The sequence below is a fragment of the Lacerta agilis genome, chromosome 5 (genome assembly GCF_009819535.1).
Source record: "Lacerta agilis isolate rLacAgi1 chromosome 5, rLacAgi1.pri, whole genome shotgun sequence".
Taxonomy (NCBI): domain Eukaryota; kingdom Metazoa; phylum Chordata; class Lepidosauria; order Squamata; family Lacertidae; genus Lacerta; species Lacerta agilis.
The window spans coordinates 12,069,616-12,205,785 of NC_046316.1; the positions used below are offsets into that span (position 1 = coordinate 12,069,616).

Consider the following 136,170-nt stretch of genomic DNA (forward strand, 5'->3'; position numbering starts at 1 on the left):
ACAGTGGTGTTTTATGTTTTTTTGTTTTGTTTTGTTAAACCTGATCTGAGGAGTTTGCTGCTGGAACAGACCCTGGAAGATAGTATCACCTGAGATGGTCAGGTCAAAGGGCTGGGGGGAGGGGAGAGATCTGCCTGCTGCGAGATCTTAGTCTTCTCTCACTTCTCCAGACGTGTTGCGCCTTCCCAGGGGTTTCTACCCGACCGCTGAGAATGCACATCTTAAACCTTTCTAGCTCTGATCTGCTGCTTGCCTTCACAGGCTGCCTCTAAAAAAAGAATTCAGACTCTGTGAAAAACAATGTTAAACATCTGTGCATAAACTTTATTGATATTCATAAATTATACAGAACCCAGGTTCCTTAACATCCACAGTTTGCTGGGTGGCTTTTGATAACATCACCACAGAATTAATACAGACCAAGGCATGGACCAAGATTCCACAGAGCTCCTGTGTTCTAAGGCACAGGACTTAAAGTGCAAAACAATGCTCAATGTTTCCCGTTATCTGAAAAAGCTACTTTAGGCACCAATTTGGTAGTCTGAAATATAAAATCATCATAAAACCGGTAATCTGCCTGTGCAGATTTCGAAGGAATTACTCCATTGTGTACTGTGGCCGAGCTTCCACTGCACTGTGGGTGGGATTCAACAAAGCTTTACTCAAAGTACACCCACTGAAATTTATTAAAATCGCTGAGTTAGGTCCATTAATTACAGTGGGTTTACTCTGAGTAATACTTAGTTGAAAACAGCCCTATGCCATCTCTGGTCTGCCTACCTGAAAGCACAGGGCACATTTACCACATTTGTAGATAAACAGAGGAAAAGGTCCACTTGTAGGTATTCCATTTTCATGTTGAGGGATTACTACCTTTGATCTGGTGCGATTAAGAAGGATGAATCACATAATCCCGAAGAAGCTCAGTGTGTACTTTCCTCTCCCGTAACCAGTTTGTTCTGAAAAGCCACGACTGTCAAATTATTGTTCTCCCCCCCCCCATTTGGTTTTTCAAAGAAACCTGTGCCAAAATTACTCATTTGACAGGTGTGGGGTGAGGAGAAAACCTGTGCTGGATACTCAATATTATTAAAAGTCAATCTCAAGAATAAACACCATGCATTTTCGTATTCACCATCCTGAAGATTTAGCGTGGCATTTCACGACCTCTCGGAGGCACAGGGGGAGGAGGACAGAAGTTGTCACTGCTAAAAGGCCTGCAGAAAAACATTTGAAAAACAGAGCGTAAGAATAGCTTTGGAATATTACACATGCTGAACTTCAAAGGCAAGGAAACAACAATATGTCTTTGCGGTTTTTATGTGAATCACCAACTCAAAATTGAAGCAGAAAAGCTATTATTAATATTCTTATCTAATGATGTCAATCTACATTTATAAAAAATATTTATATTCTACTAGTCATATAAACTATCAGATCAGCTTACAACTGTTTTACACAAAGCCATGCAATTAAAACCATATCAATGTTCATTTTTAATTGCTGGGGGGGAAGCTTGGCAACAGGGGCTTAAAGGTTAAAACAGAAGGAGGCTGTTGTTGCTGTCAAATGAGTCTTGTCAACTTAGGAGACAACCAATGACACTCTTGCAGATGATCTCAGTGATTCAGCTGGGATGTAAGGGGTTAGGCAGTCCCCAAGGACCTAAGTTGTTCAGGGCATTGTAAATTAATATAAGGACCTTGAACCTGGGTCTGTAGTAGCTGGGTGGCCTGTTCAGATGTTTGAACCATGGTGTCACATGTTCTCAACCAGAAGCTCTCATCAGGAGTCAGGCTGCTGCATCCTGTACCAGCTGGAGCTTCCAAACAAACCCCAAGGCAGATCCACATATTGCTGTAAGGCCACAGTGGTCAGGCTCTGTCTGTCCAAGAACAGATGAAGCTGGCTCACCAGACAGAGCTGGTAAAAGCCACTCATAGCTTTTGGGCCTCTAATAACAGAGATGAATCCAGGAACAGGAGTAACCCCAAGCTATACACTTTCTCCTTCAGAGGGGATGTGACCCCATTCAGAATGGGCAGCTTGCCAGTCTCCCGGACACAGGAATTACCCACCCAAAGAGCCTCTGTCTTCCCAGGATTCAGACAGTTTATTGGTCCTCATCCAATCTACCACTACATTCAGACACTGATCCTGAGCTTTCACCATCTCTCCCGTTTCAGATGTTAGAGATAAATAGAGCTGTGTGTCATCAGTATACTGGTTATAATTTTTATTATTTATACCCTGCCCATCTGGCTATTTAACATATGAATGTTAAGTAGTGCTAGGGAGAGGATAGTACCCTTTGAAACTACATATCATATGGCACTTTATAGAGTAACACAAGCAAAAGAAACAGGCCCCTGCCCTGAGGTGCTTACAGTGTTGACAGTGGGGGGCGGGGACAGAGAAAGGGGGAAAAATGAGGGAGGCAAAGCATGGAAATGTTATGAGCAAATCCACTTATGCATACATGAAACAAAAAATAAATAAAAAAGAATTCCTTCCAGTAGCACCTTAGAGACCAACTAAGTGCTACTGGAATGAATTTTTTTTATTTTTTATTTTGTTTCGACTACAGCAGACCAACACGGCTACCTACCTGTAACTCGAATTACGCATACATGCAACTTCATTTCAAATTCCGATAAAACTAGAGGACTAGGTCAAAAACTAGAGGACTGGGTCAAAAGCTTTACAAAAAGAAGTGGTTCAAATACAGCATAAAACTGGCTTTTACCTCATTGTGCAATTGGAATAAAAGTGAAAGAAATACTGAAAGAGATCACCTTACAGCAGCTATTTATGACTTCCAACTCTTTTTATATCTGCACGCTAAATATTTTTACTGACGATACGGAAATGGCAAAACAACTGGCTTCCACAAGCCTTTTACATAAGTCAAATGGTCGCTTTATTTCCCCGAAGTTTTGATAGGATCTAAATTGCCAAAAGGGGGGTGGGTTTGTTTTGTGTAAACATCCCTACATTAGCTTCCTGTCTGCTCCTGGATCCAACAGGACTTCATTGTCCTCCTTACCATCAAAACCCTCTATGACCTTGCCCACTGACTTCTCCACATGCCTTCCTGTGATCTTTGCCTGTCCAGCTATACCACCTCAGACATCTGATGGTTTCCTGCTCCTTGAAAGAAACTCTGCCCTTGCTGTCACTTATGCCTAGAACTTCCCTCCCATAACACCTTTGTATGATTATCTCTCCTATTTCCTTCAAATCTTTGCTCAAAAACCATCTTTCCCTCAAAGCCTCTGGCAGGACCCCCTAGTTCCTAGGCCTTACCATACTTCTGTCCTTATTAAGCCTAAGCAGCTGTAACTGGAACAAAATAATAATTGCATGGTCTCTTGTTTATACTGTATCTGCCACCATCGCATTTTGTCTTTTATTTCCCTGTGCCTATTTGAGATTGTAAGCCCCTTAGGGCAGAGACATGTCAAACCAGTTCTTCACGTAGACGGCAGTAGAAAGGTAACAATCATGATGATATTAATAACAGCAACAACAACAACCTGCTAGCAACTCGAGGGGGTATCCTTGGAGGTCTTGCAGATGGTCTGTCAGGCGGCTGGGGCCCATAGTTGACATTTTTCTTCACTTCTGGGATTTCATTATCCTACATAAAGATTTGGAAGTAAGCTTTCCCCACAGCTTTTCCTTGCAAAATAAACAGCCACATTTGTGTGTTTGTGTGTGTGTGTGTGTTTCCAAGCACAATTCAAAGACCTAAACGGCTTTGGCCCTGTATAACTGAAAGAGTGTCTCCACCCCCATCGTTCAGCCGGACACTGAGATCCAGCTCTGAGGGCCTTCCAGCGGTTCCCACACTTACAGGGAACCATGAAGAGGGCTTCTCAGTAGTTGCACCTGCCCTGTGGAACGCCCTCCCATTAGATGTCAAGGAGATAAATAACTATCTGACTTTTAGAAGACATCTGAAGGCAGCCCTGTTTGATGTCTTAAAAGGTAAAGGGACCCCTAACCATTAGGTCCAGTCGCGGACGACTCTGGGGTTGCGCACTCATCTCGCTCTATAGGCTCATCTCGCTCTATAGGCAGACAGCTTCAGGGTCATGTGGCCAGCATGACTAAGCTGCTTCTGGCGAACCAGAACAGCGCACGGAAACGCCGTTTACCTTCCCACCGGAGCGGTACCTATTTATCTACTTGCACTTTGATGTGCTTTTGAACTGCTAGGTTGGCAGGAGCTGGGACCGAACAACGGGAGCTCACCCCATTGCAAGGATTCGAACCGCGATATCTTACTGTGTTTTAATTTGTTGGAAGTTTCCCAGAGTGGCTGGGGAAACCCAGTTAGATGGGTGGCATAATAATGATGATGATGATGATGATGATGATGATGATGTTTGCGTTGCCTAGGACTATGCTAAATCTGCCTTCAGGCCTTCTTCTATGAATGAATTAGTGCGCTACACAGGAACACAGAACAATGCCTTAAACCAAGTGAAACTATGGCTCTATAATTAAGTAGTTTGGAACTACCTCATCATCTAACTAGTTCATTGATTTTGAAGTTTTATATACTGCCTATGGATATGCAAAGCAATAGCACAGTAATCTAAAGCAGAACAAACGGAGTGGGGGGGGGACCCTGTGGCTCTTAGTCCTCTGGTTGATGGCAAAGGCCAGAGTGGATTTCTCTTCAACTTTGCAGCCCCAGAGCTCCTGGCATTAGGAACAGTTTATTATTTCAGGCAGGGTAGGGGAGTATCATGGCCCCACACCCTGGTCCTTCTCATGTGGATCTGCTGGCACCAGATCCCATTTCCCGTAATATTGTTCCTGGGAGACAAGAGTGCAATTCTGCCAAAGCGGCCTTTCTCTTTCTCAGTTCCCCTCAGAAACCCACAGCGAAGCCTTCCAGTTGTCACCACAGCATCAACAATAGCAGCTTGGTGCCTCAAATTAACTCTTCTCACTACTCCTTTATCAAGTTCTATGCCAGGGTTGGTGGGACCTGTGGCCCTGCAGGTATGGTTGTTGGGCTCCAACTCCTATCAGCCCCAGCCAGATTGCCCAATGGGCATGGATGATGGGAGCTGTAGTCCCAACACCTCATCACTGCTCTATGTGGCCTGTTTGTCATGTATTCTAAGTCCACAGTCAAGAGGCTACTGCTTGTACACCGAAACATGCATTTCTGTAGCTTTAGTGAGGGATCAGGTCAGAGCAGTTGTGCAAGTTTGTTAAGAGAGAAAATTTGCAGTGAGAAGTGTTACCTCGTTGTCTCCATCCATCCCACTGCTGGCACTCAGTATACTTCGTGTACTGGATCGGTTGCTTGAACTACCTGGTTAGTTGAGGAAACAAACCCAGTTAGGGATTTTCTAGCATTTCATAAAGTGTCCACACATTCATGTTTTCTTGTGAGGAACCACCTTCCAATCCTTTCCCCTGGCCCTGAAACCACCATTCCGCTTATTCCTATAATTTCTGAATTAGGGAAGAGCTCTGTATGAAGTTATTTCTTCTTACCTCTCGATTTCTTTTTCATTTTGTGTCATGTGTCCGTTAGATTCTGAACCTTTAGGCAGGGGATTGCCTTATCTTTCAATATGTGTACAGTGCTTAGAAAATTGCATGTACTGAGAAACAGGCTTTATACATGTTTATCTTACACAGGCTTCCTCAAACTCAGCCCTCCAGATGAATGAATAAATTTATTATTATGGTCACAGACCAGTTCCAGCCCACATACAACATCAAGGAAATCATAAAACACGATAGGGATACATTTGAATTGTGCAATTAGGTATAACAAGGACAATATAGATAGAGCAACAATTAAAAAATATATGGCTTACTGGTTTGTAATGGTGCTTACTGGTTTGCTCTCCTGTTCTACTGGTGCTTACTGGTTTGGATTGGTTTTCTCTCCTCTACTGGTTTATAATAGTTTCTAATTCATTTTCATTGTTTACTGGTTTGTACTGATACTTGTTTGTACTGGTTTGCTCTCCTATTCTACTGGTTTATATTGGTTTCTAGTTTCTTGCTTTGCCTTACTCACTGCTGTATACTGGTGGTTACTGGTTTGTACTGGTTTGCTCTTCTGATGTATGCTGGTTTCTAGTTTCTTGCTTTATATTGCTTACTGGTTGGTATTGGTGCTTACTGGTTTATACTGGTTTTCTCTCCTCCACTGGTTTATACTGGTTTCTAGTTTCTTGCTTTACATTGCTTACTGAATTATATTGGTGCTTACTGATTTGTACTGGTTTATATTGCTTACTGGTTTCTTGCTTTACATTGCTTACTGGTTTGTACTGATACTGGCTTGTACTGGTTTGCTCTCCTGTTCTACTGGTTTATACTGGTTTCTAGTTTCTTGCTTTGCATTACTTACTGGTGTGTACTGGTGCTTACTGGTTTATACTGGTTTGCTCTCCTGATGTATGCTGGTTTCTAATTTCTTGCTTTATATTGCTTCCTGGTGTGTACTGATACTTACTGGTCTGTGCTGGTGCTTACTGGTTTGTACTGGTTTGCTCTCCTGCTCTACTGGTTTCTAGTTTCTTGCTTTACATTGCTTATTGGTTGGTACTAGTACTTACTCGTTTGTATTGGTTTTCTCTCCTGTACTGGTGTATACTGGTTTCTAGTTGATTTTCATTGCTTACTGGTTTGTACTGGTGCTTATTGGTTTGTACTGGTTTGTGCTGGTGCTTACTGGTTTGCTCTCCTGCTCTCCTGGTTTATATTGGTTTCTAGTTTCTTGCTTTACATTGCTTACTAGTTTGTACTGGTGCCTACTGGTTTGTACTTGTTTGCTCTCCTGCTCTACTGGTTTATACTGGTTTCTAGTTTCTTGCTTTATATTGCTTACTCCATGTTTTCTGCTAAGGAGTTAATATAGAAGTTTAATAAAGGCTTCATCAAACTCAGCCCTCCATATGTTTTTGACCTACAACTTGCATGATCCCTAGCTAGCAGTACAAGTGGTCAGGGATGATCAAAACTGTAGTCTCAAAACATCTGGAGTGCCGAGTTTGAGGAAGCCTGATCTTACAGGTAAATGGATCGAAGAGGGAAGGCTTTTCTCACTCCCCTTTGGACGGCGTCAAGGAGGTGTGGAATTCTGTACCAGAAAATTAAATTAGTGCTATTGGCTGAAGCTGTTAAGTTAAATTATTGCTATTGGATGAAAATGCAGCATGATGACACTCTTACACTTTTGCCGATCAGCAAAAGGAAAGCAAGGAAATAAAACATGTTTTATGTTTGGCTATCTGAATCTGTGATGTGTATAGCGAGGGTTGGGTACTGATTCCTCATGTTAGGATAAGTGAATTTTCACATAGGAAACATTCATAAAGCGTATAAACAGACAGGGCAATAAGTTCAGTGAGGGTAATATAGAGCATGGGCTGGGAAAGCAACTACTGCTAAGCCCTCCATCCTTAACAAGTAGAAACCCAAAGCGTCCTCACCTCTCCCTATATGTCTTCCTGGCTGATTACTTACTAGTAGTACTTGAGGCGCTTTCTGTTTTCCAGTCCCCTCGCCTGATTTCTTTAATGGGTTGGCGGAGATTTTTCCGAGGACTAGATTCGTAAATGCTACACTCTGGTTTCTTGGGGGTGTTCTGGGAATGGCCAACAGGGACAGTGATTTCCAAATCTAGGAAGAAAAAAGTCGGGAGTCAAGGCAAGGCAACTTATCGTTACTATTAAAACACATTTATTCAAAAATCACACTTCTTCTTTGTCCCTTTGGCAGCGGGCAAAACTTTTTCAAATTGGAAGTTCCGCCTCATTGCTCATCTAGTTACCTCCCTTGGCATCCGCAGCTAAAATTCCGATTCTGCCCCAAACAAGGTAATCCCTCCTGCACTTTGGAAATCCATGCATAGGGCTGCTTGGATTTTCCATTGGGAGCCATTGATGTTTCTTCTCCACCCTTACCGATTCTGTGCAAGTAAAGGATCCCTGGATGGTTAAGTCCAGTCAAAGGCAACAATGGGGTGCTGCGCTCATCTCGCTTTCAGGCCAAGGGAGCCGGCGTTTGTGAACAGCTTTCCGGATCATGTGAACAGCTTTCTGGATCATGTGGCCAGCATGACTTAACCGCTTCTGGCACAATGGAACACCATGACAGAAGCCAGAGAGCACGGGAACGCCGTTTACCTTCCCACTGCAGTGGTACCTATTTACTTACACTGGAGTACTTTTGAACTGCTAGGTTGGCAGAAGCTGGGACAGAGCAACAGGAGCTCACCCCGTTGCGAACCGTGGACCTTCTGATCAGCAAGCCCAAGAGGCCCAGTGGTTTAGACCACAACCTCACCCACATCCCCTTCAGTAATACAACTGGCAAAATTGGCATCTAGTGGGCACAGCACTGTAGTTACAATAGTCACTCCTGCACCAGTCTAAACCATACTTTTTCCACCAGTGTCTTGCTATCATAAATGATGGCATTTGATGAGCTACAACACCAGTGAAAAGACCATAATGTTAACCAGTTGCTATTTGGGCAGTCTTGGTATGCTTGTGCACATACAGCCTGAGATATTCCTGCCCTCTGTGTGTCAAATGACAGTAACCACTGAAGTAAGGTTATGTTTTGCCTCGAGTCTTTATCGTAGTCTTTTTATCCACAATCTTGTTTGCATCCCAGGACTTTCACAAAAATGTATACATCAACTTAGAATTTATGGGAGTTGTTTAGCCTTCTGAAATGTAAAGACTGTACTAAAGTAACAAAAAATGAGTTATTGAGAGAACCCCCGTTTACCAGTGATGGTTTCAGGTTTGTTCCCACATTTGAGGCTCTCCATATTGCTGGGGCCCTGTTTCGTTTTTGCCTCAAAAGCCTCTGTCTTACAATCAGACCGAAGTCAAGAGAGGTTAGAAAACCAACTAGAACTAGGCCATTACGACAGAGTGTAAAGGTAAAGGTAAAGGACCCCTGACACTTAAGTCCAGTCACAAACGACTCTGGGCTTGTGGCACTCATCTCGCTTTATTGGCCGAGGGAGCCGACGTTTGTCTGCAGACAGTTTTTCCGGGTCATGTGGCCAGCACGACTAAGCCACTTCCAGTGAAACCAGAGCAGCGCACGGAAACGCCGTTTACCTTCCCGCCAGAGCGGTACCTATTTATCTACTTCCACTTTGACGTGCTTTCGAACTGCTAGGTTGGCAGGAGCTGGGACTGACCAACGCAAGCTCACCCCGTTGCGGGGATTCGAACCGCCGACCTTCTGATTGGCAATCCCTAGGCTCAGTGGTTTAGACCACAGCGCCAGGGACAGAGTGTACCATGGGCTAACTAAATAAATGCACAAGTGGAACTACTGCTTTTGCAATGCGACTTCCCCCTGCCCTTGTGCATGCTCCATGATGTCCCAAAATCTGCTGTGGAAGGTTGGGAAAAACCCCTAAGAGATTTAGGCAGAGCACAGGGGGAGGAGAGGGGGGGAAATGCCCTGCTGTGCAAGAGGAAGTTGTTCCGCTCATGCAAAGTAGTACTTAGCAAAATGTTGCGTACAACCCCTTAGCTCCACCACACTTGGCTACAGACCAGAAGGAGTGGGAGACGTCCAACTGCTGCAGTTTTCAGCATGGTCACCAATTAGTCAAGCCCCTTTACCTGCATGTTTGCCAGCCTTTTGCTTCTCAATTTGCCTCCGAGTGATGCTGTCACGTAATCTTTTCAGGTTTTCCTGGAAACGCAAAATGTTATTTTCAAGGATCTGAACAAACATGCACAACTATGCAAAATGGTTTGCAAAACTGGCAAGATCTAACTGAATCCAAGGTAGATAATCCCATTTCTTCTAATAATATGTGGGCCTCACCATGTAAGATTTTAGGAGAGAGATTCTAGTGATCATGAAGCAAGATTTAACAAATTATCAGCAATTCTCCATAGCCTCCAGTCCATGTTGTTCTGATCTTATAAACTGATTGCCCTGTCCATGCACTTTTTGTGAGTCCTCCTAGCTATGACTCCATAGGTGCTGAAGGTATTTCAGGAGGGAATGCAGGAAATACCTGTGTAGCTGATGAAGTCTGACCCACGTTCAACACGCAATCAATAGCAAAATGAGTTTTGCAGCAATTTGGTGTGGTTAACCAAGATTGTGTTACATACTCCAAATATTCCCTCTTTCCAACCATTTCCGGTTATTAGCAAAGACCCCAGTATGGGCACAACGTCTGTCTTCTCTCTTAGCCTGTAGCTATTTGCATATTTTTTAAAGCAAGAGTGGCTTTAAAGACAAGGCTACAGTACAGTTGGGTACTATGGGCTTGTTTGTACAAGGGAGATGTTGGGGATGGTTAGGGATGATGACATTTTCGAGGGCTTGAAATGCAGGCTCCCTCCTCGCAGACTGGTTAGCTCCAATGCAAGTTGGACAATGTCCCTTTTGAGCTTGCCGTGACTTTTAATTGGGGCTCGTGCCCCACATACCACATTTGCAACTGGAGCAGCAGAGCAGAAGCCCTCAGCTGTGAAGAACTGTCATCCATTTGACAGGGGAGGGGAAATCTACTAACTGGACTCTGCTAGCATTCCTTGCAAATCCCCTCAGGTTCTTGCGAGGAATGCTTGCAAAACTCAGTATCGTTTTTGAGGTGGAGAGGGTCCGTCCATCCCTAGAGATTGTTCTCATTGTCCTTTTTGTTAAAAGACACATTTGGGAATACTAATACGTTTTAGCTTCCAGCTCCTACAAGCTGAAACCACTGCCCACTTGCTCTGTATTCTGAATTCCACTATGTCAACTTATGGAAAGGCGCAGAAGAGAAAACAGCAGCTTTTTACCTTTCCCAGCAATGACAACAGAAAGACAAAGAAAGAATTATGTGGTAAGGGTAGACTCAGTAATGCTGTTGCTTCTTATATTTCCCAGTGAAAAGCACTTTTTGACTTACACACCTGCTGAAAGCGAAATGATTCTGACCGCTTTTTCTGATTAAGCTGCCACTCCTTGAAACAAAGGACAGCTTCATCTACAGTGAGCATCCCCAGTTTCACTTGCTCCTGTAAAGTGATCAGTTGCCTTTGGCCTGGGGTTTTCATCCCAGCAAATGGGTCATATATACTGGCTTGAGGCGGAGCCTTTGGATATCTGTCTGCTTGCTCTGGAATGGAAACAAAGGGAACACTTGGAAAATATCATTTAAAAAAAAAAAAACACTACTAGATGTGTCATGTGGTTCAGTTCAGGGGCGGTGTCTGAAAAGGGCTGAGGGGCTGCTGGCTCTGCAGGCAAGGGGTGACATAACTGTATCTGAAGAAGCGTGCATGCACACGAAAGCTCATACCAAGAACAAACTTAGTTGGTCTCTAAGGTGCTACTGGAAGGATTTATTTATTTTTTATTTTGTTATAACTGGGCTTGTGAGGCTCAGGGTGTGTTCCCCCACAGGGGAGCTGTACAAAGAATGTACAAGGGAGCCGTGGACTCAAAAAGGTTTAAAACTTCTGCTTTAGAAAGTATATTTTAAGGGAAAACCTAGAGCACATCATTACTTTTCTAATCCAAATGCTTTTGCTACTGCCAGCCCACTCACTTCTCTTACTTATTCCACTGTTGCACAGCTAATCAACACTTAATATGGTAAATGATATTAACCATGAATGGAAGTCATACCCAAGAATTAGCCTGTCAAGCAATGGGAAGAGTCGCTGTAACTCCGACTTACCTTTCCTAATATTGCCTGTAGACACGTAGAGGTTCCCAGGTTTCTCCTGGTGCTTTCCTGCAAAAACTAAACAGTGGCAAGCTATTTAAGGCATGAGACAATATGGCAGATCCAGACCAAACTTCAGTCAATGCAACTATTAAGAGAAATCCCATTCTAAGCAAAACAACAAAACAACAAACCCTAAACTTTTGAGTTAGCTGATCTGCAGATCAGTGTGGGAATCAGCCAGCCAACTTCCATTGGTCAACAGACAATACAGTAAGACAGATGCTGTACTCATCACCGTTGCCATGTGTTGCCAACACTGACTTAATAAAGAATACTATTGCAGTCTATGAAAATCTGAATGATAGAGCATACTGAAGACTGATATGTTTAAAGGAATAGGAATGGAATGGGATGTACCAGCATTGTGATTTGCAATTTGCATATTCTAGAAGCTGGTTTTAAAAGATTAAAAAATAATAATCAAAGGTTTCACATGAAAGACCATACAGTGGTACCTCGGGTTAAGAACTTAATTCGTTCTGGAGGTCCGTTCTTAAACTATTCTTAACCTGAAACACCACTTTAGCTAATGGGGCCTCCTGCTCCCACCACACAATTTCTGTTCTCATCCTGAAGCAAAGTTCTTGACCCAAGGTACTATTTCTGGGTTAGCGGAGTCTGTAACCTGAAGCGTCTGTAACCCGAGGGACCACTGTATTAGAAAGAAACATAACTCCTGCCATTGCTGCTTGCTTCTCATTTTAGGGTGGTGCCCAAACGCTGCTATGGTGCCATCTTACATTTCTATCGGGAGTTCTGATTTTTGGCCAGGGAACATTTCAAAATTTAATTTGTGTTTGGTTTTTTAATTTTATTTTTTAGAATAAAAAAATTGTAAACTAGACTATAAAACAGGATTTGCATATTCTGAATAACTGAATGAATGAATGGCTTCTCTGATGAGAATGCAGAAATCACCTAGCAAGACAATGAGAAGATGGTTCTAGAGTAGGGTTGCCATATTCCCAGAGGGGAAAATCCAGACACACAAAAAGTTTTTGAGCATTTTTTTTAAAGACAATCACCCGATAGCCTCTCCTCCACCACCACCAAGCCTGGGCCGCCCCCACCAGAGCCAGAGTCTAAACTAGAGACGCCTGTGTACAATTTGTTTTATATTTTTTTTAAAAACCCAAATCCAGGTTATTTGCTTTAAATTGTAAAATTCCCTCCGGATGGGCATGTAGGACCCCCAAAAGTGCATGTATGGGAATTGCTGGATGTATGGCAACTCTATTCTAGAGGACAGCCTGGATCAGCACTTCAAATGCTGCTTCTGCTGTTCAAACACTACTTCTGACTGGCTCTGGCAAATCTCACAAGACAAGATCTGGAAATCTCAAATAGATAAAAAGGAACCAGGTTCGCACAACCAGGTTCGCCTCATTTTTTTTTTCAATTCGCAAGAATGGGCATGTTGCAGACTGGGTCACCCTTCTCAGGCCCCAGCAAAGTGTCCTCATTCCTCCGATGCTTGGGCCCTGGCACATGGAGGTTCCGGATCATATAAACAGGTTTGTTCTCTCCACGAGTTCCTCCTGGCAGTGAACCTAACTGTGGCCTTGAACATCCCTGGAGGCGGTCGTATGTTGGCTGTAAGTTGCATGGACAGGCCGAAATAACGGGAGCTCACTTCTGTTTCCCTTTTATTTTCATTCCTTTGGTATTTGGCGAATATGTTGTTGGGACCCGGAAGACTAGACAAAACCTCTTTTAAAAAATGAGAGGCGTAATTCTTTGAACTCAACTATAAGCATACAAGCTGTGAGTTTTCCCATCCTAGGCTGTATAGCCTACAGCAGAGATGGAGAACCTGTGGTCCTCTTGATGTTGCTCTGCAACTCCCATCATGGATGACTACGGACTGGGGATGATGGGAGCTGACGTACAACAACATATGGGGGGGCTACAGGTCCCCCCCATTCCCTCGCTACAGGCTTTTGCAAAATGACGTTTAGATAATTCTGGTTCCTCAGTCACCTTTATATATGTATGATTCTTTGTCCTGTGGTTTAGTGGAGGGATCAGGTCTCGGAACAGGGACAGGTGGCCTATTGACCATTTCCTGAGGAAAACTGTCCTGTTCCACCGCGTGATAGAGTTCTTCATCTTCACAATCATGGTATATATCCTCTTTCGGTTCTGCTACATCCATGCTCACACCTAGAAAACAAACTCATAATTAGAAAGGGGGAAACACATGCAGAATGGAGCAACTATGTGCATTTAAGTTTTACATAACTTGCAGAGTGTGGGGGGCGGAGAGAGAGCTTTTTGATATATCTTATGTGAGTCTGAATATTTTTGTTTTGATGGCTATAGAGTCATTGAGGGAATCTCTAATATTGGACCTGCTGTATTTGAAAATATTTAGCCCTGCACCACTCTGAAGTAAAGCCAAGGATTGCCTTAGTGTGACATTTGAACCCAGGTTCGTGGGTACAGCTCACAGTTAGTGACAAGATTTGTTGCTGTTAATAAAATTTGTATATCCTCCTTCATCTGAAGATCCCAGGGCGGTTCACAACAAAATATGAATACAAAATACCTAATAAAACGAAGTAACAAAACAACCTAATAACAACCTAATAACAATCTAATAACCTAATAACAAAATACCTAATAAAACGAAAACAAAACAAAACAATAACCCCCTCCCACAAACATATTTAAAAGGCCATAGAATGTTAATCAGCCAAAGGCCTGGTTGAAGAAAATTGTTCTCGCCTGGCACCTAAAGACATGCAATGAAGGTGTTAGGCAAGCCTTCTGGGGAGAGCCTTCCACAAACTGGGAGCTACTGCAGAAAAGGCTCCCTCTCATATTGCTACCCTCCAGATATCTTCATATGGGGATCTTAACTCTGAGCTTTCCTCTCTGCATATGCTCACCTTCTAAGAACTTGCGCATCATATAGGCCTTTGTTGTCCGTGCAGAGGAGCTGCTAGTCTCCGACTGAAGCATTTCTACATCTGAAAACAACAACGGACAAACATAATCAACTGCAAAACAAAATAAAAAATAAAAAATTCATTCCAGTAGCACCTTAGAGACCAACTAAGTTTGTTCTTGGTATGAGCTTCCGTGTGCATACACACTTCAACTGCATTCTTTGCAAAACTTATCCCATCAGCATCTAAGAACAACTGAGATATGACTCCCATTGACAACTGCTGAAAGGGGAAAGCTACTCGAAAGGCTTCACGGCACTGCAAATTGAGGCTGAAATGGGTGAAAGTGACTCATCCACCACCCATGTGAACGAACCCACGCATGCGGAGTTCCTGTATGTCAGGGTAGAGTTAGAAAGAGAGTTAGAATGTTCCCAGAGGCAAGGGTTAAGTTATGACTCCAACTCGGGGGAGGGGAGGTACAAGCCAGTCCTCACTAGGAGGTTAGAAAAAGAGCAGGAAAAGCCTTTTGAGAGTTGCTGGTCAGGGGAGAAGCAGAGCTCAGAAGGTATCTGAACTGAATGACTCTGTGGAGTGATAGTTGAAGTTAAGAACTATTTATTAATACTGTTTGTGAATTATTAATAAAAATTATAAAAGACCAAGAGACGTTTGTGTGGTATTGTGAAGAGGAATCGACCAGCCCTGACACTGTAGTGGCACCGCAGCTCTTGATTTTGTTTTGGATGGGGTAGTACTCCCATCTGGGAAAAAACCAGGTTTTCATTATGAGGGTTCTCCTGCATTCAGCGTTGCATCAGGATGCTGAGATAGTGGCTGTGCACAGCTTAGGCTGCCGAGCTGTGCATGTTGCTGAAAAGTCAGATCTGGCTATGATAGCACAGGCCCTAGTGACACCCAGATCCAGATTGGATTATTATTGCAATGTGCTCTGCATGGGGCTACTTGTGAAGAGTCTTTTGAAACTCCCACTGGTCCAGAATGTGGCAGCAAGAATCTTAGTCAACACTGCCCACTCTCAAGGGATATAAATTTAAATAATAAATAGGTTTTAAAAAATGCCCATGGGACCACCATATTGCACTCATCCTGCAAGGGATGCATTGATTACCAGTCTGTTTCCAAGCACAGTTAAAAGTGTCGGTGATAACCTTCGAAGCCCTAAATGGCCTGGGTCCAGGGTATTTCACCCTGTTTCAGCTTGCCCATTCCCTAAGATCCGGTAGCAAAGCCCTTCTCTGTGGTCCCATCAATGATGGAGGTGCAGTTGGTTGGGATGATAGGAAGGAATTTCTTGATGGCTGCACCCAGACTGTAGAAAACCTTGCCCTACTAGGTTTATCTGGCCCACTCCCTTGCCATTTCTGGTGAAAAAGTGCTGAGCCTGTCTTGATATTGCTGTTTTATCCTGGAACGTAGTACTTTGACTGCTGCAAGCCACTTGTTAGTAATGCAAATAAATAAATACTGTATTTTTCGCTCCATAGGACGCACCGGACCATAGGGCGCACCTCATTTTTAGAGGAGGAAACAAGTAAAAAAATATTTTTCTGGTTTTCCTCCTCTAAAAGCCCTGGGTTTTTTGAGGATCAGCTAAAAGCTTTTTTTGGAAAGGGAAAAGCCCTGGTTTTTTGAGGATCAGCTAAAAGTTTTGCAGCTTTTTTTGCAAAGGGGGAAAAGCAAAGCTCCTTTTGCAAAGGGGGAAAAGCAAAGAGGAAAAGCCCCATTTTTATGGGGTTTAACTCACATTTCTGCAGCTGCTAAAGGAAAGGGAGCCTTTTCTACAGTTTCCAGACAGATAATCTAATCAGCCAGTCACATGTGGCTGGGGAAGCAAACAACCTCCCTCTGCAGCACATTCAGCAATGGAGGGCGGGGCTGAAAGGGAGCCGGGACTCTTATCTCTCTCCCCATCTCTTGCTGATCAGCTGCTGAGCGGGGTCCTTTCAACACCCCCTTTCCTCTTAGTAAAATAAAAACCATGATCCTCTTTTTGCCCCTGGGCAATTCAGCTCCAGGGACCACCATTCGCTCCATAAGACGCACAGATATTTCCCCTTACTTTTTAGGAGGAAAAAAGTGCGTCTTATGGAGCGAAAAATACGGTAAATAATCCAGTGGTAAGGTGAGTCAATTCCTCATACCTACCAAACAAATTCATCCAGAGGCCGCGATCTGAAAATTCTTTGTTCTGATTTCCAATGTTGTGTGCATTTGGACTTGAAACAAGGTTAGAACATTCTGTGTTTGACCTCCCTGCATGATACCCTGCCATGTTAGGTACAGCCGGACCTGGTTTATTTACTGATCTTTGCAATGCACTTCCTTTCAATCTGAGTAATTTACCAGTCCAAGAAGCTGTTAATTGACACTGGCTTTGTTCAGATCTTTTTGTTTCTTTGCTTTTCTGGATAATGCTTTCAATGTATTTTTCATGGTACAGAAGATATATTTTGAGAAAGCAATTGTTACAACAGTAAACAACAATTAACTTGTTCTGATAAAATGCTTTGTCTAGATCTTAATCAGGCATAGAGCTAGGAGGAAGGAGACGTTTCATTCTACTTACAGCAATACATGGTGGCAGCCACGACAGACTCTTTAGTCTGTCCTTTAATATCTTAACTTAGCTTAGTAGATAAGGAGTCCATGTAAATTGAAGGAATTCTGAATCTCCAAAGGAATGGCTTATAATAGTAATAATTTATTATTACGGTCAAAGACCAGTTCAAGAAGCACAACTGAGAAAGTTTTCACAAGAGTGAAATAGACATTTAAAACAATATACGGTAACAGCTTAGAGGTTAAAATTAAAATAGTCGCATGAATACAGAAAGACCTAAGGTTAAACTAACATGCAGATTGCCCCTGGGACACCCAGGAGGCTGGCTACAGCAGTTTTCCTAGCGATCTATTTGTTCCAGGGGGTGTTCTATACCTACAAATCTGTGCACAGAATATGGCGACCATCTGGGTCATCTTGTGATTTTTGCCTAAGAGGAGAAAAGTGAGTTTAGGATTGTCCAGAAGGTCAGCAAGCCTCAACAGATGGGGGTCGATGGTATCTCTACGTGCCTTATCATAAAAAGGACATCTAAAAAATAAGTGTTCAGGGCTTCCTATTTCCCCTAATGGGCAGGTGCAAAGTCCCTAAGCGTATGGGACTTTTCCAAAAGATCGTTCCAGAACCGGCGAGGGCAGAGCCAAACTTCTGGCAAGAGTAAAGGCCCTTCTTGCATTTCTGGATATGAGGAAATGGAGGTATGCTGCCAGGACAGCAACATATCTCTCATGTTCTGCAATTATTTAATCAGGGGACCTGAGTCCTGTTGTCTCTCTATGTCCATAATTCTTTGCCTGACCAGGGATCTTGCTTGATCCAATCCCAAATTTAGGATGGCTTGAGGAGCAAGGCCCAATTTCTGCAGAGAGTTCAGGACCACTGTCTGCCAACCAGACTGGAACCATAGGAATGGCTTGTTAAACCATGGAAATGTATATTAGTTCTGTAGGTGATTCTGAACCATTTGTGAAATGGATACATTGATTATTACAGATATGTTGATACTAACTCTAAAGCCAGATGCACTTCCAACATTCTCTAATTCAGGAGTGGCCAATGTGGTGCTGTAAGACCACAGCTGTTCTGAAAGCACCCCAAACAAATAAGAAACTGCCAGTGTCTGCTTTTAGTTAAAATAATATATAATGCCCTCACTGGTTCATGGCATTACATCTTTTAAAAGAATGCTGTTCAATTTCCAACATTCATATTAGGATTCCAGCCATGCCCTTAGCAACACCCATGTGCAGTCAGGTCATATCTCTGGGACAATAATGGAACCTTGAGTTTATGAGATCAGGGAAACGGATTCCAGAATTAGATCAATCCTTTTGGAAATTAGAATAAGATGCACACTTACTTATCTTTCCACATACATGCCACTTAAGGCTCTCCAGGTGTCATTTAAGTTGATCTCTGGCCACACCTATTTAGCAACCTGCCTCAGTAACATCAGGGCTGGCCCAAGACATTTTGCTGCCTGAGGCAAAGGACAAGAAGGCCCCTTGTCCCCTTTGGAGGAGGCAGTTAAGAGAAATAAAGAAGAGAACCAAGAGATTAAAAGGGATTGAGAAAGAATGAAAACACAGAAACTCAAGAGAATATACTCAATAATATTGCACTTCAAGGAATTAAAACAAAAACGCTATGTCTGAGAGGCCGATTCAGCTCATTTTATTGGTTATATATGGTTTTTATCAGTATCTGTAATATGTTTTTTTGTTTGTTTGTTTGTTTTGATGCAACGGCCTGTGGGCTATGCAAATAAATAAAGTTTGTTGTTGTTGTCTGAGAGGCATTCCAGAGCATCAGAATGAACAAATCAGGGTCTTAATCATAGAACATCAATCTAAACTCTTGGAGATGGAGGAGGAAGAGCTGAATAAAGAGACAGGTAAAGTTTTCAGAGTAAAGTCTCCATATGCCTAAGCTAAAAAACTGCCAGGGGACTGTTTGGTGATATTTAATACAAGAAGCATCAGAGACTACATTGTTACTACAAATAGAGGAACAAAGAATTATCATCTTAAAGAAGACCCCCATAAGGCAATTTTTTTTAAAGGACTAACTACAGATTCTTGATGGAAGCACTGAAAAAGAAAAGTGTTCCATTCCACTGGGAATCCAGTTCACCTATAAGGATAAAGAAACACAAAGATGTGTCGAGCCTATGTCTCAATTTCCTAACGGTAGGGTCTCAAGCTTATTTCTGACGTTCTTTTGTAGTATGTAATCTAAAACTATGAAGCCCCCAGTTAAGATTATGTCAGGAAACCCCCCTCCTTGAGGCTGGTAGCATCCCAGGATCGCTTGCAGTACAGGGAACCACCCCCTTTGTTCACCAGTTCGTCATCCCCCTCCTCAGGAGGAAGCGACCATTCCTCCAGTGGGGACGGGGAGTTGGAAGCAGGAAGTCGGCACAGGGGCTGTGAAGGGATCGCAGAGCCTGAGCACCAAGGGGGAAGCGGGGAACAGGGACAGGTTCCCGCGGCCCGAGTTCGCAGACAGGAAAGACGTGGAAGGGGGAGGCGGGGGGTCAGAATCCCGTGCCTCTTTTGCCGGACCAAGAACCGGAAGGGTTCATTCCCGGACTCTGCGGAGGGATGAGATGAACGTTTGAACTTTTGCTCCACTGTAAATATCTGCACAATAAAGAACTTAGTTTTTAGAAGTTCTGCGTTCGGTTGATTTCTCATGAGCAACCACTGAACGTCTTTACAGATTACTCCCCCTGATCAAAAGGCTTTGAGGCCTTGGAAGTTTGAATTTGTTGCTAAGATTAGTCACTTCTCTGTCAGGGATGAGCTATGGGCAACAGCCTGAGATGAGCCAAGAAAACAGAGAGCTGTCAGACCAGAGGGCAAACCGGGGGGGGGGGGCATTTTGACTCAGCGCTACTTTACGGATGCTGTTCTCTTACAGCGTCATATAAACGTGGAGCTTAAGAGCAAGAGGAAGACTATACATACACAAGTCCTCTGTAGTAGCACAAGGAACCAAGCCAGCCATGGATTCGTAGAGCTCCTCATCACAGCCAGGGTTCAGAGAGCATTTCATCAGCAGGTCACTGGAAAGGTGAGCCATGGACTCATAAACAGAATCATCTTCCTCGCCCTGCATCAGCTGTTCCTTTATGTGGCTTTTCAGCAAGTCTGCTGTCTCCTAGAAGGTGAAGAAAGAAAATCAACAGACCCACCGAGGCAGTGGTGGTGGTGGTGGTGTATGCCATTGAATCAATCTAAGAGCATGCCCATGTAACCAATCCAAAACATGACCCCCTCCTACCACACTTGAGTCTTTATATGCAGTGGAGCTGTGACGGCAGGGGAGAACTTTGGGGTGGAAGTCAGCAGAATGAGCCGAAAGACCACCATACAGGGGAGCAGGCTAGCCTTACTGCGTTTTGTTCACTAACTGACGCCCACAACGTTTTGTTAACTCTTTTAAACGTTTAGTGGCAGAGCCCCTACACAATCATCAGCTAGCCACTTTTTGAAACACATACAAGCAAATTTAACCCTTTCCTTTGCGGTCATGCACATCTAAACTTCATGAAACGGCAGGTTGGGTGGGTTGGTGTTAAATCATTATTTTACTGCATTTCGCTTTCTGCACTTTCCACCCTCCAGGGCTGGTGTGCACATCTGTCCCGATTCCGTAAAAACTGCAACCCCTCCCCAGAGCATGGCTCTCTTTCCCACATTAATGTTCCTCACTGCCCGTTGTATGTGGGAAAGGAAAATGTCACAAGTGATGCTAAATCAGGAACTATCATGTCTATGCAGAGAATGACATTCAGAGAAGAGGGTGGATCTCCTGCAAAAGCCTAAGTCATGCATTAAATCTTTAAAGCATTCCTGTCTCAGAAATTCCAGAAAATTCCAGAAATTCCAGAAAAGCAGAGCAAAAAGGTGCTGTTACCTTTCACCTCTGCCACTGATCCACAGACACACCAACCTGCCTGTCTCCCACTGACAAATCCACACTGCTTCTGCATGTGCTTTCTCTATCTACTTGAAGATCTGTTCAACATTGTTCACAGGTGTTATTTTTCCTCCTACAAACACTGAAGTGTGCCAATATTTCCAGGCCCTAATTTCACAAGTATCATCTACCCTATCAATTACTCTAAATCAGGCATAGGCAAACTCGGCACTCCGGATGTCTTGGGACTACAACTCCCATCATCCCTAGCTAACAAGACCAGCGGTCAGGGATGATGGGAGTTGTAGTCCCAAAACATCTGGAGGGCCGAGTATGCCTATGCCTGCTCTAGATTCTAAAGCAGTGTTTCCCAAACTTGGGTCTCCAGCTGCTTTTGGACTACAATTCCCATCATCCCTGACCACTGGTCTTGCTAGCTAGAGATGATGGGAGCTGTAGCCCCCCAAAACAGCTCAAGACCCATGTTTGGGAAACACTGTTCTATAGTAATTCGTAGAAGGGGGTGTGGGAGTTCTCAGGATCTCTCCTTCAGTTTATTATTTTGCTGTCAGAAAGGAATCATCCACGCGAGCTAGAGAACTTTTAGGAAAATGCATCTCCAACTTCTGGAGAATTAGGGGAAGGGACCCCCATTCAAATACTAGTATCACTTTCTGAAGGAATAGAACTGCAGCAATCAAATTCTTGCCACTGCAGTGCAGTTTCTATGTGAGACACCACCCTAAGCAGTGTGAAGATTCAGGAGTCCCCGTACTGAGGTATCCCCTCTCCACCATCCTGACAACAGGGAATAGAAGGACAACAGCCCCTCTTACCACATATTCATCAATGAACTGCCGGAGATCTTTGAAGCCCTCATTCTCTGCAATGTTGTTGGGATAGTGGCCATATTTGTTGGCTACACTGTAAGCCTGTAGGGCTCCTGGGCACGAAAGCAAGAGGGCAGTGAGGTTCTTTAGCCCATATTTAGCAGAAAAGTGCAACAGAGTTGGCAGCTCTTCATCCCTCTGGCCTGAAAAGAAAGAAGAAAACAGGCATGCAAGGCGAGATACTTTTTTAAGCATCAGTTTTGCTCACGGATGATAAGTTCAGCAATTCTCAGCCGTTATACTGTCTCGGAGCTAGCGCCGTGCCCAAACCTCCGGTTTCTCATAAGTTAAAATGAGGCTTTTATTTTCCTACCCTAATTGCAAGGTGCATTAGAACCTGGGACCTTTTGGACCAGCAGCCCAGATCATTATATACAGCCACCCCATGGGCCAACTTTCACAGATAAGTGGGGCACCCACCTATTTATCATCTAACATCAAGGTGACATCAGGTGATGGACAGGAGGGCGGTCCTGCTCACCTCAGCTGACCTGTAGGGGTGGAGGTGGGGATCTGCCTCCTCAGTGGCTGCTCCCAGACTTTGGAACTCCCTTCCTAGAGAAGTAAGATTGGTTCCCTCCTTGTTGCCCTTCCACCCTGGTGAAAGCTTTCTTCTTCCAACAGGCCTTTGGGAACTGACTGTTTTAAAGGAAACAGCTGATGCTATGATATTTTTACTGAAATGGGGTGTGGGTGTAGAACAGGCATAGGCAACCTTCGGCTCTCCAGATGTTTTGGCCTACAACTCCCATGATCCCTAGCTAACAGGACCAGTGGTCAGGGATGATGGGAATTGTAGTCCGAAACATCTGGAGAGCCGAAGGTTGCTGACCCCTGGTGTAGAAGAAGAAGAGTTTGGATTTGATATCCCGCTTTATCACTACCCGAAGGAGTCTCAAAGCAGCTCACATTCTCCTTTCCCTTTCTCCACCACAACAAACACTCTGTGAGGTGAGTGGGGCTGAGAGACTTCAAAGAAGTGTGACTAGCCCAAGGTCACCCAGCAGCTGCATGTGGAGGAGCGGAGACGCGAACCCGGTTCACCAGATTACGAGTCTACCGCTCTTAACCACTACACCACGCTGGGTGTGGGTGTATACAGTCGTACCTTGGGTCTCGAACACCTTGTGACTCGAATGTTTTGGCTCCTGAACGCCACAAACCCGGAAGCGAGTGTTCTAGTTTGCCAACGTTTTTTGGAAGCTGAGCTTCCGACATGGCTTCTGCAGCTTCCAACTGAGCGCAGGAAGCTCCTGCAGCGAATCAGAAGCCGTGCCTTGGTTTTAGAATGTTTTCAGAAGTTGAATGGACTTCCGGAACGGATTACGTTCGAGAACCAAGATACGACTGTATACTATTAGTGTTTTAATCGGTTTTTTTCATGATTGCTTTCTTTTCTCTGTTTTTAGCTGTTTTTATTTTAGTTGCAAGCTGATCTAAGTTCATGTCAGGGGTAAAGGCAGGATTTAAATAAATATAATAAAACAACAACAACATCCAGAACATTCCCTGCAGAGAAGGCGCTGATGAGCAGGACTTAACACACACCCAGCAGCTGATAAGCCAGGGGGCTAAATTCTGATGTTTAACCCTTCCGGAGCACACTTGTCTCTAGAAGCAAATGTGTTACTCTCAAATGTTTGTGTTGAGCTGAGAACAAGAGAGCTGGACCAAACCCTCTATACTATACTACCTTGTATTGTGTGGCATGGTTAAACACTCCAAACTGGCATTTCCTCTTTTTTTATTTTTTATTCCTACCATCGTACTGTGCCTTTTCACAGAACACAGTAACTTTCAAACCACCACCACACTTACATGCAATGTCTTCTTCCTCTAGTTGGTTGATCCCTAACAGATGCAAACCACTCGCAGGAAGGTTCTTTTTCATTGACTCTGTCAGGATTTTGTCTAGTGCTTCTGTGTTGTAAGGGATTATTTTAAATGCCTGAATGCAAGGAAGGAACCCGTTCATATCAGATTATTTCAGCCAGACAGTATGCTTTAATATATCAAGAGTTCATCCATCTCAAGAACAGAAGTCATCCCCTTCTGGGGAACTGTTTACCCACATTCAAAGGCACACCTGATATTTAAGCAAAGGTGCCACAATACTGATTGCAAAGTTGTCCATCTAGAGCAGCCTTTGCCAAACTGATGCCTTCCAGATGCATCGGGCTACAGCTCTTACCACAGCTGTGCCGGATGAGGCTGATCAGAATTGTACTCCGATACTTATGGGAGGGAACTGCACTGGCAAAAGCTGCTCTAGTCTGTGGCTTTCCAGTAGATGGCTCCTAGGAGAAATTAGGTACCTCAATACCTTAAGAACCGACTCTCCCCCATATGAATCAACCCTGCGCTTATCGTGTGAGGCCTTTCTCTGTGTCCCCATTCCCTGAGAGGTTTGGAGAGTGACTACACGAGAACAGGCCTTTTCTGTGGTAGCTCCCCATCTGTGGAATGCTCTCCCCAGAGAGGCTCACCTGGCGCCATGTCTTTAGACCCCGGGCAAAAACATTCCTCTTCACCCAGGCCATGGCCTTTTAAAAGTGGGGGGATGGTTATGATTTTTTCATGAGGTTTTATTGCCTTTTACTATTATGCTACATAAATGTTGTTTCTAATGTTGTTCACTGACCTGGGATCTTCGGATAAAAGGCAATATATAAACTGAATCAATAATGATAATAATAATAATAATAATAATAATAATAATAATAATAATATGCACACGCTCACACACACTTTACATTTAATGAGATTATAGCTTCCTACAAGAAGCCTTTCAGAAATCGTTAAGTGATAAACGTCTAAACACACGCTAGTGCAGGGTTGTATGAAGCCAAGGTTACTCTTTTTATATCTTATCCAATTTCACACTGGAACTGAGAGGCACAGTAACAGGGTTTATGGGTGCTCCACTCTTCGTTTGAATTTAGAAACTTAAGCTACTAACTTTGCGTAATATGTAGAATAGCATCCATTCAGCAGCAGCTGATGTCAGAGTCACTCAGCCTTTTCACAGTGTTCAGGGAACCCCATCAGCAACCCCAGAGACCAGGGGTTGGCAAAGCTTTTGTGGCTTGGGCCGGTTCACGGTCCCGCAGACACCGTGGTGGGCCAGAGTGTGCGGACGGTGCACGGGAGCCAATTGAGCAGACAGTGGGGGCTCCTGAGCGGGCAGCAGGGGTTCATGGGCTGCTTGGGGCCCATAGGCCTTAGGTTGCCGACCACTGCCATAGACACCTGCTGAGGAACTAGACCTCATAATTGATTTTGTTGGTTTCTGGACTCCATCTTTCCCACTATTAAGGAGACTATCTAAGCAACTGGCCTCTTTTTTGCTTCACTCCAGCAACGAGCAAGCCCTTCCTTTCATCACTGCTATTGCAAGCATCTTCCTCCACGGTTTTCCCCAAATAGAAAAAATGAATGCCTAACTTGTGGTGCCATGGAGCAAATTCTTTCTAGCTACTGCTGCATCTAAAATATGTTTCCACATCTCACAGTAGTAAACATGCTCCTTGTCCCTGCTTGAAATAGGAAATAAAATAGGAACCTAAATTTCCATTTAAATTAATAAATACCTCCATTTTTTTTTACATGGAAGGTATATTGCAGTTGTTCGACAGATCTTTTTCAAACTAATCATTTCTATTGCCACCCTGGACTTTAAAACAAAACAAAGTAGCATGCCCGTCAGGCATAGCTTGTGTCTCTCTCAGGACTATAAGAATTATGCTGATATTCAGTTGGCTATTTTTCAAGGTTCCTCGCTGGTTCAAGTTACCTCCTTTGCCCCATCTTTTAACATTTACCTGACACATAAATTCCACTGGATTTGCTGCAGTAGACAGCAAGTTGCTAATTTCTTCCATGTCAGTGTAATAGCAAATGCTTGCTTCAGCTATCATTAAATCCCCAGAAAACAATCGCAGGCATACAGCTCCGGATGGTAGGTCTGTGGGATAAGGCAAATATTAATCAGTAACAGACAAGGTACAAAAGAAAACCCACTATGCTAGAAGAATCAATAAAGAACAATGCTCTGTGTGTGGCCTTCCTTTGAACACAGTTGGTACAGTTCAGCTTTCGAGGAATACTACAGAGGCCCACCTGTTGACAGGTAGAGCTTGGTTTCCTGCTGCATCTCTAAAAGCAACATGGGCTACCAATTCATTCCTGGGGTCAGTCATTCCCTAACAGCCAATATTGCTGTTAGGGATGCACCAAGAAACTAAGTACTACCTGTCAACAGGTGGGCCTCTGTAGTATTCCTCAAAAGCTGAACTATACCAACTGTGTTCAAAGGAAGGCTTCACAGTGCCTGATCTGCCACCCCATGTAAAAATGTTATCTATAAGTGAACACCAGGATACCATGCCACCCAAAACCAGTGGTGGGGCTGCTATTGTTATGCCTCTTCCACACGTATCTGAATGTATGGAAGAACTTAACATGCCAAGAGAAACCTACAGGCTTCAGCAGTGGAAGCGATTGCGTAAACCTAAAGTTATCGAAGAAAACAAAACTGGAAGGTCAAGAATCACCCAGCAGCACAATCAGTGCTTTCAACTTGCTTTAGCCATGATCATGTGATGAAACCAGAGAATGCAGGAAGTATTTACTCAGAACTCGTGGCAGAAGCAGTCCTGAGTCCTTGCTATTTATTTATTTTTTGGCACTGGGTGGAGTGGGGAGCACTAGAAGGATTCAGGACTGCCACAGTCCTCACTGATGAGCAGTTTCAACGAAACCTGTTGCAGTTTACAGTCACAAACTCCCTTAAAAGAATCATGCATGAAAACTAAACAGGGTCCATGCCACAGCCCTAAGCACGGCAGCTGCACTACTCAGCCCTTAGGAAAGTAAGAAAAAATTCCTAAATATAGGAAGAAACCTGTTTCCGTTAAGGATTTTCATACTCTCCAGGCTGTCATTTGAATAAAAATTAACTTAGCTCCCACAACATAACCCTTCCTATTTTGAATGATAAATTTAAGTTCCGTTATGCTTCTAAAATTACCACACAGCAAAAATTAAGTGCAGCTCTGGCCATTTAGCATAATGTGGGGGGAAAGAGGAAGCGCAAGACAGCTTCTGCTTCCTGTGGAGGCAGCCCTCTACACATCTGGAGCTCAGACGTCAACCAACCCATGATGATGAGACTTGCAAGCCCCCACTTCGGACGCAATGCAGCACGCTAACAGGAAGCATGGTCTAATCAGGCTGTTTTAGCTCTACTACGCTCTAGCAACTATCTATTTGCGGCTTCGTGTATACAGTTTTAGCTTCCAGTGCTCTCTTTTTCGGAGCCTTCATAAGAGGACGTGGTTTGTTTCACTTTCTGCTTACTTAGCTGATGCTAAATTTGCCTCTGAGATAAGGTGCAATTCTGTTTAATGTTTTCTGCCGCAGAGAAGCGTTTTAGCAAAGCAATGCCAATTTTGGCACCTACCAGGTGCGGAAACCGAAACGGTGTACTCATTCTCTATCCTAGCCAGAACTCGCACTGACTGGCAGCTCTCGGAGGAAAATTCCACTTCCATTTTTACGTTGCCATCCAGCTTACATTTTAGGACGATGTAAACTATTGTCTTCGCCTAGAAGTAGAGCATAACATTTTAGAAGCACAGTAATATCTGCAGGCTCTTGAATGCTGTACAGTCATTATTTATTTGTTTTATTTAGCAATCCCTTTCTCCACAAAATGTGCCCAAAGTGACTTGCAATAGTTTAAAGCATTAAAATGTTGATATTGTATATACATATACATACACATACACACACACACACACATATATATTCAACAACTTCTAGTTTTTTGGCTGTAAAATCAATCCTTCTGCAAAGAAAGTAGCACGGGATCTTGAGTGGAATCTTCAGAATTACTTGCTGCACAGAGAGAAAGATGGGAGATAATGACGGTTTCCACAGAACTGCAATTGCGAAGGACTGTGTGGAGATTCTCCAATGGGTCTACAAGGTGGGATTGCAAATCTCGGCCCTTCGTCTCCCTCCCTTCATTCCCTACCAACAGTGGCTGATGGGAGTTGTGGTCCAAAATACTGGGGGAGGGGAGGCAGTTGGTTGGCAAAGGCTAGTTTAAACCAGAGTTAAGCTTTACTGTGTTTCAAGGAAAACACTGTCCAACCATCTCATCCTCTGTCGTCCCCTTCTCCTTGTGCCCTCAATCTTTCCCAACATCAGGGTCTTTTCCAGGGAGTCTTCTCTTCTCATGAGGTGGCCAAAGTACTGGAGCCTCAACTTCAGGATCTGTCCTTCCAGTGAGCACTCAGGGCTGATTTCTTTAAGGGTGGATAAGTTTGATCTTTTTGCAGTCCATGGGACTCTCAAGAGTCTCCTCCAGCACCATAATTCAAAAGCATCAATTCTTCAGCGATCAGTTTCTTCTCCAGGTGGATCACATTTCGTCTAAACTCTCCGCTATGACCTGTCCATCTTGGGTGGCCCTGCATGGCATAGCTCATAGCTTCCCTGAGTTATTCAAGCCCCTTCGCCACGACAAGGCAGCGATCCATGAAGGAGAAATTATTACTACTAATATTATTATTATGGTGACCGGTTTATATTTGTTACACTTACTTTGCTGGGTCTAGGGAAGGATTTTTAAGAAGTGAATGTACCACTGCCTCTTTAAAGGCAGTGGTTTTATTTAGCTTTCATTGTCGTTTTGCTTTATTTGGGTTTTTTTTTAAACTGTAACACACCATGAGATTTTAACTATAATGTTTAAAGCAATATACAGTAAAAAAAATTGCTTCACTGCAGGAAGACAAGGACGCTGCCCCAGAAATCAAGGGTACCAAAGTGTAAAGGCAGGTATGCAGCTAAATTCTGCAGCAGTCAAAAGTCAAAAGCTACCTGTATTCGAGGTTCAGACCAAAAGCAGCCTGGGTAGCTGTTGGCAATACCGAAGGTCAAGTCCCGAAAATGAGTGCGCTACTTTAGTTGTTCCACAAGCAGGTAAAAGCAGGAACACCTGTGCTTTAGGCTTGCCTCAAAGCCAACAGAACTATTTGCAGGTGGGTTTCAGCAGAACTGCGACGCCAAACACCAGGCTAAGTTCCCCCATGCCCTCCCCATAACACGGAGAGAAATGCAATGCAATGTCCTCAGGTTGTGTTCCAGGCAGGCAAACACATGCAAACAACGCTGCAAATAATAATATTGTAGGTGGGAAAGGAAAATGCCCAAGAGGACGGTGTTGCTTCACATATTTCTCTAACAACAAACTAGGGCAACCCTCATAGGATTGCTTATTTAGCCTAGTTATTTAGCAAGGCTCAGTTCTGGAAAATCATAGCGCAGCCAAGCTGCATTCACAGCACAGCATCACACACACATTTTGCCTTTTTACAGCAACTTTGAAAGAACGGAGACATACCGTACCCCACAGCGAATGCGATCAGGCTGCACTGTAATTAGGCTTCCTAGTCTGGTCACCAGGTTCCCATGCTCTCGGCTCATTGCAATATTGCACGAATGGTGTGCGTCTCTGTCGTCTTCCGCTTCTGCATCAGTCACTGAATCACAGCCAGAATCTAAGTGCAGGACAAAGGTTAGTGTTACTTCTCAATGCAGTCCAGCAAGAAGTTCGCTAATTAACTGAGAAAGTCCCTTAAAAAGAAGTCGAATGGTTTAATGAAAGCTAGCGCTAGCAAAGGACAGAAGGGATTATCTTACGTTGGCCTCAAGCATAAATTAGTTGGAATCAAAAGAGCCTACTGGACTCATTTTAAGCTGCAGGTGCTAAAGCAGAATTACTGGTAAGTAGGGCCTGGATGAGTTTGTGATCCATTGGCTTCACTCACATTCAGCTGGGAAAATGACACTTTGGGTTTTCAAAATGCCTGATATGGATGTGACAGAACCAATCTCTGATGCCTACACTGTGCCTGCCATGTCACCTCCTCCACCTCAGGAGTTGTCAAGACACTGTGTCTGAATTTGTCTCTCCAGAGAGGGGTCAAGAGGCAGAAACACCTCCCCTGTCACCTAGGTCCCGGAGGTGCCAGCAGGGGCATTAAAAAGTGGTTCAGGCCTCCAGGCAGAGTTCCTGCCAAGTTCCTTAAGTGTTTGCCCATATACAGTCCAGGAAGAACAGTTTCCCCAACTTGATTCTGTATTGTTTGCACTAAGGATTAAGCGTTTCACATGAGGGCCGAGCTACACACTCTCCACAGAAGACTTTTGATTTGAGATGTGAATAGTGGGGATTGGGAACAGCAACCCCTGGCAAATTTTGAGCTGCTGGTAAGAGTAATTTTGGGGTGGCTGAAACACTTCCCCGCCACTACAAGGTCCTCCTGCCTGGCGGCAGCTGCCACCACCCTCCAAAAGAGCCCCCCTGAAGAGACGTTAAATAGCACCACTCTGACAGGGAATTCTGGAGGAAATAGTGGGCGTTTTATTTTTAAAGACATATTCCGTCAAACAATGCAGCAACATCACATAGTATTGCTTCGGGGAGTTTTGGGGGTGGAGTTGATAGCTAGTAAAAGCTCCAGTGGCAACAGCGAGTTTTAGCTACTGCATCTGCCATTCCACATCCTGAAAAATCACCTCTCCCCACCGCCTCAATTTTGTAGCGCACAAATGAGGCATTCTGACATGGCAGGAACCCAATAGAACGGATTTGCTCCTTAAGGCAATCAAATAAGTGACGTTCATGATCATCTAGTGTCACTGCTTGTGCAGGTATATTTGGACCAAATACTGAGTGTTCACAAACACGTAGTGTTTTTTCCCTTAGCTTCTCTCCCACCCTTAAAAGTAGATGTCTCTTTAAATATCAAGAGGACCAGTTGAAAAGAACAAATTTCCATTCATCCAAGGTCTTTGTGAAAGTGAAGTTGTTTGAGATTGTGCTTATCTCATCGAAATCAAGAGAGATCTTGTGGAGTGCACGAGGTCTCGTCCGAAATCAGCGCTGATGCGTGCGCCACGTGGGCAATGCAAACGTCGTGGTCAGAGTGACGCTTTCCATTTCACCTCCAGTGCTGAAACAGGACGCCCTGCCCCTAAAAGGGGTGTCCAAACTTTTTTTCAAAGGGGGCCAGATTTGATGAAGTGAACATGAGTGAGGGCTGACCAAAGTTGTTGAGCTTCTTTTAGGATTGAAGTTGCTGAGTTTTGTTTACAATGCTGAGCTTTATTTTTTAGGCTTTTACCCCAGGACATATACTGCCACGGGGGCTGGATTAAATCGACCGGCGGGCTGGATTAGGCCCCCGAAATGGACTTTGGACATGCCTGCCCTAGGATGTCCAGATTGGCATTCACTGTGTCTGTGAAAACAAAGCCCTCAGTGATGGCATCTGTTTAGTTCCTGTATCAAAGGTCCTTAGGAAACATACAGGTAAAACTTAGAGTATTTAATTAGAGTATCGTGGAAAGGTTCATTTCTTTCAGTAATTCAACTTAAAAGGTTAAACTACCAGTAATATATGAGATAGACTCATGACATGCAAAGCGAGATATGTCAAGCCTTTATTTGTTATAATTGTGATGATTATAGCATACAGCTGATGAGAACCCCAAATTAACAATTTCAACTTTGGGGTTCTCATCAGCTGTATGCCATAATCATCACAATTATAACAAACAAAGGCTTGACATATCTCGCTTTGCATGTCATGAGTCTATCTCATATATTAAACTCCAGTGGCCAATGAAAACAATTGCTTACATAAATGGACTTTTCCACAATATTCTAATTTTTTGAGTTTCACCTGTATGTTTAGATTCCTCTTTTTTTATGTACCTTCTACCGTGAAGATGTAACTATGAAATAGGCACATGAACAGCACCAGTGACCTCAGTAGAACTTTATTGCTCCATCTGGGCTGTTTGAAAATGTGCTCTCCTGAGTGCGTTGCAAACTTCCACAGGCATATACCGGTAACCTCCAACTGCAATAAGCAGGTACTAACTAGCAAGTGGGTTCCATGATCACAGCAGATGGTGACAGCAGTCATGAAATTAGAAGACGCCTGCTTCTTGGGAGAAAAGCAATGACAAACCTAGACAGCATCTTAAAAAGCAGAGACATCACCTTGCCGACAAAGGTCCGTATAGTTAAAGCTATGGTTTTCCCAGTAGTAATGTACGGAAGTGAGAGCTGGACCATCAAGAAGACTGATCGCCAAGAATTGATGCTTTTGAATTATGGTGCTGGAGGAGACTCTTGAGAGTCCCATGGACTGCAAGAAGATCAAACCTATCCATTCTCAAGGAAGTTGGCCCTGAGTGCTCACTAGAAGGACAGATCCTGAAGTTGAGGCTCCAGTACTTTGGCCACCTCATGAGAAGAGAAGACTCCCTAGAAAAGACCCTGATGTTGGGAAAGATGGAGGGCACAAGGAGAAGGGGACGACAGAGGATGAGATGGTTGGACAGTGTTCTCAAAGCTACTAACATGAGTTTGGCCAAACTGCGGGAGGCAGTGAAGGATAGGCGTGCCTGGCGTGCTCTGGTCCATGGGGTCACGAAGAGTCGGACACGACTGAACGACTGAACAACAACAACAACAACTAGCATGTTGTGAAACTTTTCACTAAACTACTGAACAACTGAACCACACTACTGCGACTTTCAGACATTTCCAAATTTATGCAGTTCTTTAATGAACCAAGCAACGTGATAAGAATCACCCACATAGTTGAACACTATGCAGTTTTCACCTCTGAAGTATCATTTTGGTTAAGTTTTCGCCTTTTTAAATCTCTTGCCACAAAAGCCACAAATTCTTATACCGGGATATTTTTATCATCACTCTGCTTGTGGTTAAGATTCATTTTTAACTTCGCAATGATGGTAGTTTGTATGATACCTTTAGCTCTTAGGCTTACAGCTGCAGCCTAAACATGTCTGCTTTGAAATGGGAACCGCAAATTTCATTTCATTTCAGAAGCAACACAATATGCCCAACATGCAATTTACTTGTTCTCTGGGCATTCCCACTGACAAGGATCCTGTCACTCAGACTCTGGTTTGTGACAAAGCTTTCCCCCTAAATATTTTGGCAAATCGTTTGGATCAAATTTGCAGTCTTAGGAATCAGCAGGGATGAGGCGTCTCTTTGCAGATTTAGTAGCCTTGGCTCTCCAGCCACAAGGGGTCAAGATGAATGCTGAGGTCAGTAGAATATAAACAGGAAGTAAGCATGCTTAGGTTTGAAGCCTCTGAGATGCCTATGCTGAATACAACCGAACATGTGTTACTCATATTACTTCTTGTTGCTGCTGCTGTTAATTCAATTTATATACCCACAGGTCTCAGGGCGGTTCACAAGATAAAATCACAAAATACATAATCAAAATAAAAACAAAAGCAACCCAATAACCCCCCCCCCCACACACACATTTTTAAAAGGGTATTGGATGTCAATCAGCCAAAGGCCTGGTTAAAGAGGAACCAGTGGCGGAGGAAGTCTCTCCGGCACCCGGGGCAGGGAGAACCGTACAGATTGTGCATGCGCGGCACCCGTACCCTTGGCCGCTCTACAGCTGGGGGGAGGCAACGGGCCATCTTGTTACCCCCCCCCAGGGTGGTACCCAGGGTGGACCGCCCCCCCCTTTTGTACGCCCCTGAGAGGAACGTATTTGCCTGGCACCTCAAGGTGCATAATGAAGGTGCCAGGCAAAGCTCCCAGGGAAGAGCATTCCACAAAGGGGAGCCACTGCAAAAAAGGCCCGTTCTTGTGTTGCCACCCTCCGGACCTCTCAAGGAGGAGGCACACAAAGAAGGGCCTCAGAAGATGATCTCACATGGAAGGAGGCGGTCCTTGAGGTATACTTCTCTGCTGGTACCCTCAAGGAGTTGCCTGGTCGAGTTGTTCCATGTGGTCCAGAGATTAGTTAACCCAGATTTGGGCATGCTGAACTTTGTAGCACATGGTGACTATCTCTGAGCTGCTTGCAAGACACTTTGAAGACAAAGTCTCTTGACTTCTTAACAACTCATCAAATCTGTTTGCAGTGCCCAATGGTACATCTGTCCCAGTTTCAAGAGATTGTTTCCTGTTGGTGTGGCCCAGTGACGTGGACAGGATACTTGCAGCAGTGCCCTCTGGGCCCCTGCTCTCCCTGGCTGCTTAAAGCTAGCCAGAGTGGGGTGACCAGGTGGGCCCAGGATGTTGTGAATGATGCATCCTCAAAAAGAGTCCGCTCCTTAAACAGCCCACACTGGACCCAATGGTGTGTAGTAACTACCAGCCAATGCCACTTTTGGGGAAAAGATGGTAAAGAAGGTTGTAGTGGAGCAAATGCAAGTGTTCCTGGATGAAACATCATTCTGGGCTCAGGCCTGGAATCAGTTTTGGTCATCCTGGTGGATAGTTTTTTTTTACTGAGAGACAGAGGACCCTGTTACCATTACACAATCTCTCGTTGGCTTTTGATACCATTCAAAATGGTACCCACTTTGACCGAATGTTCACGATGGGCACTGGAGGCATTATATTACAGTGCTTTCATTCCTACTTGCATGGTCGAGTCCAAAGAGCAGCACTGGGAAAGTGCTCTTCAACTCCCTGGCACTTGGGCTATGGAGTACTGCGGGGAACACTTGAGTTTGATTTCTGGGAAGGTGGAGGCTCTGTGGGTAGGCAGCTCTCATGTACAGAAGACATGCCAATTGCCTGTTATGGAAATGCAATGCCCCAGCAGCACTAAAGGGCTCTACTCTCAAGGCATGCAGATGTTTTAGCAGTTTAAGAATACCTAAAGCTTCTGAAACTTCACACTTTGCTATAAAGATCTTGTCATGGACTCCAGTGGCATTTAAGCAGCCTAAATGGTCTGCAGGATTGTATCACAACTGCAGTGGTAAGGTAGGTTGTGCGCAAATTGCTAAATATTTGAAGTTTGGTTTTACCAAGACTTGACATTACTTTCACTAGCCCTCGTTTCTATGGTTTACCAAATACTGGTATATAATAACGTCACATAGTATTTTATTTTCCATCCATGCTCACTTACTAAGGCTGGCATCACCTGTTTTCTGGCTCTTATTCTCTTGGACTTAGATGGCAGCAATACTATGCCTGGGAGAGCCTTCTCCGCAGTAGCCCCCAGGTATTCCAGGTGCATTTTACACCATTGTTGCATGCTTTGCAACGATTGGTCAAGGCACACCTTTGGTTGAATATATGTCTTCTCTCCTCCTACACAGCTGTTTTGCACAGCTGTTTCGTTAACTTAATTATTGGTTAGTTTTTGTGGTTTTATTTTATGTTATTAATGACAATTTGTACTTGTTTTTAATTATGTTGTTTTTGTAGCCAACCGTAGGACTATTCAGTGAAGGATGGGTTATATGTGCAAATAATAATTAAATAAAATGGAAGAAATACCATCCATATATGAAATGGTAATAGTGTTAAGAGCTTCCCATAAACATTCTGAATTTATAATATTGGCAGCAATTTTCACAGGGTTTGTAAGGTACTGATGAGGTACCCGTGACTGAGAAGTTGGAACAGGAGGCGGATGAGTGACTTAAAGCCACCGTCAAAATCCAAACATTTCAACAGGTATTACCAGGTTACCTCCTTCTGAAATAGCCTTCATGACAGCTTCGACATAGACATCTGGGTCATCATCGTAGGTAAGCTGTTTCCACTGGGACCAGTCCTTGAAGAATTCTTGATAATTCCCACATTCTGATATTCCGCAGAACAGCTTCACCACTTTATGGGGTGGCTGGAGGACCTTCTGCAGGCTCTGAAGGACATCGGGGACATAGAAACTCTGCACCAGCTCAGAGGACAGCAGAATAATGATGCACCTGCTGCTCTTGAAAAGGTCCAGCTCCTCGGTGGAAATAGTAGTTCCGCTCTCCACTCGATAGCTCCAGACTTCTTGGCATGAGTGAAAGATGCTCTCAAGGTAGTAGCACCATTCACTGGCGTCGTCCCCATATAGAATCAGCACGCTACGTGCACTGGAGTGTCCTTCTGTGACGGAATAAATAATGTAAGCATATTATACAAACGGAATCTTGTTTATTTGTTACGTTGCTCAGTGGGTAGAGCACAATCCCAGGGCTGTGAGTTTGAGCCCCATGTCAGATAAGAAGATTCCTGCAAGGCAGGTGGTTGAGCTAGACGACCCTTGCGGTCCCTTCCAGCTCTACAATTCCATTATTTACATCCCGCCTTTCCTCCAAGGAGCTCATGGGTGGGTACATGATTCTCCCCCTCCCCATTTTATATCATCACATCAACCCAGCAAAGTAGGTTAGGCTGAGAGGCAGTACCTGGGTCAAGGTCACCCGGTGGCTGAGTAGGGACTTGAACCCTGGTCCCCCAGGCCCTAGCTTAGCACTCGAACCACTACATCTGTGGCTCATCTTAACCTGCCCTAGTTAAATCACCAAGCTTCACAGCAGTGGGCAAGGTAAACAGGATTAAGACAGAAGTGTGTCAATGATGACTACTAACAAACCAGTGTTTTGTAACCATAGAAATGAGGTCGGGTGAAAGTAATGTCAAGTCTTGGTAAAACAAAATTTTAAAAAAATCGAATATTTCGCAATTTGTGCGCAACCTACCTACCAATGCAATTGAGATACAATCCCGCAAACCATTTAGGCTGCTTAAATATCCTAAAGATATTTCCATAGACATACACAGTACGTGCTCATGCACGACACATGAACTAATATTATTCTACTCAAATCGTTGCTGTGTGTTACATGTAATCTACATTTCTTTAGAGCACAGAAAGCACCCTTCATGGAATTATTACTCCAAGCTTTACAAAAAAGCATCCATCAGTTTATGATGCAGAAAAATATATGAGCCTCTCCTTTTAAACATAATATACCAGTAGCAGGGATTCTCTTGGTTGAAGGACATTTTAATCAACAGTGGTGAGATCAACCACAGGAAGTGGTTTTCATTTCCCACTTTTTGTTTAACTGAATTGTTCTTTTATACCTTTACGCATAGAATCGTGGGATTAACATATAATGCTGATACACTGCAAGAAAACTCAACGAAGCTCCCAGTGATTTCTGGAGAAGAGAGACTCTAACTTACAGCTAAACAGCTCAAGCTCCTTCCTGCTGATTCCTAGATTTGGCATTAAAGATGTGTCAATTACTAATAAAATTTAACAAATGCTTAGCCATGTGAACTTTAGCACAGCTGAAGTAAAAGAAAGGCTACCATTTGTTCAGCTGGTAATGCATAACAAAACATCTTGTAGTGCTAATAGGTAAAGGTAAAGGGACCCCTGACCATTAGATCCAGTCGTGTCCGACTCTGGGGTTGCGGAGCTCATCTCGAATTACTGAACGAGGGAGCCGGCGTACAGCTTCCGGGTCATGTGGCCAGCATGACAAAGCCGCTTCTGGCGAACCAGGGCAGTGCACAGAAACGCTGTTTACCTTCCCGCCGGAGCGGTACCTATTTATCTACTTGTACTTTTGACGTGCTTTCAAACTGCTAGGTGGGCAGGAGCTGGGAACGATCAACGGGAGCTCACCCCATCGCAGGGATTCGAACTGCTGACCTTCTGATCAGCAAGCCCTAGGCTCTGTGGTTTAACCCACAGCGCCACCCGCTAATAATTCACTGCAATTGTTGGCAAAAGCTATCAAAGCTTCACAGCTTCTTCAGGAAACTGCATCTTGGAAGAGATCTTTGTGCAAGCTGGGAGAAAACAACTTACCTAGCTTGGAAATCCTGCAACCATCAGCAAGCTGTATAGGATTATACAACACAACAGTCCAACTATAAAACCTTATTACCTGGCGGCCCTGTCACCTCTATACAAGAGGGAACAGGGTTGGAGTGACAGTCCTCACATGCTAAAATGGTAAATCCTAGCACAAGCCAATTATGCCGGAAGCCTGCTATGTGAAAAGCATGGCAGCTTAGATCAACATATTGAATTAACCTCCAAAGGCTTACTTTTTGGAGCTCTTTGTACCCCTTACAATTGCCAGGTCCTAACATGGCAGTGACAGCATTCCTGACAAAATTCCTCACGCCACTGTCCTCTACACTTCTCACGAGCGTCCAGTCCTCCAACCCTTCCTTCTCTGCCAACTTCATTCCTTCCAATAATGGCATCCCGTCTTAAGACCTTGTGGGAGATTTTGCAGAGGTTCGACATGCTCAATGGCTCATCCTTCCTTTCTTCCATTCCATTTCTTCAGCAAGCATGGCTTCCTCAGGTCCCTGCTTTGTGGACAACTCCGTACTTCGTTCCCCTTCTGTTATCCATGCCGAGTTGTGGCTCTGGACTTCCCCCCTCAACCTACTCCTATACCCTCCAAGTGTCCCTATTTTCCAGGGACAGTCCCGGAATTACAGAAGCCGTCCCGGTTTCTGATTTGATCTCAGAATGTCCCAGGTTTTCCTTTTTCCTCCCTTCCACATCCCAGAGAACAATTAAAAGTGATGTGTGTATGTAGGTGCAAAAATGGAGTCTTGTTTATACTGAAAATAAAAATCCTGCACCAAATGAAGGAAATGGTGAAGCTGGTCGACAAAGCCCTTCCTATAATTTTTAAGGAAAAGGTCACCAATCCACTTTAAATTATTTAACTGCAGGCAACCATTTAAAAAAGAAAAGAAAAAAAGAAAATGGATTTAGTGCTTATTCCTTTATTGTTAATGGAACCTTACAGTCTACTGAGTAGTTAAGTCCCACTGAATTCAATGGAGCTTACTCACAGGTAACTGGGTAAAGAATGGGCAGCCTCACACTGCAATCCTAAGCATTTTTTACTCAGAACTAAGTCCTACTGAGTTCAATAGGATTTACTCTCTGGTATGTTCCTGATCATTCTCACAGTTTCCGTTGTTGTTGTTGTTGTTACCTGCCTTTTCACCTGACAGGGACTCAAGGCAGCTTACAGCTAAAATTTTATTTCATTCCATATCTCTGTTGAAAGTGTTGTCCATAATCCCTTCCCTCACACATTTCTTTTCTTTACAACGACCCTGCGAGGTAGGCCAGGCCGAGAGGTTGTCATTGGCTCAAGGCGGCAGATGAATATGTGTATATGATGTAGATGTTTGTGGCAAGGTCAAACACAGGAGAAGCTTCCTGATGCAGAATGTCTCTATTTTTATGGGAGAAATGTTGGAGGGAATGCACTCCCAGCCACGCCATAGCACACACCCTCTCTTGGCCTTATCAGGGGCCCTCTCTCATCAGCCCATTTTTACCTCACACCAACTTCCTTTCTCTCCAGCTCTTCCCTCAGCTATGCAGGCCCTGCGCTCCTGTGACCTCTTTCTGGTCCTCAGCCAGCTCTATAACCCAGCTTCTGTTGTTGTTGTTGTTCAGTCGTTCAGTCGTTCAGTCGTGTCCGACTCTTCGTGACCCCATGGACCAGAGCACGCCAGGCACGCCTATCCTTCACTGCCTCTCGCAGTTTGGCCAAACTCATGTTAGTAGCTTCGAGAACACTGTCCAACCATCTAATCCTCTGTCGTCCCCTTCTCCTTGTGCCCTCCATCTTTCCCAACATCAGGGTCTTTTCCAGGGAGTCTTCTCTTCTCATGAGGTGGCCAAAGTACTGGAGCCTCAACTTCAGGATCTGTCCTTCTAGTGAGCACTCAGGGCTGATTTCTTTGAGAATGGATAGGTTTGATCTTCTTGCAGTCCGTGGGACTCTCAAGAGTCTCCTCCAGCACCATAATTCAAAAGCATGAGAGGTTCATAACCCCGCCAAAGGGGACATTTCCCCATTTTGAAGGACGCCAAACAAAAAGCGTTGGGTAAGTCCCCCGTGAGCAGAAGCAGCCCCTGCAGGGAGCAGAAAGGCTTTTAAAAAGAACTTTCAGGAAGAAAAGTACACGTGGGGAAAGTTTATCTGCTCCCGGGAACCTGGTCCCATGGTACTTTCAATCTCCCTTCACTCCTTTCTCATTTTGTAGGGATGTAGCACAGGGATGGCCCAGAACCTTTAGCTTCCTGAGGTGAAAGACAAGATGGCGGCTCTCTTTAGTCAACATACAAAAGCTGACTGGACTGGGAAGTGATTCTTAATTCACTGCTGGCAATGAATGCAGTAGGTTAGCTTGCAGGGGCCAGAATACGTCACATAGCTCTCTTCCCAAAGGGGAAATAGGAGAAACAGCAAGGCAGCTGCCACCACTGGTGCCCAGCATCTGCTTGCCTGCGGTGGTTGGTTCACTTTGCCTAATGGTAGGGCTAGCCCCAAGGAAGCATGACTTGAGCTGGGCCACGGGTGCATTGTGTTCAGCCTTCAAAGAGGCTGTCCTGCAATTCGTGACACCTTTATTTCCCCAAGGCAGTAGCTGGAATTGTTCATTACACTGAAGCTCCAGGACATTGCCACCATTTCAGCCAGTTTCCCTATCTGAGGAGACGGTAGATCCGGTCTCCAATGAGTGTCTTGGCGGCAGCAGCAAGGGATGCATGCATTGGAGACCAGATCTGCTGTCCCCGTGGGTCACCCCAACTTGCCTAATGGGTGGACAGGGCACTCCCACAAGGTATTACAAGAGTCTTAGCTGTCTATATTTTGCCATGGTTGCCTGTGTCCAGCTAATACTTCATATTGTCTTGGAGGTATAGGGTGAATAAGAACCTGACTGCATTTGATGTTGAAGGTTTGTAATCAAATCTCCCAATATATTTTATTTGCTTCAAAGCAGCAACGAGGGTCTGCTAAGTTGACCTGGGAAGGGAGTGTTGGCATAGTCTTGACACTGCACCAAGTTAGCAGCCTTCTCCCTGCTGTTTTGATACAGCATCAGTCATTCTAGCCATGACTCTTCCCATCATACATGTAGTTTGGACCTACGTTACTAGAACATAGCCATGATGGCTTAGGAAAGCAGGCAAGGTCTTCTTGTTGCATTAATTTATTTGAAATGTGAGCCACCTTGAGGAATTTGATGCACTGAATGCCAAGATATGCATGCAATAAACAGGAATTAAAATAGATGTAATTTCACATACCATTGCATTGTACTTCCTTGGTATGTGCTTGTGGGTAATGTGGGTGTGATCCTCATGTGAGAATAGCTCATGCAGCTCGCCATAAGGGACATGCATGAGTTCCCCCTTTGTAAATTACTCTCACGGAAGCACAGACAAAAAAGGAAGAGAAACTCACTTGTGCTTTCTGCCTCAGACTGCAGTCTTTAGCAGACTTGGGGATGCACAGAAGAACATTGATTTAAATAAACCTAGTTGTGGCTGGCTTTGCACAGGGCACACGTCCTATCCTGCTAATATGTGAAGCCACCCTTGGAATGATGCTCAGTCCGATGCAAACCACCATTCTGCTGCTTACATCGGGCTCAACAAGCCTGTCTGATGCCTTTTTTTAAACTGGCAGTGCTCAGTCCCCAATTCAGCAGTGGAATTCGAGTGAACGCAAGTGAAGCAAGCTGAGAAGTGCTGCCAAGCTCGATCACTTCCAAAAACAATCCCTAACCATTAGTGTTACCCAATCTGCATAGCCAAAGAAGAAAGGACCTTGAACTGCTGATTCATAACTGTCAAGATTATTCTGAGTGAGAGTTTTAGAGGCTGGCATGGGAGGGAGGGGGTAACTTTAACTGCTCAAACTTTAACACCCTGACTACATATGACAGCCCAGGTAAAAATATATGAGAAATCTAGCAGTAAGAGATTAAGGCTGCAGTCCTGTAAACCCTACTGGAGTCAGTGGAATTTGCTTCTGAACAGACTTGTATAGAACAGATTGCGCTGTAAGAATGCAGTAATTGCTTGACAGCAAGCTTAATTCAGATGAGTGAAATTTGTGAGTTAATATGCACAGGATCAGGATGCAAAGTAGCAATCTTATGCAGAGACATGCATACTTAATGTCATTGACCACAGGTGCGCCTAACTATGCATAGAACAGGACTTCGTGTGCAGCACAGTTAGCTGGGAGGAAGCCCCACTGGATATACAGGGCTTGCTCTTGAGTAAACACGCATAGGATGGGGTTGCAATACAGTACAACACTTGGGTTCCATGATCACTGCAGATGGTGACAGCAGTCACGAAATTAGAAGACGCCTGCTTCTTGGGAGACAAACCTAGACAGCATCTTAAAAAGCAAAGACATCACCTTGCCGACAAAGGTCCGTATAGTTAAAGCTATGGTTTTCCCAGTAGTAATGTACGGAAGTGAGAGCTGGACCATCAAGAAGGCCGATCGCCAAAGAATTGATGCTTTTGAATTATGGTGCTGGAGGAGACTCTTGAGAGTCCCATGGACTGCAAGAAGATCAAACCTATCCATTCTCAAATAAATCAGCCCTGAGTGCTCACTAGAAGGACAGATCCTGAAGTTGAGGCTCCAGTACTTTGGCCACCTCATGAGAAGAGAAGACTCCCTAGAAAAGACCCTGATGTTGGGAAAGATGGAGGGCACAAGGAGAAGGGGACGACAGAGGATGAGATGGTTGGACAGTGTTCTCGAAGCTACTAACATGAGTTTGGCCAAACTACGAGGGGAAATGAAGGATAGGCGTGCCTGGCGTGCTCTGGTCCATGGGGTCACGAAGAGTCGGACACGACTGAACAACAACAACACAACAATCCTAAGTAGGACCTGAAGTCTGAGGGGCATTTATTTCCGACTAAACATACTGCACACTGGATCAACAGGATCAACATGTTGTTGTTGTCAACATACATATCTATATAACAGCTGAGAAAGTGATCAAGCACTATCAACCTTTTCCACCCGTGAAACAGACGGGGTCTAATTGTCCCACCTGATCTGCATCGATATGGTGAGATTGGACAAAGCGCACTTTTAGGGCTTCTATTCCCGAGGTAAAACTGACCAAGCAGCCGGGTCTGGGCTTGAGGAAGGAAACATGGGGCCCGTCCAAGCCACCAAGGGCTTCCTCGGTCTTCGGGGTGGCCACCAGTTTTTTTCGGTTAAGGAAGGCGCCTCAAATTTAAGATTGCAGAACCCGACTGGTGCTTCCCCCCCCCACCTCTACAAGGCGGTCTGTGGGACTGCGAAGTGAGGTTGTGGAACCCCCCGTAGGCGGCTCTGCGTAAGCCCCCTTCGCTGGGGTAGGGAGGCGTCCGGAGAGGCGCCTCCGGCTCCGGCTTTGCGCGCCACGGAAAGCGCTCCTCAGAAAGCGCACTTACCTGGAGCTGCCGCCGCCATGCCGAACTTCTTGGCCTCGGTGAAGCCGAGCTCCGGCCGGCAGCCAGAGGAGGAAAACCGACGAGGCGCTCCCGCTAATCGCGCGGGGGGCGCCTGGCCCCGTCGGCGCTGCGGAACAGAGAGAGGGACAGAGAGAAGCGGAAGGGCTGGCTCTCTGCGCGCCGGGGCGCCTCGGCAAGAGCCCGGCTGAGGGCGGAGACCACTTCCTCCCTTTCCACTCTCTCCTGCACGAAAGTAAATGGGGGGTGGGAGACAACCGCTTCTCGGGGGGTGGGGGGAGATACCCCGTGGTGGTATATCACCCTGACGTCTTCTGAGAAGGATGGGTTTTTAATTTAATTAAAAAATTTAAATGTAATAAAACATAGCCCGGGGAAATAGAACAGAACCCTGCCTTGCGTTACCAGACAGCAGTAATATGCAAAACAAAACTAGTACATCCTCCCCCCCCCCCCGGAAAGGTCTGGGCTATGCTATTCTTGATGCGTGGGGGTTTCATACCTCCGCCTCCATGAAGGAGGTGTTACAACACCCCTAAGAGGGACAGGTCATCCTATCGGACCCAACACACACTTTTACCTGTGGTTGATTTTGGTCTTGGAATAGTGCCCATCGTTGACCATGAGCAATGCACTCAAGAGTATTTATTTGATTTATATACCACCTTTTATCCAAAGATGCCAGGGCAGTGTACAATATTATAATTTATGGAGCATAGTAAAAAAAAATGTACAGCATGAGAATAAAATAATCATAACAACAGTCCACATATGCCCCCTCACACTTAACAGGCCATAGATTATTTAATGGCCAAAGGTCTTGATAAAGAGGAGCGTTTTCACTTGGCACCTAAAGATATGTAGTGAAGGTGCCAGGAGAGTCTCCCTGGGGGTAGCATTCCACAATCAGGGAGCCACCACAAAAAGGCCCATTCTTGTGTTGCCGGCTCCTCCCCCCCCCCAACCTCTCAGGGAGGAAGGACATAGAGAAAGACCTCGGATGACAAACACAGGGTCTGGGTTGGTTTGTGGGGGGAAAGGAGGTCCTTAGTGTAGCCAGTGTGGTGTAGTGGTTAAGAGCGGTAGACTCGTAATCTGGTGAATCGGGTTTGCGTCTCTGCTCCTCCACATGCAGCTGCTGGGTGCAGGGGCGTAGCAAGGGGGGCAGGCCACCCCGGGTTCCATAATGGAGGGAGTGACAAATTATCAAGAATTTTTTTTTTGGAAATGCCTGCTCCGAAGGTCTTATCTTACTATACTAGGGGTTATATAGCTATATATGAAATTTCATGCATATCGTTTAATATCTTGACCCTCCTCCACCAAAATAGCTGTTCACTTGGCTGTTTTCCTATGTCATGAAGGCTGAAATTCCTATTCAGTGGAGCACTTACTGATCCCAACCCTAACCCCGTGGAAAGCCATCTAATTAAACTTTAATTTGATTTTGAGATGTTTTTAGGAGGTAATTTAATTATTTTTTGATTTTATACCAATGTTATGTATCTGATGTTAGCCACCCTGAGCCCGACTTCGGCCGGGGAGGGTGGGATATAAATAAAAGTTTTTTAGTATTACTTGTTATTATTCCTTTGTAAGAAAATATGAAATAATGTAAAACAATTTTTGCGGGGAGGGTTGGAATCAATGGGGGGGTTGACAATAAATTTTCCGCACTGGGTACCACCTGACCTTCCCATGCCTGGGGGGGGGGGGTGACAAAAAAATTTTTTTGCCCCCGGGTACCAATTTACCTTGCTACGCCCCTGGCTGGGTGACCTTGGGCTAGTCACACTTCTCTGAAGTCTCTCAGCCCCACTCGCCTCACAGAGTGTTTGTTGTGGGGGAGGAAAGGAAAGGAGAATGTTAGCTGCTTTGAGACTCCTTCGGGTAGTGATAAAGCGGGATATCAAATCCAAACTCCTCCTCTTCTTCTTCTTCTGAGCCATGTAAGGCTTTATAGGTCAGCACCAGAAGTTTGAATTGGGCCCATTAAATAACTTGCAGGCAGTGCTGATTTTTGTTACAATTATATTCACTAAGCATTTAGAGGCAAACTGCTTTGAATTTTTTTTCTACAAACAAGAGATAAATAAATTTTATGCAACAAATAAATTATTGAATTAGAACTTTCTGCAACAATATGAGAAATAAGCCATCCTTTGAAATTTACACTTATCCATATTTTGCATTGCGTTTCTCCAACCAAACAAACAAAGTTAAAAAAATGGGATATAAAGTGAAAATAACATACAAAAATGCACTATATAGGGGGAAATTGCTTGTACAAATGTGCACATTAATCAAAACTTATGAATATTTAATCACAAATTGCAACAGAAATGTGAAGAACTTAATTTTAGATCAGAAATATGAGAACCCAAGAGCACCAAGATTGAAAAATCCTTCATTCCCCAGATCATTTGTGTTATGCTCCAGATCTCATGCCCCCTTGACATTAATTTTTTTTTCTGTGCTTATTACACTTTTGGGCACAGTGCCAGGGAGACAGACCCCCCTTCAACCTACCACCTTAATTTGCTCAGATACCTAGATTTGCATATATAGTGTATATACAAATTTGTTTCATGAGGCTGTGCTCCCGAGTCTTAAGTACCTAGCAATGTCCTTGATGTGAAACAGCCCGTTGCATTGTGAACACATTCCTGCTTTAAAATGTTCTTATTTTCACAGTCTTTGAAGTTGATGGGTGAGGAATACCTGTTTCTTCTGTAAATCCTTCCGTCTGATGCTACTTTTCTTCCTTTATAGCTGTCAACTTCCCCCTTTTTTAAAAGGAAATTCCCTTATTCCAAATAGGATTCCTCTCAAGAAAAGGGAAAAGTTGACAGCTATGCCTTCCATGCCGGTCTGGTGCCCTATACTAACCCATAGCATAATAATAAGAGCTTGTGTTAGTGGTTGCCAGCCTAACCTAACAGTTGGGCCAGTCTGTTACAATGCAATGGTATACACGCTTACTTAGGAGTAAGTTCCCTATGATCTACCTACTTCTGTAAACATGCACAGGTTTATGCTATTAGTCTTTTGCAGCCCAAGCATTACGCAAATGAATTCCATTTGAGTCCAGCAGGGCTTACTATTATTATGTATTGTTAGATACGAAAAATTTGTTAGTCGCTTTATTTTGCCCAGGGCAACCCAAACTTACAATAAACAGACAGGCAATATAGGGCTTACCCCATATTGATATGTTAAAAACAAGAGGAAAGAGAAATGCAATAAAAACATCCCACCCACTTTCTCTCGTATAAGTGTGCATAGGAATGCAGCCTCAGTTGTTTTGAACAAAATTTCTAAGTCATATTAAGCGAAGAATTGTCAAACTAGAACCTGGGAGCTCTGGATTCAAATTCCAAAGCCCACTGGGTGGCCTTGGGCCAGTCATTGTCTCTCAGCCTAACCTACTTCACAGAGTTATTGTGAAAATACTGTAGTATGGAGACAGGGAGACATTAGCCTGGGTTCCTTGGTGGATTAAAAATACAATTGGCTTTTTTCAGTCAGAACTCAGCAGAACTCAGTTCTGGCACCTCTCAGGTGGGTGCCATTGCCGTTATAAGAAAACAAGGAAGGCATTCATGGTGAGTTCCGGCACTTATTTTTCCAGAAAAATAGTGCTGAATACAATAAGTAAATAATCTGGCATATGCACTTCTCAACATGGGTGTAGCCATGGGAGTGCAGTGGGGGACAGCTGCTGCCCTCCCCAAATCAAGTACTGTAAATAAATACATAGAAATACTTAACTAACTGACCAATTGCATCACAGATAACTCGGTCCTGCCCCCTAACATAATGCCTACCCCCTGTAAAATAAATCCTGGCTACACCCATGCTTCTCAGCACATATAAGTGTTTAGTTCAGCCATCTCCCAACCTGTCTGAACCTAATTTTGAGAACGATAATTTTGAGAGGAAGGTGCTTAGCATTATCTGCTGCAGGGGCGTTCCTAGCCAGCGCTGAAAGAAGCCGAAAGGGAAAGGGGGGGGTAGCAAAGCCGGCGCTTGAATGCGCTGCTTTGCTCCCTTTTTTCGCCCCTTTCGGCTGCTTCTTTCGGCACTGGCTGGGCTGCGACATCTCTCTTTTGAAAATAATGCCAAAATACAGGGAGGCCAGTTCTCTCTTTGGTTGGAGCATAGCTGTCAAGTCTCCCTTTTTTGCGGGAAATTCCCTTATTCCAAGCTGTTTCCCACTGCTATCCCTGATTTTTTTTATATCCCTTAAATTTCCCTTATTTCAAAGGGATTATTGCTCTCCCCAGGCGCGTCTCTATCCTGTGGCGCCAGTGGCACGGGGAACCAGGGCCAGGCGGCAAGCTGAGTGTCCGGGAAGGAGAGTTGGAGTCCGGGGAGAGCAGAGCTTCTCCCCCTCTGCAATCCTAGATCGCCGGTGAGGGAGGAGGAGGAGCTGGAGGAGGAGGAGAGTCCACCACCCACCCACCTCCCTGCCCGTGCAGCTGGAGGACCATGCTTGGGAAAGAGGCCATGCTTCCCAAACTTCCTGCCCCACGTTCCTCAACATCCGGCTGCCGAGCATGCACCAAGTGTGAGGAGCGAGGAGAAAGCCGCGTCTGAAACCCTTAAAACTTCTCTTGGATCTGAAAGCGAGCTATCGTGCAGCGCAGGAGAAAAACACTGAGAGGTGGGCTCTGTGGGTTGCCCATGAAGCCGCCTGTGGGCAGCCTGCGCTCCGTGGGCAGCCTGGGCAGGCCGCCGGCCTGCCCAGGCTGCCCACGGAGCGCAACTATGCTCAAATTGACAAAGTGGTGCCATTCCCTCTGATGCAGATCAGATATATAAATATTGGGGTGGGGGTGGGGTGTTTGCACATGTGCCCATCAAGCTGTGTGTGGCAATTATCCGTCCGTGTGTGGTGCTGTCAGGAGGGCGTCGTGCAAATGCTGCACGTTGTGCAGAATGGAAATATTTAGGTGCGATGTTCTATCCACGGATGCAGCTTGCAGAGGGGAAATTCAAGAGGGCAAGGGAGCATGGGTCCGCGGTGGGGAGCGGAATGCATTTCTTGCGCACGGGTGCCTGCCTGCAGAAGGGATTTGTGCTTTATGGCCTTTCCAAAGGCCAAGTTGTGCAGTCAGCTGGGGCCTGTAAAAAGCCAGGCCGGGAGCCACCTTAAGTTGAGGCTGCATAGGCCTTGAGGTGCATGTGATTCAGATTCTATTCAGTTGAACCTCTGGTTACAAAGTTGAATTTTTTTCAGCAATGCCCCCCTAGTGAGCCTTCTTTTGTTCACTTCTTTTTATTTCGAGGCAGTGCACACCTATGTTTGTGGAACTGCAAACCTTTTCAGTCATGTGTTAACTCCAGTCAAATCCCACATATGAATGTGGGGAAAGATGATGGTGTGTAGCCTGGTGTAAATTAATTTGTAGCCTGGGGTGGATTACCACAGTGTGGACTGTCCCTGAGAACCGTAGACTGTCCTCGGGACAGGTGAGGGTGCTGATCCTTTATTTTCAAATCCGAAACTTCAGTTACAGGTGGGTAGCCGTGTTGGTCTGCCATAGTCGAAACAAAATAGAAAATTCTTTCCAGTAGCACCTTAGAGACCAACCGAGTTTGTTCTTGGTATGAGCTTTCGTGTGCATGTATCTGAAGAAGTGTGCATGCACACGAAAGCTCATACCAAGAGCAAACTCAGTTGGTCTCTAAGGTGCTACTGGAAAGAATTTTCTATTTTAAATCCGAAACTTGACAGCTATGGTTTGGAGTAGCGGGGAGAGAGAGCAAAAAAGTCGATCGAATTTTGCACGGCGTCCTTTTATACTTTTTCCTATCGGTATGTTTTGGGGTGGTGGGTTTTTGTTGTTGTTGATGGGAGCCACCGCTTTTCAAATAATTAAATAAACTAGAATTTGTGTTCTTGTGCACGCGCACGCGCACGTATCCACGCGCGGCGGTTTTTTTTTTTTTTGTTAAATATCCGGTGCCGGGCTCCAGCTTCCTTTTCCGGCGGCGACATGGCGAAGGCGCGCGTGGTGCCGAGCGATTTGTTCCCGCTGGTCTTCGCCTTCCTGCAAGAAAACCATTTCGAGGGGGCAGCGCGGGCTTTCGGGAAAGCGGCCGGCGTGGTGAGTGAGGGGGCAACGCGGGGGTGCGGCTGTTGTTGTTGCTTTTCTTTTTTGGCGTGGGGGGGGGGGAGTTGGCGCGTCCGCGTGTCTGTGCGCGCGTGGAGGCGACAGGGATGCGTGAAATCCCTGGAGAAGGGAGAGGGGTTTCGGGGTCAGGCCCTTTCCCGCCAGCAAGGTGGCATGCCCTCCAACATTTATCTGGTGAAAATAGGGACCTCCGAAGGGGAGGCCTCGCCAGGTGAGGTGTGTGGGGGATGGCGACGACTCCATATTTGGAGGTCCGGGTTCAGATCCTGAACTTAAGGGGCTGGTCGGGGGCGTGATGGCAGTTGCAAAGGGAAAACGGTCGGGGGGGGGGTATGCTCCCCGTGGAGAGGCGACGTGCTGCGCTTGTCCAAAGGCAGCAGGTGTTTCTCGTCTCTACGCACGTGGTTTGGGGGGGGGGTAGGGGACGTTGAGTTTTTGCAACTTCCGCGTTTCCAAAATGAGGGGCGCGAAACGTTGTCACGTGGCTGGGGAATCCAAAGGTGTGTTTGGGTTAAGTTAATAGAATTTAGTTGGCTTGGTAAGTAGAACGTGTGCAAAATGGCGTAGAGTCGTTTAAAAAAAACAGTTGCCAAGTACTTGCAGTTCTGTTCTACTGTATATCAATATTTTATCATTTACCTGACATTTTCAGAAGGTGAAATTAAAATTGTTTGTTTTTCCAAAAGCAGCTACCTGCTTGGTAGACTTCCCAAGCTAGATGTTGTCCAGTCCTGAAAGCAATAGCAAAATTGAATTCCTCAAAACCAGAAACATGCTTTTAAGGCCCCCTCATTGAATAAATTCACAGAAATTAAGTTTCATGCCCTAATGGGCGATGGAGGTGATCCGTGGGCTTCTGTGGATGTTAGATAGTCTTTATACATTAAATTTCTATACCACCCTTCATCTGAGTGCCACAGGGCGGTTTTACAAAGCAATCTTTAAGGCACTGTGTATATCAGGGGTCAGCAAACTTTTTCAGCAGGGTGCTGGTCCACTGTCCCTCAGACCTTGTGGGGGGCCGGACTATTTTTTTTGGGGGGGGGGAAATGAACCAATTCCTATGCCCCACAAATAACCCAGAGATGCGTTTTAAATAAAAGCACACATTCTACTCATGTGAAAACACCAGGCAGGCCCCACAAATAACCCAGAGATGCATTTTAAATAAAAGGACACATTGTACTCATGTAAAAACATGCAGATTCCCAGACCGTCAGTGGGCCAGATTGAGAAGGCAATTGGGCCGGATCCGGCCCCTGGGCCTTAGTTTGCCTACCCATGGTGTAGATGGATGAGTGGCAAGTAATTGATAAGAGGAAGGAAATGTGCTGATGGACTGGGGCAAACTGCTTTTACTTTGAGGAGCTGTTGGGTTTGTGGGTGAGGGTGGTGAGAGTAGATTACTGAGGATGGGCGAAAGCGCCTGAGGAGCCCAGGGTGTTGGCAGCAGGAGGCTCCAGAATCCACAGCACATGGTGCTTGCTTGCAAGGAGGGCAGACTGGTTCCCCCCCCCAAAAAAAAACCAAGCATAACTTTTTCATATTTTATCATTTTTGCGTTGTGTTTGCATTTCAGACAAAACAAGACCCCAATGCTGCTTCTCTCCTAGATGTCTTCAACTACTGGCTGAAGTAAGTACTGTACAGTAGTGTAGTTTTTCAGAGAGAATCACTGCCTGTTTGTTCCAAGCATTTTTTCATCGGTTACCTGTTTGTTTGTTTGTTTTAGTAAAGCTGTTCATTGTCAGTCTCTCTTTCTCTTTGTCTGTCTCTCTCGATGCCAAACTAGGAATATGAGTGTGGGTAGTTCTGGTGAATCAGACTCGGGTCTTGCCTATAAAAGATGCTTCACAAATTGGGATAACGCCAAGTAAATGGGATCGTAATGAAAGAGTATGAATTCTTTGACATCAGTGCCTCAAAGGAAGTCCTAACATAGGTCTAGTCTAAGTTTGATTGGTTTCATCATGTGGTTGTTTTTTTTAAGCTGTTCTAACTTGTCTCCGTTGCTCCTAATGCATTGCTAAGCTTAAGCAGCCACACAGGCCCTACTATAAAGCAGGAGTTGAGAGGAGGGGGCGGAATTGCATATTTGTAGCAATGCCAGTATGCAGATGGAAATTTGCAGACCGGCTCTGGGTAATCCACAAAGCACACATGGTGAGGTAATACATATTAAAAGTCAACGGGACTACTTGCGAATAAATGTGCACAGCTGGATGTTTATGGTAAAATATCATATGTGAAATGTTTATCAAATGTATTATTTCCCCCCAAAATACTTGCTACACCAGTTGATTCACTGGTGGCATTAATCTCATAGGCGCTGTGGGGATATGCTTTTCAAAGGCGCACATTATTATTATTTGCCGTCTTTATCCACGTAAAGACAGGGTGTGAATATGTATTAATTTATTTATTGCATTTGTATGCCTCTTATCTTGGATCATCGGGAGGTCTCCTATTCAGACACTGACCAGATCCAGCTGCTGCACATGTCTTCAGATCCTGCCCTGGGATCAGAGAAGAACCACATGTTTTAAACTGGTTCTGTTGACCTTGATGGATCTAAATCCCAACTGGTGAGGGATGAGAACCACCAAAGAAAATCTAGTGTGTACATAACCTCTCAATATTGGTACAAATATACATGCCCATGCATTCTCTTTATTTGTCCTGGGTTGCCTTGTTAGTAAACCTAGCTGTAAAAGTAAGCTAAGTGTACCAATTCACAAGCATTGGGGTGTGTGTGTGTGTGTGTGTGTGAGGTTTTCACATTGTGCTTGTGCAAATGGATGTAGTTCTGCACATCCTGTTACCATGTGTGCTTGATGCACGTGTTTTCATCACACAGCAGTGTAACAGGGAGTGTTCAATTTTAATCATCGTTAGCATGAGGACCAGTTTAAAATGCAGTTCCCCCCCCTCCCCCCCAAAAAACCCTCAAAATGTGCAGTTCCTGTTTGTGCATACTCGAGAAATCAGGAGTAACACACACACCCCTGTGGATATGGAGTACCACTATTTTGCAAGGGGAGGGAAGTCTGTTCAGCACTAATGCGAAGACACCCCACCTCGAAATCCAGGGAGTTCTGTGGTGCTCAGAAGGAGGTAACAGGACCTTCCCGGTTATTCTAGATGTTGAACCAAAGCCAAGAACGAAAGGATTCCGCTCTCTCAGACAAAGTAGGTGCACTGTGGTAGCTAACAACGCAGTCCTACCCATGTCTACAAGGAAGTAAACCAAATTCAGTTCAATAGATCTTGCTGGATCCTAAAGCAACAATAGTTATACCTCTGTTTCCCAATTTCTTTCAGCCAGTCCTGCATTCCTTTTTGGCTGCTGTTTCTTCTTGCCTATCTCTCCCCCCCCCCTTCAAATGGAGCTTTTGATTCATTAGTGAAGGAGCTAGGAGAGAGGATTTAAAAACTGAATACCGGTTGTGGGAAACCACAGGAGGGGGCAGTGCTTGAATCCAGCTTGCAGGTTTCCCCACAGGCACTTGGTTGGCCATTGTCAGAAGTGGGTGCTGGACTAGACGGGCCATTGGCCTAAGTAATCCAGCAGCCTCTTCTTGTATTCTTAGGAACAGAAAACTTAATGCTGTTGCTTTTCCACCAGCACCTGGGGTCACGGACGAACCTTACACACAGCTCAGTTACACAGTAACTGGACTAGACTGTGATGTTTTCCTTTAGGTCACCTGAAGCCAAAAAAAGACAAGCTGTTCCCAATGGTCCTCCAGCGAAGAAGGCAAAGAAAGAATCTTCATCCAGTTCTGACAGCTCCAGTGAAGATGAGAAGCCCCCAGCTAAAAAACAAGGTAAATTGTGCTAGTTTGCTCCAGTATACAGATAAGGTGCTTCATACTTGGGTGCTGATTTTGATTCCGCAAGGAGTAGCCCAGGACGCGGGCAGCGCTGTGGGTTAAACCACAGAGCCTAAGGCTTGCCGATCTGAAGGTCGGCGGTTCGAATCCCTGCGACGGGGTGAGCTCCCGTTGTTTGGTACCAGCTCCTGCCAACTTAGCAGTTCGAAAGCACGTCAAAAGTGCAAGTAGATAAATAGGTACCGCTCTGGCGGGAAGGTAAACGGCATTTCCGTGTGCTGCTCTGGTTCGCCAGAAGCGGCTTAGTCATGCTGGCAACATGACCCGGAAGCTGTACACCGGCTCCCTCGGCCAATAAAGCGAGATGAGCTCTGCAACCCCAGAGTCCACGACTGGACCTAAGGCTCAGGGGCCCCTTTCTCCTCCCGTTGTTTCTGTCCACATTTGGATACGGGTCACAATCCAGAGCAAATAAGTTATTGAGTGCCCTTGAGTAAAGGGTCCATCAGCCACTATACCGTAATGTTTATCATAAACATAACTCAAAGCAGTTGGAAGTCCGTGGCCAAAGAATATACAGGTGAAACTCGAAAAATTAGAATATCGTGGAAAGGTTCATTTCTTTCAGTAATTCAACTTAAAAGGTGAAACTAATATATGAGATAGACTCATGACACGCAAAGCGAGATATGTCAAGCCTTTATTTGTTAAAATTGTGATGATTATGGCGTACAGCTGATGAGAACCCCAAATTAACAATTTCAACTTTGGGGTTTTCATCAGTTGTATGCCATAATCCTCACAATTATAACAAACAAAGGCTTGACATATCTCTCTTTGCATGTCATGAGTCTATCTCATATATTAAACTCCAGTAGCCAATGAAAACAATTGCTTACGTAAATGGACTTTTCCACGATATTTTAATTTTTTGAGTTTCACCTGTGGGTAAGGGGGGCTGTAGATTCTTTAAGGAGTCCTACTCAGCAAGTGGGGGAAAATAAGGAAATCACGTAAATCCACTTGAAGGTTTTTTTGGGGAAGAAAACAAAATCCAACCCAAACTGAGGGGTGTGTTTTACACGACCGATATAAAAACCAACAAATGCAGATGTTTTGGAAACGTAGCTTTATTTTAGGGTTAAAATAATCTGTTCATAGGGTGGGAAGAAGTGGTTTTTTGTGGGGGGTGCTCTTTGCAATAGCAACTTTTGCTGACTGCTGTCTGCCGTTAAGATAAAGAAGATGGGTTCTAGATTCCTTTCTAAGTGACTTTATATTTTCTTTTTCTTCTCCCCCCTCCCTGCCCCAAATCTAGCAGCCAAGCCTGCTGCTGTAGCCAAAGTGCCAGCAAAGAAAGCTCCTGAGAGCAGCAGTGATGATTCTAGCGACTCTTCCGATTCAGAGCAAGAGAAGAAGTCGCCAGCAAAGGTGAGATTCTTGCCCTTGCTCCTCCTAAGTCTTGAAATGTCCTAAAGTTGCCCTGAAAGCTACCGGTACAAAACATGGAAACTCTCATGGTTCTGTGAGCTGGCCCGCCCTGTTTTTACTATTCTTGGTGTTCTTAAAAACAAATTCATTCTTGTTTAGGATAGAAAATAATGTGAAGGCGAAAAACGGTTACCATACCCAATACCAAGTGTATGCTTGTTTGCTTACAAAGAACTCTCAACCTTTATCTGAAACTTTTAAAACATGGTGGCAGATAATTTTGGATATTGGTTTGAGGTAAAGGCCAGGACACGCTGTCAGTGGAAATGAGGGTTGTTCTGGAAAGGGTTTGCTAAATAATAATAATAATAATAATAATAATAAGGCGGTAACGAATGGGTTTTAAAGGAAGCAAGGGGAACCAACTGAAGTTGTGGTGCCCTGTTCTCCTCCAGGGAAGCTTTACAGAGTATTTCCAAAGGTATTCTAGGGAACCCTGTGATTCCTCCGTAAAATCAGTAATGGTGGCAAGCTTCTCTGAAAGGCAGTGAGGCCACCATTGTTCATCTTAAACTGCAATTCATAGGAGCAGAAATAGGTGCTGCATATTCTAAACTGCCCTCTTGGTTCATATGGAACAGTGGTGGGGTCCAATACTGGCCAGCGCCCTACGTAAAATAAGCATGCACACTAGAACACTTCCTGGAATCCTCTGCTATGGGTCTCCTGGTTGTTCCAAGTGTCTAGGAGTCCCTTGTTGGGAATGGATTTATTGAAGCTTTAATTCTGAAACTGCTGGTTTTGAATATACTATTTGTTCACAGTTTGAGGGTGGAATGTCTTAAAATATTAACATGGAATAATAGAGGCGTTAAGTCAGGGTTTCCCAAAGTTGGGTCTCCAGCAGTTTTAGGACCACAATTCCCATCATCCATGATGACTAGTGCCGCTAGCTAGGGATGATGGGAGTTGTAGTCCAGAAGCAGCTGGAGACCCAGCTTTGGGAAACTGTTAAATGGAGACTATTGGCTCTTATGGAAGCGTATTAGACCCCATCCTCCAGGCTTCTGACATGTATTTGTAACGTATCCATGAAGTTGCCGGCAAATGTACCATAGTGAGAGCAGAGAAGGATGGAGTGCTCCTCTGCTATGACACTGGACTGTCAACATTCACATGCGTTGCTTCCCTGGGACAACATAGAATGGGTTGGTGTTGCGTGAGAAGCAGAATGGGCATTTGAGCATTTAGGCCAGGGGTCGCCAAACTTACCTGGCCTCGGGCTGCTTCCTCCGACGCCGATCGCGCGGAGGACGTGCGCACTTGCTTCTCCAGCGTGGTGCGGCACCGGAAGTAGCTTGTGCACATGCGCACGGGCCTCCGCAGAACCGGAAATGACACATGCGCAAAAGCTATTTCCGGTGCCGCACCAACCCGAAAATGGGCAGCCACGCCGGTAAGAGCGGGCAGCTGCGGCCGTCGGGGGTCAGATAATTGGCTCGTGTGGGCCGTAGCCAGCCTGCAGGCCTTAGTTTGGGGTCCCCTGATTTAGGCCAAGCAAGGCTGCACTCCAGGATATGCTAACAGGATATGCCAACTTTTGCTGAAGGCAGGGTTATAGTCAACTAAATATTATGTAAACTATTACAAAAGTAATGTGGCTTGTGGTGTTTACTGACATCTCTCGTTAGAAGGGAACAGGTCTCCCAGTTAAGAAAGCTATCGTGAAAACAAAAGCGCAGAAGAAACCCAGCAGTTCTAGTTCAGATTCAAGTAGCTCGGAAGATGAAACTCCAAAGAAGCAGCAGCCAAAGCCAGAGGGAGGCAAAAAGGGAGCAAAGACAGCTTCTAAACCAGGTAACTCGCCTGCATTAGTGCAGGAAACCAAAATGCAGCTAACAAGTTCTCACAGGGGAGCTCTGAAAGGATTTTGTGTCTCTTGAGTTTATTAAATACATGTAAAACCAGAGTTTTGTTCTGTAGACGCAGCTGACTTTTTCCCTATTGCTTCTAGTTTGGATTGTTTCACAGACGATAGATACATAGGGCTGCCTTTGAAATGGTCCAGAAGTTCCGCCTGGTTCAAGGGAGAGCTGCAAGATTAACTGGGAGGGTGGATCAAATCATGTTATGCCAGGATCATACCAACACAGCTGCCTCGGCTCCCATTGTGTTTCTGGTTTCTGAGCGCTAGTTTTAACCTTAAGAGCCCTTAATGGCTTGGAATCGGGATACCTGAAATACCACGTTCTATGTCACACATACTTGCCGGAACTGTGAGATCTTCACAGGCCCTACCACAGGTGCCTCAGCCAGGTGATGGGTGAATATTGAGAACAGTGCCTGCTTAAGTGGTGGCACCATAGTTGTGGAATGCCTTGCCCACGGAGGCTTGTCTGGTGCCAACTTTATGGTAATTTTTGCATCAGGCGAAGACTTAACTTTTTTGTTCTCCTGGGCTTTTTAAAAAAATATGATTTAAACAAAGAGCTTGTGTTCTGAACCATGGCTTATGTGCTGCGTATTTTTGAGACTGGTGAGACTGGCTTTTATTTTCTCTGCTGGAAATGTTTCTGTTGCACCTGTTCTAGGTTACTGTGTTGTCATAGAAGAGTAAAAGTTCTAAAAGTAGAGAGGGGGGAGGGGAGGTCATTCATATCCAAATCACTGAAAACAGGGAATAAAACCTGGACAATATGAATTTCCTTTTCTAGACCTCAGGCCTGATACACAATGCTGAAGACCCTCCCTCCTTTATGATAGCTCAGTTGGTAGAGAATGAGACTCTTAACCTCAGGGTCGTGGGTTTGAGCAAAAGATTCCCGCATTGCAGGGGGGTTGACTAGATGATTCCTGTGGTGCCTTCCAAGTCTCTGATTCTATGAATATATAATTCTTAATGGGCTCAGAACAACAGTGGGGGGGGGGGTTTACGGCATGATACCAACTCGTTAAGCCAAGTACAAAGAAATCTGAATCCTGTTTAAAGTAAACTAAACTAATCTTGCTGAAAACAATAGGAAATGATGTTCACTGTTTTGGTTCGTTAACCGCATCATACCGTATAGCCCAGCAAATTGAACTTGGGAAAGGGGAGGTAAAAATTATTGTAGTGCTACGCATATGCAGTAGCTGGATTCGAGCTTTCTAATTGCCTCTGTGCATCAAACATTATTTGCTTTCGCAATCAGCAGCAAAAGTCACCAAGGTGGCGCCCAAAATTACCAATGGCAAAGCGGAAAGTAGCAGTGACAGCAGCAGCAGCAGTGAGGATTCTGATTCAGAAAAGGGTCCACCTGCGAAGGTAAGCAATAGATCTTTGTATGGTGGCTAGAATTGCTAACGCTTGTCTTTCCTGTATTTATTTGTTTGGAAGGAACTCAGGTGCACTAGAGCATGGGAACTAGGCAGGCATACTTGGTGTGGAGCCTTTGTATTAGTTCTGCGGCTACTTACACTCGGAGCACTCAAGACTTCATATGCTATATTCACGATCCTCTACTCAAGTCTGTCTTAGACTTGCAGCGCACATGTCCGCTCCTAAATTCAATTTAGGCACTCCTCTGAGTTCAGACAGGCTTATTTCCAGATTAAGCGTGCAAAGGATTGCAGACGTAATCTTCTAGCTGGTACCTGTGAACAGGGAGAAAGTCAAAAATTTCTCTTTTATATTTTCTCCTTGTGAGATTATGCGCCCCAGAATTTCTCAGCTGATACTGCGCCTCTAACTATATTTGTATTGTGACTCCCCCCAAAATATTTTTTTGAATAAATTTTATTAGGATTTATAAAAAGAAATACACAGCTTAACATCAAATATGTCTCTTTTTAATCCAAAACTAAAACATTGATTTAAATGCAATAAAAACATAGGGGGAGGGGGGAAGAGAGAAGGAGAACAGGAAAAGTAGAAAGAGAAAGAAAGAAAAGAAGAAGAAATTGGATTTTGATGAAGTTCCTCACAGAAGGGCTTTTAAGAGAACCTACTGTATATTCTGGCGTATAAGACTACTTTTTAATCCAGGAAAATCTTCTCAAAAGTCGGGGGTCGTTTTATATGCCGGGTGGAGAATCTGCGGACGAGTATATCTCAAACTCTGTATTTTAACTGGGAAAGTTGGGGGTCGTCTTATACGCCCAGTCGTCTTATACGCCGGAAAATATGGTAGTTGTTATGTGGCAAAAAGGATAGATCCTTTTTATAGGTAACTGTTTAAAAATAGGAAACAAACAGTAGGAATAACTGGTTGACCATTCTAGGGAAGTGATTGGAAGAGCCCCCCCCCCGCCCTGGTTTTCTATATTTAAATTGGTGCTATTTAGCAAACCATGTGAACAGCAAGGTAGCAAGTTTTCAGATTACACCAAATTACTACGTTTTTGTATACGGTGGAAGCCGCCCAGAGTGGCTGGGGCAACCCAGTCAGATGGGCAGGGTAGAGATAATATAATTGTTGTTGTTGTTGCTGCTGCTGTTGTTATTTCTGAAGGAATCTCAAGCAGAGTTAGATGAGCTCCAAAAGCATAAAAAACTGAAAACAGGATGACAGCTGAGAAAAGTGCAAAGTAAAGTACTCTGGGACAAAAATAACAAACTTCTGATACTGATTGATTAGCTGCGTCTATCCAGGGAAGTTCTCATGCTGTACTGGCAAGTTAGATAAAGAGTAAAGAATAAGTTCACTGGGAGAGGAGAGAGATTCAGTATTCCATTGGCAGCAGAAAGGGCAAATTCCATGCTGGGAAACGGATTGGAAATAACAGGGCAAGCTTCCTAAATCAATATAGAAATCAGGTAACAGTCAGATTTAGATTACTATGTCAAGACCTGACCATATTTTTTTTTTTAAAGTTACGGATATAAAGGGCAGCCTTCAGTTCTATGTGTTTTCACTAGGAATGACCTGCTGAGATCAGTGAGGCTTCCTTCCAAGTAACTGGAGGACAGCAACCTCAAACTTGGCATCTGTAATGCTTATTCCTTTTTGCATGAGAATTAAGGCTGCAAGCTCTAAGCACAGTCTCGCTTAAATCAAAATGATTGCTCCGCATGGTAGGAAAGGAACCGTTTCACAGGGTTATCTCCTCATGTGCAACCTGGAAAATGGTCTATAAGGCACATTTATGCATTAATATAGTTCAGGAAGTATTTCTGGTGTGATTCAGAAATGCTAGCCTGCTATAAACAGTAAGCAGGTGATGCTGTTAAGGAGAACATACATGTAGAAGCGGCTGGAGCGCTTCAAAGCTTGTGGCAGCTTAAAAGTATTAGCGGTAAGACAATGCCACATTATTCTGCCTCTTGCATTGCTGCGTCATTTTACCTTGTTTACGAAAAAAGAGAGAAAAGCAATGAGCTGTTTTTCATTTTCCACCCTCTTTTCGACTCCTGGTATGTCCAGTCCATTCTAGTCCAGTCCTCCTAGACAGCTGCTTTATTCATCTGACAAACTGGGCTCTAGCCCCACAAAACCTATGAAACAATACGTTTGTTGGCCTTTAAAGAATCCATATGACTTCTTCCTGCAAGAGTCTTTAACTATCCCTCTGGAATAAATTCTCTTTTAATAGACTTTCATGTCTCCGGCTTGTATTTGAGTTGTGTGCCTGGTAGGGTATCAAATGAGTAGTATCTTTGGATGGTAATTGCTCTTAAAACTTCACCCTTAATGAATGGGCAACGGTGGGTCATCTTCTCTCCCTGTAATAAGAGTGAGCCAAAGAAAACTCCGCAGTCCAAACCTGAAGCCGCTCGTCTGCCCACAAAGAAGCAAAGCAGCAGCAGCAGTAGTGATGATTCTTCTGACAGTTCAGCAAGTGGGAAGCAAGTGTCAAAGCCGAAGGCAGGTGAGTTGCTGGCGGATGCTTACGGTAAAACCCTTCCTGAAGCTCCAGTTGATTCCAGAGCAGTGCCACAAGATTATTAAATGGGACGGGGCAGTTTGACCAGGTTATTAGTGCCAATGCTGAATAACGTACCCAGCAGGGAGAGAGCACCCAGCTTACAGAATAGCATTTCCAGGGAAGGGTTTTTACCCTCCTTGTGTTCTTTTGAAGACCTTCCTAAATAGTTTCTGTAATTTTAAATCGTGTGTTTTAACCCAGGGAGCGCAGCACGTTTTGTGAGTGCTGTGTCGCTGTTTGTGTTTTGACTTAATGGCTTTATCTTATTCCGTATTTTAATTCTTTTTTTTGGGGGGGGGGATAAATTTTACTAGGATTTCTAAAGAGAAATACAGAGCTTAATATCAAATATCCCCCTTTTTTACGGCCAGCGCTAAAACATTGATGTAAATACAATAAGAACATAGGAAAAAGAGTGAAAAAGAAAAACAGGAAAAATTAATATTGTCCATGTCGGGTCGGTCAACCATCGCTACTGTGTCCTTTCTTTTAGCAGATCAAGATGATTAGGTGACAGCAAAAACTGCAAGGTTTTTAGCAGGGGCAATTAGAATAAGATCTATTATTTGAATATTGATGTAAACCCCCCAAAATGTATTTTCTATAGTTAGGTTTTTACCTCTATCTTCAGTATATTTTATTTTATTTTATTTTACTGCTATGGCTAGTCGCTAATGCAAATAAAGATTATTCTTCTCTTCTCTCGAAAGAGAAATAAAGAAGTAATAGACAAGAGATTTAAAAAGAGAGAGAAAGAAGAAGTTCCGAAATTAATAATTCTTTTTCGTTCTTGTCTATTGTAAGGCGCCCAGTCTGTGCCTGTGCTGCGGCCCCTTCCTGGAATCTGTGTTACATGTAACATAGTGGGTTTACTAGCCTGGAGATGGGGTGAATTATAGCCCCAGCCCTCTTTCCTTCCCCAGACTTTGCCTGCCGCCTGGGCTTCCTTTTGGCCCTGTGCTTGCTGTACACAAACCACAACTGCCCCCTGCCTGCTGTCTCTTAAAGCTTAAGTAGCACATAGGCTTGCTTTCCCACCTGACAGAGCCCAGAGGAAACACATGTGCTTCAAGCTCAGAGCTAGAGGGATGATGAAGAGATATGAGGGCTTTTGCTGTAGCGGCTGGTGGAAAGTCCAAGACCTCCATAGGCTGTGTGTCAAAGCAGAAATTTTACAAATTTGGGCCTAGTCTGTGCCTAACAGGAACTGAGGCAGAGCAAATGCCTGTCCCCTCTCCAGCTCTGAGCTGTTGGCAGACAGAGGCTTGTTTTCCGCCCCAGCTCCAAGCTTAGTGCTGGAGAGCGGAGCCGGATATCCCCCCCCCCAAAAAAAAACCACTTTATGCTGCGTTTCAGAGACATAGCACAAGGTTAGAGACAAGACCCTGCCACTTGGGGCGACGGTGGTCCGAGAGAACCACCAGCAAGATTGACCATAAATGGTTGACTTCTTGCAGTATCACTTTGAGAAGCATATGCTGCACAGATGATTTCACACACACACACACTGTAATTGACTAGCTTCATATTTGCCTCTCGTGTTTTGGTTATTGGCAGATCTCATCCCACCAGATTCTCTTTTGTCCTTTTGCAGGCCAGTACAGCGCTGTGCCGCCTCCTTCGTCCATAGAGTCAAGGAAGGGCAAAGCACAATCTCTATCTGTAAAGACTTCTAAGAAAAAGGTGGAAAACCATGATGAAAAGGAGCAGGCGCCTAAGAAGAAAACAGCACGTATGTATTTGTGGAGAGGAATTAAACATTAAGGTGACGGCGTCCATATTTGATGGAGGGGATTCAAGAGACAGTCCCTTTTTGTTGCATTTTGGGCAGGGAGTTGATGCACATGTATAAAATATGCTCTCTGTTGGATACTGCCTAATGATTTGTTGAAACTTCTAGAAAACCAAGGAAGCTTCCAAGGTTGGCCTTGGTTCTGTATATTCCAGAATTCCCGGCTTCACTGGCTGGCAAAAGGCTTCGTACCAGTCGAACAAAGCCTTTCTCTGTCATGAAACATGTAAGCTTACAAGTCCCTGCAATCACTGGCTGAACACACGTTAACAAACACCTTTTGCGCCTCAGTTTTTGAAGTGCATGCATGTCAGACTTCGATTGCAAAAGGCTAGGAGCCTTTTTAGGTAGCCTGAGATCAGGATGCTAGTAAATACCCCAACTCTAGAAACCTTGGTAGTTAAAGGGAGTATATCAGGACTGTTCTGATTTGGGCTGGGCTGGCTGCTTTTAAAAAGTCTTGTACATACCATATTTTTCCGTGTATAAGACGAGGGTTTTTTCTTTTTTTTACTATAAAGCAGGGGTGGCCAGCTCCCAAGAGACTGTGATCTACTCAGAGTTAAAAAAGTGGCAGTGATCTACCCCCTTTTTTGGGGTTCAGGTCAAATTGTTGAGCTTTTTTTAAGAAGGACGAAGGCACATGGGGGGGGGGTTCGCGTCAAAGTTGTTGAGTTTTTTCAGGAGGAGGCAAAATGTTGAGCTAAAATAAGGGAGCCACAGTTGTTCAGCTTCTTTGGGGAAAGCCAGTGATCTACCTCAGACGTCCAGTGATCTACCGGTAGATCACGATCTTAAAGAATAGTTAAATATAGGGGGTCGTCTTATACACGGATAGTGCATAGGGCAGGGGTCAGCAACCTTTTTCAGCCGTGGGCCTGTCCACCGTCCCTCAGACCATGTGATGGGCTGGACTATTTTTTTTGGGGGGGGGGGGGTGAACCAATTCCTATGCCCCACAAATAACCCAGAGATGCATTTTAAATAAAAGGACACATTCTACTCATGTAAAAACACGCTGATTCCCGGACTGTCTGCGGGCCGGATTGAGAAGGCGATTGGGCCACATCCGGCCCACGGACCTTAGGTTGCCTACCCCTGGCATAGGGTGGCAGTGTGGTGGTTGTCAGCCACGAGCAGAAGATTGTAAGCGGCGATTGGGCAGGTGATTGGTGGCTGCGTCAAGGTGGTGGCAAGTGGGCAGCTGATTTGTGAAGCTTGCGATTGATAGTGGCGGTCAGGCGGGTGAGCAATTGGCAGCAATTCCCCCCCCCAAAAAAAAACCCTCAACTCGGGCAATCCTCCCCCGCAAAAGCTGAACAACTGTGTATAATCCTCTCCCCCCCAAAAAAACAAAAAACCTCTGGGTATGAGCTGTTTGTTAAATTGGAATTGTTTGGGTTCAATGAAAGCAGGCTGTTTTTCTTTGTAGCTAAAGGACCTGCGGCTAAGCCATCACCTACCCCCAAATCTGCTGCTGTTTCCACCCAAAAAGAAGAGACTAGTTCAGACAGTGACTCAGGTGAGTACCACAAACAAGCAAGTTCTCTGGATTCTTTATCACTGTGTCTTTTACTGAGGAAACGTTTGGATTTCCATACTATGGAGGCAGTGAGCGAGACAGAAGTACCCTCTGTTTGAAGCTACCTGTCGGTTGCTTTTGATGTATACAACTGGTGCAGAATTACTTTGCACAGGCGATAGATATCTCACACATGGGCAAATGTAGCCGCTTGATGAAGAACCGTGCTTGGGAGTGGATTGGGGGATTCCCTTGGACGTTTTATGTCCAGAGGCTTGAGGCAGAATAGCAGAATGAAAGGCCTTCTCTGTAGTAACTCCCCATTTGTAGAATGCCCTCCCCAGGGAGGTTCGCCTGGCATCTTCATTATATATATTTTAGGTGCCAGGCAAATAGGTTCCTCTTCAACCATGCCTTTAGTTGATTAATATTCTACAGCCTTTTAAATATATGTGGGAAGACAGGGATTACTGTTTTGCTGTTTGGTTTTACCTATTGTTTTTATCCTGCATTTTATTCTGTGAACCACCCTGAGATCTTACAATGTAGGGTGGTATATAAATCTTAATACATAAATACAGTTGTACCTTGGATCTCAAACGCTTTGGCTCCCAAACAAATCGGCTCCCGAAACGACCAAAATCTTTTTGAACGATTTTTGGAAGCCAAACATCCGGGGCGGCTTCCGATTCACTGCAAAAAGCTCCTGTAGTCAATTGGAAGCTGTGCCTTGGATTTTGAGAACCAACGTACGAATGTAAATAAAATACCCGGCAATAATGATGCTGATCTATTACTTATACCCCATCCATCTGACTGGATCACCCCAGCTACTTGGGGCAGCTTCCAACAGAATATTTAAATAAACCCATAATGAAACACCAGACATTAAAAACAATCATGCCCCATAAGTCTTACAAGCTGTTCTTGTATATTCCTGAGGCCGGACTGTTGGTGGAAAGTTACAGTTCCACCACCAAAGTTCACCTTTGTATACTCTTGTGCATGTCACGGGGCAACAGAGTGCGATATTGTATGGCCTCCCTGTTAGAGGCTTTAAATACTGCTGGTAGGACGCGGGTGGCGCTGTGGTCTAAACCACTGAGCCTCTTGGGCTTGCTGGTCAGAAGGTCAGTGGTTCGAATCTGTGTAATGGGATGAGCTCCTGTTGCTCTGTCCCAGCTCCTGCCAACCTAGCAGTTCGAAAGCATGCCAGTGCAAGTAGATAAATAGGTACCACTGTGGCGGGAAGGTAAACGGCGTTTCTGTGCACTCTGGTTTCTGTTATGGTGTTCCGTTGTGCCAGAAGCGGTTTAGTCATGCTGGCCACATGACCCAGAAAGCTGTCTGTGAACAGACACTGGCTCCCTTGGCCTGAAAGTGGGATGAGCGCCGCAACCCCATAGTCACCTTTGACTGGACTTAACTGTCCAGTGATCCTGGTGGAGTAGGATAGGTTGCTTCATTGATTCAATGGGTGTTTTTTGACTTGTACCACTCCTGAGGTCAGCGTAATAATTTATCAACATTGGGCTGTAAGGGAGCATAGGGTTTGGTATATGTCCACTCCTTGCCTATCATACTCTAGCCTCTACCATCAGGAGTTAGAGAGATAAACAACTACCTGTCATTTAGAAAATACCTGAAGGCAGCCCTGTTTAGGGAAGTTTTTAATTTGTGACTCCGTATTGTATTTTGGTATTTGTTGGAGGCCGCCCAGAGTGGCTGGGGAGACCCGGCCAGATGGGCGGGGTATAAATAATATATTATTATTATTATTATTATTATTATTATTATTATTATCTACCCATTGTTGGACTTCCTGCTGGACATTGTTACATCAGCATATCTGTGATGTTGCACTGCTTGATCTCCACTGACAGAGGCCTATCTTGAGAGATGCTGGCACAACAGGGCTTTTGCAACGCTTTGAAAACCCCACCTGGCATATCTTGAGCACAGGACTGTAAAGCTGTCATTAGCACTTATGTTTGTTTTCGTTTAAAGCACACACCTCGCTTGGAACCTCTGCGGTGCGAGGTTAAAATATGCTGGGACTTAAAACAACTGTCTTGTTTGGATTTTGTGCATAGATAGTAGCTCTGAAGAAGACAAGAAGCTTCCTGCCAAATCGCCTGCAACAAAGGTTTCGGCTAAACCCGCTCCGTCAAAGGCAGCGACCAGCTCTTCTGATAGCTCAGGTACCTGGGGTTATAAGCAGACAAGCTCCATGTTGATCATTACTGTTCCCATATTACGAAAACTTCAAGATCTGGCCACAGTTACACAGATCCCTGGACGTGTTCCTCACCATATCTAAAACAAATAAAAGCCACGATGCTGCAAGTACTTTGCTTGATTTTCTTCCACCACTCCTTGTGCCCCTTGGGCTTTTAAGTGTGGCCCTGCCGATGAGCTTTAGGATATAAATCGGGGTTCGATCCACAGCACAGTCCAAGGGCTGCATGTGACCCTTGAAGAAGTGTGCATGCACACGAAAGCTCATACCAAGAACAAACTTAGTTGGTCTCTAAGGTGCTACTGGAAGGAATTTTTTATTTTATTTTGTTTTGACTATGGCAGACCAACACGGCTACCTACCTGTAACTGTGACCCTTGAGGCCTTTTTGGGCATCCCTCAGCAACATTTTACGTCCCCATTTCCCCAGCCCTCACACTGCCTCCCCAAACCCCAAATTTTGGGCTTGTCCCCACCCCATGCAGCAAGGCAGTGTGTGACCTGCGGGTACTCTTGCAGCTCACAAGAGACTGCCCTGATGTAGATGGTCCATAGAAAAGATAGCCTTTCATTGTTTAAGTAGCCATTGTTTTTTATAAGGACTTATAAACCAATCACTTAACCGAGCTTATTCCCTATGTTTATATATGCTCCAGTTAGCCACAGAAGAGGTGCCGGTCTGTTTAAAAACCGGCAAGTATCCTTCCTTCGTTTAAATTGTCTCACTATTGGCACGTGGCGAGACATACACAAACCTCATGGGCATTGATCAGTGAGTAAATATTCCAATCGCTGCTCACGAAATGTGTACACATACAGTCATACCTCATGTTGCGAACGCTGCGGGTTATGCGTTTTTGGGTTGCGCTCCGCACCGAACCCGGAAGTACCAGAACGGGTTACTTCCGGGTTTCTGCACATGTGCAGAAGCGCTAAATTGCGCTTCGTGCATGCACAGAAGCGCCAAATCACAACGTGCGCAGATGCGGTGCTGCGGGTTGCGAACGCGCCTCCCGCACAGATTGCATTCGCAACCCGAGCGTCCACATCTCATGTGCCAATCTGTCTTATAATTAATATGGGAGGGACCCTATAATTAAATCTCACACCCTCCTAAGTCAGCTTCCCTAACCAAATCCTTTCTCCTCCTACTCTTCCTTGAATAGTGAAAACACTGGTATTTGGATTTGTCCTGTGGGTGTACAGCTCGCCCCATCTGAAACTGAACTGTGAAAATGGTGTGTGCAGAACCTGCTCTGCTTTTGCCATTGAAATTTCTCCTTTAAAATTTGCAATGCCCTTCCCTAGATTCTGACAGCTCTGAGGATGAAACTCCTGCAGTTAAACCAGCTAAAAAGGCGGCAAAGAAGATTCCTGTGATGGTTGGAAAGAAGGCGGATGCTGTCTCTGGGGATAAGAGAGTTGCTCCCCCAAAAACTGGCGCAAAGAGTCCCAAGTCAGGATCCAAACCTAGCCTCTCTGCCTCCCAAGCAAGCAGTTCTTCAGATTCCAGCAGCAGCGACTCAAGTAGTGAAGAGGAGCAGAGCAAGCCTGCCCAGAAGTCGGCTAAGAAGTCGCAGGCCAAGCCCGTTCAGAAGTCGGCTAGCAAATCTGCCAGCAGCAAGAGCACAGTGGCTTCGAAGCAGGCAGAGTCCGACAGCAGCAGCTCTTCCGACAGCTCCAGCGACGACGAGTCCAAAGCGGCAGAGGAGGGGCTAAAGAATAAAGTGAAGAAAAACAGCAAGCCGTCGAAGAAAAAGGCATCGAAAGCGTCGTCTGCGCCTGCAGGCAAAACACCGTCTTCCAAGAATCTTGCATCTGAAGCAGCTAGCGATGGGGAGAGCAGCAGTTCTGATGATGAAGATGACAATGGGGCTGTAAATGGAGGTATGTCACTGCTAGCCAGGAAGGAAGGCAGGAAATGCTAAATATGGAAGAAAGTTAATACTGCATGCAGGGTGGATTTAAATCACTAGTAAGGCTTGATTTAAACCATTATTTTATTTTTGCAGAAAGACTCATTCTTGCTGTACTGGCATAATCTTAATATTTACAACCAAAGGAAGGTTTCATTTTTGGAATAATAAATTTTCAGAGTAGTTTTTACAGTTACATCAAGAATTACTGATTTGGTTATACAGGTACTATTAGAAATACATAGATAATTCCTTAATAACTATTTAAACAATTTGTTTAACTAAAACAATAACATTATAGCATATGTATCCATGTTCGTTAACTGATGTGGTTAAACATTTTTTAAAAAAAACAAAACAGACTGTTTTAGCACACCTGAAAAACTTAAATCCTTACTTCCTGATGAATAGCCTTTGGACTATAATGTAACTTAAACAGGAAACTATCTTTAGAAATATTTTTTTCCCCTCCAAAAACATTTTATTTCAAAAATCCAATTTAAGTTTTAAAAAAATGCCAATTTAAATATTTTAAAAATTGATTTTATTGATTTTTATCCACCCTGACTGCATGCATTAATGCCGCATGTGCAATATTTCCCTAGTAACTGCAGTGCATCTTATGTTTAGTGGGCAGTCAAATAGAATATGGGTCATTAAAGCAGCACTAGATGTAGGTCGCAACAAAACATTTCTTTCTTTTACTCCCACCCCACCCGACTGCTTATTCTATGGGCTGTTCTCTTATATTGAGTAAGATATGACTGTGTTAGGGATGCGGGTGGCACTGTGGTCTAAACCACAGAGCCTAGGGCTTGCCGATCAGAAGGTTGGCGGTTCGAATCCCCGTGACGGGGTGAGCTCCTGTTGTTTGGTCCCAGCTCCTGCCCACCTAGCAGTTCGAAAGCACGTCAAAGTGCAAGTAAATAGATACCGCTCCGACGGGAAGGTAAACGGCGTTTCTGTGCGCTGCTCTGGTTCGCCAGAAGCGGCTTAGTCATGCTGGCCACATGACCCAGAAGCTGTCTGTGGACAAACGCTGGCTCCCTCGGCCTATAGAGCAAGATGAGCGCACGACCCCAGAGTCGTCCGTGACTGGACCTAACGGTCAGGGGTACCTTTACCTTTACCTTTATGATTGTGTTGAAACACCGCAGGCCAATCCAAGAAGAAACGAAAAAGGGAGGACAGCCAGGGGCAAGAGACACCAGATGCCGGGAAGAACAAGAAACCCAAAACGCCACATACGTTCCCCAAGATGAAGCGGGTAAGTATCATGGAGCTGTAGAGTGGGGAGGCACCCCGAGGGTCATTTAGTCCAACCCCTTGCAATGCAGGAATCTCAGCTAAAGCATTCCTAGCAGATGGCAATCCAACCTTTGCTTAACTTCCAAGGAAGGAGAGGCCTACAACCTCCCAAGGGAGACCGTTCCACCGTCAAACAGCTCTTACTGTCGGAAAGTTCTTCCTGGTGTTTAGTCGGAATCTCCTTTCTTGTAACTCGAAGCCATTGGTTCAAGTCCTGCCCTCCAGAGCAGGAGAAAACAAGCTTGTTCCCTCCTCCATGTTGGCAGCCCTTGAGATACTTGAAGATGGCCACCATATCTCTTCTCAGTTTCCTGAGGAAGACTGAAAGGATCTTGGAAGGAGGGGTGGAATTGCCTTCTTGATGAGAGCTGCGAAAAGCTTTCATCTCTTTGATTGTCTCCTTTTACCCTGAGAAACCTTGTTGAGGTGCTATAAATTTGCCAGGAGCAGCCTGGCATCTGTGGTTCTAGTCCATGGGTCAGCAAAGTTTTTGTGGCTTGTGCCAGTTCACAGTCCTGCAGACGCTGCAGTGGGCCGGGCTGGAGTGCACACGCACACATGCGCAAACGTTATTTCCGGCACAGATGGAAAGCTGGCCAGCATCGCGGAAGGCAGTCCCTGCTCTGCTCCACAGGAGCCGACCAAGCGGGTGGCAGGGGTCCATGGGCCGGTTAAATGACCCCCATGGGCCGCTTGTGGCCCATGGGCCTTAGGTTGCCAACCCCTGTTCTAGTCACTGGGGCATCATGAAGCATTTCTGTCCTAGGAAGATCCTTAACTTTACTGTTTTGGTGCATACGGCCATAAATCCAATGTAGTTTGGGGCTCATTGCTTTAAATTGGCACGACGGCTGCTGCAGGAAAATACCAAAATACCAATTTTCTTTTTTTGACAGCAGTCCAGTCCTTTCCGCAGAGTAAAAGCAGAAGAGATTGAGGTGGATGCACGAGTAGCAAACAATTCATTTGATGCCAAGGTAAGAGGAAGATAAAAGAGTTGCATTCCTCCAGACTGTAGTTTGTGCTAAACACTGGAATTTTTGCACAGACTGTCTAGGACCTGTTTGCTTTAGGGAGCATTGCCTCTTCAGTAACTGCTCGATGTTCTTTTGCTGACTGGTGGTCACTGACTCGCTATCTCTTCCAGAAAGGAGCTGCAGGTGACTGGGGCGAAAAGGCCAACGAAGTCCTGAAATTTACGAAAGGGAAATCCTTCCGACACGAGAAGACAAAGAAGAAGAGGGGAAGTTACTGCGGCGGCGCAATCTCCACGCAGATAAACTCCATCAAATTTGAAAGCGACTAAACTTTAGTTGCCTCTGCAGAACCCAAGGCCTGAGCATGTGAAAAAAATGCAGAGTGTAGTGGGATATCTGTTCCTCAAAGCATCAACTCCTGTATTGGTAACATGGGAAGATGGTTGCTCTTTTACGTAATGACAAAACGTAGCCGTGTCTGTGACTGTCTCTTGAGGACTTCCCAGAATTTCTTAATTAAGTACAAATTTATTTTTAGATGACAGAAGTTCAGTTCTCTCGTACCTCAAGAAGCGGTATGTGTGTTGTTATTGTTTTGCTAAACACCCTTTTTAAATCTTCCAACAAATCTAACATTAAGGTTGCATCAAAAGCTCTGCTCCTTGGTAGGGAATGTGTTCTTGCCTGCTGTCAAAAGGGTGATCCCACCTTCGCAATCTCGCCTATCATTTCCCCCCTCTTCATTTGGGGCATTCATAAAACATTTCCACCATCTCTTAAGAGCTAGGCAACTTGGTTAAATCCAGGCAAATCTTCCCTTTTCCTATAAAAGGATTGGCTATAACTACTTGAAAACCACTGAGTTAATGGTTTGGGCCATCGTTTTTGTAGATGACGCAACAAAAACGTCTGCCCGCTTCCTTCTGGTTTCTCCCAAAAGCCAGGAAAATACCCAAGGGTTGAAACAGCTCCAGAGTGCAGCGCCACTCATTGTTATCTACATTTTGACAATCATGTAATACCTTTGAGGGGAAGTGAGAGTTCTTGCATGGTGGCTCTGCCAACTAGTATGTCGCTCGCAATGGCCGTTCTTATTTGGATAGTGTGCAGTTGGGCCCGTTGAAGCCTTTGTCCATCTGATTTGTTTTGCTTTTGGGGAATGTGATGACTCTTCATTTCCCAGTGAGGACAGGTCACGTTAAGGCTCTTCCGTGAGAAGCTTGCAACCTCAGTCATGTTAATCCATGCTGGTGTGCTTCAGTGTGGCCAGAGAAGCCACAATGCCTCTTTAGGGTAGAGCCTACAAGCCTGACCTAGAACCCAGCTGCTAAAAGATACCGGACCTGTTCAAGAAGTACCATCTGACAATAGAAAGATGGGGAAAAGTGGTTGTTGGGAGTCTTACCCTACCCCACCCCACCCCCAATGAGAAAACCTTCAACCATGTGTTTTTTCCACATGGAGCATAAAAGTAATAAAACCCAGCAGATTAACTGCGTGAGAAGCTGGCTCTCTCTCTCTCGAGAGAGAGAGAGAGAGAGAGAGCATTTTAAATGTTTCCCTGTTGTGGATATTGCTGTACTTCAGAATCCGTCCACGGCAAATGCTACGCCAGCACTGTCTGCGGGTTAAAAACAAAACAACCAAGGTTATAATGTGTCTTAATGCCCCAAAGGGCTATTCTTTTCACAGCCTTGGCCCTTGCCAGGGTACAAGAAACTGGCAAGACTCAACTCCTTCATGGTGTTGGGGCGGTTGGGTATTTTATTTGAATGGACAAACATTTAGTATAATAAAAATGTTTTTAAAATGCCGATAAGGGTTGTTGTTGTTTAATCAAGACCTAAGGGTGTTTGAATTGAGGTGGACAGAAATTGCTTTATTTAGTCCCTAATGCATGGGCATTTAACAGGGCAGCTTTTCAGCCCCAGCTGGGAATGGTAGAGCTGTGCTCACTCCACATATACAAAGAGTTGTTTGATGGGGGGTGGGCAAGTTAGGGTGAGGGGACCTGATTTGTCAAGAGGCAGTTTTGGGTGAGTAAATGCTTCTGCCTAAGGTCTAGGAGTTCTCCTGGATCTGTCAAGATGGCAGCTAGCACACAGCCTTATATCTGGCTCTGACTTGATTTGGGAACTCCAAGCTGTGCTGGGCAAGGAAGTATCTTTCACCTCTCTCAGGCGCACCATTGTCACTTCTGGATTTCATGAAAAGGGGTGTTTGTCTGGCAGCAGTTAAGAGATCTTTCCTGCCCAGGAGAGCACGCAGCTTCTGCGTTTTGTGCCACCTCCCACCTAGGCAGCCAGGAGCGGGGCAAGAACTGGAACAATCCTCAGATAGCCTTAAAGGCCACCGTGATCTTTAAGGCAGAGGGTGAGGCACAGGGGACCAGAAGATCATTTACCCTGCAGTGTCTTCTCCCACCACCATGCTGCAGTTAGGTTTTTAAAACCTCCTGGAGCCAGTAGGTGTTCTTCTCCAACCAGAAACATAACATAGGTGCAAGCTTGTTTTGTTGTTGGGGTTCCCTGCCACTCCCCCTTCTCCTGCATCTTGAAAAGACGGACGCCAGCAACTGGTTTCCAAACCAAGCATTTTCCAAAGTGTAATTGCCCTGTGCCTGTAATTAATTGCAGGAGTATCTCGACTCTTCCCACTGTCTGGCTCACACCCCACTCACTTTTGGAATGCGGCTTGCGACAAGAGGTGAGAGTGACTCTTGACCCAAATAAAATGTCGAGCCCTCACTTTCAAAGAACAACCTACCTCGCGGTTAATTGGGTCTCTTCCCCCCCACCCCAATACAAATCGTATCTGGAGTGCTAACTAGTTTATTAGCTCCCACCTAGTCAAAATTAGGGACCCAGGTGGCGCTGTGGGTTAAACCACAGAGTCTAGGGCTTGCTGATCAGAAGGTCGGCGGTTCGAATCCCTGCCACGGGGTTAGCTCCCATTGCTCGGTCGCTGCTCCTGCCCACCTAGCAGTTCGAAAGCACGTCCAAGTGCAGTTCGAAAGCACATCCAAGTGCAAGTAGATAAATAGGGACCGCTCCGGCGGGAAGGTAAACGGCGTTTCCGTGCGCTGCTCTGGTTCGCCAGAAGCGGCTTTGTCATGCTGGCCACATGACCCGGAAGCTGTCTGCGGACAAACGCCGGCTCCCTCGGCCTATAGAGCGAGATGAGCGCCGCAACCTTTACCTTTAGTCAAAATTAAGGACACCTGCTGCCCTAGTTGGCACAGATGAAAGGGGAAAGTAGAACACCCTGTCTTCAAGCATTAAAAGAAAAAGAACATTGAAAGCGTTTCTTCATATAACTGGTTCCTAGTGCAACAGCACCTAGCCTACAAAATGGAAAGTTGTGGGAACTTCACGCCAAAGGAATTGCAGTCATCATATACCGCTAGTTGAAGCCCGCTACTGAGGTCTGCATTGGATCTGCCATCTGTCCATTTCCTACCCAACACATGTGATCCGGGATCAGGCCTGTGTAGCGTGTCAATTACATAGGTGCAAAAGGAGCGACTTGCAGGGTGCTAGTTAAATGTTAATGCCATCTAGTATCCTCCAGAAACTGTTTAGTTGTGAACGGCTCCTTGAGCAAGAAGGTTCACTTTGGGCCCGTTTATTTTCTGATATCCTTCATTAGTATGTCCATCCTTTTTCTTTCTTTTTTTAAAATTTCTGTTAAGGGCCAGTACTATAACTAGAGGCAGCAGATTTCCTGCCCAGATACCTTCAAACAGATGGGCTTATAGGTGCAATTGAGACGGGGGGGGGGGGGGGTAGGGGAGTTTGCATAGCATCAGTTTAAAGTTGCAGGTTCTCTGAGCACCGGAAAGGCCACCTTTATTACTGGACGCAGCGTTTCCCAAATCTCCAATGTCCTGAAGCAGTGTGGGAAACTCAGAAGTCAGCTGATCTGAGGCAGCATCTGACAGGCAACTGCACATGTTCACTTAGGAGCAAGTTGGATTGGATTCAGAGGGATTTGCTTCTCCGGAAATGTGAATAGCCTCATTCTGCAGCCAAGTATTTCCCGTTCTGCTACTATCCAAAAAAAGTCATGGGCATCAGAGCATCTGAATTGTGTTTGCTACTCTCCTTCTGTTTATTCCTATTCATTTCCCCCTTTCGTGCTTTTATGATGTTTGTTTGGGATTTGCATTATTTAGATGAGATACCTCTTTTATAATGCTCCTGCTACCAAAATCTTCAACCTGAATATCTCGGGTGTCAGTAAGACCAGGCACACCAGAGAGCAGCATACCAACAGGCCAGAAAGGAGTTTCGTTTTTGTTTTTTGAGAGGGGCTGCAGCATCAACCTACCACATGTCCGAAGTGGGCATAACTAGAAGTCTAGTGCATTGCAATTGCTACAACAGGCAGGGAAAAAATTGGGTGGTCTGCCCGTTTTCAAGCAGTCCATCTGGCGGTGGGCTGTTTGGGAACAGCTGGTCGGCACTTTGACTGGAAGTGGCTTTCCTCAAGTTCAGATAGGGCTCTCACTCAGCCCTACCTGGAAATGGCAAGACTTGAACCTGGGACTTGCTGCGTGCAAAACATGACCTGCCACTGAGCCTAGGGCTCTTTCTCTAGTTTACGGTAACCACTCAGAAGAAAATGACAACCCATGCTTGGTTCCAAGAGGGACTTTGAGCGGGTAAGTCTGCTAGGGTTAGGAACCTAGGATTCTGGAATAAAAGAAGCACCTTGGTATGTAAGTAGGAAAACAAAAGTTCTGGCTGTTAAATACACCATTACTCTCCTTAAATGTGTGTGGTGGTGGTGGTGGTTTTAATTCTGCTGTCACACCTAATGACGGCAGCCAAATGTTGAGCTGCATCTTTGTGTGGGGCGTCCCCAAGGGCTAAGCGCTCTGTCCCCAGTATCAAATCTGGCTCTCTTTCTCTTACCTCTGTTCCCGAGGCTGTTAGGCAACAGGGTGAACACACAAAGTGGAATGAACCTGTTCCTAGCGTGCAGCTTTAGTTACAGGCATACAATGCAGTTTTAATAGGGTGGGAAACTGGAGGAGAAGAATGGAATCATTGTTGACAAGAGAGCATCACACGCATGCATCAGGGTGGAGTGTGCACCTGTTTGTTCTTCCACTCGCCCATGGCTTTCCATTCAGGTCAGTCTCCCATCTGGCTTTCCATTCCTCTCTAACATCAGTATTTCACAGTCACTGTCCCTGACAGTCCCCAATTGGCCTGTTCGGTGGGCTTCTTCGGAATTGTTTTTCTGCGGCAAACTGGGGTTTCTCCAGATCTACGGCTACTTCATGCAGGGGTGGGGCCAGAAACCATTAATGAAGATTGTTCATTTTACTGCTTAAAGTTGCCCAGCCTATTATTAATAAGACTGTCTCAAGGCAAATCTAAAAAAAATGTAGTTTAAACACCGACAATTGGGAAACACTTGCCTGCGAGTGCTCCAATTGGAGAACAGCTTTTAAGATAAGATAATATTTATTGTCATTGTCCCCCTGTGGGGACAACGAAATTACTCGGCTGCTCCATCCACCTTACTAAAGGTGTCATGGGCTTTGAAGACACTTGAACTCAGGACGCAATGCTAAGAGGAAGGCACACTTGGCAAATCCACACTGATCAACTCCTGCCCAGAAACCAATGTCCCCACTGTGGAAGAACGTGTGGATCCAGAATTGGCCTCCTTTGTCACTTACGGACTCATTGTTAAAGCCGTGTTTATGGAAGACAATCTTACTGTGCTATGAGTGATCACCAAAGAAGAATAAGATTAATAATAATAATAATATAATGTTCAATGGCAGCTTAGCCTCTCACAGGGTAGTTGCAATCCATATCTTGTTTTCAGAGTCCACTAGCCTGCTTTCGGGATACGGGTGGCGCTGTGGGTTAAACCACAGAGCCTAGGGCTTGCCGATCAGAAGGTCGGCGGTTCGAATCCCCGCGACGGGGTGAGCTCCCATTGCTCAGTCCCAGCACCTGCCCACCTAGCAATTTGAAAGCACGTCAAAGTGCAAGTAGATACATAGGTACCGCTCCGGCGGGAAGGTAAAAGGCATTTCCGTGCACTGCTCTGGTTCGCCAGAAGCAGCTTATTCATGCTGGCCACATGGCCCGGAAGCTGTACGCCGGCTCCCTCGGCCAGTTACGCGAGATGAGTGTCGCAACCCCAGAGTCGGACACGACTGGACCTAATGGTCAGGGGTCCCTTTACCTTTACTAGTCTGGTTTCAGTAACTCATAATAATAATGTTTTTAATAATAAAAAATAATAAATTAGTTAATAACCGCCCTGTGAGAGGCTATGCCACTGTGCAGTAGTAGGTGTGGGATTGTTAATAATAATTTTATGCTGCCCATCCGACTGGGTTGCCCCAGCCATTCTGGGCAGCCTCCAACAATTAAAACATTAAGCCCAGTAAAACATTAAAAACTTCCCTGTGGGCTGTCCCTTCCAACCCTATAATTCTATGAATAAGAGAGGCAGGGAGAGAAGGGTTTCAGTCCTTTGCCCAGTGCCACTGCAAGCAGCAGATAAGGCACCAGGTTTGTTTCCCCAACCTGTAGGAGGGCATCCACTTTGCTGCTGATCCCAAATGTGAAACTTACTGGAACAGCTGAGTTCACCCTGGCCTCCCTCCCCATAAAATTGAAACTGGGTGTTGTGGCAAATTGGTACCTTGGTAGCCGCAGTTGTTGATGAGAAGGAAACAAAAGGCGGCGCCCCCTTTCTCCCTTTGGCGACGCTTTTCCTTCGGTGAATTTGGCAACAGGAAGCGAAAGATCTGGCTGAGCTTTGATTGCGTGGGTTTCCACGCTTCTTCCTCGCAATGAGAAACGGGTGCCTGCCCGTCTCGTGTGGGCTGAATGGCAGCTTTGCTGGCATGTCTGTTCCTGTCTAGTTGCACCTGCCGAGCAGCTGCCTCTCCTTGAGAAAAAAAGAGGGGTGGTGGGTGGTGGTGGATTGAGACAGACACACGCCAGACGGCTTGCTTGCTGGCTTGAAGCATCGCCATGTTGCCTTTTGGGTCAGATTGTGAAGGAGGGGGCTTTTCAAACCGCTCTTCCTTTGCATGCAGGGGGGCGCGCGCTGGAGGTGCCGGGTCTCAGCGTTGTAACATTTACCTCCGAGTCCCAGCTCTACTGCAAGGAGCTACAGGTGGCCCGCGGTTCTTCTATCCCTTCCCCCATTTTATCCTCGCAGCAGCTCTGCGGGTTGGTTAGCGGGCGAGCACCCAACACCTGCAGCCGTCGCTACGCCACCCTGGGCCACCGGGGCCTTAGCTTCCATGATCTCCTTCTCCTAGAAATCGAACCAACCAGCCAAGCCCAGGACTTACTGGCTTTTAAAAAAAGAGTGTGTGTGTGTGGAGAAATCCCGCCACGTTCTTCTGCTTAAGTCTGTTAGACAGCGAGGGTCCAACCACGGGCGGCGCTGTGCGTCTTGCGCGCACGCCTTGGAGATTGGAGAGGTACCCAAATCGGTGCAATTTTACGCACTTACCCGGAAGCAAGCCCCACGGGACCGTGTCCCGCCAATTCCCTCAGAGGGCCGGAGAGGAGCCAACTCTCAGGGGCCAAGGTCCAAGCCCCTCAATAAAATATTCGAGGGGGCTGGGCCTCCCCGAAATTGATGGGTATTGTCATTCAAAAATAACGTGTGTGTCTGGGTCCTGCGATCCATTATGTAGGACAGGACTTACCTGGACACCCCCCCCCATATGTTATTCAAGCTGGCACTCCTGGAGATGCCCTCTCCCCCCCTGCTAGGCCAGAGGGACCCTATCTTGGCTTCTGGGCTTAGGAAAGACGGTGAGGCCTGGCTTCCCGCTGCCGGTAGGAGTGCCTCATGTGGGCCGAACCCCGCCCCGCCTGTTCTCCCCGCCGCCCGGGGCGGGAAGCGCAAGGCAAGAGATGGGACATGAGCAGAGCCAGCCCAGCTCGCGCCACCAGACGAGACACCGGGGCAGCACCAGACGGACGCCAGGGACCCCGCTTCCGCGGGCAGGCAAGGTGGGCAGAGAGAGTCCCGGTGGATGGGGTGTGTGCGTGTTGTGGGCTTTTCTCCTTTGGGTTTTCCCTGCTGCGTTGTCCTCCTCCCACCCCGCCACCTCCATCCTCCGTCTCTAAGCAGGGACGGGTTTACGCATTAGCACCCTCTTCCCCCTTCGCTTCAATGTTAACTCATCTCCCAGGGGCGCTTCCAGGCCGGGCAGGTGGGGGGGGGGGTCAATACTCTGCAAGATTTCAGCGATCGCAAACGGGACCTTGGCGGCAGGTTTGTTTGGCTTTTTCCTAGTTCGCGCGACGGGTGTGCGCGGAGGTTGTACGACGTCGCCGTCGAGCGATGGTCCTTTCTGGCTTGCTTGCGCCCTGGAAGGCTCTGTGACCTCCCCTCCGGCAGTTGCCATACTACCTTTCCCTTTCCCGTCGCTTCCCACCGAGGGCGCTTCCCGGGTAGGATCTAGTCACTGCCTGGCGAAGGTAGCTGGATAGCTCCGCCGGTAGTACACGAGTCTCTTAATCGTTTGTCGTGGGTTCGAGCCCTGCGTTGGGCGAAAGATCCCTGCGTTGCAGAGGGTTGGACTAAATGACTCTTGGGGTCTCTGGAGACTCTACAATGCTATGATTCTAAATTCTGGTTGTGCAACTGCCGTTGATGCGGAGGCAAGTTGTGCAATAAATAAACCAGTTGCCCCAAAAGATTTGGTGATTACAACAGGGATGTGGAAATGCACTGGGTAATGCAATGGAGGTGATGGTTGATTGACTCAGCTTCTTTATCCAATCCCCTGGCAAACAAAGCAGGATGGATGCTCTACCATCTGGTCTTTGGGAAGCTGAAAAATTGTGCAACCCTGCTCTTGTGCTACCCAGGAGAAGGAGATGAATATGGAGACAGCAGAAACTGCTCCTGCAGCAGCCACCTCTGCTCCTTGCTTGCCTGCGCAGCACAGGCAAGGCTACAGAGGCAGTGTGGTGCAGTGGTTAAAATGTTGGACCCAGGAGGACCTGCGAGGCAAAGGTCCAAATTCCTACTCAGCCATGAAGCCCAGCTGGTGACCTTGGGCTGTCTCTTGGTCTAACTTACCTTACAGGGTTGTATTGAGGATAAAACTGGGGAGGGGAAGAGCTCCTTGGAGGAAAGGTAGGATAGAAAGGTGAGGATAATTACAGTATAAGAAAGGCCCAGCTGGGAGCTGGAACAGCAGCAGCTGTGCTCGCCTGCCAGCTCCCTCCAGGCAGGAACGCTGTCGCTGGGTCCAACTCATTCTGAGAGTCTGTGGCCAAGTGAAAGTGAGTGGAGGCAGCTCTTCCTTTGAACCTCTGTACTTACCTGCTTGAGGTAGGAGATGGTGCTGCTGGTTTGCCTCAGGCAGAGAGAGAGAGGGAGGGAGGGAGGGAGGGCGCAGTGATCCAGCGGCAACTAGGCAAGATTTGGTGTCAGCAATTGCCAGTCTGACAGGGAAAACCGCTAATGCTGTCCCTGCCCCATAGGGTGATCCCAGGTAAAGGAGGCTACGGAAGAAAGGAGCATCGTCCAAGGCAGGGGTGGGCAGCCTGTAGCTTTCAGCCTGAGTTTTGGGGGGGGGGTCTTCAGCCTGGCTTTGGCCATTCAGACCTCTGGCAGGAGAAACCTGCCTTTCCTCCTGTGGCCTACTAGACAGAAAGGTGACTGGTAATGAGGCAGAGGAGGTGGCAGATTGATGGATGTCTTTCCCCGCCCCCACAGATGATCCCTGAGGGAACGTGGCTCCTAAAAGATGGAGATTGCCCAGTTGGTTAGAGCACGGTGCTGATAATGCCAAGGTTGCAGGTTTGATCCCTGCATGGGACAGATGAATATATTCCCGCATTGTGGGGGGTTGGACTAGATGATCCTCAGGGTCCCTTCCAACCCTACAAACCTATGATTCTAAATTTAATATAGGAGCGACTGCCCTTTGCTTTTGTTTTAAAAGGCATTGTAGGAAAATGTGCCGCTGGTACAGGACAGGGTAGGAGACTTCAATACAGCTGCAGCCTTAAAATGGCTGCAATCCAGGGCCGGCCCTGTCATGAGGCAGAGGGAGGTATCTGCCTCAGGAGGCAAATGCTGACAGGCGGGGAGAAGTCAGAGCTCTTGTGTGTGTGACCTGTTCTGCCTTGCACCCCCTGAGACAGCCTGCTGCCTTCAGAGGCAGTGGTGGATGCTCTTGTGCTTCCAGCAAATTAAGATTCAGCAGCTAATCTGCTTGGCTTTTGTTCACAGAATGGGAGGGACTGCCATCTTGCCCTTTTGCCTCAGGTGGCGAAAGTTCTTGGATCAGGCCCGCGGCAGCCCTGCGCATACTTACCATTGCCCTTTTGAACGCAACGGGACTGTGTTATAGAAACTCACAGCGTCTTGTTGTGAGGTGGATATTGTGAGTGGATGCAAGGTCTTTTCAACGATGGTACCACTTTATCCTTTCCCCAAGGTGTTTTTTTCTGACACTGTCTTTCTTCTTATTATTTTCAGTGCCCTTTAATTTGCCAAAGGGTTTTTTTTTTTTTTTTTAAATCTGCCTAAGAGCAGTGGACTCGTAATCTGGTGAACCGGGTTCGCGTCTCCGCTCCTCCAAATGCAGCTGCTGGGTGACCTTGGGCTAGTCACACTTCTCTGAAGTCTCTCAGCCTCACTCACCTCACAGAGTGTTTGTTGTGGGGGAGGAAGGGAAAGGAGAATGTTAGCCGCTTTGAGACTCCTTTGGGTACTGATAAAGGAGGATATCAAATCCAAACTCTTCTTCTTCTTCAACTTTAAAAAAAAATTCTGTGTTGCATTCCCCCCCACCATGTTCCGCTGTTTTCATTATTGTAAACCTCCCTAAAATCGCTAGAGTTGGAAGGGACCCAGAGAGTCCTCTAGTCCAACCCTCCAGCATGGCATATGCTCCCTAAGAGCTTTGGGGAGAAGAGCAGCTAGTACTCTTTTTAAGCTAACCTTAAAAAAGAAAAAGAAAAAAAAATAGATAAATGCATGCAATAACATTGTGGACGCATAAACTGTTGAGTGACATTGCATGTGCTTCCCATGTGCGCCACATCCTGTTCAGCCTGAAGTTTGAGCGTGTCTATTAGGAAAGACTGGAAGTTGCCCAAAACCTTGTTGGAACAAACCCTAAGCAACCACTTCCGCTAATCTGGCTCCAGCACCAATTCGGAGATTGGGAAATTCATGCCATTCCATACCCTCCAACATTTCTCCAATGAAAATAGGGGGATCCTAAGGAAAAGCAGAACATTACGGGATGAAATCAGAAACCGGAACGGTTTCTCTAAATCAGGGATGTCCCTGGAAAACAGGAACACTGGGGGGGGGGTCTTTCATCCCCGTATTGTTGTACTCCAGTTCCCATCAGGTTCAGCCAGCAAGGACAATCGATGGTAAGGGAAGATGGTCAGCAACACGTGTGGAAGGGTGCCCCTAGACTGCTATTCTGGGGTGGGTTTCAGTCCCATAGCCATAAGTGCAGGTTGTTCATTTATAGTTCATTGGGATCAAAAGACCAGACTCATGGGCATAGCCAGGATTTATGTTGGGGTGGAGGGCAGGACAACCACCTGTCATCATCCTCTGTCTGGCCCTTTCTAGCAGATTCAGAATGAAATGTCAGCCACAGTTTCTTTAAATTACTTTCTTTTGACCCTCGAGTGCTCAGAAAAACCTGTCAAAAAATCTTCAGATTGTTTGAAAACTAGGAAATTAATTTAAAAAAAAATTAACATCAGGGAGTACCTTCCATGCAGTTAACAAGTATATTTTGCAAAATTACAAAGAACACACCTTTTTCATCTTATCTTTAAAATAATCTTAATTGCAGCAAGTTTTCCTGGATTTGCTGAAAACCTTTTCAACACTTCCTCCTTTTTCCCCAGTACAGTTTTTATGTGCACAACATCATCCAAGTGACCTCAGCAAGCATTTCAGTTTCAAATATTCTGATTATTTCTACTTTTAGTTAAGTGTATTTATTTGTTTGTTTGTTTGTTTGTTTACTTACTTGATTTTGAGGGGGCTTCGGCTCAGTATACCTGAAGGGGCGTCTCCACCACTATTGTCCAGCTCTGAGGGCCTTCTCAGTGGTGGCGCCCACCTTGTGGAACACCCTCCCGTCAAACGTCAAACAGATAAAACAACTATTTGACTTTGAGAAGACATCTGAAGGCAGCTCTCTTACAGGAAGCTGTTAAGAGTTGGTGTTTCGTTGTGTTTTTAATATTTTGTTGAGAGCTGCCGAGAGTGGCTGGGGCAACCCAGTCAGTTGGGCAGCTAATATGATTATGATTGTGATTCTTATATTTAGAGGGTGTCCCCCGCCTGCGATTGGGTAAGCAAGGCAATGCAGTACCTGACTTCTGTTGGCTAGAGAAAGTCTTGGCTGTCAGAACCTGTGGCTGCCAGTATTAATCAAGATAGTAGAAAACACTGGAGGAATATTGCTTTATGAGCGTATGTGGTCACATTCCACTATCTCTTGGGAGCAGGATTATTATATTCTCAGGAGTATTCTGAAAAAGTGACGCCTTTCCTGCTCTGACTAAATAATCTTGGTGTGGAAGTCTGTCATAAGCCTGTTTAAACGATGAAATGTCCTAATCAGCTTTCTCACTGCTGGCTATAATTACCTAAGTAGGTGTCACAACTCTGCATTTGATTGGGTGTGCCTAATGGAGTTCTTACACTTTTCCGTCTGCTTGTCTCAAAACGTGCCAAAATCTGAGCTGGCATTGTCTCCGCTTACTGCATAACAGGCCGGAGAGAAACTAAGCCTCCTGATGTATATTTTGCTCTCAGCGGTTTCATTTGGTCTCCGCCACCTGGAGATGCATGCCTGGGGATCCTTGGATCTGGACTGTTTTCACACACTAGCAACACACCCTGTGGAATTCTATCTGTGGTATTTTATCTGCACAATCGGAATGGATTTCAGGAACCAAAAGGTCATATTGGCCCCAAAATGGCCACTAGGCGTTCTGTTTTGGCAACTGTAACCCTGGTTTAAGGAGCCATTTGGCACCTAGCTTATATATCTGAGTTTCTAACATTGCTGGAGGGCATTACTGCTTTAAAATCTCTACCTACCACCTAGGCAGCACAGTATTGTTCATTCTAAGAAAAGACAGGTGGAATTCCCATATAGCAAGGATGGAGAAGCTGTGCCCCTCCCAATGTTGCCGGACTACAACTCCCATCATCTCTGACCACTGGCTATGCTGACTGGGGCTGATGGGAGTTGGTTTCCCACAACACTGGGAGGACCACAGATTCTGTTATACAGCATATTAGGGAAGTGTTGCATCAACAGAGCAATTCAACTACCAGGTTACCCGGCTTCCAACTACAGGTTTAAACTCTGAGATGATTACTCTCTGCTGTTTTCTTCTTTTAGACAAGGGTTCTTTTTTCAAGTCCCTCTGACCCAGGGAAACTTTTCTGGCCAGACTTGTTCCAGGGCCTTGCTGGAGAGATCTCAGAAGCTCACCCACAACCCAAGGCAATGTGGCAGAGGCAGTTTCTGGGCACCGTGCTGCAGGGGCCACCACAACAGTGCTTTGAAACGGAGCACTAGAGGCAGCTGGCGCTGAATTTTAGCATCACACAGGGTGTCGCTGAAATTTGAGAGCCCAGAAGTCCACCACTGAATATTACACCTCCTTTTCTCTTCTAGGGGGGGCCTCTGTATCTGTTGAGCATCTTTATATTATTATTTAGACAATTTCTATACCGCTTGATAGAGAGATTTGCCCCAAAGAGGTGTAAAGCAAACCTGAAAGAACTGCCACAAAAAATACACAATCATACCATGAATATAAATCACTAAGTATTGATAAGCATATAGTAATATCAGTTATGTCACCTTCTGATGTGCACATGCACTCAATAACCCCTTGCTTCCTAGCTCTCGCCCAAAATCCCACCCAAACACCCTGGCTCTCGCCTACGGCCTCAACAAACTCACTGATCATTCCGCTGCCCAAAAAAAAACCACATCAAAGAAGGTGCACTCTAGGCACCGAGGTTCATGGAGTTTCTGCAAACTGCCCATTCAGCACTGAACCAGCTGCACACCCAGTTGTTCCAGGCTGCAGCAGGCTGGGTTGGGTGACTTTCCCAGGGAGTCCAGAAGACGGCATATAGAAGACACCCCTCCACTCACAGCTCTTTCTCTGCACACAGCTCCTCTTCCGGCCCCCTTCCTCTGTTTCTCTTATCGCTCTTCTCTTCTGCAACAACTAAACGATTGCCTGTAGCTGCTCCAGAGACCGCAGCAGAGAAGGACTCCTTATTCAGGCTAATGATGCACAAATGCCCGTGTTTTGTCGTCTTCTCTGGAGTCATGTTTCTCATCTACCTTTCCAGGTAGATGCTGCTGGGCCTGGAACAAACACCACAACAGCAAGTGGGTGGGAGCGAAAAGAGGCAGGTATAATTCAGTGGCTTGCCTTGAAATCTAGAGGAGAACTCAGGGCGGAAATGCTTGCCCTCATATTGAGAGCAAGCTTGGTGATTTCAAGTCTGATGTCTGTTGACTTTAATGGCATCTCTTGTTCAGTCTTGGACTTGCAGATTTTGAATTAATGATAAGATATTGGAAATGTGGGATTGGAGGAAGAGGGGAGGACGTCCGCAAGTGTATGTTTTGGAAGGTACGCTCCGATACTACCAAGCGCACCCAGAAATTGATACACGTTGAGTAGAGTTAGCACCGATTGCACTAAAAGCAGTTCCACGGCTTTCTTAAATATGTAGATTACCTTGTGCTGAATGCATTTCTAACAGGTGCCTGTTTTGCTTACTATGGAGTCAGGTTAGACTTGATTAGACCTTATTTTGCATGTTAACAGGATGCACCAGCACAATATGCTGATCCTTGGAACTGATTACAGTGCCTCTGAACTGTTGCAGTAACTTTGTACATTTAATATATGTGCTGTTGTACGAAGCAAATAATTGAAAAAGAAAAGAGTGAATGAAGGTGACACACAAAGTGGACATAGACATGGGGGCATCCCACCAACTCCTTCTCTGTGAAAACCCTGGGGAGGACCAACCACCATAATTTCCTAAGTCCTTTATAAAAGGCCCTATAACGTTGTTGTTGTTGTTGCTGCTGCTGCTGCTGCTATTGTTGTTGTTTAGTCGTATCCGACTCTTCATGACCCCATGGACCAGAGCATGCCAGTCTTCCACTGCCTCCCACAGTTTGGTCAAACTCATGTTAGCAGCTTCGAGAACACTGTCCAACCATCTCTTTTTTAAAAAATCATATTTATTGATTTTCCCATATATATTTCCAATTACCAATCAAATTATAATCCAAATTAATTATACAATTCCAATTAAAACAATTCCAATTATGCCAATTTTTTTATAATTTATGGACTCCCCAGCGCTTTTCTCATCTCTTCCAGTTGCCTTCACAGTCCAATCTTTTCACAGCCTCTGATAAATGCCAGCAAGCAGACACGATTATAATAAGTAATGTCTCTGTATGGATAAAGCCATCCTCCTTCCAAATGTCACATTCCGGTCGGCGCCATCTTGTCCTCCTCCTCCTTCTTGTAAATCAAACTTCTGCACAGCAATCACCTCCCGTGTGCATTCCTACCACTCCTTCCCAGGAGAGCCAGACACCTCGTAAATTCCACTATCAATCGTCCATCAAAGCTGGCTTCTCCCTTTGAAGTGGTGTTCAGCTTCACGGGCTCTCCTCAACAATCAACAATCAATCTTTTGCTGCGCCATTACCAGCCGGAAGTCCTCCATTACTGTTAAATCATTCCAAATCTTGTTTCAAGTCCATACAGTTTTGTTTATCTAGTTCACTCTCAGTCTTTAAAATCTGCTTGCTATTTCCCTGTGAAAGTGGATTTTCTGGGGGAGGTTTCGCCCGTGTTAGGTAAGATATTGAGGCAAAACAAACGAAAAGTCCAGAGCTCCCCCCCCCCTTCTTCTCCCTCTTTCACATACCAGTGTAAAGTCCACGTCTTCTTCCAGTTTTCATTCTTAACCACTCAGGGCTGCAGTTAGCAACATTCTTCCCACTCCTTTGTCCGAGACATGCCCAAAACCTTTAACCAAATTTATATTTCCAATTCTAGGGAACATGCACAAACGGGGGCGGCTTCCAGGAGCTCTATCCAGACGAGCCCTATGCGCCCAGACCCCCCCACTCGGTCCCGAAGGATCAAAGTGGGTCGAGGGGTATCCGCGGGTGAGGCAGCCCTCCCCGTCATCCTGGGGAGGTAAGGGAGGCTGCTTACTCCCATCACAGCTGCCAAATTAACTCGTGATGGATAGCAGAGATGGTACAGTCAGCCATTCTCCCGCTGTGCATGCCGGGAGTCTGTCCAACCATCTCATCCTCTGTCGTCCCTTTCTCCTTGTGCCTTCCATCTTTCCCAACATCAGGGTCTTTTCTTCTCATGAGGTGGCCAAAGTATTGGAGCTTCAGCTTCAGGATCTGTCCTTCCAGTGAGCACTCGGGGCTGATTTCCTTCAGAATGAATAGGTTTGATCTTCTTGCAATCCATGGGACTCTCAAGAGTCTCCTCCAGCACCATAATTCAAAAGCATCAATTCTTCGGCGATCAGCCTTCTTTATGGTCCAGCTCTCACTTCCATACATTACTACTGGGAAAACCATAGCTTTAACCATGCGGACCTTTGTCGGCAAGGTGATGTCTCTGCTTTTAAAGATGCTGTCTAGGTTTGTCATTGCTTTTCTCCCAAGAAGCAGTTGTCTTTTAATTTCGTGACTGCTGTCACCATCTGCAGTGATCATGGAACCCAAGAAAGTAACTTTACTATGGGAAAATGTATTTCTGATCCAGCCAAGGTGAGGAACTTTTAGCTTTCTTTAGTTGATATATCTTTCCTGGTCAAATAGGAAAGTTTCTTCATACTTCACTGTGGAGGCATCATCCACAGGCAAATGCTCCAGTGCTTGTAGTTTGCACAGAACCTTCTCAGACCTGAAATTATGCCTGTAACCAAGCCTAAGCCTGTGGAACTGGGATAATTGCATATCCAATGTGGTGTCTGCCATAACTTTGGTAACTCCCATCACTCCAGGGCTGGTATCCAGGCTGGCTGGGGGTTGATGGGAGATGCAGTTCACAACCTGAGGGAGGGCGCCGTGTTGGCTGTCCCCGTGTCCACTTCATTCTTGTCCCCTTTTATTCCTTGTCTCAACTTTTACACAGAAAGCCCATTAGTGTTTGAAATTCGCCTGGCACATTTTGCACCTGGCTATCGGCCGCTTGTGACCAAGTGAAGATGCCTGGGTGCCAGAATGGCACCTGACATCTCCACCATCTGGGGATCTGGACTGTTTTCATGCGCTCATATCCCACCCTGTAGAATTCTATCAGTTATATTTTACCTGCACACTCAGAAGGAATTTCAGGAACCAGAACGCTTTTTCTGTGCAGCCTGAGCAGGAGCAGTGAACAGCGTTACAGTTAATTGTTGTCGCTTGTCTTCCTTTACCCCGCCCTAGTGCCCTGCTCAGAGTTGTGAGGAATATTCTTACGTTGTGAATGGTCCGTGTCGCCTTTAGGAGAAAGAGGCCGGAATAGGCTGCTATGACCCTGGGTCAAGTGACTTTTAAGTTCTCAAAGCTCTTAACCTAGCTCAAGGTGGTCCAGAGTGTTTAACTGAGAATCTATCACGGTCAGTCCATCATTTGAAAAATAAGGCATTGGGGCCATCTTGCCCCAAAATGGCAACTAGACTTTCCATTTTTGGCAGCTGAAACCCTGGTTTCAGGAGCCCTTTGGCGCCTAGCCTGTGTATCTGAGTTTCTGACAGGTTGTAGTACAGATGTGCCGTCATGTGCACCCTGTGAACAGACGAAGAATTAGGCTTCCTTCATTAGCTGCTGGTTTTTGTTTTGAAAGAGGCAACGAAGGGCTTTCCCCCTGGGATGTCATGCCCACTGCTGATCTAGAACATGCACACAGAGGGGAGCAGGGAAAGACTTCTTAACTGTTAATGTAAGTAGCAGGTATGTCAAGAGAGAAGGCTAGGCTGTAAAACTCTTTATTCCTGAAGCCCTGGCTTTCTATATGCGAGGGGAGGCCTTTCCAAGGAGGGTAGAATTCAGACATGCAGATCACTGCCACCTGCGGTTCTGAAGTGGCTGAGTCCAGGAATTGTTTTTTTCTGCCGGATTCTGCAGATTATTGTGTAAGGAGGCATTCCCAGGGGAATTGTGCGGAGGAAGAAGCTGGAAAATTCAAGCAGCTTTGCTCCAGTGGGGGGGGGGGGGGCGGGCGGCTATGTTCCTGTAGTATCTCATTGCCTGGTATCTCAAGTCACCTGCATCTTTTCTTGCGAGGGAGAACAAATAATTTGGAAGTGGCCACCTTCAGGGGTAGCAATGGTTCCCATACTCCCTGTGCCAGCAGTCCCTGTAAAATGCCAGGCACACTGTTGGTGCTGCACGTCTGTATGTTGTTGTTGTTCAGTCGTTCAGTCGTGTCCGACTCTTCGTGACCCCATGGACCAGAGCGCGCCAGGCACACCTATCCTTCACTGCCTCTCGCAGTTTGGCCAAACTCATGTTAGTAGCTTTGAGAACACTGTCCAACCATCTCATCCTCGGTCGTCCCCTTCTCCTTGTGCCCTCCATCTTTCCCAACATCAGGATCTTTTCTAGGGAGTCTTCTCTTCTCATGAGGTGGCCAAAGTACTGGAGCCTCAACTTCAGGATCTGTCCTTCTAGTGAGCACTCAGGGCTGATTTCTTTGAGAATGGATAGGTTTGATCTTTTTGCAGTCCATGGGACTCTCAAGAGTCTCCTCCAGCACCATAATTCAAAAGCATCAATTCTTCGGCGATCAGCCTTCTTTATGGTCCAGCTGATCGCCGAAGAATTGATGCTTTTGAATTATACGTCTGTATGTATAAAAAAATTAATTGCACAGAACTGCAGTTTCTGCGATCAAACACACTTTGATTTGCGTTACACTAAGCCGGGCCGTAGGGTGGAAATGCGTTGGATTTGCTCTGCTTCCTCCACACCTGGCCCACACTTCCCGACTTGCACTGCTAAAGGATGAGAACTGACTCTTTCTCTTTCTCTGCAGCGATTGACATGAAGCATTGCCTACACCTTGTGGCCGCCCTCTTTGCTGCGGAAGCCATTTGCGTACTTCCTTGCCACAGTGCCAAAATCCTGCTGGTGCCCACCATCGTCTTTGACAGCCACCTGCATAACTTTGTACGGATAGCGGAAGCGTTAAGCAGCCGGGGTCACGATGCGGCCGTCCTCCTTCACGAAGGTCGAGTCATGGAGCCTTTCCCCCGGGGCTACAGGGTGCAAGATTACCAAGGGGTCTTCAGCACGGAAAGCGCCGACGACTGGCTGCAGGAGTTGCTGAAGCGAGTGTTCGAGGGGAAGATGACCTCCCTGCAGCTCTTTTCCATCTTGGAGAAGTACCTGGAGAACTGTGACTTGATACTGGGAAATAAAACCCTCCTGCAGCAACTTCAGAGGGAGGACTTCGACTTGGTCTTGGTCGATACCAACGAAGTGTGTGGCTTCATTATCGCCCACGTCCTAGGTGTGAAATATGTGGCGCTCTCCACTGGCTTTTGGTTTCCTGCTGAGATTGGAGCCACTTCACCTGTGGCCTATGTCCCCGAATTTAACTCCCTGATGACTGATCAGATGGGCTTTTTCGGCCGGACTTGGAACATCGTGGTTTTCGTCATCTCTCGTGTAGCCACCAGGCTGTTCATCATGCCCAAATTTGACCACCTAATGGCGAAACATGGGGTGGAGCCACAGAAATCTATGCTGGAGATTATCCACGGCACGAGCCTCTTTTTCCTGTGCAACGAAGTGGTGCTTGACTTCCCGCGACCTTCGCTTCCCCATGTGGTTTTCACCGGGGGGATTCTCACAGAGCCTGCAAAGCCTCTCCCAGAGGTAAGTAAAAGGAACGCGATGCAGGTTTATGGTATGTGGGGCCCTGTGTGCAGGCCCCCTTGGGTGGGTGTGGGGCATTTGTTCACCTAAATAAATGTGAATTCCTGCAAGAAGAGGGGTGTATGCGGAGAGGATGATAAAATTTCCTCCTTTGTGCTACCCACTCCCCAAAATGGTCTGGAACAGTCCCTGTGGTGGGTCAAAGAGAGGGAAACAGTGATGGTGAAATTCATGCCCCTGCAATGGCTGCCCCCCCAAAAAAGTGATAATAATTATGTTGGTGATAATGACTCTGCACTCTGCAAACAATTGGGGAGCAATCTGGGAAAAGCTGATAATATCGGCAACGCCTTTGCACTGGCATCTCCCCCCACCCCCCAAAAAAATAACCCAACAACTTGAGAACAATCAGGAAATCAGCACTGAGCTCCCTCCCTCCAAAAAAACACACAAAAACTTGGGAACAACCAGAGGAAATGTGTTGCTGATAATGATGCCTTTGCCCTGGGCTGCATGCACACATATGCGCCAACAACTTAGGAATAACTGCTGCTGTGTGGCAGGCATCAGAAACAAGAAGAGGATGCCACATCCTTCCCTCACCGTCATATTCAGCTGAGGACGTTTCTTGAGTAGCTGCCTGCTCCACATGCCAGCAGGCAGCAAAACAAACGCAGCAGGTTCCTCCTTCCACACGGCCTGCACTTTCGAGAAGTCCTTCAAGCAGCTGCCTGCCACACGGCTGGCAGGCAGCAAAATGAGTGATGGGCGATTCCCGCAATTCCCTCCACATCCCAACACACACGTTATTAGTTTTTAAAAGTAGCTGCCTGCTGACAGCTTCCTGTGGATGGATGGTAACAAAACAAAACAAGTGGAGCAGATCCTGAGCATCTTCCTCCACTGCTGCACATACACATTCCCCCAAAAATTCTTCCATGACCAGAGCAGCTGCTCCCTGTTTGGTCCACGAAGCCAGTGAGCAGCAAAGCAAAAAGAAGGCAAACAGACCCCAGCATTCCACCTCTGGTATAGACAGCTCCCTGCACATTAAACTTTGTAATTCTCTTTTTAGAAGGGCTAAAGACTTCCTTAATAATAATAATAATAATAATAATAATAATAATAATAATAATAATAAGCTAAGAGTCTGAAGCCCCTGCTGGCATGTGTCCTGGTGCAATGTGCTCTACATGGGGCTACCTTTGAAGGTGACTCGCAAACTACAACTAATCCAGAATGCGGCAGCTAGACTGGTGACTGGGAGTGGCCACCGAGACCATATAACACTGGTCCTAAAGGATCTTCACTGGCTCCCAGTACGTTTCCAGGCACAATTCAGAGTGTTGGTGCTGACCTTAAAAACCTTAAACGACCTCAGCCCAGTATACCTGAAGGAGCATCTCCACCCCCATCATTCAGCCCAGACACTGAGGTCCTCCTAAGGGTCTTCTGCTGGTTCCCTGACTGTGAGAAGCGAAGCTACAGGGAACCTGGCAGAGGACCTTCTCGGTAGTGGCACCCTCCCTTTGGACAGCCCTCCCTTCAGATGTCAAGGAGATAAAGAACTACACAACTTTTAGAAGACACCTGAAGGCAGCCCTGTATTGGGAAGTTTTTTATGTTTGGTGTCTTATTATGTTTTCATATATGCTGCTGTAAGCCGCCCAGAGTGGCTGAGGAAACCCAGGCAGTTGGGCGGGGTATAATTAATAAAATAATAATTATTATTCCAATTGCACCATTACAAATCTAGACCTGTTAGGACCCTGGGGATTCCTGTTGCGTGCCACTCACTTACCGTATTTTTCTCTCCATAAGACACACTTTTTTCCTCCTAAAAATTAAGGGGAACTATCTGTGCGTCTTATGGAGCGAATGGTGGCCCCTGGAGCCGAATTGTCCAGGGGCCAAAAGCAGATAGTGCTTTTTATTATACAAAGAGAAAAGGGGTGTTGAAAGGACCCCGCTCAGCAGCTGATCAGCAAGAGATCGGGAGAGAGTTAAGAGTCCCTGCTCCCTTTCAGCCCCGCCCTCCATTGTTGAATGTGCTGCAGAGGGAGGTTGTTTGTTCCCCCAGCGACATGTGACTGGCTGATTAGTTTATCTGTCTGGAAACTGCAGAAATGGCTCCCTTTCCTTCAGAAGCTGCAGAAATGTGAGTTGAACCCCATAAAAAATGGGGCTTTTCCTCTTTGCTTTCCCCCCTTTGCAAAAGGAGCTTTGCTTTTCTCCCTTTGCAAAAAAAGCTACAAAACTTTTAACTGATCCTCAAAACAAAAACAAAAACCCAGGGCTTTTCCCTTTGCAAAGAAAAGCTAAAAAACTTTTAGCTGATCCTCAGAAAAACAGGTCTTTTCCCTTTGCAAAAAAGCTGCTAAACTTTTAGCTGATCCTCAAAAAAACAGGGCTTTTAGAGGAGTAAAACCAGAAAAAAAATTTATTGTTTCCTCCTCTAAAAACGAGGCGCACCCTATGGAGTGAAAAATACGGTATCCCTCACAGCTCTGACTTCATTCATTGGTTAAAAGCACTGGCAGGTGGCTCATTTAACAAAGAATTGCTTAGACATTGCACATTATAGAACCATAGAATTGTAGAGTTGGAAGGGACCCCAAGGGTCTCTGAATCCAACCCACTGCAATGCAGGAATCAGTGGTGTGCAGTGAAATTTTTCTTAGAGGAACAGTTAGAGCCAGAGGCACCAGCTTGCGAGGGCAATTGGGGAGGAGGAAACTTGTGCGATGTCCCGATGTTGCACAGGTGAGCATCGCACCTCCCTAAGCTTGGGAGAAGCTTCCCGGGCTTTGGGGAAGAGGCACCAGGCTTTAATTGAAACGTGAAGCGGTGCACAGGGATGAGTAATATAATCATAGAACTGTAGAGTTGGAAAGTAACCCTGAGGATCTTCTGTTCCAACCCCCCCGCAGGAATATGCAGCTGTCCCATATGGGGATCGAACCTGCAGCCTTGGCATTATCAACACCATGCTCTAACCAATGAGTGCAGTAGTTTAATTTTCTGTCACTTTCCAGTTTATGGAAGGTGACTTTCTGCAGCAAGGAAACCTTCTGTCCCCCGCAAGTGTCTCTGAGCCTTTGAGGAACCTGATTTTCCAGAGTTTACGTAACGTGTCGGTGCATCAGGCTCCCGACTACGGGCCTTCCATGAGTTGCGACGTGACCAGAATTGCAACAGGAATGGAGCTAGCACATTCATCCCCACAACCCTCCTCCCTCTCCCCCCCCCAACCATCAGATATTAATTAAACATTCTTTCAAATGCCTGCATAGTGCCACTCCAATCATTTCTGTTAGCTTTCTATCCAGGGTGTTGATCAACTAAGTTCAGAGGCTGGTTTTCCGTGACACGGATGCTTTCTGTGAGCAAGCGGGGCACGTGGAGACGCGGGTAACAAGTGGTTTTAACAATAAAAGAATAAGAATTGTCCCGCAATTTCTTTGCTCTGATATTCTTTCGGTGCAGAGAGATTTCTTGAGTTTGGTGCTTTTCAAAGCAAAGAGGGAGCTAGTTTTGTGACATCTGCTGTCTGCAAGGAAGGGGATCCCACGGGAGAAGGGCAGAGAAGTCCAACTGCTTTGCCAGAGTTCCTGGCAGGCTACCATGTATGGTCTTACCTGGGCTTCTACTCTCAGCTGAATGGTTTGAAGTGTCTCCCATCCAAATACTAACCAGGCCCGACCCTGCTTAGCTTCCAAGATCAGGCACGTTCAGGGTAACTACAGCCATAGACCTGAAGGGCTTGAGGCAAGAAAGCTTGATATTGCTCTGATGTGCAAACCTGGGGGTACTTTTATACGTGCAGGGCCTGCGTCTCTGGATGGAAGCCGCAGATGCTGGTGTCGTCGTAGTCTCCTTTGGAATCGGCATACGAGTCCTGCCAAAAGACCTGGTGGAAAAGATGGCCGGGGCATTTGCTCGCCTTCCCCAGAAGGTTGTGTGGAGGTAAGGTAAAGGTAAAGGGACCCCTGACCATTAAGTCCAGTCGCGGACGACTCTGGGGTTGCGGCGCTCATCTTGCTCTATAAACCGAGGGAGCCGGCGTACAGCTTCCGGGTCATGTGGCCAGCATGACTAAGCCGCTTCTGGCGAACCAGAGCAGCACACGGAAACACCATTTACCTTCCCGCCGGAGCGGTACCTATTTATCTAATTGCACTTTGACGTGCTTTCGAACTGCTAGGTTAGCAGGAGCAGGGACCGAGCAACGGGAGCTCACCCCGTCGTGGGGATTCGAACCGCCGACCTTCTGATCGGCAAGCCCTAGGCTCTGTGGTGTGTGTGAGATCCGTGACTGCATTGTGCTTGCAGACAGCCACAAAGCAGAGGAGGGGTGCCTCTGCACTGCAGTGCTGTCGTGGAATCTGCCCCAGATCCCAAATAAATGGGGGCCATGTTCTAGGGGGGCAGAACTGATCTGGACACCCCATCCAGCTTCCTTTCCCCCTTTTTCTCTTCGGCATTTTGCTGCTTCAAGGAAAGGTCAAGATGGTGTTGTGCATACAGAAGCCAATTGGACCGTCAGTTGGACCTTAACATCAAAGCTATTGATGGGATAGTGTCCACCGTTGCACCTGAATAGGGTGGCATAATACTTTATGGGGGTACAGGGTGGGCTCACACAGATCCATCTGCCACCAGCAGGGGCCTCAGGAGGAACAGCGGTGGGGGGCTGTCACAACTGCCTCCTAGCATCTGCCCCCACCCTTGAGGAGGTCAATCACTCTGCCAGAGGTCCAGCCCTTCAGATGAGAGACGTCATAAACATCAAGAACCAGGCTGTTTGAGAATGGACCCAGACACAGTAACTGCCCCTTCCACCTGCCAAAGAGCATCCTCACGTGATTCTGTGCGCGTTTACTCAGAAACAAGTCCCGCTGGATTCATACAGATTTGCTCTAAAGGAAGTGTTTATCTTCTTTCCTATACAGTGGTACCTCGGAAGTCGAACGGAATCCGTTCCGGATGTCCGTTCGACTTCCAAAACGTTCAGAAACCAAGGCGCGGCTTCTGATTGGCTGCAGGAAGCTCCTGCAGCCAATCGGAAGCCGCAGAACCCGCGCCGGACGTTCAGGCTCCAAAGAACATTTGCAAACACTCACTTCTGGGTTTGCGCCATTTGGGGAGCTGAAACGGAATTTTCCGCTAAATCTTTAGTTGCAGTCAAGTGGTACTGTATTTACTTGATCTTGTCGGTACCCACGTTTGAGATATCTTCTTCCTGGCAAGCGTAAAAGCGGCTAGGGTAAGGTCTTTGTATGGGACATGGGAGAAGGGTTAAGTGGTTATTATATTTTAGACAGCATTTTTTTAAAAATGCAGAACCTGCACATAATTGGCACTTTCACCCTATGTATTATTACATCACACAGTATGTATTGTTAAACGTTTATCGTTTCCTCTCATTCTCCCCTGAGTCAGGTGGGAAGGAACTTATTTTAAGTGACGGACCTTTTGCTTTCCTCCTCCCACTGTCCCTTGGCAGATACTCTGGTCAGAAGCCATATAACTTGGGTGAAAACACACTGATGATGGATTGGCTGCCTCAGAACGATCTGCTGGGTAAGTGAAAGGGAGCAGCCAAACGAGGGGGTTGGACTAGATGGCCCTTGGGAGTCCCTTTCAACTCCACCATTCTATGATTCTATGAGAGCAAGTGACTTTTCCTTGCCCGGAAGGAGAGAGCAAACCGTGCCCTTCTCCCTCCGCACCCTATTGTGAATAAATGAACTGCTTCAATGACTTTTCCAGTCCTGGATAACTGGCAAAGCTAATGGGTTTTTTGTTTTTGTTTTCTCCCATAACATTGCTAGTCCAGGATACCTGAACTGATTTGGGACCAGAGTTGAGCATAAATCTCCCCTCCCTTCAGTCAAATATCAGCAAACATGGAAACAGTTCCACTAGTGCAGAACTTCCTCTCCTCCCCTTAAGTTTGCTTCAGGGGGTTAGGGAAACCCCCAGAACATATTTAGGGGTATGGGCATGGGGGAGATGACCGGGGGGCAGGGGAGTTGCACTGAGCAGCCAAAAGTGCTTGCACTAGTGGGCCTGTTTTGTTGCATTCCACCCATTAATCTAAAATCAATTGTGGTCGAGTTTAAGTGCTGGAATTAACAAGAGAACTTTGTGGTGGCTGCATTGTGACCGGTGCTTTTTGGGGAAAGAGGGAGAGCTTTAGGAGGGGGTAGTCAACCCTTGTGTGGAAAAACTTCAATTTGCATAACTTGGGATGCAACAAAATGTTGCCTTGCCTGTAAACATATTGATAGGATAAGTTCAACTGTCAATAACGCAAGTGGTTCAGATTTAAGCGTTTTATTTCCAATCAGTACAAAGGGCGATAGCAATCTTCCTTCAAATTACAAATTAGTCTGTGGGCTGTTGTAACGTAGCCATACGACAGAGAACCATAGAATATGATGTCAGTCCTTTGTAAAATTGAGGCCCGTGAATCAATAGCTTAGATTTTTTCAGTGGAACTTCCTAGTTTTGGAATTGACTGTTCCTCCTTAGACAAATGTTTGGCTCCCTTTCATCTAATTAATTATAAAACTAGACCGCATCTGTCAATCCAATTTCAGCGCAATTTGCAGAAAACATTTAATGGCAAGTTTCTACAGCCCTAATCTCAGTGGGTGGTTGTTGGCTAAGTTTTACTCAGAGAAGACCATTGAAATTAATGGTATTAAGTTAGTTGTGCCTCTTAATTTCAATGGGTCTACTACTCTGAATAGCTTGAGTGCCTCATACTGAGTCAGAAAACTACATAATAGATGGTGTTTAGCAGATGAATTACCAAATTAAGTAGATATTATGGATGCGAGCTTTTAACATTGCTCGATTTCTGTTGCAGGCCACCCCAGTGTGAAAGTCCTTGTGAGTCACTGTGGCATGAACAGTATATTTGAAGCCATTTACCATGGGGTTCCAGTTGTGGGCTTCCCTTTCTATGGCGACCAGTTTGATATTATGACTCGAATTCAGGCGAAAGGAATGGGTATCCTAGTGGACTGGAGCCAAGTGACAGAAGAAAGCCTCTACCAAACTCTGTCCACAGTAACGACTAACCCAAGGTAAGTCAGCCTAATTGTAGCCTTATTCAAAGAAGAGCAAAGGAGTGAATCTTTGTTTACTGCATTAAAGAACTGCAAGAGCGGCTCTATAGATAAGTTGCTTTCTGTTTTAGGCCCCGCCCCCTTTGCCTTCTCTCAAAGGATCCTGGGAAGTGTAGTCTGTTAAGGGTTCAGAGTTGTAAGGAGACCCCTATTCCCTTCACAGAACTACAGTTCCCAGAGTGGTTTAACAGTCAATACCTCCCCAAAGGGTACTCTGGAAATTATAGCTGTGAGGTAACTTGGGGCCTCCTAACAACTCTGCACTTTTAGGAGACTACATTTCCCATGGTTGTTGTTGTTTTTTTGTGGGGGGTGGAGCCATGGCTGTTCAAAATGGTGTGATACTGCTTTTACATACCAGTAGTGGTGATGAGGCCTATGGTTCTGTGACAGTGATTGGACCATGTGTTTTATTTCTCCAGTTATATGGAGCACTACTCAGAGACACACACCTCCAACTCAATTAACTGTTTTTGAGAGAGGCATTCAATTTGCATGTTTGCTTCTCCATCTCATGGAATCAGCTGATATAGACAGATTATTCTGCGGGTGGGTGCAGGCACCAGGAGAGCCTGTAGCTCCGTGGTGAATTGGCCACGTACCAGTAGATGCTTTTGCTGAAGAGATAGAAGTTTTTCACGGAGGAATCTGCGAAATTTGCAGATGAATTCTATCTATGGTGTCCTGTTCTGGTCCTCAGGAGGAGCCCATGGGTTGCAGCAAGGCAGACCACTTGCTGCAGCCACAGGACCACGGAGAGCTCCGAGTGAGCCACATGCTCCAAGGAGGGCCTGAGGCGAGCTGAGGCCATTTGAGCCTCTGCTTCCAGTCCACCTCTCCTGTGCTTTGCCTCCTTTGTTGGACAACATTGCTAATACTCCGGCTTGATGATGAACACTTGACCTTCACTCTCGGGCCTCCTGCCTGGTGTGCTTCTTGCACTGCTGCGCTGCAAAGCTCTTCACACCCAGGGGAAGGTCTCTGTGAAAGTCCAGGCCACAGTTCTATGGGTGCCCGGGCTGTGGAACCAAATTCCTGCCTCGGTTTCAGTGGGCTCCTAAACAGCATCAGCTGGTGGTCCTGTAGCTTCTGCTGTTGTGTCCTGGTCCTTGTTGGACTCCAGGATAACGTCTGATGGATCCTTTGTGCCATTGAGTCCTGGCAAGATTTGGTAACGTAGCAGTCAGTAGGGGACATGTCATTCTCCTAGCATTATTGTTGACGTTCCTCTCTTTGCAGTTTCTCCAAGGCTGCCAAGAAGATCTCAGAAATCCACCTGGACAAGCCCATGCTTCCCCTCAACCGGACACTCTACTGGCTGGAGTACGTCCTTCGCCACGACGGAGCTCCATTCCTCCGCCCTGCCCTCTACAGGCTTTCCTTTTATGAGTATTACTGCTTGGATATTTTGGCGGTGCTGCTGCTGTTTGTGGGAGCCATCGTCTACGTTGTCCGCAGGCTGAGATTGCGGTACAGGAGGTCCGAAGTCAACCCAGCACACCTGAATGGCCACGTTTTGAATGGGCACATTCTGGAAGGGAAGAAAGTGCAGTAGGACTTGGCCCTGATCTGGTCTGAGTAGACTGTTTCCTCTCTGAACAGAATAATAGATAAGGGCGGTGATAAGGCCAAAAATGGATAAGGCTGGACTTTGTGGGAACTTTGAGATGGGATCTGAGTCTGTGAAATGCTGGAGAGGAGGACATCCTCTTTGCCATTCTCCCATGCTATGTAAGATGGTGAGGAGAGAGAATAGATTATGCTTTTTAGAGTGAGTGAGTGAGTAGCTGTGGAATGCCACTGCCCCATATTCTGTAAGGATAAAAGGAGACCCTTTATTATTATCATCGCAAGGAATCTGAAAAGTGGTGTTTTAGAAGTTTGTTTCAAACGGCTGGTACTCCTCGGCTTTCCTTGGCACACCGCACTCCTGCCTTTGTGCGACACTGCATCGGTTTTTTAAAAATAAATAAATAAAATAAACCGCAAATTGCTTCCCTCCAACCAGGGTGCGGATGTGAATCTGAAGGCAGAAGCAGATATTTCAGGTTTGTGGTTGGGATTGAGGTGCGACTGAAGGCAATCTGCCCCATCCTCCGCTTCAAGGGAGGGCATCCCTCGTTCCTCGACGAGAATGATCTAAATTATTGGGAGGAGTTGGGCAAGCAAGGTTCTGCGCCACTAGAGCCATTCAAATAACTGAAGGAACACTGCCCTTTCCTCCTACATATTGTACCGGCCTCTGATTTCCCTCCTGAAACCAGCTCTTTTGTTGTTGCCTCCCAAAGAACTGCTCTCCTAGGCCTTTCCTGTCCCCACTTGGAATGCCCATGTGTTGCAAACTTGGAAGGGAAAAGGAGGCAAACAGGGAATGGTCAAGGAAGGAAGGAGAGAGGGGGGGGAAGAGGATGGGTGCTTCTGACTATGTGGGCTCCTTTCCCCCTCTCTAGTCCTTCTCTTTCTCCTAGCAGTGACTTGCAAGAATAGCAGTAACTCCCAAGACTTGAAGGTGCCACAAGTCTGTTTGTTGGTTTTGCACAGCGTGCTAATGCAGGAGTTGTGGTTGTGTTTTGTGACATCTCCCTGGTTCCTTCTCAAGTTTTAGAAGCCTCCCATCTGCAGGGTTACGGTTGCATAACAAGCGGCATCAAAAAGGTAGCAGTCTCTGCGTTTTTCCTGCCTCCATCTCCATTGCAAACCCAGGCAGTGTTGTGTGCCCCGCTCCCCAAGGCTGTCTTTTGAAGATTCCCCCCCCCCCCAGAAATCTCCTACAAATGCTTACTAGGCTACAAAAGAAGAAAATACACATTAATATTGCCATCTCTGTCGGAAGGGATGCCAAGGGTTATATAGTCCAACCCCCGGCAATGCAGGAATCTCAGCTAAATCATCCATGACAGATGACCATCTAACCTCTGCTTAAAAACCTCCAAGGAAGGAGGGTCCACAACCTCCCCAGGAAGACCATTCCACTGTTGAACAGCTCTTACTGTCAGAAAGTTCTTCCTGATGTTTAGTCGGAATCTCCTTTCTTGTAACTTGAAGCCATTGGTTCGAGTCCTACCCTCCAGAGCAGGAGAAACAAACCTGCTCCCCCTTTTCCATGGGGCAGCCCTTGAGATATTTGAAGATGGCGGTCGTATCTCCTCTCGGTCTCCTCTTTTCCAGGCTAAAGATACCCAGCTCCTTCAACTGCTCCTCATAAGGCTTGGCTTCCAGACCCTTGATCACAGTGGTCGCCCTCCTCTGCACATGTTCCAGCTTGTCAACATCCTTCCTAAATTGTGGCACCCGGAATTGGACACAGTATCATAGCTGTCAAGTCTCACTTTTTTGGCGGGAAACTCCCTTATTCCAAGCCGTTTCCCGCTGCTATCCCTTATTGTTGATATCCCTTAAATTTCCCTTATTTCCGGGAAGGAGAGTTGGAGTCCGGGGACTCCTTGGGTCCCTGCATTTTTCAGCCCTGCCTGCCTGCCTGCCTACCTCACAAGACTGTTGTGGGGATTAAATGAGGACTAGGACCAGGGAGCTCCTTGGAGAAAAAGGTGGAATATAAATACCTAATAACAGACAGACAGACAGACAGACAGATATATAAAGAAGAAGATAAAATAGGCGAATGTTTCTTGGCAACAGGTGCTCAGATTAAGCATTGCTGCCCCTAACTGGAGGCAGAGCAGAGCCAACCTGGCCAGAAGCCATCCGTGGTCCTCTCCTCCTGCATGAATTTGTCTAATCCTTTTCTAAAGCCATCCAAGTTGGTGGCCATCGCTGCTCCCTGTGGCAGGGAGTTCCAGAGGTTAACCGTGTGCTGCGTGAATAAGTGCATTCTTTTCTCTGCCCTGATTTCTCTTTCCTGGGAGCTCTTTCCTGGTGTAAATTAATTTGTAGCCTGGGGGGATTACCGCGGCGTGGACTGTCCCTGAGAACCGTAGACTGTCCCCGGGACAAGTGAGGGTGCTGATCCCTTATTTTCAAATCTGAAACTTGACAGCTATGCACAATATTCCAGGTGTCGTCTGACCAGGCAGAACAGAGTGGGACTATTGTTTCCCTTGATCTGGACGCTATACATCTGTTGATACAGCCCAGAATAGCATTAGTTTTTTTTGCTGCTGCATCACACTGTTGACTCATGTTAAGTTTGTGGTCCATTAAGACGCCTGGATCCTTTTCACACGCCAGGTGTCTCCCATCTTATATTGGTGCATCTGGTTCTTCCTGCCTAAGTGCAGAACTTGACATTTCTCTCTGTTGAAATCAATTTTATTAGCTTGGCCCCAGTTCTCCAATCTGTTCAGGCAATTTTGAATTATGATTCTGTCTCCTACTGCATTCGTTAGCCCTCCCAGTTTGGTGTCATCTACACATTCAATTAGCATCCGCTCAATTCCTCCCACGAGATCTTGCTTGAAGCTGGCACCACGCTACCCCAGCAAGTGTTGAAACAGGACTGGCCGCCCCTGATTACAAGCTCATCAGTTTAATCATGAGCGTAGCAGACAGTGATGAATGGAGAGGAGCACAGCAGCAGTGTAATGGGTGACCGCCACAAATGCGGTGATAACAGGGCTTTCAAGTTTCACCGTTCCTTGTGACAGATTAGCACAGTGAAAATCATATTCTGTGACTGTCAGTCCGTCCCAATAAATTGGACACCATGCTACATGCTGATGCTGTGTGTGCAGGATATATCTGAATCAATACAGGCCCCTGCATTTAGGGCTTCCCTCGAGGGTGTGGCTATGGATGCTATCACAAAAGTGTGAAAGTTTGAAAGAGGTGGTAACATGACCGCTCTCTTGAGCATTCTGAAATGCAATTTGTAACATATATCTGCCTGATAGCTAGTGTTAAATTCGAACTTCAGCTTAGTCCCTGCACTTCTGGTGGGGTGGGAGGACAAAAATGCAAAAAAATAAAAATAAAATTGTGTACCTCCAGTGCCGTTTGTTTTTTTTTTAAAAGCATTTTGCCTTACTAATGAAATGTATGTTGAAGCTGCTCCCAGTTTGACACTGTTTTTACTGTTTTGGTAGAATCATAGAATTGTAGAGTTGGAAGGGACTGTGAGGGTCATCTAGTCCAACCCCTTGCAATGCAGGAATCTTCTTTGCCCAGCGTGGGACTCGAACCCACAACCCTGAGATTAACAGTCGTATGCTGTACGGACTGAGCTATCCACTAATCTGCTATTGTCCTGTGAGTTTTCCCTTCCTAGGCGTTGGGGGGGGGGGTGGAAGGAAGGAAGAAACTTGCATATCTGAAAAGTTTGTCCCATTTGATCTCTTTTTCTTTTTCTTTATTTCTCTCTTTCTCTTTCTCCCCCCCCCCCCGTTTCTCTTCATGCTTATATTGTGTTTAGATCAAAGTCTTAGTTTGTACAAAAAAAGGAAAATATATTTAATATTAACTTTTGTAAATCTCTCTATAAACCCTAATAAAATTTATTCAATTTGTGTGTGTGTGTGTGTGTGTGTGTGTGTGTTTGCCACAGGGCCCACAGCACTGAGACTAACCTCATTGGTTTGTAAGTATTGATTTACTTGCCTTTGGTGCCCAAGACGAAGGGCAAGTTGTACAGAAGCCAAGCAGACCAGCAGTTGACAGAATAGACTCATCAATCGTGCCTGAAAGCACACACTATTCTGTCTCCTGACATTTCCCACCGCTGCCTGAGGTGTCTGTCTCCCTCCAAGCGGAGGCAGGAGGGGGCCCTCCCTCCTTTCACCCTGGCACCCAACCCCAGGCACCAACCAGACCCAGGCCTGCTTAGCAAACACTGCGAGGGACTTGGGCGCAGATAGCTTTATGAATTGCGGCTTCTACGAGGTGTGAATGAACTTGTTGTTCCGGTTTGCGTTCCCCTCCCAGCCAGGTTATTAAGAACCTCACCTAGTCATGAGGAAAAACTGCTTGCGGTGGAAGATGGCACCCGAGATACAGGAATGAAGAAACGAAGGTGTGTGCGCGTGCGGCGTAGACGCATTTGGGTGGATAAAAAGGTAAAGGGACCCCTGACCATTAGGTCCAGTCATGTCCGACTCTGGGGTTGCGGCGCTCATCTCGCGTTAATGGCCGAGGGAGCCGGCGTACAGCTTCCCGGTCATGTGGCCAGCATGACAAAACCGCTTTCTGGCGAACCAAAGCAGCGCACGGAAACGCCGTTTACCTTCCCGCCAGAGCGGTACCTATTTATCTACTTGCACTTTGATGTTCTCCTAAATATTAATAGAATTGTGTGCCAGTTCTGGAACTGTGTGTACCTATTAGGAGGAGTTTTTTGTTTTTGTATCGTGGCTGGAACGGAATTTGTTCGCTTCCTCCTTTGTGCTTTCCATTAGATGCTTTTGAAAATATACAGCTGAGGTTTCTCCATAGAAATAAGTTGGGCTTTTTTTGGGTTTTTTAAAAAGATAAATTTCATTTAGATTTTCAGATTTACAAACTATCATCAAGCAAAAAAAAATAAAACCATTTCCACAAGTTCCCTTGGACTTCCCTCCTCCCCGCCAGTGGGTAATTTTGTTAACTTTTTCTCCCACATCTTCTCTATCCAATTCTATTAAATCTCCAATAAAACCATAGTCCAACTTTTAACTACAAGCGTCACTCCAATCCTACTAATAATCTTAATTGTTTACAACGATTTTTAAAAAAATCACCTATAATAAAGTGCAAGTGTCTCTGCGTCCAGTCCCTGTGTCCGTGGTATTGCGCTACTGCGCATGTGCCCCACAGACAGCCGTTGGGACTTGGAGTGCAGAGACTTCAGGCGGCTGGGCGAAACTGTTGAAGCGGCGGGTGTGCGCGGGCACGTGGCGGGTGCGCGCTCGCGTGGACTTCTAAGCGGCAGCGGGCGTTACAAGTAGCGGCGGGCGAGCGATGTCAAGCGAGCACTGCTTGGTTGTTAGAAAAAAAATGAGATAAGTGAGAGCCGCTAAGTCAGCTCTGCGCATGTCCCCGGCGTTGCTAGGGCAACAGTTTGACCACATATGTTCTAGCGCCCGTTAATTTAACGGGGTTAATGTACTAGTAATTATATATTTTCCCCATTCCTTATTCAAATTTTGGTCTTCCTGATTCCTAATTCCTCCGGTTAGTTTTGCCATTTCCGCATAGTCCACCAGTTTAATCTGCCATTCCGATCTGGTAGGTGTGGTAGCTCACAACGTAGGGAATGTGCTGTAGTTGTGGTTTCAGAAGGAAAGTCAGGGTGTAACTATTTTAAAGAAACGAGGTTTATGGGAAGCTTGGGAGGAAGCAGGGAAGGCTTAGAAATTTGCATAATTTACCATATTGCTGAAACTATTGCTGAAATAAGCGGAAGTGAGGTTGCAAAATGTGTAGGTAAATGTAATACAACACCTTACCAGATTGCACATTGTCAAACTTCTCAAATTTATACATGCAAGCCGTCCTGCATTGGTTCATCAGGACTACTTTTGCTGGTGCAGCAGATAATATTCTGTAACGTCTCTGGTGCATATCACTTGCAACTTTCCAGTCTCCCTTTCTCATTCCTGCTGGAAGATCAGGAACTTTGCCATTGAGTCTTCCTCCATGTGAGGCACTCCCAACTGCACATGAAGCAGGTTGCTGCATCCAGAGCCAGTGTGGTGTAGTGGTTAAGAGCGGTAGACTCGTAATCTGGTGAACCAAGTTCATGTCTCCGCTCCTCCACATGCAGCTGCTGGGTGACCTTGGGCTAGTCACACTTCTCCGAAGTCTCTCAGCCCCACTCACCTCACAGAGTGTTTGTTGTGGGGGAGGAAGGGAAAGGAGAATGTTAGCCGCTTTGAGACTCCTTCGGGTAGTGAAAAGCGGGATATCAAATCCAAACTCTTCTTCTTCTTCTTCCAGGGTTTTTTTCTGATAAAACCAACCATGCAGTGAATTCATTGCAGTGATAATTTCTGTTCGTTAGAGATCAAATTGCAATGTATTCAAGTTCTGTACCTTCAGATTTCCGTCATATAGGAATATCAGTGTTTTCAGGGCCAGATTTAGGTTTGATGAGGCCCTAAGCTACTGAAGGTAATGGGGCCTTTTATATGTCCAGCTATCTTTTGTCAACAACAAATTGTCACTAATTTTTTTGTGCTGAATATATGCTATATGGTAATTTATGGACCTAATAGATATCTAAAGCCATTTGCACATAACAAAAATGTATTTTATCAAAGTAATTGTTGAACTGAAATACAATTAAGAAGAAGTATATTAATAGTGAAATACAATTAAGAAGTAGTATATTAATAGTGAAATACTTATTAAGCTCTAACTTAAAATGATTGGGGGCCCATTACATACATCATAGGAGCCTACACAACGCAAAACAAAACATTGTTGCTGTATGTAGGTTTTATTTTACTTGTTTTTTATCTTATATTTTAGAAATAGTTTGTTTTTTTCTTTAATTTTTTTTGGGGGGGGGGGCTCCAAGAGAGTGGGGCCCTAAACTATAGATTGTTTAGCTTATACGTAAATCCGGCACTGGTTTTTTTTTGCATCCCACTACTATCATTCTTTCAGGGCCCACGTTTTCTTGCGATTCAAGCTGAGATGCCCAAATTAGTAATATTTCAGTTTCCAGAAGTGTCAAAACGCTGTCAATTGCCGTTGCCAAACAAAACATTACTGGTGCAATACCCAGTAACTTTGCGTGCAAAGACTGTAATCTTGCACCTTTATTTTCTTATTGATTCTTGCAAGGAATGATAGTCAGGAAGACAGCTGTCACCCAGGCATATAGTCCCAGCCTACATACAAAAGGAGTGTTTGTCCTTAACCCCACCAGGGGCTAAGCTTATCAGGACAGGAGCTGGGAAAGTTATGGATTTCACCAGGGCATGGAATCTCCTGCCAATTCCAGGAATAAATTTTCAGGCCCATAGAGTAGACCTCTCAGTCTATGAGAAAGTACAGATTGCCACGGATCTTTCTAGAATCTTAGAGGTGCTGTACATTATATTCTTAATGGCCTGGAACTTGTACTATGTGTCTGTGGTAGAAAGGTCTTTCGAAGATCACCTGAGGAAGTGTGATATGGGCTGCTTAGAGCATTGCTCGATGCAGTAATAATTCTTGTGCTATGTGATTCTTTGTGAGCCTTGCTGAAATTTATGTGTTGTAATTGTAATAATGTTTTGTCTAGTCTGTTGCAATATTTTGTCTATTGCCTTGTAACTTCTTATCGGATGTGGTTGTTACAGTTGTGACCTTCAGCATTTTTTTTGGGGTGGTTGCTATATAGCAGGCATGCCCAACCTGCGGCCCTCCAGATGTTTTGGCCTACAACTCCCATGATCCCTAGCTAACAGCACCAGTGGTCAGGGATGATGGGAATTGTAGTCCAAAACATCTGGAGGACCGAAGGTTGGGCATGCCTGCTATATAGCACTGTGCCTGTGATTTTGTATCTGACTGTATACAGACACTAGACGAAAACCTCGTTCTTGATCTCAGGAACAATAATGCAGAATTTGGCTAAGATATCCAAAAGCATAGCAAACAAACGGCTCTCAGAAATGTATAGTATACCAGCAGCCTTGGTCGCAGCATTGATTTGGAATTTTAAGAAACTAAATAATAAGTGCACGTGTAAAGGTTCAGTTCACCATCTTGATTCAAAACGGCACCCACTTGTATCCAAGCGTAGATGAAAACCCACTCCTTGATCCCAGGAATCATAATGCAAAATTTGGTTATGATAGCTTATCAGGTGTTCAAATGTATAGTGATCATACAAATGACCTCCCACTGACTACTATTGGCATGGGGTAGTATTACGTGTCACAGTGTCATGTGTTCAAATAAATAACTGGGACAGATGCAATGCTACGGTGTTGTGTAGACGATACTCACCTGATTGTGTTGGTGCATGATTTGTGGTGCAGTACACTTCCTTATTTGTAAGTATTGCCTGAGGTCGTTGCACGTTAAAGGGAATTGTACAAAACAAGTGTTTTGATTGGAGAGGAGTCCTGTGGATCTTCAGGGGGATGGTTTCTCAATCATGTTAGCAGCTGGCACAAAGCATATGAACTACAGCTCATTACGCAGTGTGTTCATTCAGCTTTGTTGTAAATTTCTGCTGGAAGTACAGTGGTACCTCTGGTTACGAACTTAATCCGTTCTGGAGGTCCGTTCTTAACCTGAAACCGTTCTTAACCTGAGGTACCACTTTAGCTAATGGGGCCTCCTGCGCCGCTGCCGCGCAATTTCTGTTCTCATCCTGAGGTAAAGTTCTTAACCCGAGGTACTACTTCCGGGTTAGCGGAGTCTGTAACCCAAAGGGTTTGTGACCCGAGGTACCACTGCAGTAATAAATAAATGGGGGAACCCCCCCCCCAAGCTGAAACACAACAGCTAATTTTGAGGTTGATGAAATGGCTTGAGAAAGAGTCGTCGTCAACTTCAGCCCCATAAAACATTAAGAAATCGCTGTAAAACTGGGAGAAACAGAAATTCTCTATTCCTGGGGGTTTCCTTTCCATTTCCGTTTTACACAAATATAGCAATGCAGAGAAACTCCTTTGTCAAAGGAGGCTGTCAGCACTTAAGAGATTTTGATCTGCGCATCCTTGACAAACTAGGCAAGACCAAGACAACACCACATGCGCGCCCCTCCCCATTTGATAGAACTTAAGAGCAAACATAGACTTGAACCCGTCACAGTTAAAAGGGGGAGGGTGGACCACAATGTTTTGCTCATCTGTAATATTTCTTTCTCTGTGGCTTTTTGAGATGTTCTCTCCGTTCATGTGAATTCAGCAGACACTTGTAATGCTCTGCTGCCACCTTCTGGCCAAATATATGTTGCATGGCCACCCCCTGAGCAGATGGATAATCATGCACCCCTCACTGGGTTGTTGTTCATGGGTGTCGCCTGGCTTTTTTGTGGGGGGGGGCAGGCTTTTGTTAGGGAGGAGCAGAACCTCGAATTTGTATTGATTGGAAGGGCAGCTGCCCCCTCCCCCCCCCTTGGCTATGCCCATGCTGTTGTTGGCATCTGTCTGTCTCAAGAGACAATGGAGTGGGCCTCCAGGGGTGAAGTCAAACCACTGTGTTGCCAGGACTGAACCAACCTCCCCAGGGCACAAACCTCGGCAGTGTGTCTGGAGGTTCTGAGCTGCCTAGATAACAAGACCCCCCTGCCTTGGCCTCACTGATGTGGTCCAAAGGAAGCAAGAGCAATATGTTTGGCTAGCTCTGCCTTGGAGGAGCTAGGAGCCTTGGAGCCGGGGGGGCAGGGGCAGGGGGGGGGTCCCCACTGATGTCAATAGGGAGTCCCCCACCCTGCACAAAGTCTCCTAGTAGTGGGGAATAGTAGTGGGAGGGTGAAGAGATAAGTCTCCCTTGCCAACATGGCATTCTCAGTAAGAGAGATGCGGGTGGCGCTGTGCTCTAAACAACTGAGCCCCCTGGACTTGCCGATCAGAAGTTCGGTGGTTTGAATCCACACAACAGAGTGAGCTCCCGTCGCTCTGTCCCAGCTCATGCCAACCTAGCAGTTCGAGAGCACGCCAGTGTAAGTAGATAAATAGGTACCGCTGCGGCGGGAAGGTAAACAGCATTTCCGTGCGCTCTGGCACTCGTCACGGTGTCCCGTTGCGCCAGAAGCGGTTTAGTCATGCTGGCCACATGACCCGGAAAGCTGTCTGTGGAAAACGCTGGCTCCCTCGGCCTGAAAGCGAGATGAGCGCCGCAATCCCATAGTCGCCTTTGACTGGACTTAACTGTCCAGGAGTCCTTTACCTTCTCAGTAAGAACTGGGCTTTCCTGTGCCTTATGCACACATCAAGTTCCTTGTTCCAGAGCCACACTGCTCTGCCACACACCGATATGAACCTGAAGGTACACCCCGCCCACCCTGGAACAAAAAATGGAAAAGAGGTAAGGTTTGGGATTCAGGCCCAAGGAAATAGGTTAGGGAAGACAGGCAAGTAGCAGGAAGAAGTCTATCAGGCGGGAGGCAGGTAATTCGGGTAACCAAAGGAAAAATGCGGCAATATCCCCTAAAAATGCCAACTTTGCCCAGAATGAGGGGGTGCAGCAGACTGAATACTTTATGGCAGACAGCAGTGTGCCAGCTGACTCTAAGTCAGGGGTTAGCGAACTTTTTCAGCAGGGGGCCGGTCCACTGTCCCTCAGACTTTGTAGGGGGCCAGACTATATTTTGAAAAAAAAATGAACAAACTCCTATGCCCCACAAATAACCCAGAGATGCATTTTAAATAAAAGCCCACATTCTACTCTTGTAAAAACACCAGGCAGCCCCACAAATAACCCAGAGATGCATTTTAAATAAAAGGACACATTCTACTCATGTAAAAACATGCCGATTCCAGGACTGTCCTCGGGCAGCATTTAGAACGCAATTGGCCCGCATCCGGCCCCCGGGCCTTAGTTTGGGGACCCCTGCTCTAAGCCAAGAGTCATTTTGGGGCCATGTTGAGAATATCCCAACTTGACACACGTCACTGTTCACTTCTCCAGTCGGAGCTGGATATGCTGGACTCCCAGTTTGAATTCATAGTGGCAGGAGGGGAGCCTTAGAGAAAGGACATTCGGCACAAAAGTGAGCACTTTGAACAGGTAATAAAAACAGCCAACAGGATCCTCTAGAGAAGAATGGAAGGCTGTTCCCTAACCACTTAGACGGCAACCGGGAACCTCAGATCTGCACCCACAGCAGGAGTGAAAGCGTGTAAGAACAAAACAACCCATACAGGTGAACAAAGGAGAAGGGATGCCTGGTGCCTAATCATCCTTCCTCCATCCATGACTCATTCCCAAAAACAGGATCATGGACCGCTGAAACACCAATGGCCGCAAACCATTGAATAAACACATTGAATCAACTTCTCTCTCTCTCTCTCTCTCTTATGGGCTGCTTCATCCAATACTGGTGAGATGCTCAGATCTCCCCTGTACTCCTTTGCAGGGAGACAGGCAGAGGGCAGGAAAGAGTTCCATTAGCTTTCCATGCAATGCACTCTATTGCAAAGCTGCAGCAGGGCTCTACCAGCAAACAAAAATTCAACACACTGTCACAACCTCCAAATCCAGATCCTGAGATAAGGAGCGTTGAATTCCACATACATTATGTAAAGGGAGAGGGAGAGCCTAATTTCCCTTGTTCTACATTTTGCTAGTTATGGGACACGGGGCTTGTCCTTCAACCACTTAAAAGATTGATTCTGTTCATTCTCTGGGTTGAGCAAAATCCAAAAAAAGAGAAGTGTGCTCTGTGCTGGTGCTGATGTAGCCCCAGAGAGCATCAGATTGGAGAAGGCTGGTGAGAATTCACTTAATGTTCTTGTCCTGGGTGACACCGCTGACCTTTTCAGTCCATTGTCAGGCCACAAAGGCCACAAAACCCTTTGCAAAAGTTGTGCTCTATGGCTGGAATTTGCTGCCATCTGTATGCTGTGAAATCCCTGAACAGCTGTCTGAAGTAAACAGTAATGGGCTGGATGAGGGCCAATAAGCTGGTCAGAGAGATCCTGTTACAAAGGTCCTCAGGCAACCACATTGCTTACCAGTTAGTTTCAAGGCCCGATTCAAAATGCTAGTATTGTATGTGAAGCCTCAAATAACGAGGCTATTCCCATCCATTGGGATTGTTAAAGGAGACGCCGCTGAGAGTGCAAGAGATACAGGTGGCCCCAGACCTCCGCCCAGCCATCTCTTGAACAGTAAAGTAGTAAAAAGGGAAGATTTGGGGATTAGGATGAACTTCATGTTGAAGAAATTAAAGTTTTGCGTGCATAAACAGTTGTGTTTGCATGCATCGTGCTTTAAAAGTTATGTATGCTAATCCCGGGGAACCGGAAGCCAGCTATCTCTCTGAGCAGGAGCAAGTTGCTTAGATGGAGCTCTCTCTGGGACCAGAGAGAATGGTTCTTGGACAATATTAAATAGTAAGATCTTAAAAAGAAGGCTGGCCTGCATTACTAGTTGTTTAAGAGCAATGTGTTCATTTGTTTTTGAAATGTTAACCGTATTTTGTAACTAGTTTAAGACAGTTTGCAGTAGAACTTTAGGAAGCCTTTATTGTGGTGAGAGCTTATTGATTTTTACTCTGCACAATGTCCAGATCAGGGAACTCCACTCACAGCGCTCACCCCTAGACGAGAGAGTATTTATTGTGTTTCTCTGCTCCTGCATTGTCTTGTTTTGTTGTGTCAATTTAATGATGCATTGTTTTAATTTGTGCAAAATATTTTACATGCTGGTTAGCAGGGTGCATATAAAGAAGGGAGCGATTACCTAGCTTACTTTTCCTAAACAGCAAAGGAATAGCTGTGGGAAATGATTTTGCCAGCTTGAAGGTCCAAAATATTATTTCAGAATTGGCTACTACACCCAGGGAGCCTACAAACTGTCAGCGTAACCGGGAAGTTTAGGTTTGTGCAATTAAAGTGGCTTAAGGCACTCGTGTCACCCCAGCACAATAAATAAACTTTTAGAAATAAATTGATATTATTATTATTATTATTATTATTATTATTATTATTATTATTAGTGGTTTGGAAAAGTGCCTGGGAAATGCATTTAAAAGTGTGGGGTGAATGGAAGATTTAATGGGAAGTCATGTAAACAGCCCTACAACAAATCTCGATAAACCCAAGAGGAATGCCCACTGTTATACAACATCCCTGTAAGCAAACCTGAACAAATGCTCAATAAAGACCTGGTACAATGTAGCCTCTGCCAAAGCTTTGTGGAAAGCAAATCATGCTCAATAAATAGGTTGTCTGGAGCAGTGATTGGGTTCATGCTACCCGTTTGAAGACAGTTTAAAAAAAAAAAAGGAAGCGTTCCCCACGTCAAGGCTGCAGTGAGAACATAATGGATAGACAAAATATACCAGATAAAAATAGGCATACTTGTGTCAGTTTACATTTTAAACTTTAGCAGGACCAAGAATAGCCTGGGAATGAGACAAATTTCTGGTTTTGAAGTGTTCTCAATCCATGTCCCCTTGGAACAGTGTTCCACATTAATTCAAGCTTCTAAACTTTTGGAGGCTCAAATACGACTCTCCCAAAAAAAACATTATAACTAAAAGCTGATGTAAACGAACACGAGTAAAACGCCAAGAGTGCCAATATCTCAGCCTTTCAGTAGAAAACGTGCAATCTACCCAAATATGAAAATGTAAGACCTAGCGATCTGCTGCGTGGTGCTATTTTTGACAAACTCGAGGGTAACAACTAATTTTCAGACACACCGAGTTCTAGGATTAAAAAAAAAGATCTGCTGTAACTGCAGAGCCCAGTTTCTCCACCTTCGGGGGCGGGGGGGGGGGAAGCAACGGAACGCTTTCATCCTGGATGTTGGTTCCACGTTGCTCTTGCAATAAACAGACACTCATAAAGATTTCGAGGATTTCTTCCGATTTATTTTGTCATGGAATATATTGTTGGGAGCACGAAAGAGCCATTGACTGCAAAAAGGAAAGCAATGGGGTTCTGTATGTGGATATACTGATATTTAACTCCCGCCTGGTCGAAAATGAAATCCAACAGGGAATGTTTTATTTGCTCATATTTCTCTATATCTTTTCACTCTTCCCTTCCCCGACTTCCACAGGTAGGCATGGGAGGACTATGCAGTTCTTGGTTGTTGCTGTTGTTGGTTTTTTTTGCTAAAGTCAAAGTTCTGTATCCCTTTTGGCGACCTGCTAGCAGCTTCTGCTGTAGTCTTAGAAAAACAGTGTAAATCGGGGGGGCGGGGGGGGGCAGGATCTTATCATCGTGCCCCGAGTGGATCTCTCCATTCAGCTGGGTCCCACACCCTCCCCACGGCTCATAATCCCTCTCTCGCCCCTGCCTTCACGAACTCTGAACCTTTCCATGAGACCGCATCTTCCTTTGCCGACTCTCAACTACAAAAGACCGAAATCTGCAAAGGAAAAGGAGGAGGAGAAGAAGAGACAGAACATTGTGCAAACATTCGTGAAAGAAGTCTAATCCTCAATGCACCGATCTGTGGTCTTCCCAGCACAGCGTTTAGACCTCGGAGGGTTTCTTGTCGGCAGGCCACGTAGCATGCAAATCGCCGCGGCACACAGACATACGTTGTGAGTGGAATCAGCAGCTGCACCGTTGGTGTGTCCCCCCCCCCCCACTTTCCTGGGTCTCCCTCTCTCTCCGTATTGTTGCTTGAACGGGTTGCCTGTTCTCGGACCGGAGCAGGAGCAAGCTGAGAGCTATCGCATTACAGCGCCGGATTGACAATGACCTCAGAGCCTGGCAGGAAAGTCCTCTTTCCCAAATGGGCTTTCGATGAGCGGTTGTGTTTACTTTCACCAAAAACAAAAGAGAGAAGTTGGAAAGTTTATAATAGCATGGTCATAATGAAGCACATCTTCCTGGAATTTGGTCGGTCTGGGTGTGGCTGTCAGGCTAATGGCCAAGTTCCTGATTATTGGGGTTGGGTAGGTGGGTTGGGAAGGGTCGTAAGCCTTCATACTGGCCTATCCACAGCGTACTGGCAAGGGCTGAGGCTGGAGGCTGCTGTCTGCACTGCCGGATAGGTGAAGTTGGCATGCTGTTTGGCCTTCAACCTCAGGCTAGCCAGGCTGGAGTTGCATGTGTCCCGGTACGTGTATGGGCTAGCTGGGGAAGCGTATGGGCAGGTACTGGATGAAACGGCAGAGTTAAGGCCGGGGCTGTTGAGGTTGTTGAGGCTGGGGCCTGGCACGCCAGTCACTGTGGAGGGAGCTACCATGGATGAAGGCATGGGCATGGAGCCGATGGAGCTAGGTGTGGAGAACATGGGCTGCGACGAGAGGGGGCTGACGTTCATCGAGTTGAAGAAGGGGAAGCTCTTTGCCGACAGGGTGCTGGTGGCAAGGCCTTTGGTGGCCCAGCTGTTGTACGAATAGCCGCTGTACATGTCGTCGTAAGGCTGCATCAGTCCATTGAACTGGGCTCCAAAGCTGTTCTTGCAGAGTTCGGCCTGTTGGTTCCTTTCCCGCTTCCTCCACTTGGCCCTGCGGTTCTTAAACCACACCTGTGAGAGAAAGGGAGCGTTTTCTTAAGTTAGCTCGGTGAAAAGAGCTTTCGGCCCGCCAGGCGGGGCTGAACTACAACTCCCATCGGCCTCAGTGAACATCGCAAAGGATCATGGGAGCTGCAGTTACAACGGGTCCTCAGCAATAGAAGAAAACAGGTGGAACTCGCGACAAAACGTGAGTACAGGATCCCAGCCAACCATTATCTCCCATCACCCAGTGTTCCAACTTTCTTTCCCTCTTCTGTTACTCCTCATTCTATGTCTACCGAACATGCTCAGTCCACAATGGGCTTTTGTTGGTGTTCTTCCTCCCCTGTGTGTCCCCCGTCCAATCAGCTTGTTCATGTTTTTTGGGGGGGGGGGGTGTATTTCTGCAAACCTCAGGGTTTCCTCAAGCATGCGAGTATCTCCCCCTTGTTTCTTAGTGGTCCTACTTTGGCGGCACTCGCCGCTTGAGTTTACTATTAGGAGTGATTGTGAGAGGATTGCCTCACTTTTTAAAATGCAAGATTTTGAGAGCAATCTGTTCCTCAGAAAAATACTTGCACTGTATAATAGCTCACACAAAAAGATAAAAGCCACATGCAGAGGCCTCTTCCATTCTGCTTGGTCTGCTATGTGGTTCGCTATCGAATCCTCAAATTCTGACCACATTAAGAGAAAGTGGAGCAGGTATTAATGAGGCCTACCCGGACTCTGGCTTCAGTCAAGTTGGTCCAGACAGCAATTTCCTCCCGGGTGCTCATGTCCGGATAGCGGTTCCTCTGGAAAGTGGCTTCCAGCTCCTGGAGTTGTTGGCTGGTGAAGTGAGTTCTCTGCCTGCGCTGCTTCTTTTTCAAGGAGCCATCCTCAGGATTGGAGTCATCGGTCTGGTTCTGCTGTGACTTTTCTGTGTCTGTGAAAGCAAGAGCAAGAGCACAGATTTGTTGTAATATATTACTGACTCACAATTGCATGCAAGAAAGGGTTAACCTGAGCTCAGGTTGCCAGTGGGGGCGGAGCTTAGTAGGGTCCCTGTGGCCTTTGGTTTCTTCTCTCTTCCTGCTTCCTAGAACAAGCAAGAAGTCATGCGGTCATGGCTCTCTGCGAGTGAACCAAATCTCTCAAAAAAATGATATTTTGAAGCCTATACTAACCCAAAGATTGCACGCTCCTTTTTGTAAAGAAGCAAAATTCTTTTTCTTTTTAATTCATTTGGAACCTTTTTCATCTCTGTTTTACTGCCAGTGGTTGGAGACTTATTTGCTGTAACTTCTGGAAACTTTGTGAGTAAAATATTCACTTATTTGCAAAGTCAAGTGTCTGTGATTTATTCTAGCCTGGGGGCTGGATTGGGGAGAGGGCACGGCCTGGGAAATCCCTGAGGGCCAGCTAGAGGCCTGGATTTTGGCCTTCAGGGATGAGGTTCTGCAGCTCTGCTCTACCAGTTATTATACGCTCATGTCTAAGAAACAAACAGAGCATCTCCCTTTCTAATCAGGCCAGAGCTGGAGGCTATTAAATGAGAAGCACCGTTTGCTGTTCAGAGCAAAGCCAATTTCGTACTTACCGCTGTGCTCTTGCCCCTTGCAGTTGTGCTCATGTTGTGGTGTCCCCGACTCTGAGAGGGAGAGATTGGGACTGTGGGCCTCTGAGTCAGTGAGCAAGTTGAACTCCATCGGCCTGAAATAGGAACTGGAGAAGAGCTGAAAAAGAGGCCCAAGTGAAGTCTGAGTGTCATACATACAATTAGGAGGTAAGTTTACTTGGTGGGAATAAGTGAATTGGTGGGCATCTTCCTCCTCCCTTCCCTCACATTTCCCTCCAGTTTCAGCCTGCACTTTTATTACAGGGAACAACATATATGCAGTTAGAAATATTTGTGTCCCGTTTCCCGCCTCTCCGCCGACTCCTTTTCTAAGATAAAAAAAGGCCAGCGTTTTTAAGAGAAAAAACCTCAGGACGGTTTCCCCCCTCTCCAGTAGACATGAAGGCAAGCACAGTGGTTTGGCACGTGTGCACACGCATGTATAGACAAGCGCATGTGCGCGCGCATGCACATGAAAGCGCACAAGTCGCCCTGGCACTTTGAGATGGTGCGCCTGTACGTGAAAAGTCAGGAGCCGTGTTTGCCTCAATATACCTTTTTCATGCAGCATTTTGTGCAAGGAGGCGAGTCCATCTGCGGCTCTGGCTATTATCATAGCTTTTGCGTGATTCCTGGAATTATGCAGAAACGCACAGCACATTAATTCCTCGGATTAGGACCTGATTAAGATGTGTGTAACTTTGCAGTCTCAGAATTTATTAAGGCCCCCTTCTCAAGGAAGCAGCAGATGGAATTTATTCCCAGTGTTTGTAGATGATAATTCCACCCCCCCTCTGACAGCTATTTGCATACGACTGCATCTGCCGAGCACAATTTTCTCTCTTCCAGGGACTGACGCTGCACAGATCTGATTCAAATTCCTCATTTTCACCTGCTAAAGACCTGAAGCGAGACAGCCGCCCCCTCCAGCAAGAGGTGACAAGTTTAGCCGACTTGCAGAAAGGTAAGTGGCATAAAAAAAGAGATCTGTAGGCACCCCAGAAACAGGTTTTATTCTGCCTGAAGCAAAAGGTATTTTCTGAACAATTTTGCTTCTGTACGAGAAGCTACACATCACACCTATTTTTGCAGCCCTGGCCCTGTATGTTTCCATTGACTGAACTGGGACACGAACTCAAGAGAGTATGTTTCAGAACACAGCCTCAAATATTTGTCACTGAGTGAGCAGTAACAGGCAGGGAATTTCTCGTTGTTCTATGCCCTGGCCCCCAAATCAGCTTTTCTGCTTGTCATTGTTTCGTAAATCATATTTTTTGTTGCTCAGTCTTGGTGCTGTTTGCTGGTATGAACTAAGTAGGAATTCATCTCTGGCTATTTCCAAGCACAATAACTACATTTCACTGTTCTCCCTCATCACTGAATAGAAGTCTGTGTTCTGAAGGAAGCCACCTTCCACTTGATGATGTGAATCAACATGCAAATGTATGAGCTGAAGGACCAGAACTACCCAAAGCACAACAGGACATTTTTAGCTCAACAACAGAGATACAACAGAAAAAACAACAACTAGAGCTAATTTGAATTAAAACTAGTGTGTATCCCTGCTCACCCCCAAAAATCAAAGCCTTGCACCTCCTTCCCAAAGCCCAGGAAGCTTCCGTCTGGCTTACGGAGGGAGGTTAAAAAACAACAACAACACTGGTCATGACTGTCTAACATCTCCAACATTCCCCAGTGTGGTGTAGTGGTTAAGAGCGGTAGACTCGTAATCTGGGGAACCGGGTTCGTGTCTCCACTCCTCCACATGCAGCTGCTGGGTGACCTTGGGCTAGTCACACTTCTCTTAAGTCTCTCAGCCCCACTCACCTCACAGAGTGTTTGTTGTGGGGGAGGAAGGGAAAGGAGAATGTTAGCCGCTTTGAGACTCCTTCGGGTAGTGATAAAGCGGGATATCAAATCCAAACTCTTCTTCTTCTTCTTTTCCCCATGGTTCCTCATGCTGTCTGAGTCCACTTTTGCCAGTGGCAGTTCAGCCCCATTCCCCAATTCTCAGTTCCCGGGAAAAACGTTGATCCCAGGTATGTACAAAAGGAGGCGGGTCTTTCAGCAATTTGGGGCCTGAGTCATTTGGGGCTTCAAACCCCAACACAAACAGCTCGAACTGAGCCTGGAAATGAACCAGCAACCGGGGCAGCTGTTTTAAAACAGGAGGGTATATGAGATCTAAATGGAGCTGGGATCTGGCTGCTGCGTTTTGGGCCCATTGATGTTTCTGTGTTGTCTTCAAGGGCAACCCCACATGGAGAGCATTGCAGTCATCCAATCTGGAAGTTGCCAGATCAGAGAAAACAGTGGCCAAGTCATCTATGTCCAAAAGAAGTTGTAGTTGGCAGCGGTGGAGGAAGCCACTTGAGTGCCTGGGGCAGAGCGCCCAGGGGTGGGACGAGCCACCCATAGGGGCAGGGTGTCTGTCTGCCTCCTCCCACTCACCTGCCCCACAGCTGGGTGGGAGGCAGCAGGTGGACCATTTGGGCAGCGCAGAGCCTGTGCACATCCAAGCCACTGCGTCTCTCCCAGGAGAGACGCGTGGCTCGGGCACACTGCAGGCCCCGTGGTGAGTGCCACCCCAGCATTTTGTGGTGACCCCTGTGGTGGCTCACACCCACTGCATCCCCCTTCTTCCACCCCAGTAGCTGGCGAACCAGCCAGAGCTGGGAAAAGCCACTCCTAGCATTTAAGAGTGGCTATTCAGAGTATTCAGAGACTACCAGGACGCGGGTGGCACTGTGGGTTAAACCACTGAGCCTAGGGCTTGCCGATCAGAAGCTCGGTGGTTCGAATCCCTGCAATGGGGTGAGCTCCCGTTGCTCGGTCCCTGCTCCTGCCAACCTAGCAGTCCGAAAGCACGTCAAAGTGCAAGTAGATAAATAGGTACCACTCCGGCGGGAAGGTAAACGGCATTTCCGTGCACTGCTCTGGTTCGCCAGAAGCAGCTTAGTCATGCTGGCCGCATGACCCGGAAGCTGTACGCCGGCTTCCTTGGCCAGTAAAGTGAGATGAGCACCGCAACCCCAGAGTAGCCCGCGACTGGACCTAACGGTCAGGGGTCTCTTTACCTTTACATTTACCTATTCAGAGTACTGTGCAGACTTCCACCCTGTCACTCTGAAACTGACCGTTCTGGGGCACCACGAATGGCATTATCTCGTCCTCATTACTGCTTTTGACACGTGCACTGAGCCACACGGAGAGATGGTTTGTCACCTGGGCCACGTGTGGTGTCATCAGCATAAATATGCGCTTCTCTGTCCACCCGTGTTCCGGGGACCAGGGCAGCAAATTCAGATGATTTATGATTTTGAACGTACAGCCCAGAAATGCACAAGGGGGGGGGGGAATGATCCAAGTTCAAGGAAAGGTCATGAATCTCTTGTATATAAGAATTGTGGGGAGGGGGCGTATGGGAGTATAAAGCATCAGGGCAATTTCCCTACACTTGTGATCTTAATGGAATTGAAACGGGAACCATGGGAAACCATTAATCACCGGAAGATAAACAGCCACGATTAGCCTGCTACTCAGAAGTAGCTGAGGGCCTGTAGTAAGGCAAGGCAAGCTGTAAGGTGTCTACATTACCCAGTCCTCTATTCCCATCAGGTTTATCTGAACCAGCTTCCAGTTCAAGGTACCAGTTATTTAAAGCCCAGCATCGCCTTAGACAGCACTCTCTCCTGTTTCTTTCCTCTAGCAACTAAGGACAAAGGACCTTTTGTTGTAAGGGATCATTCGCACAACTTGTTCAGAGTCAACTTTCTAACAACAATTTGTATATACATTTTAAATTTCTCTCAAGTAATTCAACATTCCACATATCCTGGGTTTTTCAATACATTTAAATTTCAATACATTTAAATTTCCTGCTGTGAACCTCTGAGGACCTTTTAGATGGAAAGTAGCTATGCATTTACAATATAAAATAAATACGCTATGACATATTTTTTAAAAGTTGTGGAAGTTAAGGGGTAAAGACTTGCAGTTCCTGCCTTCCTTCCTTCCTTTTACAGACAATGAAAACTATAGAGAGTAGAAAGTTAGAGGGAACCATCTCGCTGTTTCATGCTGAATGTTTAAATGTTTTTCCCTGTCTGTGGAAATCAAATGAGATGGGTGGTCACTCTCCAACAAATTTTCTTTCTGACATATTTCTCTTATGTAAAACGTTTGTTTAAAGTTTGCCAACACTTTAAAATAATCCTCCCAATGCGAATGCAGTCCGTGAAATCAAAATTTGAGGGTCAGTGCAGCTGGGGCTGAGAGAGTGTGGCTTGTGAGAGTAAACTTCACTCTGAAAACTTCAGAGGCTTAGGCTGAGGCTGGGGAGTTGCTTGCAGCATCACTGCAATGTGATCTACTGCTTTTGTGCTCTTTTTGGAGACTGAGGGACCGTACTGAACAGAGCAGCTTACGATAGTCTTGCAATGTAAAAAGGTAAAGGGACCCCTGACCGTTAGATCCAGTCGTGTCCGACTCTGGGGTTGCGGCACTCATCTCGCGTTAGTGGCCGAGGGAGCCGGCGTACAGCTTCCGGGTCATGTGGCCAGCATGACAAAGCCGCTTCTGGCGAACCAGAGCAGCACACGGAAATGCCGTTTACCTTCCCGCCGGAGTGGTACCTATTTATCTACTTGCACTTTGACGTGCTTTCGAACTGCTAGGTGGGCAGGAGCTGGGACCGAGCAACGGGAGCTCACCCCGTCGCAGGGATTCGAACCGCCGACCTTCTGATCAGCAAGCCTTAGGCTCTGTGGTTTAACCCACAGCGTAGTCAAGTGTTAATATCATGGATCAGGTGGGACATAGGCCAGTATGGATTTCTAGCCAAATTCTGCCGCCCCCTCCAAATAGATTACACTTCAAACTTCTTACCAGGGCGAATTACTGCTTGTTCAGTTACTTTAAGTATTTTATACCACCTTTCAATCATATTCTCAGGGGGGCTTACAAATCCAGAGCTCAACTGAATTCAAAAGCCCAGTGGCTTCATTTGCCACGTTGGCATGTCACATTAAGTCAAGCCGTGCATACCGTCCAACATTTCTCCAATGAAAATAGGAACATCGGGACATTCTGGGATCAAATCAGAAACCAGGACGGCTTCTGTAAATCCAGAACTGTCCCTGGAAAATAGGGACATTGGGGTGCAAATGTACTGGCAGGGGCCTTTGGTAATATGGTGCCCCGAGAGAGGACAAAGTTTCCCCCTCCCATTTCTTATGATGACAATAATTCTTTTTTCAATTCCAGTTGTGCTTTTTATGGATCTTCTTAGTAGGTACCCGTAAAGGTAAAGGACCCCTGGACAATTAAGTCCAGTCAAAGGCAACTATGGGGTTGCGGCGCTCATCTCACTTCAGGCCAAGGGAGCCGGTGTTTGTCTGCAGACAGTTTTCCAGGTCATGTGGCCAGCATGACTAAACCGCTTGTGGCGCAACGGGACACTGTGACGGAAGCCATAGCACACAGAAATGTCGTTTACCTTCCCGCCACAGTTGTACCTATTTATCTACTTGCGCTAGTGTGCTTTCAAACTGCTAGGTTGGCAACAGCTGAGACAGAGCAACCGGAGCTCACTCAGTTGCGCGGATTCGAAGCTCTGACCTTCTGATCGGCAAGCCCAAGAGGCTCAGTGGTTTAGACCACGATACCTGTATAAATATTTGTTGTTGTTATGCACACCCCCTTGGCTTAACGTCCTGTGCAGGGGAACTGCCGGCCCCGCCATAAATCCAGCGCTCCTCCTCGATCCCAAGGAGATGGTAGCTGCTTTATTCCACCCTGGCCAAGCTTTGGCTCAACATGTCATCCAAACCCAGGTTTGTGATTAAGGTCTCTCCTCTTTAACCTTTTATCCAAACCTGGAATCATGGTTAATGCAAGCCTTGGCTTAGCTGCTGCCCTGCGCTAATCTGGGGTGAGACTATGCTCTTAGAAGCTGCAGCCATCAGGGTAAAATGTGTCCCCACATATCACATGTTGTTGTTTTCATTCTTAACCAGCTCTGCATTGCTTTCAGGTTGCTGTTTCCTGCACAACTGTGTCACACATACAACCTAGAATGATCTAACTATGGCAGGGAGTGACAAATAACTAAAATAAACTTTCCACGTTAAGTTATGGGATGCTGTCTGGAAGCTTTCTAAACAATTATTTTCTCTGGTATTCTGATGCCACTGCATAGCCAAAGAGATCCATGGGCCCACACAATTGCAGTAATGGGGAAACCTTTGGGCTCATGGGCAAATTAAACAGCAAAATAATGTATTATAAAAGTAATTTATGGATTTACAGTGCCTTATCGAAAGACAGATCCATATAGCAAGCTTGGAACATTTGTCAAAGAGCATAGGCTTCCCAGTACAGTGTGGTGTAGTGGTTAAGAGCGGTAGACTCGTAATCCGGTGAACCGGGTTCGCGTCTCCGCTCCTCCACATGCAGCTGCTGGGTGCCCTTGGGCTAGTCACACTTCTCTGAAGTCTCTCAGCCCCACTCACCTCACAGAGTGTTTGTTGTGGGGGAGGAAGGGAAAGGAGAATGTTAGCCGCTTTGAGACTCCTTCGGGTAGCGATAAAGTGGGATATCAAATCCAAACTCTTCTTCTTCTTCTTATCAAGTCTGAAAACGCTTATCACATATCACACACTCTATAGTCTAAAGATAGGGGGTGATGTAAAGGTTGGCAAAAGAGAGAGAGAAGGTTTTGCATACCCTTCAACATTTCACTCTCGTAAATGAGTGTGTAGTCCTAGGGGCAGAGTCCAAGGCCTTTAACACAATTCAGACTCGGATTCGCCACAACTAGAAAACAAGAGCTAAAAGTTGTGCGCATGCACTCATTCCAACTAGGCGATGAAAGCTGTGGGGCAAGCCACACACCCCACAGCAGTTCAAATACATATGAAACACATGTCTATGCGCATAGCTTCCTTTTATGCAATTTACAACAGGAATAGGGGATCTGTAGCTCTTCAGCGCTTAGCCTCCCAATTCCCATCAACCCTAGCCAGCATAGATCGGTGTTTTTCAACCTTTTTTGGGCAAAGGCACACTTGTTTCATGAAAAAAATCACGAGGCACACCACCATTAGAAAATGTTAAAAAATTTAACTCTGTGCCTATATTGACTATATATAAAGTAATTCTCTTGAATAGGAATCAAATAAACAAATTTTTCCCACAGCACACCAGGCAACATCTCGCGGCACACTAGTGTGCCGCGGAACAGTGGTTGAAAAACACTGGCATAGATAATGGTTAGGGATTATGGGAGTTGTAGTCCAGCAACATGTGGAGAGTCACAGGCTCCCCTTCCCTGATTCAGAGGACATTGAACCCATTTTATAGCCGAGGGTGATGAAATGAACAGTTAGAAATTAGCCGGGCTCATTTTGCTACTGGCGTGGGTCCAGTTGCGACTATGTGGAGATTTCTGATCGCCAAGTTGGTGACCACAGTTTAAAAACCTCTGCCTTAGACCATAGTGAATTCCATTTTTGTTTCCCCTGTGTGTGTTTCTCCTTACATACTGGCGCAGGTGAATTGTAAGAGTAAGCTACAGTCAAGCAATGTAGTTGAGATCATAGAATTGTAGTGTTGAAAAGGAACCTGAGGGCCATCTAGTCTAACCCCCAGGCGAATAAACATTCTGTTGTGGCAACCATAAACTAGATTTAAGGTGCCATTTGGCACCTAGCTTTTATATCTCTCCCCCCACCCCAACAAATACTCTGTGAGGTGAGTGGGGCTGAGAGACTTCAAAGAAGTGTGACTAGCCCAAGGTCACCCAACCTTTTATATCTGAGTTTCTAACGCTGAGTAACTGACTACAAATTCAATTAAGTGGCTGAGGCACAGAATTCTTAAGCAAAAATAAAGAGAGTACTGTACTTCTGAACATATGCAGACTGTTTTCCCCTCACCACTGAGCAACTGCAGGTTTCCCCCTTCCCACACACTTAAAAGTTAGAAGGCATATCCCTCACACTTCTCATTTTAGAAATTAAGTACTGATCTAACTTCAGTTGCGAGCAAATGATGACCAGAGCACATATACATTCTGTTCTCCTCTCCGCAAAACAATCCTGTTCTTGTTTTCCTTTCCCCAGTTACCCTTTCACAAAAAGGGGTTTTCGTTAGTGGTGAATTTATTCTGCTTCGGTTCTGAAATGCTTCCCCGCACTATCCCTGTCCGGAGAGGCTATAATGCAACAAAGATTTGCAGCATAAAAAGTTATGGGATATGCACAGGTTGGAAATGAAGCTTCTGCTTCAGATCTTCTACATGCTGAAAGAGGATTGGAAAACAGGACCCAAGTATAACCGCTCCAAAAGCATAATGAGCACAAATCATCCTAAGTGTGCAATAAAAAGGAACTCCGGGAGGGGCCCTTTCTTGTTGTGATACACAAGCTCACCAGAACTCAGCCTAGGGGATCTGATATGATATGAGATCTGAGTCCTAGGAGGTAGCTCCACAAATGCCGAACACATTTTTCTCAACAGTTAACAGGGGCTGCCTCCCGCCTCCCCTCCCATTCAGAAATCGGGAGCTGGCTGTCCCTGAATACATGTTGTCATTATTAGAGCTGCCTCCACAAATCCATCCCACACAAAAAACCCACTCCTGGTTTCCACTTCTCACCCTACTTCGCCTCCATTTCAGCAGCCCCAAGGGTGTGTTCCTTACATCTCAGGAGAGTGGCAATTTTTATCTGTATTGATGTTTCCTGTCCGCACTAGCGGGCGGAGTTTGATAAGATGTGTTTGCTCACTATTTTTGACAACCTCCCTGCAATGTATTGTGTCATTGACATGCTGCAGAATTCACCTGCAAAAAACAACAACAACCCACCTGTCTGGGTGGGCTCTGGGACAGACCTACAGTGCGTGAGCTTAGGCCAAAAACATTATCATCGTCATCATCATCATCATTTATTTATACCCCGCCCATCTGGCTGGGTTTCCCCAGCCACTCTGGGCGGCTTCCAACAAAAGATTAAAAACACATTAAAACATCAGTCATTAAAAACTTCCCTAAACAGGGCTGCCTTCAGATGTCTCCTAAACGTCAGATAGTTATTTATTTCTTTGACATCTGATGGGAGGGCATTCCACAGGGTGGGCGCCACTACTGAGAAGGCCCTCTGCCTGGTTCCCCGTAACTTCACTTCTTGCAGTGAGGGAACTGCCAGAAGGCCCTCAGTGCTGGACCTCAGTGTCCGAGTTGAACAATGGGGGTGGAGACACAGATATACATTAGTGGCTTAAGACCCAAAGAGGTCACACACACACACACACACACACACACACACACACACCAGTTGCATTTCAAGTCACATTTTTGCTCTGCTGTGCACATCGGAGAGGGGCAGGGATGCCTTCACCTGATGTACATTGCCTGATTTCCTGCAATGTCCCCCCCTCAACTCCTTTTCATGAAACCGTCATTTGTGCAGACACTATCACTTAAGCAGAACGGCTATGTGAAAGGTACACACATCAGCTGCAGAGGAAATGTGGCTTCAGTTTTCCTTTCAGACTGGAGCTGGTTTGAGGGAAAACATATCAAACAACAGTATTTCTCAAGACACTACGAGGTAACGAGGTATTGCGTGTATGTGGATTCAAAACCAGAGGCGGGAGCACAATGGAAGCAGATTAAGGTATACACAGCCTTAGAATGGGAACAGCCAAAGAAAGAGAGTATCCCATTGTTGTTGTTTAGTCGTTTAGTCATGTCCGACTCTTCGTGACCCCATGGACCAGAGCACGCCAGGCACGCCTGTCTTCCACTGCCTCCCACAGTTTGGTCAGACTCACGTTGGTAGCTTCGAGAACACTGTCCAACCATCTTGTCCTCTGACGTCCCCTTCTCCTTGTGCCCTCAATCTTTCCCAACATCAGGGTCTTTTCCAGGGAGTCTTCTTTTCTCATGAGGTGGCCAAAGTATTGGAGCCTCAGCTTTAGGATCTGTCCTTCCAGTGAGCACTCAGGGTTGATTTCCTTCAGAATGGATAAGTTTGATCTTCTTGCAGTCCATGGGACTCTCAAGAGTCTCTTCCAGCACCATAATTCAAAAGCACCAATTCTTCGGCAATCAGCCTTCTTTATCACATTAACACTTCCCCCTAGGGGGATTGTCCTGCAAATGTTATAGCACAGAGCTGTCCTTGTCCAACTTCCAAGAGATCTACTCCCACTATAAAAATCTGGCAGTGATCTATCCATTGGATTTACCAGAATTGTTTAGCTTTTGGGGGGAAGGGAGGGGGCATCAGGGGCCTGTGATCGACCAACATCGATCGGGGACATCCCACAATCGACTGGTAAATCTCAAGATCAACCTGTTAGACCAGAACCAGTCCTTGGTAACAAACCCCGAGAAGGAATTTTGTTCAGATGCTACACCCATAACAAATTATACTCCTGGACCTGGAAAAACATGTGAAAATTGGGTCACTGATTCTCAGTCTGCTCCTACCGGTACTTTCTCCCAAGTGTGACAAGGAATCACATTTTTGAAGGACTAAAGAGAGTGCTTGCTTGCAGATATAATTATTAAAGTAAAAACAACAACAACAACAACAACAACAACAACAACAACAACAACAACAACAACAACAACAACAACAACAACAACAACAACAGAAATCCTGTTTGCTTTATGTGGGCTGCAACATTCCCATGCATATTAATGGATGGTGAGCTGGTCTCCCTGGTACAGTATTCAGAGATGAAAGAAGAGAAGCTGGGAAAGTTGTTTAAAAAATTTTTTTGAAGTCAGAAAGATTCTGATTCACTTCATTTCCTATGCAAGGTACCATTCGTTTCACAACGGTAAGGCAGATTTCTTAGTGGCAAAGAAACAACGTTTGGGATAATGACAAGCTAGAGAGGCCTTGCCTTTTAGGTAAAGGGTTACCTCAGGCATAGGCAAACTCGGCCCTCCAGATGTTTTGGGACTACAATTCCCATCATCCCTGATCACTGGTCCTGTTAGCTAGGGGTGATGGGAGTTGTAGTCCCAAAACATCTGGAGGGCCGAGTTTGCCTATGCCTGAGTTACCTGCTCCAGACAGTGAGCTGAACTTCGCGTCTGTGAAACAGGGATGACAAAAGGAAAATGAAACACTGTGTGCCGTTGTTGTGATAGTTCATCTGTTCTGTAGGCTAGGCGGAATTTGCTGACTCATCCTTCAGGAACCTCTCCTATGGATGGGCTGCTGCAAGAGCTACTAACACCATTTTAGGAGAGGAGAAGGGGGGACTCAATCACAATTGCCCTGATGGTGTGGAATTACCTTCCTTGTGAGGTGTGGAGTTTCTCTGTTCTGACAGCTTTTGAGCTCACGTTCTTCTCCAGGGATGGGTTCTGTGACCCTGTGCTTCTGCTGCTGGTTTCATTGCATTTATTACGATTGTTTAAATTTGTCCTGACGTTACTTGTACTGTATTACCTCGGAAGCTTTGGAAACGTGAATTATAATTTTGTTAAGCAACGGCAAGACTTCACAGAACTGCCAATTTTCATTCTTGCCCACCATTCAGAGTAAGAGCTCAAGTCCAGCTAAAGAGCTGAGGGTGGTTGATTTATCATTGCTGTTAAACATCCTTTACTCTGAAAGGTCTAAGGGATTAAATGCTGAACATTCAGAGGAGAGATTGCTAATGTCACTTGTGCTATGGAACAATTCAGTGTATATTATTTATCATCTTTATACCCCACCTGTCCCTGTTCAGGAAGTTGTACACTACTTTGTTTTATCTCCTTAGGAATAATTTGGAAGAGACATCAGGGTTGTTCATATGTTACATTCAGTGCGCACACAGTTTTTGTACAGTGTACACAAGAGTGCTAATTTTTACACATATGAAGTTATGGACATTCTGTACATATTTGGTGGCATATGATCGCGTGCAGCGCTTTTTGATTAAAAAAGTTTTTTTTCAAATACTTGGAGAACTATTACAAAGACACAACTATAATATATATTTTGAAATTAGATTTTTTTTTTTAATTGGTTGGGGCTAGAATGCTGCTGCTTCAATATTGTGGGGTGGTATCAAACATTCTGTCAGCTGATGAATGGCTTGAAAATCTGGTAGATTGCGATTATGACAACTTTTGAAGCACTCTCAAAAGCTACAATGGGGTTTATTGAAGCAATTTTTTAAAGAATTGCTAGGAAATAGCCATTATGGCAGCAATCCTACACCCATTGTAAAGTTTTTAACATCGTTATGGTTATTGGCATCTTTGGTCTTATTTTTTTTAAACAATGTTACATTTTTATATTACGCTTGCTCTTTTTATAGCTTTGTATGTACAAAGATTTGGACATTGCTTTCTCCCATTTTCTCCTCTGCTTTCCCCCATTTTCAGTTTTCTAATAAATTGATTTTTTTAAAAGGAAGTGCAGAGTTTTCAGCCCGTTTATTTCAGTGGATCTAGTGAGTCTAACCAACACTGGACTTCACCCAGTTAACATTTTCCCACTTACAAACATTGATTTAACAAGACGGGAAGAAGCAAAATAAACAGTTCAGTAACAAATAGTCAAGGTGGGTCTCTAAATAACTACAGCAACAAAAACAGGAGAGGCTAGAGTTCAAAGAATCAGCTATCTACCACTGAGTAATAGAGGAGCAGTCTCTGTTGCCGCTGCTACAGTCCTGGACTGGGAAGCAGCTGTAGGCTTCATCCTGTCATTCCCTGGCTGCAGAATGATGTTTTACGGCAGGAGGCCGCAGTTCTCTGCTCCACTGGCTTATCTGCATGTTGCTTTTTACTCACTCTCTCTCTGGTTTCACATGATCTTCCCTCTCCCAAATCTCCCACTCTCCCAGCAAAACAACAACATGTCCTCTTAATCTCCTGTCAGCAGGCTCCTCAGAGTCAAAACACTTGTGTTCCAGGTATCCCACAGGAAGCCACACTTTACACAGGGTCATGTAAGGTTATAATGTGCGTCTCCATCAGGCAGAAGCATTTCAGGAGGGTGGAGAGGAGGGATGTGCCTTGTGGAGAGGGTCTGTGACCCAAGGAGGGGCAGAGCCTGGGGAGAGTCCCAAGGACTGGACGGAGAAGTTTTGGGGGCTGCATTCCTCCACCCCAAATCATGTAAATAAATAAAAATAAAAAATAAGTAGAAACAATCAGAATAATATTTGAAACTGAAATACTCACTGAGGTCACTTGGATTTGCAGCAAATCCAACAAAACTTGTTTTAGTTTAAATTTTAAAAACAACAAAAAAAGCTTGTTCTTTGTAATTTTGCAATATATACTCATTAAACACATGAAAGATACTCCCTGATGTCAATGTTTAATTTAGCTTCCTAGTTTTCAAATGACTGAAGATTTTGACAGATCCTTCTGAGCACTTGGGGGTCAAAAGAAAGTAATTTGAAACAACTGTTGTTGAGACACTTCATTCTGAATCTGCTAGATCGAGGATGGTGACAAGTGGATGTCCTGCCCCACCCCCCAACATAAATCCTGGCTACGCCCATGATCCCCACAATATGTTGAGATTGGCTAGGGAGACCTGGCTTACATTCCTGACCAGCCATGGGGCATGGCTGAAAACCTATGCAAGTTGCCTGGCTGGGCAGTAAGCTGCGTCAAACTCCCTGGTTCTGTCTTCTGACTGGTTTTGCAAAACAAAAAGAGCTTGAATCAGCAGAAACACATTATTTGTTTAGAATCAGCAATGCAAGCATTTAGATTGTTAGCATGAGATGGGAACCCGGACAAAGGAAAAGAAAGAAGTATCTAGCCTGATTATTTTCCACATCTTCTGACATCCTCTACACTGGTCTGTCTCAAACACCAGCAAAACTTGAATGCCTCGTTGTCACCTTGTTTACTTGTTGGAGAAAGGAGAATCACACCCCTGCCCCACTAGGCCTAAAAACACCCAGGATGGCCGCAAGTTTTCATACCAGAGAGAATTCAAGGCAACCATGGCGTTTTAGCAGACACAGCAATCCAGGAACATCTCAGGGCTGCCAACTCGACGGCCCTGTCTGTGGCAGGAATCCCACCTTCCCATCATGGATGCGAAAAGGGAAGAATGGAGATTTGGTTCCCAATTCCGGTAAAGTCCCAGTGAAACGACCTCCCATCATTCCCCACCCCCAAAACAACAAGCCCACTGAACTTTACACCACCTTCCCACTTATCAAAGCTGCCTGCACACACACACACACACACACACACACAATATGGGATGGGGTGTGATTTGCTGTTGAGCCAGGGGTTCTCAAAGGATGTGGCAGAATAATATAGAAACTGTGGCAGGAAGATTCAAGGGCAATCAAATAAACACTTCAGCATTTCAGTGTAGTATAGTATAGCCCAAAACCATTATTTTACTTGCAGAATGTGCACAGATGTCTTTTTAAAATGAGAGCAATCCTACTTGTGATCTTTTTATTTTCCAATACATTTCTTATAATAGAATCATAGAATTCTTGAGTTGGAAGGGACCAAGAGGGTTATATTGTCCTAACACCCTGGAATGCAGGAATATTTTGTCTCCAAAGTGGGGCTCAAACCCATGACCCTGAGATTAAGAGCCTTCTACTCTACCAACTGAGCTATTTCAGCTATCAATTAAAAAAACAACAAAATCTTACTGCAAATTTTTATTCTGAAAAAAGTTGCGGGGGGGGGGGGAATTGAGAACCACTGTCCAAACCCATCGGGGCCATCTCATGCGCCTTTGAAAGCCAAACTGGCCCCAATGGAGCCAACTCAGTTAGCACCCTTCGAACCCGCAGCGCTTAGATCCCCGCGAGGAAGGGACCAGCGGGTCACCTGCCGTCGAGGCTGGAGGAAGCGCCCCTCCCGCTCCTGGGAGGCGCCCCACCACCGCTCCGAGAGGGGGCTGGGAAGGGGCGTCTCTTGCTCCGCCCGCCCTGAGGAAAGGGATCAGGCTGCCAGGATGCGTAGGGGCCGCCTCGCCAATCGCCCACGAGGCGGGCTCTCTCCTGCCAAGCCGAAAGCGGCCACGTCGGGGCAGTCGGCAGCTGCAAGCCAGCTGCGCCTTTCTCGGCCGCACTAATCTGGCACCGCAAAACCAGGGGGAGCTGGTGGGGACGGGAGGCGCACCCGGGGAGGCACCACCACCGAACTGTGGATCGGGACCACGAGGTGCTCCTCCAGCTCCCTCCGCCAGGGAGAAAGTGTTGCAAAGCGTTAGCCACGAATCGCGCCAGATCAACCTGGTCGCGCGCGGGGAATCATGAAACTGGAGAGTTTAGAAGGGATCCCCGCGGGGAGGGGGTGTCATCCAATCTAACCCGCTGCAACGAATGAAAGCGGGGGTGGGTCGGTGGGTAGTGGTCGGGGTGGTACGACAAAGGTGCTGCCTCTTATTCCGGCCACCATTCCGCCGCTCTCGCTGAACTTGCGCCAAGTGCAGAGTGCGTAACTGACTCCTTTCTCTCTTCACCCAGATCCACTCTTGGGAGAACCGACTGCGGCCCAAACGGCTCTACGCACCCCACCCCCTGATCCGAAGCGAGGCAGTGGGGCTGCTCCCTTGTTTGTCCTGAGCTGGGCGGCCACAGAAGGCGTCCAAGCACCGCCGCCACTGCGCACACGCGGTTCTGTGGTGGTGCCCCGATGGCAACTAAGACAGAGAGCAGGCGACGGCTTTCCACCTTCCAAATGCTACGGTGCTTTCTTACGGTGTTTTATATGCAAAAGTCTGCACAACGGAAGCGAGCAAGGAATTTCGAAAAAAACGATTAGGCAACGGGGGTCGGCCTCCGCTTGGCCCCCTGCCCCCTTTTCCAACGCACAGCGTAGAGAGTTGCGTGGCGACTGGGAGCGGGAGGGAGTCCAGCTTGTGCGCGAATAGTCCGCCGAGTATTTGGCGCTTTCAGCCCAGACTAGATGCTGAGCTTTTCTTACCCGAGTCACAGTTTGCTTGTGGCCCCGACTTAGCAATGCCTGCTGGTTTCTGATCATATGTGTGTGTGTGTGTGGGGGGGGGTCATTTGTAAAGAGCACAATGTCCCCGGACTGGTGACCAAATGCCAATTATTCAGCCCCGATAAACTAAAACTACACAGTAACTTATGCACAATATTCGTGGGGTGGGGGGTGGGGAAACGGTTATTATGGACTTATATTTAATTATGGTTTTACTATGGACATAAAACTTTGCATACCGTTGCATTCCGAGTAAGAAAACACGCCAAAACTGAAAAGGTACTTTGGTGTCACGAATGTGCAAATTACTGCATTCTATTTGCATTCTATATTTTAAATTAACGGACAAACGTACTGATATTGTGGTTTATTTAGATGCATTTACATCTTCCTAGTCGCCTTGGTTTTCATTCCGAATAAAGTCAGGATGCAATATGTTTTTTGAACAATTTTACTGTTAAATTGTTTTTGATTTGGTCTTTGAAAAAAATATTGTCTTCTGTAAGTAATGTTAAATTATAAATAGAAATTTGAATAGAGAAAGTAGTCCCAAAACTACGTATTAATCAATAACTATGAATAAAGTAACTGAATTAATAAGGTGGCATTAACATGCATTTGGGTTTTGTTTTGTTTTTCGTTTGAGGCTTTGCTTTTTGCAGCGGTTTGTCGATTTAATAATCATTCTTCTCTGAAGGGTCTCCTTCCTAGGCAAAATCCAATTTTTATTTTCGTTAACTGAGGACAGATTTTTACCAAAATTAAAATAGAATAGTCCTGCTGATAAGGAGCCGTATTTGCCAGCAAAAAGCGGAGAAAAATTAAACAAGGGTTCCCAAGGGGGAGACCGAATATCTCCTCTTCTGGGAACCTGCAAGATCCCTCCGGTTGTAAACAGGAGCCGGGTCCTTACATAAATATCATTTGTCTATCTGTCCAAAAGCCGACGGACTTTCCCCGCGCCATTTCGCTTCCTCTCTCTCTCTCTCTCTCTCTCTCCCCCCCCTCTCTCGTACACCCGCAAGCTTGTTTTTAGCAAACCATTACCTTACAATGGAAACCCCGGCTCATAATTTCGCGCATCTACAGCGTTGCTTTTTCGACTCTGCGCGGAAACTAAACCGGCGTCTGGGTTGCAGTTCAGAAGGCAGAGTTTATCTGAGTCGGAGGGATTGCCTCGGCTCTCCTGCCCAGGCGCCTCGGCTGTGCCCCAGCCACTGGATCAACTCACCATCAGGTTCCCGCGCCCCCCCCCCTGCCCCGCGCGTCTCATTGGAGTGCCCAGGAACACTTCGCGAAGCCTCGACGGTAACGAGAGCCAGTGCGCTGCCGGGGAACCGTGGAGTGGGGGACTTTCCTCTCCACGACTGCAGAAAATCACGCCCGGCCCACCGGCTGCGGCAGGGGGAGGCTGAGCAGAAGAAAGACCGGCCGACCTTCACCACAGGCTCGAAGGGAAGGCCGGGACCAGACAAAGGACAAGATGCGCCCTCACCTTTCCAAGAGCAGCTGGCAGAATAGGCATCACCCACCACACCCGGCGGCGGCGGCGGCAGCAAGGCAAGGGGCGCGCAATGCAAGCCGTCGGGCATACCCAGCCTTGTCCCGGCACCCCGCCCCGTCCCGCCCCGCCCCGCTATCGGCTGTCTCCATTGCCTCGCGCCGCTGGGAGAAGCCGGCGCAGCGACCACTTACAGCGCGCGGTGTCCGTGCGCCCAGAAAGAGCCGTCGGCTGTCCTCGCCTCGCCTCCGCGCCAGCCTTCGGGGCTCCCCAGCTCCGGCTCCGCTCGTCGTAAGTCCCTGCGGAGTATTGCTGTCGAGCTGCGTGCGCTTGGCCGCAGCCTGCTGGAGGAGGGTCCCGCCGTCGAGTGCGTCCTCTTCGCGGGGGCCATCGGCTTTAAGGATGAGGCCATCGGCGCCCCCAGGCAGCTGCCATCGGGCAGCGCGCGCCTAGCCCGCCCCATTCGCAGCCGCGCGGCTGGCCAAGCGCCCCCCGCCCCCTTCCCCGCGGCGAGGCGAGGCGAGGCGTCGTCGGGCCCCGCCTTTGCCAGACTCTGGCGCTTCCCTGGGCCCGCCCCCTCGGAGGCCCGCTCGTGGGCAGGGGCCGGCCCGCTCCCTCGGGCCAGGAAGGAATGGTCGCGGCTGTGGCTTGCCAAAGCCTCCAGGTGAGGAGGAAGCATAGCTGTCAAGTTTCGGACTTGAAAATAAGGGATCAGCACCCTCACCTGTCCCGGGGACAGTCTACGGTTCTCAAGAACAGTCCATGCCATGGTAATCCCTCCGGGCTACAAATTAATTTACACCAGGCTACACACCATCATCTTTCCCCACATTCATATGTGGGATTTGACTGGAGTAACACATGACTGGAAAGGTTTGCAGTTCCACAAACATAGGTGTGCACTGCCTCGAAATAAAAAGAAGTGAACAAAATAAGGCTCACTAGGGGGGCATTGCTAAAAAAATGTCAACTTTGTAACCAGAGGTTCAACTGAATAGAATCTGAATCACATGCACCACAAGGCCTATGCAGCCTCAACTTAAGGTGGCTCCCGGCCTGGCTTTTTACAGGCCCCAGCTGACTGCACAACCTGGCCTTTGGAAAGGCCATATAGACCTTTAGCTTCTGCAACCCTCCTTTGCACACCTGTCAACACAACCACATAGGCATTTTCCACAACAGCTCCGCAGCACTTCTGCAGGCAGGCACCCGTGCGCAAGAAATGTGCTCCGCTCCCCACAGATGACCCATGCTCCCTCGTCCTCTCAGATTTCCCCTCTGCAAGCTGCATTCATGGATAGAACATCGCACCTAAATATTTCCATTCTGCACAATGCACAGCATTTGCACGACCCCCTCCTGACAGCACCACACACGGAGGGATAATTCCCACACACTGCTTGATGGGCACATGTGCAACCCCCCACCCCCACCCCCCTATATCTATATATCTATATCTATATCTATATCTATATCTATATATATGATCTGCATCAGAGGGAATGGCACATGCTATATATATATATATATATATATATATATATATATATATATATATATATATATATATATATATAAACACAACATGAAGGGTGATACACACACCCACCCACCTTCATGTGCCATTCCCTGTGATGTAGATCTGATCTTGCCCCCCTCCCTCTGTACATCACCCCCATTAAAAAGCCTCCCTCGCCGTCTCCTCCTGTCTCTGCCCCCCACCCTCTCCTTCCCTGGACAAGCCAAGCGGCTCTTGCTGTCCCTGCGAAGATGATGGGGGCGATGGAGCAAGAAAGAGGCATGCGCGGGTGGGGTGGGGTGGGACTTAAAGGTCCAGGCGGCTTCACGGGCAACCCACGTCGCAGCTCGGCTGGCGACTTTCCCGTTGCAGTACACGGCGTCGCATGCTGCAAAAACAACATTCGTGTGATGCGAACCAACCAATTAAGCGTGCAATGGATCCTTTGGCCCGTGGGTCGCGAACAGCTGTTTCAACACCTTAATTACTGCGGCTGATGACATGCTGGGGACCATAGCTACTTCTAACCATTTGGAATATGTATCAACGATAACCAAAAAGACCTTCCCTTGGAATGGCCCAGCAAAATCTAAGTGCAGCCGGCTCCAGGGGGTCCGGGACTGCTCCCACCAGTGGACTGGTGCTCTGGCCACTTCTGGGCGCACCTCTTGGCATGCCTTGCAAGTTCGCTCCCATTGTTCAACATCTGCCTGCACCCAATTTTGTTTTTGTACAATCTTGTTTGTCCTCAGTAACCAAAATTATATTATCAACGTGTACAAGCAGAAAAGTTGTTTTCCTTCATTTGCAAGGAATCACACAAAACAAAGTGGCACTAATAAAGAAACGTTATAGTGTGGCAACAGAAAGCAAACTAAAAATGCTTTAGCAGTTGATCAAAACTATCCAGCAATATCAAGTTATAGGAAAACTGGTACTATTAACAGTAATCCTTCTGGTTGGTTAATTGGTTTGGCAACTTCCAGGCACATGATGTGTGATGCTAATTATTTTCCCTAAGAGTTAAATGAGAACTGATCAGAGGCAGCTACCTGAGAGCTATGAGATTCAGGTGAGGGTGAGGGTCAGATGACTTGTCAATCCCAGCAGGTATATCAGAGGCAGCTACCTGAGAGCTATGAGATTCAGGTGAGGGTGAGGGTCAGATGACTTATCAATCCCAGCAGGTATATAAGAGGACGACCCGGCCTGCCCAGGCCAAGCC

The 136,170-nt window shown here is 46.0% G+C and overlaps 4 protein-coding genes and 1 long non-coding RNA gene across 9 annotated transcripts; 3 read left to right on the top strand and 2 right to left on the bottom strand.

Moving 5' to 3' along the window:
* Positions 1 to 300: 300 nt before the first annotated feature.
* PIK3AP1 (phosphoinositide-3-kinase adaptor protein 1) lies at positions 301 to 43,318 on the bottom strand. Its single transcript, XM_033148621.1, has 17 exons — positions 43,185 to 43,318; positions 35,618 to 36,025; positions 29,458 to 29,609; positions 27,503 to 27,647; positions 25,863 to 26,005; positions 23,860 to 23,989; positions 21,988 to 22,184; positions 20,197 to 20,389; positions 14,644 to 14,724; positions 13,733 to 13,915; positions 11,702 to 11,767; positions 10,932 to 11,137; positions 9,639 to 9,711; positions 7,510 to 7,665; positions 5,265 to 5,335; positions 3,537 to 3,640; positions 301 to 1,217 (listed from the first exon to the last, which is right to left on the bottom strand). Exons 1-17 carry the CDS (start codon positions 43,201 to 43,203, stop codon positions 1,148 to 1,150), a joined length of 2,397 nt encoding a protein of 798 aa, XP_033004512.1. The 5' UTR covers positions 43,204 to 43,318; the 3' UTR covers positions 301 to 1,147.
* A 5,848-nt stretch (positions 43,319 to 49,166) lies between these two features.
* NOLC1 (nucleolar and coiled-body phosphoprotein 1) lies at positions 49,167 to 70,762 on the top strand. 3 transcript variants are annotated; one of them, XM_033148622.1, is made up of 14 exons: positions 49,167 to 49,315; positions 50,922 to 50,977; positions 53,045 to 53,169; positions 54,494 to 54,606; positions 56,298 to 56,463; positions 57,798 to 57,910; positions 60,318 to 60,453; positions 62,105 to 62,242; positions 63,735 to 63,824; positions 65,918 to 66,025; positions 67,372 to 67,950; positions 69,137 to 69,246; positions 70,184 to 70,264; positions 70,435 to 70,762. In XM_033148622.1, exons 1-14 carry the CDS (start codon positions 49,205 to 49,207, stop codon positions 70,591 to 70,593), a joined length of 2,085 nt encoding a protein of 694 aa, XP_033004513.1. In that variant the 5' UTR covers positions 49,167 to 49,204; the 3' UTR covers positions 70,594 to 70,762. The 3 variants fall into 3 exon arrangements, with proteins under 3 accessions (XP_033004513.1, XP_033004514.1, XP_033004515.1); XM_033148623.1 differs by having other exon boundaries at positions 57,801 to 57,910; XM_033148624.1 differs by having other exon boundaries at positions 54,497 to 54,606.
* A 7,433-nt stretch (positions 70,763 to 78,195) lies between these two features.
* On the top strand, positions 78,196 to 100,087 carry LOC117046569 (2-hydroxyacylsphingosine 1-beta-galactosyltransferase-like). Its single transcript, XM_033148625.1, has 6 exons — positions 78,196 to 78,273; positions 89,380 to 90,224; positions 94,051 to 94,190; positions 95,731 to 95,807; positions 97,102 to 97,321; positions 98,603 to 100,087. Exons 2-6 carry the CDS (start codon positions 89,388 to 89,390, stop codon positions 98,916 to 98,918), a joined length of 1,590 nt encoding a protein of 529 aa, XP_033004516.1. The 5' UTR covers positions 78,196 to 78,273; positions 89,380 to 89,387; the 3' UTR covers positions 98,919 to 100,087.
* Positions 100,088 to 113,499: 13,412 nt separating this feature from the next.
* Positions 113,500 to 133,898, bottom strand: PITX3 (paired like homeodomain 3). Of its 3 annotated transcripts, none has more exons than XM_033148626.1 (4): positions 133,621 to 133,898; positions 115,947 to 116,059; positions 115,087 to 115,292; positions 113,500 to 114,394 (listed from the first exon to the last, which is right to left on the bottom strand). In XM_033148626.1, the coding sequence occupies exons 1-4, from the start codon at positions 133,887 to 133,889 to the stop codon at positions 113,846 to 113,848; spliced, it is 1,137 nt and encodes a 378-aa protein (XP_033004517.1). In that variant the 5' UTR covers positions 133,890 to 133,898; the 3' UTR covers positions 113,500 to 113,845. The 3 variants fall into 3 exon arrangements, with proteins under 3 accessions (XP_033004517.1, XP_033004518.1, XP_033004519.1); XM_033148627.1 differs by lacking the exon at positions 133,621 to 133,898 and adding an exon at positions 133,421 to 133,473 and having other exon boundaries at positions 113,502 to 114,394; positions 115,947 to 116,082; XM_033148628.1 differs by having other exon boundaries at positions 113,503 to 114,394; positions 115,947 to 116,082; positions 133,621 to 133,745.
* On the top strand, positions 115,556 to 117,210 carry LOC117046571. The gene is made up of 3 exons (XR_004426587.1): positions 115,556 to 115,662; positions 115,970 to 116,132; positions 116,814 to 117,210. It is a non-coding gene; the product is annotated as an uncharacterized LOC117046571 (long non-coding RNA).
* Positions 133,899 to 136,170: the final 2,272 nt, after the last annotated feature.

Bases quoted from the DNA above. Each gene is read 5' to 3' on its own strand.
- PIK3AP1 (XM_033148621.1), bottom strand. The intron at 23,990-25,862 runs GTAAATGTTAAA...CCTTGCATTCAG, and splicing joins CAGTGGAATTTATGTGTCAG to GCATTTAAAATAATCCCTTA. The intron at 1,218-3,536 runs GTTGTTGTTGTT...GTTTTTCTGCAG, and splicing joins CCCCCTCGAGTTGCTAGCAG to GCCTTTTAGCAGTGACAACT.
- NOLC1 (XM_033148622.1), top strand. From the start codon at position 49,205: ATGGCGAAGGCGCGCGTGGTGCCGAGCGATTTGTTCCCGCTGGTCTTC. The intron at 62,243-63,734 runs GTATGTATTTGT...TTTTCTTTGTAG, and splicing joins GCCTAAGAAGAAAACAGCAC to CTAAAGGACCTGCGGCTAAG. The intron at 67,951-69,136 runs GTATGTCACTGC...GAAACACCGCAG, and splicing joins CAATGGGGCTGTAAATGGAG to GCCAATCCAAGAAGAAACGA.
- LOC117046569 (XM_033148625.1), top strand. From the start codon at position 89,388: ATGAAGCATTGCCTACACCTTGTGGCCGCCCTCTTTGCTGCGGAAGCC. The intron at 95,808-97,101 runs GTAAGTGAAAGG...TTTCTGTTGCAG, and splicing joins GCCTCAGAACGATCTGCTGG to GCCACCCCAGTGTGAAAGTC. The intron at 97,322-98,602 runs GTAAGTCAGCCT...CTCTCTTTGCAG, and splicing joins ACAGTAACGACTAACCCAAG to TTTCTCCAAGGCTGCCAAGA.
- PITX3 (XM_033148626.1), bottom strand. From the start codon at position 133,889: ATGGGGCGGGCTAGGCGCGCGCTGCCCGATGGCAGCTGCCTGGGGGCG. The intron at 115,293-115,946 runs GTAAGTACGAAA...TTGCTTTCACAG, and splicing joins CAAGGGGCAAGAGCACAGCG to ACACAGAAAAGTCACAGCAG. The intron at 114,395-115,086 runs GTAGGCCTCATT...TTTCTCTCACAG, and splicing joins TGACTGAAGCCAGAGTCCGG to GTGTGGTTTAAGAACCGCAG.